The sequence below is a fragment of the Tenrec ecaudatus genome, chromosome 1, assembly GCF_050624435.1.
Source record: "Tenrec ecaudatus isolate mTenEca1 chromosome 1, mTenEca1.hap1, whole genome shotgun sequence".
In the NCBI taxonomy this organism is placed as follows: Eukaryota; Metazoa; Chordata; class Mammalia; order Afrosoricida; family Tenrecidae; genus Tenrec; species Tenrec ecaudatus.
Genome location: NC_134530.1, coordinates 196,317,761 through 196,454,495, shown reverse-complemented (window position 1 = coordinate 196,454,495; position 136,735 = coordinate 196,317,761). Strand labels below are relative to the sequence as shown.

At 42.7% G+C, this 136,735-nt stretch overlaps 2 protein-coding genes across 2 annotated transcripts; both read right to left on the bottom strand.

Moving 5' to 3' along the window:
• Positions 1 to 17,330: 17,330 nt before the first annotated feature.
• RGSL1 (regulator of G protein signaling like 1) lies at positions 17,331 to 113,801 on the bottom strand. The gene is made up of 19 exons (XM_075541446.1): positions 113,543 to 113,801; positions 109,438 to 109,520; positions 97,434 to 97,508; positions 96,022 to 96,151; positions 92,570 to 92,674; positions 90,959 to 91,120; positions 88,246 to 89,225; positions 82,282 to 82,344; positions 80,372 to 80,594; positions 75,856 to 75,963; positions 63,506 to 63,608; positions 56,954 to 57,147; positions 55,212 to 55,329; positions 53,759 to 53,873; positions 48,824 to 48,950; positions 35,865 to 36,039; positions 22,428 to 22,566; positions 22,048 to 22,172; positions 17,331 to 17,565 (listed from the first exon to the last, which is right to left on the bottom strand). The coding sequence occupies exons 1-19, from the start codon at positions 113,799 to 113,801 to the stop codon at positions 17,331 to 17,333; spliced, it is 3,519 nt and encodes a 1,172-aa protein (XP_075397561.1).
• A 6,038-nt stretch (positions 113,802 to 119,839) lies between these two features.
• On the bottom strand, positions 119,840 to 120,613 carry LOC142437256 (transmembrane epididymal protein 1A-like). The gene has a single exon (XM_075540494.1). It carries the CDS (start codon positions 120,611 to 120,613, stop codon positions 119,840 to 119,842), a length of 774 nt encoding a protein of 257 aa, XP_075396609.1.
• Between the last annotated feature and the right edge of the window lie 16,122 nt (positions 120,614 to 136,735).

Genomic DNA, 136,735 nt, shown 5'->3' with positions numbered 1-136,735 from the left:
CAGGCAGGGGCCACACTGTCAATGGCTTCCTATGGAGAGTTGAGGCCTCTCCAATCAGGGATGACAACATCAACTTGGTCTTCATGTGAGGGATGAGTGAGATGTGTGCTGGGTGTTGGGTAGAGAGGGAACAGGAGATTAAAACAAAGATGTTCCTTCAAAGTGCCTGAGACACAAGATGAGGGCCTGAAGTAAGGAGTGCCAGGGTAGATGCCGAAAGGGGGTTTGATGGGAGAGAGGCTTTTACCAAATAGGAATCAGTAGAACTTCTTATACTTGCACACTTAAAATGCAGGAGGAGAGACGCACGAACCAGTTGAGGAGGAGTCTGTTTTCTAGTTTGGACAATTGGGTTGTTGGTAATGTCATAATCAGGGATGGGGGATAGAGGAGGCAAGTTGGTTGCAGTTAAGACCATTGCTTGTACACACACCATAATTGGAAATATGGATTCTGAGTTTACAAGCTAGGATGAAGGATTTCAATATAATGGGAAAGGGTGTTTTTGTAAGACTACAAGTTCAACAGTAGTGTCATAGGGAGCCCAGCTCTCTACGGAAAATGCAGAGGAAGAGTTAAGAAGACCGAATCAAAAAGAGCATTCAAGGCAACATGACAAAGTAATAGGAGTAGGAGGAGATGAAGAAAATTGTGTTACCCAAATTCTAGTAACCAGGATCACATCAGAGACAAAGATTCAAGTTTCCACACTCGTTTCTGAGGAGGTTCGTCTAGGGACTGTGGTAAGCAGCCCCACCTGCCTCCCAGAGCCTGTAACCAGGTTACTTTACAGATGGCTTGAAGAATTTTAAAGATGGAATTAAGATTAAGGACCCCAATCTAGAGAGCATTCTTGACCAGTTGGGTAGTCCAGTGCCTTTCGAAGCACACGGTGGAGGTGGAAGAAGGGCTGACCGAAGATGACGGAGGCAGAGGCAGGAGAGAGATATGAAGCGTGAAGGGGACTCAACCCACTGTGGCTGGTTTTGAAGGTGGAGGAAGGAGATCGTGGTGAGCCAAGGGAAGTGGGCCACCTCTAGAAGCTGGAAACAGCCTACAGCTGGCAGCCATCAAAGGAACAGGGATCTCAGTCCTCAGCTGCTGAGGAATTTTCACACGGAGTTACTTGATTTTGGTTCAAGAAACAGAATGCTGCCCATAACCCAGCTGAGCAACAGGCCCTGAAGATGCTCCAGAAAGAAATGCCATCCTGCTGAGGCCTTGATATTGACTCAACGTGTCCCATGGCAGACTTTGACCTAGAGAACTGTAAAAACCATTATTTCCCTGTTGTTCTGAGCTGCTAAACGTCTGGGAATGTGTTATAGTGGCCACAGAAAATGGAAATGCAGGAATTAAGTCGGCCAGACCCTTACCTGGCTTTTCTTTTTAAGATTTTTCCCTTAGATGTCAGAGGAGACCCTATGAGCCTATTGCAGACTTCTTTTCTTACTACCTGTGTCTCCACCCTTCTCGTGCCCCAACACACACACACACAAACACACACACACACACACACACACACACTCCTCTGCTCTCTGATAAGATAGTCCCAAGACCTAAATCTAATTCCATGGAGAAAGTAAAAGCTTCAATTGGTTGGTTTGGCTTTAGCCCAATCTTGTTCCTGCCAAGTTGTTTGGCCTACGCAATATAATAAAATATCTATAATTCCTGTTTTTTCCCCTTCCTTCCTTTCCAGGAAGAAGGTCTTACAGTACTAGACGGGCTGGACCAAGTGGACTGTTTTTGTCCCTGTGTTGTCACTCAGTTTCTTCCACTCTCTGCCAAATCTTAGGGGCTGTTCTACTTATGTATATTATCTGACTGCAGATAAGTGACATTGTGACATGGCCTACTGCTTGAAGCTAGAGCATGCTAGCTCTGGGATCTCTACCGGAAGAGGATAAGAAATCAAAAGAATTGATCAGTTTGAATCAATAAGGGAGCAAATCTTTTCTTTTTATGCATAGTTCTGGTAGATGATTATAAAGTCTTCTAAACACCACATTTGTGTATGCTGTTCCCACACATGAGTAAGCCCATGGGTGAGCAGGGAGTAAATGCAGAGAGAAAGAGAACAAATTAAGAAATGGGGAGGTAGGGTAAAGGTCACATTTTTAAATGAGTCTGTTGAATTGTCTTTTTTTTACTTAGGTGGGATCCACCTATTCCCAACATGTAGGTTCAACTGTATCCAAGTCGTATGGGTGAGTATTTAGGCAGGTGATCCTGAGTCCAGATTTTACTAGCTCCTCATGGGTCACTCTCATTGCTGGCCTAGCATCTTTGGTTTTAGTCGATTGAATGATTTCTTTTCAAGTAAGCTTCTTCTCTTTTTTCTCGCCCCCCCCCCCCACCCTCCAGCACCTGGTATCTCAATCTCAGTAACTGGGGTTTTCTTTCTTGGGATCTTGTCTCAGTTCCTTGTCAGGATTTTAGGAAATGGAATCTGCTGTCATGCTATTTCTTGTACACATAGTATTGATACCACCCTCTGAAGCCCTAGCCATCTTAATTTGCGCACCCCTTCCTCCCAGCCTCCGATAACACCAATGGTTACGCACACGACAACCAGCTGAAAGGATGACGGCCGAAACCCTCCTGAAGTGCCTTGGAGGACAGACTAGCTGTCTACGAACAAAAGACCCACCGCCTTGAAAACCCTGTGAGCAGCTCTCCTCTGTTCACATGGGGTTGTCTTTGAATGAACTTGATGGCAACTAATAACAACCACCCTTCTTCTGGGCCTTCTTTCCGCTGAATGCTCGTGCTGCTGGAAGCGACTACCTGTGGTCCGAGAGGCCTTCCATACCTGGCCTACACTCAGACTGCCTCAATAGTCATGTCTCCCTGAAGCTCTACCCACACGGTCCCACGGTGCTAGGCAGCCATAAGGCCTGTTCTGACACCATGACATTATTCATCCTTGAGGAAACAGAAGATTAGCAGAGCAGCAAATAGTGACTTCTTGTTTTGTAACCCAAGGAGTTACCGAGTGCCCCACCCCCAATCAGCTCCAATGGAGGACACATGTAGGAAATCCTGCCATTTTACTCTTGACTTTAATCCAGGGAGAGAAATGGCTCTAGTCACTCTGAAACGATCTCTTTCTTTACCTGTTAATTGGCAAATGGACCGAACTCCAGGGAAGAGCTATTGTTTTGTGTTGGAAACATTACATTGTGAGCTACTGTGATGTTAGATTTTATATCAACATAATAGTGCCAGGGGTGGGGGTGGGTGACATCCAATCTCTCAATCAGGTTGGACCCTGATGATGACTCCTTTGGAGTGCGTGGCCTTTGAATAAGAGAGATACTGAGAACTTCTCACTCTCTCTTGCCTTCCTCCTTGCTTGGATTTTGCATCTGGCTCCAGGGTGATCAATGTGACCTGCTGCACCTGGGAAATCTACATGCCCTTGGATCCAGGCACCCAGTTTCCCACCTTGCCTTCCGGCTTCACCATCTGGCAGGTGCTTGCGTCTGGAGAGGCCCCTGGCTCGTGTTAGACCCGTGGACTTGAGCTGGAATGGGTGATCTGCCTTCTCAATATAAAATTATTTCTTGATGTAAAATTCTTTCTGAGACATATATGAGTGTCGCTGGTTTTATTCTCTAGAAAACTCAGCCGGACAAAGAATCCAAAGTAGTGTGTTCCAGGTCTGTCTGAATAGAACAGGCTGGATGAACTATATGGAGGAAAAACAATGGGACCGGCAGTTCCGGGGGGCCTTGGTGTGGGGGGAGGCAGTGGGGTAAGGAAGTGGTGTCAACAAACACAGGGACAGGGGAACAACATGGGACCCAAAATGGTAGTGAGGGGGGAGTGGCAGGCCTGGTGGGCAATGAGCAAGGGTAAGGTTGTATAGAGAAGAGGGATAGCTGTAGCCCAGGTGGGGATGGAGCATGGTGGTAGGGCAGGAGGAAAGTCAAGGGAGATGGAGGAAAGAGCTAGGAGTCAAGGGGCATTTATGGAGGTATAGACAAAGACATGTACATGCAAATATATATATGAGGATGGGGAACTAGATCTATCTGTCTATATTTATGGGTTTAGTATTAAGGTGGCGGAAGGACCTTGGGCCTCTACTCAAGCACTCCCTCAATGCATGAATACTTTCTTTTATTAAATTGGCACTCTACTATACTCACCCTCCCGACACAACTGCTGAAGCCAAAGCGGGTGAACAAGTAAATGTGGTGAAGAAAGCTGATGGTGCCCAGCTATTGAAAGAAATAGTGTCTGGGGTCTTAAAGGCTTGAAGGTGAACAAGCGGCCATCTAGCTCAGAAGCAACAAAGCCCACATGGAAGAACACACCAGCCTGTGTGATCACATGGTCCTGAAGGGATCAGTTATCAGGCATCAAAGAACAAAAAATCATATAATTGGCTGCACACCTCCATGATACAATCACCGAAGACAAACGGGTGCATAAGCAAATGTGGCGAAGAAAGCTGATGGTGCCCAGCTATTGAAAGAAATAGTGTCTGGGGTCTTAAAGGCTTGAAGGTGAACATGGAAGAAGCACACCAGCCGGTGCGATCACGAGGTGCCAAAGGGATCAGGTATAAGGCATCATGCACACACAAAAAAGAATATGTATATATATGTGTGTGTGTATGTATATATATGTATTTATATATATATGCCATAGTGAATGAAGGGGGAAGTGCAGAGTGGAGACTCAAGGCCCATTTGTCGGCCACTGGTGATTGCACCAGTGTGCGGCTGCCTTAGCGAGTTCTCTGCCTCAACTTGCGAGATACACAACCTGTGGGACACCCAACCTGTGGGTTGTGTTGCTAGAGCTTGAGGTTCCTTCAAGACCTGCTATGCCACATGGTTGGTGTATACACAGTTTGAGCTTGTAACTATTGGATTCTGTCACCTGGTTGACAGTTGATGCCCCGCCCTTCGGTTTGCTGCCTCTGGCAAGGCCACCTGCATTGCTCTACGGAAGACTCAGATGTCTGTCTCCTTGACCTTGGACTGAGCAGCCTTCAACTAGAAGTTAACAACTTCCAGTATATTAACTGTTCCAAGGAAGTAAGTTGAACTGAGCCCTCTATACTGCTGTGTGGATGAATTAGCTGTTATATTCCTTTGTGCTGTATCTATCTATCCTCTTCTATTAATATATAAAATCATAAGTGCCCTGGTTTCGTTTCTCTTGAGAACCCTGTCCAACAAAGACCAATAGCAGGATGTCCAGGAAGCCAGAGGCATGAGATGGTGGCCTTCCTCAAACTAGCAGATATTATCAGATGAGAAAGTGGCATTTGGGATGTTAAGATTTTCTCTTAGTACAGACTGCATACCATGCCTCCCGGCGGACAGAAGCACCACCACAGGTAGAGAGAAGCTTAAGGCACCTACCTTTGCCATGATTTACAAAAATCAAGGCGAGAATGAGAGCTGTGTGTGTGGACCAGTTCCTGCAAGGAGAGTCAGGAGACCCACTTCTAGCCCATTGCTGCTGCTCACACACAAGCTGTGGGATCTTGAGTACGCCGCTGCACATTTGGGAATCTTACCTAGTTGCTTGATGGTCAGTAAAGGAACTGGACATGCTGGCCCGAGGGTCACCCTCTAACTGAGCAATAAACTTTGAATAGCCATAGAGTTCCAACTCTAAACTTACAGTTTTGCACGGCTGGGATTGTTGACACTTCGCGTTGCTGAGGGCGCATCCACTCGATGCCTTTGAACAGGGTGAACCTCATGACAATATGGTCTCCTGGCAAAGAAAGAAGGGTCATTGGAAACCCCTAAGGCAACAGCGACAAAGCAAATATTTATAAATAAGCAAGAAGGGCACTTGTTTCGTCATCCTTATTTGATAGGATTTTAGTGCTAGAACATCATTAAATCCACACCTTTGTGGCTCAGATGAGCTGTCTGAGGTTAAACTAAGGGGAACTGTGCTCAAGATCACTTAGTTCACAGACAAATGATCCCCAAGCCTGGGATTCAAGTGACCTGACCCCTTAACTCAGGGTACACTACTGCCCTCTTTCTTCTTGTGACTTCCCAGAGATGTGGGATTTACTTCCCTGGAGCTCAGGGGAAGGAAACATGACAAAGCCTGGGAGCTCTAACCCTAGAGAGACCTTCTCCCTTCTCTGAATGAATATTGTTTTCCTGCCTTTTCGGTCAGTGTGCCTCCTCCTGTTTTTCTTCCTCTTTGATTAATATTCACTTCTCCCTACACCCACCACCATCGGAAATAGCTCTCCTAACCACAGCTATACCGCCCCAGGCACTGAAGAGGTACATTTGCTGTACAAGACCTCATTAAAGTGTTAGATAGCAAAGATGTCACAAACTGGGGTGTTTTCTTTCAAGGAAGTGACAGCTGGATCATGAATAAAGCAGACAGAGAAGAATTGGTGTACTTGAACTGTGGTGTTGGCAAAGCATACTTAAGGGACTATGGATTGCCAGAAGAATGGAGGATGAACAGCCAGGAAACACCTTAGAAATGAGGAAGGCAAGACTTGGTCTCATGTGCTTGACATCGTGCTTGGTAAAGTGGAGGGAGACAAAGAGGAAGTCCATGAGCAAGGTGGGTTGACACAGCGGCTGTCGCAATGGGCTCAAACGGAACAGTACTTATGAGGAAGCTTCAAGACAGAGCAGCGTTTCATGATGGACAGAGGGTCTCTATGAGTTGGAACAGACGTAATGACATCTAACAAGAAAATACAAGTGAAGGTGCCATGGTAGAATCCACACCTTTCATTCAAGAGACTCAAGGTTCCTAAGACAGCGACTGGCACAGCAAAGGGAACAGACCGTGGAGGTTTCCAAGGGAGGGCGGGTGAGAAGATGGAGGCTGGCAGGTATTGGCCTGGGCGAAAGGGAAGGTGGAGATCCATGCCAATGAGAAGAGAGTGGTTTGAACTGGTCTGCAATGTAACCATCCCCACCTAATCTGAATTTTAAAATACATTAAAAAAATGAAGACAGACTCATTTTGGATCCAGTGCACCTCATGTGTAGCCCCCACTGATCTGCAGTGGAGGCTTCATGTTGCTATATGTGAAGTATGTTTCAGGGGACCATCCAGACTAAGATGATCTAGGAAGTCATGTCTGCATCTAGGACATAAAGTCTACTACCAAATGCCACATAGTGAAAAGCCGATGGATTACAATGGCCCAATCTGCAGGCGGTCATGGGGATAGCGCAGGACTGATCGGTGCTTCATTCCATTGTGCTTGGAGTCAGCATGAGTTAAGACATGACAGTATGCCAGCTAATAATAACACTGGAAATAATTGCTGATTTTTGTCTGCTGAGGTAACATTCACAAGGCAGACACAAGGTTACGGAATACTGGTCATTTCCTATCATCAGGGTAGCTGCAACCCAAGGCGGGGAGGTGATTGATTTCCTACTGAGGTGAGGACTCACTCCAGGGGCTGGGAAGAGCTCTACAGCAAGCCAACGTTGTTGAGGCAAAACTGGTCTCAAAGGCCCACAGTTGCACTCTAAGAAGTGAGCAGAATGCTTGTCCCAGAGAGCTGTTGTGGGGATGGATGAGATGTTGTGGACGTTGAACAACATTGAACTGACACACAGCACTGTTCCGCTCCCTCGTGGCTGTTTTTGAGCTGAGGTCATTGAATATGCACCTATGCATGGCTCTAAAATCTATGGTGAGCTCCACGCACACAAGCTTCTCTTCTTGTGGCACACTTCAGAGACACTTTGAGGCACAGGGGAATTCCAGTAATGTGCAGATGCCTGAAGCATTCAAGTTGTTGTCAGTTGTCATCAAGTTCGTTACAACTCACAGTGACACTATCTCTATAAAATAGAACAAAACACTGCCCAGTCCTGCACCATCCTCACAATTGTTTTTATGTTTGAATCCATCGTTGCAGGCACCATGTCCCATCTTATTGAAGGTCTTCCTCTTTCTAACCCCCTACTTTATCAAGCATGATGTCCTTGGCCAGGGATTAGTTTCTTGCTTCTAAGCAGTACTCTGGCTGTGCTTCTTCCAAGACAGATTATTTTGTTCTTCTGGAAGCTCATGATACTTTCACTATTCCTTGCCAGCACCATAATTCAAATGTATCAATTCTTCTTTGGTTTTTCCTTAGTCAATATCCACCTTTTACAAACATATGATGTAATTAAAAATCTCATGGCTTGAGTCATGCAATGATACCCCACACCTTCTTCTGAATCCTGCCAGAACTTCTAGCTGCTCCCTATCAATGTACTGCTACACTGTTGTTGAGTGATCCTCAACAACATTTTACTTGCAGGTGATATCAGTGATATAGTCTATAATTTGTAGCTTCCCTTAGGTCACCTTTCTTGGAAAAAGGTAAAACTACAGATCTCTTCCAGTCATTTGGCCAAGTGGCTGTCTTCCAAGTTTCTTGGCATAGGTGAGTGAGTGCTTCCAGTGCTGTATCAGCTTGTTGAAATATTTGAATCGGTATTCCATCACTTCCTGAAGTCTTGGTTTTGGCTAATGTTTTCATTGCAGCTGGACTTCATTTAGTGCAATCAATTCTTGATCATATGCTACCTCTGGAGATGGCTGAATGTCGACTAATTCTCTTTGGTACAGTGACTGTATTCTTTCCATCTCCTTTGTTGCTTTCTGCATCATCCAATATTTTGTCCATAGAATCTTTCAGTGTTGTAACTCAAGGCTTGAAATTTTCTTCTATTCTTTCAGTTTAAGATATATGGAATGTTCTTCCGTTTTGTTTATCCAACTCTAGGTCTTTGCACATTTCATTGTAATACTTTACTTCATCTTCTTTAGCTGAACTCTGACATTTTCTGTTTAACTCTTTGACTTCATCATCTCTTCCATTTGCCTTAGCTACTCAGTGATTGAGAGCCACTTTGATATTTTTATTCTTTTCTATTTTTAATGACCTTTTGCTGTCTTCATGAATGGTATTCTTGATGTCGTTCCACTGTTCATCAGGTCTTCTTTCATTAATCTGTTCTTGAGGCGTTCTCAAAATGCAGGTGGGATATACTCAAGGCTCCCGTGGCATAGTGAGTTATGTGCTGGGTTGCCGGCAGTAAGGCCAACAGTTCAAAACTACCAGCCCCTCTGAGTGAGAAAGATGAGGCCTTCTATTCCAGTAAAGATTTAAAGTCTCAGAAACCCACAGGGGACATTCTACCCTGTCCTATAGGGTCACTATGCATCAGATGGATTTGATAACAGTCAAGTAATCAAATTATACTCTAGAAATTTCCTAGAAATTTATACAGAAGAGAAATATGGAAATGCAGGGAATGACCTGAGGCTTCTGAGGTCATCTCGACTTCTTTGCATACATCAGTATATGTCAACAATCAGTTACTGTCTCTTTCTATCGCTCTCACACACACGCAATTCTAGGTGCTATTTTTAATACTCCTCTCTCCATTTTGTTCTGATGTTAGTTCTGCCCAGATGCAGAGATCAGTTCTCTTATGATCCCCAGAATTGTCCACTGCAGAGACACCTACCAACAAACTATGTGGAAAAATAACCTGTGGTGCATACACACAATGGAAGACTGTGAGTAGGAACCTGCCACACACTTCCTGACACGGATGAACCTGGAGGGTATTGTGCTGAATGCAAGTAACCACAGACGGACAAATACTGCATGAGTCCACTAGTATCAAACATCAAGAAAATATTTTTACACAAAAAGAAATATTTGCTGGTGGCTACCAGGAGTGGTAGGTAAAAGGAGAATACATCACTAGCTGGAAAGTAGACACATATACTCTTAGGTGAAGGAGCAATCAACTAATTAATGAAATGATGTTGGTTGTCAAAATAAAAGAAAGAGAAGACTTCTGACAAGATGGCGAGGGAGTAAACCATACCAGAGGGACTCCGCAGAATTCAGCCCAGGAGAGTTGCTTAGAGGGAAATTCAACACTTCTGGAACACAGGAGGAGCACGATAAAGATAAGTAGGCATAGACCCACAGGATTTTGAGGGGTTGGGGGCTTTTGGCTTACTGCAGTGGAGGCCAGCTGGGACTTGACCTTGGCTCCATCACTGTCTCTGCCAGAGCCGGGACCATTGGGAGCCTGTAGGGCGGCTTGGTCTTAACAGGGCCACAGTTTACCACCACCCACCTCGGGACAGGGTCTAGACCCTTGCATCTCCTCTCTGTCTCCCCTCAGCCTTGGAGGGCTGCACAGGGGCCTTACCTCAACACAGCCACAGCTTGCCACTACCGCACCCTTGCAGCACCACTGGCAGGAATCTCGACTCAGCTACATTGTTGCTTTGTTTCTGTCTCTTCACTATATCTCCCCTCCCCCGCCTCCCACAGACTCATCAGGCTTGCTTTTTAACTTATTTTTCTCCTCTTTGCCTCTTTCTTGGTTTCTCCACTCTACTGCCATTTATGCCTGCGCCACACCCAACTAGGTGAGCTCCACCCTGTATAGCTAGCGAGGCTTGGAAAAGCCCTGCTGACCCCCACTAGGGGATATTCTGCTCAACTTCTTCCTGGGGAATTCCTGCCTGTGTGCCTAGGGGCATAAGGCAGCTCGGCCAACACTCCTCAATGCCCCTAGTTGCTCCAGGAAACTCTGCCCAACTTCAGCAACACCAAACCAGGCAACCCTCTGGGTCACTCCTCTGAGAGGGAAGCCACAGGAGGATAAAGTGGTACGTTAATTCCATAGTGAAATAAGCTATAGGCAATTCAAAGAAGCACTCCTACAAGTGTCCCAGAGAAAGCCCAGTGCTCTTCAACTCCCTGGAAAATGGCACCTGGCTCCTCTAAAACAACGCAATGCAAACAGCCATCAGCCCCAACGACCTCAACAAAAAAAACAGGAGAAACAAAAGGCCATGCCAGAAGATGTCCTGAACATAATGGCATGCATAGAGGAAGCAGACATTGAGCTGCCACAGAAAGAAATTTTCAGAATGCTACTTGGAGTCATACAGGATATGAGGGAAACAATACAGAAAAAGGATGAAATGATAGAAGAGGTAAAAAGCCATAAATCAAAGAGAAATACAGAAGCGTAGGGAGGAGATAACAAAAACCAGTAGCACACTCGTGGACCTCGAGAAGCAACTGGAGGAATCAGAGAACCGCATCAGTGACTTGGAAGACAGCCAAGCAGACTTTAACAAACACGAACAAATATCTAATAAGATCATCAGAGTAGCTGAAGAAAACTTAAGAGCTATGTCTGATGCTATGAAGCAGAACAACATTAGAATTATTGGCTTACCGGAGGAAGACACACAAAGAGGTCATCTGCAACAATAGTGAGAGAATTCTTGGAGGCAAGCTTCCCCAGCTTAGTTAATGAAACCCAGGCAACCATTCAGGATGCTGTAAGAACCCCAGCAAGACTGAATCCCAAGAAGAAGTCACCAAGACACATAAAAGTTAAATTATCCAACTTTGAGGAAAAGGAGAAAATCATGAGAGCAGCTAGGGAAAAACAAGCAATCACATATAAAGGTTCCCAAATAAGAACATGCTCCAACCTATCAGCAGAAACTATGAAGAAGAGGAGAGAGTGGAGTAACATATTCAAAAAATTGAAGGAAAACAATGCAAACCCAAGAATACTCTACCTAGCCAAATTATTGATAAATATAGATGGAGAAGTAAGAGTCTTCTCAGACAAGGAAAAGCTCAAAGAATACGTTAGAAGAAGCCCAGTCCTACAAAACATCCTTGCTGACCCAGTATGGGCAGAAGAACAACACTCACCAAGCATAAATAAGAGACCACTACATAGAACAACCTCACCCAGAGGGCAAAAAAAACCTCAAGATAGCATTGACTTAAATATAGAAAGATTTGAAAGGCTGCTGAGGTATGCTTAAAAAAAAAAAAGGCAAATAGGGCATAGGGAAAAAGCGATGGTATATAAATATTCCTGGGGTGAGGACCAGGTAATATGGCAGAGACCAGACCAAATACAGGGATATGCATGGTAGACAACTAAAAAAGGAGGTGGGAAAAGGAAAAAATAATAAAAAAGAAAAGGGTAGAGGGACACAGGGCACGAACCCACCCAAGGGGAGGGTATTGTTTGTGTCTCCTCAGGGAAAGAGGAACCAGATTTCAAGTCAATGCTCCAAGATGTGAATGCAACATGCCAGCGTGGAGTAGGGAACCAGTGGAGAGGTCTGGGAGGCTGGCCCCAACCCCAACTACTAAGGGGATATCTTCCTCTACCCTCAGAAGAGTTTATTTCAAAGGACGGCACTGAATCTACAGCTCCGGAAGAGGGACATATCTGATCAGAGCACACGGGAGCAGATAAAGGGGGATGAGGAGAGAGTGGAGCACATCATGACCCATCAGGCCATGAGGACGATATTCCCAATGAGAGCAGCCAGTCGACAGAGAGGACCACATGGCTGGCCACACTTTGAAACATGGCATCCTCACTGACCCATATTCCTATAGGCGACAACACCAGAGACACAGTGAGGGAATTGCACCTGATTGGATCCCACCACACCGAGGAAAAACATTATGAGGGTGCAACAGAACAGCAAGGGAATGGAGCGGCGAGGTTCCCAGGGAATGCTGAAGGTGTACTTGGGGCCAGGGTGTGGTGCCCCAACAGACTGGACTGGAAAGCACTCCTAAAGGCCAACAAACAATCCTTAAACTAACTACAAGGTTTTCTTTCTTGTGTTGTGTTTTTGTCATTGGTTTGATGTTATATTGTTGTATATTGTTGCTTGGTTGTGCTCTGTCTTGTTTTGTGCATATTATTAACTCCACAGGTCTGTCTAAATAAGATAGGCTGAATGAACAATTGGAGGAGAAAACAACGGGACCGATAGTTCCGTGGGGACATGGGAGACGGGGAGGTAGTGGTGTTAATAAACCCAGGGACAAGGGAACAACAAGCAATCCAAATCAGTGAGGAGGAGGGTGTGGGAGGCCTGGTTGGGCATGATCAAGGGTAATGTAACTAAGAAGAATTGCTGAAACCCTGGTGGGGACTAAGCATGATAGTGGGACAGAAGGGAAGTCAAAGGAAATGGAGGAAAGAGCTGGGATGCAGAGGGCATTTATAGAGGTCTAGATAAAGACATGTACATATGCAAATATATTTATACACGAGGATGGGGAAATAGATCTATGTGCATATATTTATAAGGTTAGTGTTAAGGTAGCAGAGGGACATTGGACCTCCAATCAGTACTCCCTCAATGCAAGAACACTTTTTCCTATTATATTGGCATTCTATGATGCTCACCTTCCCGATACAACTGCTGAAGACAAAGAGGGTGAACAACTAAAGGTGGTGAAGAAAGCTGATGGTGCCCGGCTATCAAAAGAGATAGCATCTGGGGTCTTAAAGGCTTGAAGGTAAACAAGCAGCCATCTGACTCAGAAGCAATAAAGCCCACATAGAAGAAACACACCAGCCTGTGTGACCACAAGGTGCTGAAGGAATCAGTTATTAGGCACCAAAGAACAAAAAATCACTACATTGCATGCTCATCTCCATGATACGATCGCTGAAGACAAATGGTTGCATAAGTAAATGTGGTGAAGAAAGCTGATGGTGCCCAGCTATCAAAAGATATTGCATCTGGGGTCTTAAAAGCTTGAAGATAAACAAGTGGCCACCTAGCTCAGAAGCAACAAAGCCCACATGGAAGATGCACACCAGCCTGTGCAACCACAAGGTGTCAAGGTATCAGGTATCAGGCATCATCAGAACAAAAAATCTTACCATAGTGAAAGAGCGGGAGAGTGCGGAATGGAGACCCAAAGCCCATTTGTAGGCCACTAGACATACCCTTACAGAAGGGTCTTGGGGAAGAGATGAGATAGTCAGGGTACGATGTAGCATCGATGAAAAATACAACTTTCCTCTAGTTCTTAAATGCTTCCTCGCCCCCCCTCCCACTGTCATGATCCGAATCCTACATTGCAAGTCTGACTAGACCAGAGGATGTACACTGGTACAGATAGGAACTGGAAACACAGGGAAGCCAGGGCGGATGATCCCCTCAGAACAGTGGTCTGAGTGGCGATACTGGGAGGGCAGAGGGAGAGTGGGTTGGAAAGGGGGAACCTATTTCAATGATCTACATGTGACCTCCTCCCTGGGGGACATACAACAGAAAAGTGGGGGAAGAGAGATGTGGGACAGAGCAAGATATGACAAAATAATAATTTATAAATTATTAAGGGTTCATGAGGGAGGGGGGAGGGGGAGGGAGCGGAAAAATGAGGACCTGATGCCAGGGGCTTGGGTGGAGAGCAAATGCTTTGAGAATGATGAGGGCAATGAATGTAAAAATATGCTTGACACAATTGATGTATATATGAATTGTAATAGGAGTTGTATGAGTCCCTAATAAAATGATTAAAATAAAATAAATAAATAAAAGAAAGAAATGAACTTATCAGGAGTCTGGAGGGTGTCCTTTTTACACCAGACATACTGCTTACTCCTTCCACAGGTGTCCTTCACCAAAAACATGTCCTTCTGCTTTCTCCTGATTATAAAATGTACACTTACTGTATAAAATATCGATGATATAGAAAATTGAACATGTTTATAAACCCCTTATAACCCCGCCACCCAGAGATCACTTTATACGTAAATTTTCCTAAGTGTTTTCTGTCACTTGGATGACAGTGGAAGCCCCACATCCATTTGCTGGGTGTCCCCCCCCCCCCCATGAATTAAACCTCTACGGAGTTCCCCTGTGCACATAGTTGAGGGACATTAATAGTTTTCATGTGAAAAAGAAAGCATTGCAAAGTCGATTATAGCAGGTGTAATTAGGTTAAAACACAATACACCTTATCATTTGATCTCTCTTCTGGCCCATTTTAATGTTTTGGTTTTTAATATTTCCTGCTTCCTTTTTGTTTCTCTATGTTTCTTCTAGTCTTTTTTGTTTGTTTGTTTGTTTGTTTGCTTGACTGCTTCCTATTTGTGTTTTGTGTGATTTTCTGTACATGAGATCCAGACTAGGTAGCTCTATAGAGATCGTAACTAGTGTGATGGTTGCCTCTGGTCATGACAGGGAATGACAGGGGCAAATGAGGCGCTAACAACAATGAGCATGAGAAGGGTTCTCAAACGGATTGAGGTGATGATTGCACAAATCTTCTTAATATGATTGAATGATTAAATAGTATGATATGTGAAGTATATGCCAATAATTAAAAAAATATTATCGCCTCTGAACACCTAGTTTGCAGAAGCCTATGGAGGGTAGTGGAAGCCCAAAATCCATTTGTAGGGTCCTCACGCGGATTGAGTCTTGGACCAGTCCAGAGATGTGAAACGCCTTTAGACAGAAAGGATTGTAAAGTTATTTATGGCTGATGCAGTTATGTTCAAAATAACACCTTATCATTTTGATCTCGCTTTTGACCCATTTTTAATTTGTTGCAGTTTTTAATAGTTTATACTGTCTTTTTGATTAAAGTTTTTCTGTTTTCTGTTGTCATTATTGTTGTCCCTTGATTTTGTTTTGCATGGTTTTCCTGTATATGAAATCCAGGATAGGTAACTCTAGAGACAGGACTGGAATACTAATTACCTAGGGACCCGGTGTTGGTAGAGGAGGGGGGCTAACAACAATGAGCACAAGAAAGAAGAAAATGTTCTAAAATTCATGGTGGTGAGGATGGCACCGCACCTCTTAATATGCTCAACTATTGAATTGTACGATACGGTAATATATGGCAACAACAACAAATTAAAGCCACTTCCACCCTGCAAAAAAAGGGAAAAATAAAAGAAAGATGTACAGCCTCAAAAATGCACGGTGACAGTTCTACTCTGTCCGATGGCATCCAATCAGTCAGAATCAAGTTGATGTTGGTGAGTTTGGTTTGGTTCGGAAGAAGGCTAAGGCAAGTATATTACTGAGAACATGCCTGCAGCCGCCCACTGACCACAGAGACGTGCTGACACGCTTTGGGGTAGTTACATAATCTGTATCAATTTGAGGATTAAGAGTGTAGGGCTGGAGTCTAGCCTGTCAATCAGGATATAGTCAATGAGGCCTCTGTGTGGGCATGGCCTTCTCCTAAGGATTATGGGAACTCCTGTATTTCCTTCTTGGAGGGGGACACACTCGCTCTACTCACTCCCTGAGAGATACTCTACTGACAAGACATGGCACTATATTGGTAGACTCTGTGTCCTGGGAACTGGGCCAGCCATGTGGAGATCCCTCTTAGCACTGGATCCACAAGACTTCCCACCCACTGGCCTGCCTGTGATCTTCCTACAGCCAGTGTCATTGCATGTGTTTAGTGAGTCTGAAGAGGACTTTATAGTATTGGACATATGGGTTAATATTGGACTCATGGACTTGATCTGGACTGGGCTGGGATGTTTTCTTAATGTGCAATTACTCTTTATATAAAGTTCTTTCTTATACACATATGAGTGTGTCTATGAATTTGTTTCTCTAGTTTACCGAGAACACACACTTTTTGTTTGGAATGAACTGTACATGGATGAACTGGACTCACCTCATATGTATTTTTTATTGCTGTTAGATGCTATCAAGTCCATTTCAACCTGTAACTGCCCATGTGACAGAGGTGTCTAGGCTATATTTTTTGCAGGAGGCGCTCTGGTGGTGCCATTGTTAAAGAGCTTGACTGCTAGCCAAAATGTCCCCAAGGTGAACCAACCAACCGTGCTGCAGGAGAGAGATGTGGCCGTCTGTTTCCATAAGGACTGACAGCCCACAGCTCCACTCTGTCCTATAGCGTTACTGGGAGCTGTAGCTGACTCCAACGTAGTTGGCTTGGTTTCATCTTTATAGAGGCAAATCACTCTGTTTTTTAATTTTTTCTCTGTGTGGATTTGAACAGCTGACCTTTTGGTTAAGCAGCTGTGTTTAAGGAGTGTTCCCCAAGACTTGTTGTGTGTGTGTGTATGTGTGTGTGTATGTATCACATTAAAATCATACCCAGCATTCAATTTTTTCATTTTCTCACCATGAGAAATGAGATTTAAATTGGGGGGTTCAAAAAAAGAGGAGCTGATGCCAGGGGCTTTAGTGGAGAGCAAATGCTTTGAAAATGATGAGGGCAAAGAATGTACAGATGTGCTTTACACAATTGATGTATGTATATGTATGGATTGTGATAAGAGTTGTATGAGCCCCTAATAAAACGTTTTAAAAATAAATAAATAAAATAAATTGGGAGGTTCCTGGAGATCATTGGAGCAGGGGTTCCCTAAGCCTCTATGTACCCACAATGTAAGCTATGACAGAAGGCCTGCTCAGAAGCATCCTGGGAGCTACTGCTGGGGAGTGGTACACGGCGGAGTGTCCCCTTGCTATCAGTAGATAGCATGTGTCCTGGATGCCCCTCTGTGATTATGGCTGTTCCCTGGGGCCTTCCCTTTGTCTTTCCCAGTCTTGTCCCCCAGTGTATGAAACGGCGAGTCGTCGCGGAGCTTACCTCCACTCCAAGGAGGAGGGTATTTGAACACAGCCTTGGGAGGGGTCCTTTTCTCCTTCAACTTCTTCCCCTTGGAACGTAGGTATGCTCGAATTGCCTTCCATGCACAAAACCTGTGAGAGGAATGGCTCTGGTCATGGGGGTCCAGAACATAGAGCAGAGCACATGGGAAAAGACACTTCACAGAGAGGGTGGGATGTCCATCGGAGAAGAGCAGAGGATCCCATCTTTGAAGTGCTGTTAGCTACAGGCCCTTCCTCCGAGGGCCCCACTTTGTTTAGACATGGCTCCAGCGAGGCCCTGGCATTTCCTGCGTGGGCAGTACCTTGTCCATCTGTGAACAGAGTCTGTGAAGAGTCTGCTGCACCTGGGGTTGGGTTGTCCCTAGGGTGCTCTCGTGGGCTGTGGTATTCTTGTCTAATGGTGCAGCCAGAGCATCTGACTAGCTTCCCTTCGGGTCTCAATATCTGTTTTGTATCCTGTGCCTCATTAAAATCCTTGATCCCTTGGTCCCATTTCTAAAATCACTTTTTTTCCCCTGGAAAGGTCTCTAATTCCTCACATAAAATTAGATTTTCATATTCACTGGAAGATTGTTAAAGGTCTCAACTCCCAACCCCCTAGTTAGCCCTACCATCAACCTGCCCTTGGATTGGACTCCTGGAAAATCAAACAAGGCTAAGACTGAATTTATTTTCTATGCTACTTTGGTACCAGTACCAGCTACTGGCCTCTTCAATCTTCCCATGATGCATTATAGTCTGTCATAGTTACTTTCTCTCATTCCACTCATGAATTGGGTCTCTTTCCTAGCACAGATCTCAAAATATACCAGGGCTGCATTATTCATGACAATCAAGAGAAAAAGAGACCTGGTTTTTAAACCTGGTTTTTAAGACTTACCAAATATGTGATCCTAGGCAAGTCCCTTAACTACTTTAACCTATTTCCTCATCTGTAAATTAGTAAGAATACTCTTTGACCCACTCTAGAGGGTCATTGGATACTCATCTGAGATAGTACATGTGAAGACAATTTATACAATCTAGTGTCCTGTAATAACTGAAATATTAAAACAACTAAATGACTAACTGCATGAGGATTAGGGATTCAAAACTTTTCTAAAGCATACTCAAACTTCCTAAATATTTATGATGGTGAACTGAGCAATGAATTAAGCCAGGAGTAAAACATATTTCATAAAGGTTTTTGATCACCCCCCCGCCCCCCTGGAATCATTTCTACATTCAAGGTAAGTTAAGTTAATTGTGTTAAGTCAATCAGTGCTGGTTAACACTGGATGCTGAAGGGTTAACTGCCTTATCTTGAATGTAGATTGAGTTCAACCTTGCATTAAATCATTTCGATCTTAGGGTTTTAAAATGAAAGGTATGTAATGGTAATACTACCCCTTATTTGTAGTCCTATGGTGGTTTGAGCTGTTCTGTGATGCTGGAAGGTATGCCACCCATATTTCAAATACCAGCAGGGTCACAACCATGGTGGAGAGGTTTCAGCAGAGCACCCAGACCAAGGACAGACTGGAATGAAGAACGTTGTCAGATGAGGTCCTTACATTACAAGGCACTTGAGATCTGCTGCTTCCTCAAACTGAGGGAACCTTAATGTCGGCAAAGCTTCAATGATCTTAATTTTCTGATGGGTCACAACTCAAAATGAGAAGAGTTTTGAACATCTATAGGAATGTGGAATATATCAAACAAGAGCCTAAGCAAATTGGAAAACTCAAAAACCTAATTAATTGCCATCGAGTAGATTCCAACTCATAGTGACCCTCTGGACAGAGTAGAACTGTCCCTGTGAATTTCCGAGACCACGATTGTAACTCATTAATGGAGGAGAAAACTTCATCTTTCTACCTTGGAGTGGCTGGTAGTTTCAAACTTCAGACTTTGGGGTTAGCAGCGTAATGTGTAACCCATCATGTCAATTGGCCATTTTGAGTTAGACCATCAAATATTTTACTATGCCAAGAACGGCAATTTCAAAAGGAATGGTGTCACATTCATTGTTAAAAAGAGCATTATAAGATCTATCTTGAAATAAGTGCTGTCAGTCATAGGACAATAGCTAGACACCTATAGGGAAATCCAGTTAATAAAATTATGATTCAAATTTATGTACCAATCACTAAAATTATTGATGAATAAATAAAAAAGTTGGAAGCTAAAAGGAAGGATTGATAGTTGGGAAATATGGATTGAGATCACATGATAGAATTTTGAAAGACCATGATTTATTCATTGCAAAGACTCTTTTAAAGACAATAAAAATGGTGACAATACAAATGCACAGTCAGATAAAATTCACAGAAATAAAATTGGCTGCATCTCTGGAAAGAGATCATGGAGAATCTCAATATCACCATTCAGAACAAAGCCAGGCAGATTTCTGAACAGACCATCAATTGCTCATATGCAAATTCAGATTGAAATTGAGAACAATTAGAACAAGTCCACAAGAGCCAAAATCCAACCTTGAGTCTGTCCCATCTGAATTTTTGTGACTCTCTGAAGAACAGTTTTGACATACTGAACACTAATGACAGAAGACCTGATGAGGTGTGGGATAACATCAAGAACAGCATATATTAAAAAATCAAAAGATTTAAAAGACAGGAAAGAGAAAAATTCAAATTGAATGTGAAAAGAGATTCTTGAGATTTGCTCTTGAATGTACAGCAGATAAAGCAAATGGACAAAATGATACAGTACATGAACTGAATAAAAATTTCAGAGAGCAGCTCAAGAAAGTACAATATTAAATTAAATGTGCAAAGACAAGAACATGCTCAGCATGTACAAGAAGTATCTCAAGATGAAAGAAATGAGGGAAAATGTTGAACCTTGAGCTGAAATTGAGGGATTCTATCGTCCACATAAAAATCAAATTCACTGCCATCAAGTCAATTCTGACTCATCATAACCTCACAGGGCAGGGTAAGGACTGCTCCTGTGGAATTCTAAGACTGTAAATAGTGACAGGAATAGAAAGCCTCATCTTTCTCATGCATATCACTGGAGATAGCGAAAGAAGATATAAAGAATACACAGTCAACTAGTTAACAGTCAAGTTTACACTGAAAGAAGAAGTTCAACTTGCACTTAAGGCATCAGCAAAAAGGAAGGCTCCATGAATTGATGTGATACTAATTGAAATGTTTCAATGAGTTAATGAAGAACTGGAAGCTCACTTGTCTATGCTAAGAAATTTTGAAGACAGCTCCTTGGTCAATTGACTGGAAGAGATTCATATTTGTACCCAATCCATGCTCATGGATAGGAAGATTTAGCATTGTGAAAATGTCAATACTAGCCAAAAATATTCACTGCCTTTGAGTCCATGTCAACCCATCGTGACCCTATAAGACAGGATAGAGCTACCCCTGTGGATTCCTGAGACTGTAACTCTTTACAACCACCATATATTCTGATCCAGATCCCAACATTATTCTTTAAAGAGAGAAAAAAAAATCAGCAACTTTATAAGAAAAGGAAAGGAAAGGAAAGAAACCTAGGATGATCTCAACATCCCAATTAATCTTGTCTGGAGAAATTTCGGCTAGTTGTCCTCTAGTCACCAGCACCATGGCACTGCCGTCCATCAGGTGGGGGCTATGCATTGGAACCATTATTAGCCAGCTGGCAGAACTTTAGCCCACTTTCTCCGCCTGAAATTGATAGCACAAGTTAGGAACCAGTAGGGCAATGGTTGCATTTGACCTGCAGACATTTTTCTGTTTGCTTGTTTTATTTCTTTTTTTATGTTTTGAGTCTTCAGATTATACTTATCACACTTTAATTTGCCGCATTAGCCTCGGTAGATATGATTAAAGACTTCTGACTTTCTAGTTCATGTTGGTAATTGGACTGTCTAGCAACCCGTTTCTCTTCCGTGGTAATTGTGGGGATTTCAGCATTCCAGAGGAGACCTGGTGGTAAAGTGGTTGAGTGCTTAAATGCTAACCAAAATATTAGTGGCTTCAACCCTCCAGCTGTTCTGAAGAAGAATGACATGGCAGTCTGCTCCCATGAAAAGCAAAAGATTTGGAAACCTACGCAGGCAGTTCTCCTCTGCTCTCTAGGATTGCCCCGAATTAGAATTGGCCCCAAAGCAAGGAATTTTTTTTTATTGGATTTGTTTGTTCATTTTGTTTTGGATATAACCTGGAAAAAAAAACCACTTCAAGGTTACTTCCTCCATGAGGATCCTTAAGTGAAAGTACAACTGTGTTAACCTTGGTAGAATTTTTTCCCACATAATTGTGGCCCATTCTTACCCATAATGCAATGAACCCAGGTGTAAGAGAAACTAGTACCTGTGTACCAAGCAAGCACAAGAAGAGGAAAGGTGAGAACCAAGATAGTTAGATTCCAGTCTTATCAGCTTCTGGCTTCTAATTCAGTGTAGGGTGAGGGAGTGAAGGACATAGAGAGCGCTTCTAGTAAAAAGTACTAGAAATGACATGACGCCCTCCATGGAGCTGTAAACTACAAAGCATAAGTCTAGAGGAAGACAGAAAATGAAAATTTTAACAGGATTTCCTGACCTTATAGTTAAAGGGATATACTTACCTTCTCCAGAAGTGCATAATGATAGGGAAGAGAGACAGGATAGCACTGTGGAAGATGCTTCGATCGAGGTTCCCGTCCAAATAGGCAGCAATGATGGCATCCTTCTGGAACTCAGAAATATTCACCTGCCCAGAGAGCATAGGGTGAGAACCCGTCACTGGCAGAATCTCTGGGGAAGGCAGCAAACATCTTTTGACCCCCAGGACCCTCCAGACCACCCCTTTCCAGAAGGGAGGAGAATCTTTCCATGGGGCTGCTAGGGCACCTATGTCCACCTGGTTGTCCCAGGACTCAGGCGATGCCTGATTATTGGTGTTTGGGGTTCTTGTGGGGAAACTGCTTCTTTGCATAATGCAGGGAAGAAAAGGAGTTCCCCTTACCCTGAGTTTTGGGGGAAACTCAGATTGCAGATAGAGCTTTAAGATGATGCTCAGTTTGTTTCTCAGTAGAATCACATCATTCTCCTTGTATAGCCGGTTGGCCTGTAGCACCTGAGATGAACTCACCAGAGTATTAAATCTAAAAAAAAACAAAAAAGGCATAAAATGTAGGAAATCAACAAGGACAAGATTAAAATAATGACTAGCTAGGGCACCAGGCACAAACATATATCCTGGCCCCAAGGATGTCCTGGGCCAGGTGTGACATCATTCATTCAATTTGAAAGCCTCCATTGATTAATAATAATTGAGCACTTAACGCATATCAGATAATGTGCTGCGTTCCTTCAAGTGGATTCTGTAATACATACTCTTTATTTATCCCACCTTCCTCTCTTTACTCATTCTGGCCCCTATGGCTACTTCTTTGAATACTTTTAACACTAAGGGATGTCTTGTCTTTCTTTCTTCTCCTGTGTTGAGCCTCCTACAGTGACCACCTCCACTGTTGAAACAATACATTCTTTTACTAACCATTAAAAAACTCCGTTGTACCTTATGCAAAATGAAGCATACATTTTTTCTCTCTCAAGTAATAGACAACTTTTATTGTGGTATAATAGTTTTTAAAAATTATTTTAACTTAAGGGCACAGTTCAGTGACATTAATTACACTCACCACGATGTATGACCACCACCACCACTCTCTATTTCCAAAACTTTCCAACATATCACACAAAAACTCTATACCAATTAAACAAGAACACTCCATTTAACTCTCTTTTTAGCTCCTAGTAATCTCTATCATTATGAATTTGTCTACTTTAGGTACTTCATACAATAGTTATTCCTTTCTGTCTGGCTGATTTCAATTTATACAAGGTTTTCCAATTTTATAGCATATATCAGAAGCTCATGTCTTTTTATAACTAAATAGTACTTCTTTGTATGGCCATGCCACGTTTTACTTATTAGCATGTGAGCTGTTTCCACATTGGGTATTGTTGATACTGCTGCAGTAAATTTTGGGGTGCAAGCATTTGCTTCAGTCCTTCTTTCCAGGCCTTTTAGGCATCTATTTACCTAGAAGTGGAATTGCCAGGCTAGATGAGAATTCTGCATTTAACTTTTTGAGGAACCACCAAACTGTTTTCCATGACATCTGCACCATATTATATACATATTTCCACCATAGATACATGAATGTTTCCATTTCCTTACACCCCCAACAACAGTTTCTAGGTTTTGTGTTTTTAATAATCGTTCTAGTGTACCTGAAGTTATGTAGTTATGTATCTCATTATGGTTTGGGTTTACAGTTCTCTAATGACTAATTTTACTTGGCTCCACAGTAACAGCTATTGAAGCAGCAATCAAGAAATCAACATGGAGGAGGAGGGGCAAGATGGCGACCAGGTAGGTCGCTCACACCGGGAGCTCCATGGAGATCAGTGAGTGGGGAGGTTTGGGGGCCAAGTAGTGATGTGGAGGCTGTTGGTTGATCCACGCGAGTGCCCAGAGCACTTCTCTGAACCAGAAGCTGACTTCAATCACGTCACCTGCATTCCCTGCAGACTCCCGAGGTCTCAGCCCCCGCCAGCTGCCTCTTTTGCAGCACTCCAGGTGCCCGCTCCACCTCTACCTGCGCCCCAGGACAGCCTAGTTTATGGCAGAGGCTTCTGCCCTCACAGACCTGTTCCTCAGAGGTTTCCGTCCACCTCGGCACTCCTCACAGACTCGCCAGCCAGCCTTCCTCCCCCCACCTAGGTTCCTGTCCTGCCCCAATGCTCCAGGTCTGCCAGGCAACTGGCAGAAGTCCAGCAGAAGCTGGTGCAGCTGCGGCTTAGGGACCCAAGCCTGTGGGGCTCACACCCTGCATAATCCCTTCTCCCTCCTCCCTGTGAAAACCCCCAGCCCTCTGTGTTCTGAGCAGTGGAATTGTGCACTAACAGAAGTAGCTGGGCCCTCCTTCCCACCCGCCTTCCTGACGGAAGTGCCTCTAGCCAGTAAACAAGTCACCCAAGTCCTATGCCATCCCCATCCCTGAACTATGTACTCCAGTTCCCAGGCCAACACTTTCCTTCAGACTGCAGAGTACACAGCTGCAAACAGCCCCTAAGGAGACCTGAAGGTGGCTGGAGCACAAAACATAGGCCAAGGTGAGAGGGAGACCTCAGCGGGCCAAAGGTGAAACACAACCCCTCAAGGCAGTTGGCTATAGGCAGCCGGCTGAAACACCAACACCAGCCTCCCAAAGAGAGAGCCCTGGGCTCTGTGAATCCCAGGAAAATGGCACCTAGTTCCAATAAATCAACAAAAAAGCAGCAAGCTGCTTCCACTCACTCCATGCACAAGAATAAACTCAAGGTGGATTGCAGACCTCAAAAATTGGTTCTTTGAAGGGATAAACAGAATTGACAGACCGCTGGCAAACCTAACCAAAGAAAGGACGGAACACATTTCAATAGCATGTTCGAGGGATGAAAGAGGGGACATTACAACAGACCCTAATGAAATTAAAAGGATAATTACACGGTACTACAAAGGACTTTACTCCAATGAATTCAACAACTTGGAAGACATGGAAAAATTCTTGGAAAAACAATCCCTACCTAGACTATCCCTGATGAACGTCAAAAACATCGGCAGAACCATGGCAATAGAAGAAATAGGCAAGATTATCATGGGATTACCAACAAAAAAAATCCCCTGGACCAGATGGCTTCACAGGAGAATTCTATCGAGCAGTCAGGGAAGAACTGTCACCAATCCTGCACATAGAAAAGATGGAAAACTCCCAAACTCTTTCTAGGACGCTAGTATAACTCTGATGCCGAAATTGGGCAAGGATACCAAAAGAATCGAGAACTACTGATCAATATCCCTAATGAACATCAATACAAAAATCCTTAACAAAATATTGGCCAATACAAAATACAAAAGTTTATAAAACAAATAACTCACAGTTACCAAGTGGGATTCATACCAGGGATGGAGGGATGGTTCAACATACGAAAGACCATTAGTATCATTCACCACATTGACATGAAAAATTATAAGAACCACATGATAACATCGATAAATGTGGGAAAAGCATTCGATAACACCCAACACCAACTCCTGTGTAAGACACTTGAGAAGATAGGAATGGAAGGAAAATTCCTCAATATTATACAAGCTATATATGAAAAACCAACAGCCAATCTGGTAGTCAATAGAAAAAAGACAAAAACAATCCCACTGAAAAAAGGGGACCAGACAAGGATGCCCTTTGTCCCCACTCTTAATCAACATTTTACTGGAGGTCTTAGCTAACAGCATAAGGCAAAGAAAAGACATCAAAAGTACTCGCCTGGGGAAGGAAGAGGTGAAACTACCATTATTCACAGATGATATGATTTTATATATGGAAAATCCCAGAAGCTCCACAAGGGGGAGTACTAGAAGCACTAGAGGCTTATAACAGAGTGACAGGATACAAGATCCACAAAGAGAAGTCTATCGGACTGCTATACACATTGAACAAGACCACAGAAGAGGGGATCAAAAAAAGAGGAACCTGTCACAAAAGCCAAACACAAATTGAAATATCTAGTGATATGCCTTACTATAAAAATAAAGGATTTGTAGGAGGAAAACTACAGAGCACTATTATAAGAAACCCAGAGTGACCTCAACAAATGGAAGAATATCCCATTCTCATTAATTAGAAGACTCGATATAGTAAATATGTCAGTTCTGCCCAAGGCACAATATAAGTTTAATGCAATCATCATACAAATACCATCATTTTTCTTCAAAGAATTGGAAAAATTGATTACCAACTTCATATGGAGAGGGAAGAATTCCAGAATTAGCAGAGAACTCCTCAAGAAGAAGGACAGAGTGGGAGGGCTTGCTCTACCTGACTGTAGCACACACTATTCAGCCACAGTGGTCAAAACTGCATGGTATTCGTATAATGACTGATACTCAGACCAATGAAAAAGAACGGAAAACCCCGAAATAAAATCATCAGCATACAGACAGCTGATCTTTGATAAAGGTCCAAAAAATATCAAATGGGAAGCAGATGCCCTCTTCAACAAGTGGTGCTATTAAAATGGATATCTACCTGAAGAAAAAAGGAAACAAGACCCCTACCACACACGTTGTATGAGAATAAACTCAAGGTGGATTGTAGATCTCAAGGTAAAACTCCAAACTATATCAAACATTGATAACTACAGTCATCAATGAAGGAATTAAGACAAACCTGAGAACTTTGGTGCAGGGAATACATAGGCTATCAAAAATAAGGAAGGACACAAATACAGATGAGTCACAAATTGACAAGTGGGATATACTGAAGATAAAACACCTGTAATACACTGAAAGAATTCACCAAGAGAGTAATAAGAAAAGCCTATTAACTAGGAAAACATCTTTAGAAACGACACACCAGACAAAGGCCTTACTACTAAAATCTACATTACTCTGCTAGTTTCCCAAAATAAAAAAAACTAATTCCCCTCTGAGGAGGTGAGCAAATGATCTGAACTGAAGTTCCACAAGGACAGAAATCTGAATGGCCAATAAACATATGAGAAAATGTTCCTGATCATTAGGCATAAGAGAAATGCAAATTAAAGCAACTATGAGATATCACCTAACACCCTCAAGGATAGCCCAATTCAAAAGTTAGAAAGCAACAAGTGTGGAGGGGCTGTGGTGAGATAAGAACTCTCATCCACTGCTGGTGGACCTGTAGGTATGTAGTCACTATAGAAATTGATTTGGTGATATCTAAAACAGATGGAAATTGAGCTACCATATGACCCACAGTCCCCTCTACTGGGCAAATATCCAGAAGAGGCAAGAAACAAACCATGGCCAGACATCTGTGCTCCAATGTTCATCACAACACAGTTCACAATTGCAAGGAGTTGGAAACAACCCAAATTTCCATCAACAAATGGATTGAAAAACTGTGGTACAGCCAGGGAACCAATAGAGAGGTCTGTGGGGTCAGTCCCAATCCCAATTATGTGGAAACCCCCGCCCCTCAGAAGAATGTACGTAGAGGACAGCACTGGAGCTACAGCTTGGGGAGAGTGGCGCATCGGATTAGAGCACACGGGAGAAACACAAAGGGATGGAGAGGGAGGAGAGGACATCCTGGCCCACCAAGGCCCAAGGACGATGTTCCTGCCCGCAGCAGAAAACACACGGGGCGGACCGTAGGACTGGCCCCACCACGGGATGTGGCGTCCCTCACTGAACCATGACCCTGCCATGGTTCATGACAGCACTGGAGATACAGCGTGGGAACAGTGCACAGTTTGGCCCCATCACACTGGGGCTTGGCACTGAGGGCATGCACCAGGACACTTATGATTGTACATATATGGATAGATGTATACAGCACAAAGGAATATAGCAGCTAATCAGGCCACACAGCAGTACAGAGGGCTCAGTTCAACTCACTTCTGTGAAACAGTTAATATACTGGAAGTCCTTCAACTTAGGAAGGCTGCTCGGTCCAAGGTCAAGGGAACAGACAACGGAGTCTTCCATAGAGCAATGCAGGCAGTCTGACCACAGGCAGCAAACAACAGGGAGGGTCACCAACAGTCAGCCAGATGAAAAGATCCTGCAGTCCCCAGCTCAAGGAATGTACACACCAGCAGTGTGGTGAAGCAGGTCTTGAAGGAACCTCAATCTCTAGAGAGAGACAAGTGGGGCTTGCTGAGCCATTTACCTCTGCCCTCCAATCAAACTGTGACCTCATTAATCCCACATGTTCCTATTGGCCGGGTTGGCACAATAAACCTACCTATCACAGATACCTTGAGGGTAGGGGGATACGGGGGGGAGGGGGATCTGATCACAAGTTTGGATATATACCACCACCACCACCCCCATGAGGGGGACGTACAATAGAAATGTGGGTGAAGAGAGACAATGAACAGTGTAAGATACGAAATAACAATAATATGTAATTGATCAAGGATTCACCAGGGTGAGAGGGTGGGGGATAGAAAGGAAACAAGAAGAGCTGATACCAAGGGCTCAAGTAGAAAGAAAATGTTTTGGAAACAATGATGGTAACATATGCACATGGTGCTTAATATAATTGAATTGTGGATTGTTATAAGAGCCCCAATAAAATAATAATGATAATAATAAAGCCAAGATGTCTCTTTGAGAACTAACCCATCCCAAACCCACAGCCATTCAACGGATTCTGATGAAATGCAGCCGTATTTTAGGGTTTCTGGGACTGTGGTCTTTACAGGAGCAGTGAAATTATAAACTTAACAATACAATGATAATGGCCTTTATATATAATGTCTTCACTGGAAATCTTATTTATTTTCATACTTTTAAAAACTTTATAATTTATTAAATTATTTTATTGGGGACTTGTACAGCTCTTATCACAATCCATACATCCATTCATTGTGTCAAGCACATTCATACATTTGTTGCCAACATCATTTTCAAAACATTTTCTTTCTACTGGAGCCCTTGGTATCAGCTCCTCATGTCTTCCCTCCCTCCCTCATGAACCATTGATGATGAAAAGAAATTTTATTTTCATGTCTTACACTGACCGATGTCTTCCTTCACCCACTTTTCTGTTGTCCATCCCCCGGGGGGGGGAATTATAGGTAGATCATTTTAATTGATTCCCCCTTTCCCCCCAACCTTCCCCTCCTAGTATCGATATTCTCATTATTGGTACCGAGTGGGTTATCTGTCCTGGATCCCTGTGTTTCCAACTCTTATCTGTACCTGTGTACATGCTCTGGTCTAGCCCAATTTTTAAGTTAGAATTGGAGTCATGATAGTTGGGGGGAAGGAAACATTAAAGAACTAGGCTTCAACCTGCAGGAGTCTCATGACCATTTCTTGTACGGTAGATGGAGCAGTAAATTTCCTCAATTCCTGTTTCTCTGGAAATGTGTTCATTTCTCCCTCATTTTGAAGACAATTTTCCAGATATGGAACTTTTGGGTGACAGTTTTGTTTCTTTCTTTCAGCACTTTAAATAGATCATCCCACTACTTTTTGGATGCAATGGTTTCTCTCCCATGGTTGTTATTCTTATGGAGACCACTGCTTTGCGATGAACTCTTTCCCTCTGACTGATTTCAAAGTCTTCTCTCTAGCTTTTGAAAATTTGATTGTGATGTGCTTTAGTTTGGTTCTCTTTGAGTTCATACTAATTGGATTTCTCTGAACATCTTTGAAGTGTAGATTCCTGTTTTGTTTATATGACTTGGAGGTTTTAGCCATTATTTCTTTAGATTTTTTGCCCCATTTCTCTGATCTCATTCTGGGCCATTCACAGCTCATGTCAGGCTTCTTGGTGATGCCCCACAGATCTCGTGGGGTTCTTGACTTTTCCCCCTTCTCTTTTATTATTATTGTTGTTCCTGATCTGAGTAATATAAATTTCCCTCTCTCCAGGTTACTGATTCTGCTTTCTGTCCGCTCAAATCTACTGGTAAACTCCCCTAGCAAATTTTAAATTTCACTTTCGATAATTTCTGGCCCTTCTTGATGCTTTAATTTTATTCCTTTAGGTCTTTGTCCGTGCATCTCTTGAGCTTTTTGAATATTTTAAGATAATTCCTTTGAAGTCTTTCCCTAGTAAATCCCATGTCTGGATTTTCTCAGGAATTGTTTGCGTCATTTGGTTATTTTGAATGGTTACACGTGCTTGTTTTTCTGTGAACTTTGTCGTTGTTAAACTGGCAATAGAGTATTATAAGAGCAGAACCTTCCTCTTCCCAGAGATGCCTTTTTTTTTTTTCATGATCAAGGCTATGGTAGTCAATAGACTTAGTGCTTTCCCCACACTCTCTCACAAGGGTTACGGTGGTCCTGTGTGTGGTCACCAAAGTCTCTGGTCCTTTAGTTGTCTTTAGGTAGAGTTTTGACAGCAATTACCTGGCATTGTCAAAGGCAAAACAAAAACCTACGAAAGGAACAAAAGGACCACAGCAGAAATAAGCTCACCGTCTTTGCAGATGGCCCCTGTGCTGAGACACGCCTTCCGCACACAGTCGCGCTGACACTAACTGAGCGCAGAGACCAACCCACGGGGCAGGCTGCTTCCCCAGGTCTTTCGGGCAGTGGTGCTCGCTCGCTCTGGGTATGCATGTGGTTTCCTCAAGTGCACTCACAAACATGGGGCTTGAATGCCCTATTTTCAAACTCGGTCTCACCTTTACGTCTTAAGCAGTCTAATGTCTGTCTGTCTCCATTGCACTCTTTTTACCCCAGCTGGCTACAGAATTATCTACCCTGCAATCTTTTCAAGCAATGCTTGCTAGTCATCTGGCCCGAGAAGAATTTTAAGACAGACAAAACAGAGACAGTGTCTTATATCAATCTTTCAGTTATTCCTCAATGTTCCAAAAATGTTCTAACAGAGAAACTGAAACCTTTGTGAGCAAGAGCGCTGATGCTCATTTAAGAAGCAGGAATCAGGGTCTTCTAAGCTGCCTGCTGAACAGGGCAATGCATGGCCCAAGCGACTTTAAAAGCCACAAAGCTTTCATACCATTTGAAGTGTCTTTTCCTTTATTCCAAACCAAAAACTAAACTCACTGCCACCCATTCAGTTCCGACTCACAGTGACCCTGTAGGACCGAGCAGAACTTCCCCTGCGGTAGCGGAGACGGCAACTCTCTAAAGGGAGTAGAAAGTCTGATCTTCCTTCTGCAGGGCAGCTGGTGATTTCCCGCTACTGTCCTTGGAACTGACAAGCCATTGCCTGTTCATTCAACATCTGTTTAATTAAAGTGAACCTTTAACTCTTTACGACAGTGGTCCAGACCATTTCTGCCTGGTTTTAGCTCTTTCTGTGAGCGTGGGAAAGCATGGGGCTGGCTCCTTCGCTGTTGGCTCAGCAGGCCTCTCTTCAGCTCTGTTGCACCTTTTAAATTTCTCCAGTAGTAGAATGCCAACTGTTGGCATCAGTTCTCAGCCTGTTTTGAATCTCCATTTGTCCATTCAATCTGTGGGTATTGATTCAGGGCCTCCTCTGCTCACTTAGAGGAGCGAGGTTTCAGCAACAAATAAGGCCCTGCCCTCTGGGAGTTTACAAGCAGCAAGGGAGAGAAGACATGTGTGCAAATAAATGAGCAATTAAATATCCAGTAAAGATGCTATAAAGGCAACAAAGGTGGGTGATGAGGTTAGGAGAGGGATTGTGCTAGTCTGGGTAGACTAGAGAAACAAATCCATGGACACACATGTGTACAAGAGATTTATGTACATGAGCAATTGAACATGGAGAAAACATCCCAGCCCAGTCCAGAGCAAGTCCATAAGTCCGATATTAGCCCATATTTCCAATATCAATCTATAAAGTCCTCTTCAGACCCATGAAACACATGCAATGATGCCGACTGCAGGAAGATCACAGGCCAGTGGGTAGAAAGTCTTTGGGTCCAGTGGCATTATAAGCATCTCAGCACTGGCAGGGGTCTCTCTGTGTCTTCTCCGGCTTCCGAGATCTGGTTGTGTCCATGTGGCTTGTCTTCTGCAATGTCTCCCAGGGAGTTAGCAGAGCGAGAGAAGGGTCTCTCATCTCCACGGAGGAAGTCCTAGATTTCCCAGAATTCTCAGGAAGTCTCATTGGCTATGATCTGACTGACAGCCTAGACTCCACCCCTACACTCTTAATCCTTAAACTGACACCAGATTAGGTGACCACCACAGGCGTGTACACTAAGACTTGAATAATGAGGAAAGAAAGAGCCAACTAGTTGAAGATCTGAGGGTGGGGGCGCCTTCCTGTGGAGGGGAGAGCAAGCACAGCGCTCTCATGTGGCCTGTGGGAGCAGCTGAGCAGACCTCCAGAATCTAGAGCTTGGGAGTCAGTGGTCCCCGGAGCCCGAGGTGAGCTCTGAGATGCAGGCAGGTCCAGTTCCCATAGAGTGCGTTAGCGAATGGGAGGGGGTTTGGACATTATCCCAGTGGTCATGCAAAGTTACCAGAACAGTTTAGCCAGGAGAGTACCCCAATGACCTTCACATTTTGAAAAGACCACTCTGACTGCTGCTCAGAGAACAGTTCGCGGAGCGAGCAGGGAAGCAGACATGTCAGTGGTGAGAAGCGGAGCCCTAGCAGTGAGAGCTGCCCAGCCTGACGAGCAGCCTCTCTGCTCCCCTTTCGTTTCCCCACAGCCATTCTGCAGAATTCAGTGGGGGATATCTGTCGCCCTAACATTGGCCTCCATGCTTTTCCTGTGACACACCACTTACCATGCCACTTCCCAACTTCTGCCTGCATCCTGTTTAACACCCCAATTAATCTTGGGAATGATGGAGGGCAGGAAAAATGTTACAGTTGTTTTCTGTCCCTCTAATGCCAAAGTGAATAATCAATATAAACAACCGATAGACTTTAATTTGTGGAACTGAGCTAAAGCCTTCATTCGGATGCAGTGGGAGATCTCTTAAACTGTCCTAACTGATGCATTGGGTTACTTGGTGCTGCATGTTTTTTCTAAAAAAACATACCAATGAGGCCCATCAGGCTGTCTCTATTTCACCCTCCCATTCCACTCCAACTGGTTGACATATATGCTTACCAAGAGTCATATTTCTTTCCAGGTATTTTTTCTTTTGTAGATGAACTTGCTTGTCACTAAAGACTCCAAGTCCATTTCAATTTTACTTATAACTCATGATTAATGTAAATTTATGAAATATGAAAATAAAAATGGCCTCTCTGAACATAAATTTGAATGCTTTGGAACAGCCTATAAAGGCATGCTATTTAAAAAACAAAAGAAAACAAACTGGTGTTGAGTTAGGTGGACAGGGAGACTTTTGTAAATTATCAAGGGTTCACGAGGGAGGGAGGAAAAAAAAGGTAGAGCTGATACCAAGGGCTCAAGTAGAAAGAAAATGCTTTGAAAACGATGATGGCAACATATGTACAAACATACTTGAGACAATGGATGATGTATGTATGGATTGTGATAAGAGTTTCACAAGCCCCCCAATAAAAAGATTAAAAAACAGAAAAAAGTATAAAATTACCCAGGAATAACATTGCTTTTGCAATAATTTAGAAATCATTTTGTTGTAGTCTGCAGTGTTGCTTCACTTTAAATTAACATTTAAATTCACAAAACAAAAGCGAAGTTCAAAAACAACCTAGGGTTGTTGAGTTGGTTCCAACTCCCATGACCCCATCTGTTGCCAAGCAGAACTGTGCTCCCTGGAGTGGTCTGGATTACCATTTGACAGCAGCAGTTCGCCCAGCCTTTCTTACACTGTGCTTCAGAGTGGGTTCAGGTGGGATGCAAAAGGGTTTCCCCCCAGGTTGTCTGCTGCTTGCTAATGCTCTGTGGGTAGTCAGCTGCTTAGAAGTATTCTAGAGCAATCAAGCACTATTGTCTGTCCCACTATAGGTGGGGCTCACTCCGTGCTGATAAGGATAGTGGATTGTTTCCCTGAAAGAGCCCAGAGACAAGGTCAAGCCCACCCAAGGACCACCAAAGTTAGGCTGCCGTCACAAATCTAGGGTCTGCCCATCTTGTCACATGTGTACCCCTAGCTCATCCCCTTCCTGTCACACATATGCCTATTGGACAATCCCTTCCTGTTACATATGTGGTTACCTGTAATCAGTGGGGCTTGCATACCCCCTAAGTATTTATAAGTCTTGGTTAGAAATATATTCTCTATCTGCGCAGACCTAGCTGCTAAGATCATGGACATCCCAGAGGTGAGCATGCTACAATGACATGTGTCTGACTCCTTTATTATCTCTCCTATCATCTATGACTTTATTATAATCTTTATATATTATAATCATACAATTGTGCCTAGGGACCCTGTGGTTGTTAGAGGCTGGTTTACTCTGACAGGTTCAAATTACCAATGTTCACGTTAGCAGTCAATCACAGGCCATTTGTGCCATACAGACACCTTATTCCACTTGAAGCCCAGTGGTAAACAAGCGGCCATCTAGCCCTGAAGCAACAAAGCCCACATAGAAGAAGCACACCAGCCTGTGTGATCACAAGGTGTCGAAGGGATCAGGTATCAGGCATCAAAGAACAAAAAATCAAATCATTGTGAATGAGGGGGAGTACAGATTAGGGACCCAAGACCCATCTATAGGCAACTGGACATTCCCTTACAGAAGGGTCATGGGGAGAAGACGAGCCAGTCAGGGTTCAGTGTAGCACCGATGAAACATACAACTTTCCTCTAGTTCCTAAATGCTTCCTTCCCCAACGCCCCACTATCATGATCCCAATTCTACCTTACAAATCCAGCTAGACTAGAGGATGTACACTGGTACAGATAGGAACTGGAAACACAGGGAATTCAGGACCAGTGCTGAGAATGGCAATACTGGGAAGGTGGGGTAGAAAGGGGAACCTATTACAAGGATCTACATATAACCACCTCCATGGGGGGTAAACAATAGAAAAGTGGGTGAAAGGAGACATTGGACAGTGTAAGATATGACAAAATAATAATAATTTATAAATTATCAAGAGTTCATGAGGGAGAGGGAGTGGAGAGGGAGGGGGGAAATGAGCTGATACCAAGGACTCGAGAAAGCAAATATTTTAAGAATGATGATAGCAACAAATGTACAAATGTACTTGACACAGTGGATGTATTATGGATTGTGATAAGAGTTGTCCAAGCCCCCAATTAAAAAAAGAAGAAGAAGAAAGAAGCCCGGTGGTACAGTGGTGAACTGTGTGCAGTTGCTAATGAAAAGGTTGGTGGTTTGAATCCCCCCTGCTGCTCTGAGAATGTTTGCTCTCCTAAAGACGAACAGCCTTGGAGACACTGGAGAATTCTACTCTGGCTATATGAGTTGGAATTGATTGGCAGCAGCAAGTTTGGATTTTTGTTTTAGATAACATTTTGCATAAAGTTTATACAAGAAAGAACATATGGATCTCCAATTAGTGGAATGGCTTTGACTTTACATCAAAATTGGGCATATGAATGAATAAATATTAATATGTTTTATTTAAAATCTGTTTCGTCTCTCTGTATATGAATACGTGTATATACCTGAACACACAGACACACAGACACACACACACACACACACACACCAGTTTATCATTGTAATTCATTGCTGTGACTAAAGAACTACTGATCCAGGGTGTCATCTACAAGAACTTGTATCATATGTACAAATAAAGGGAAAAGGTCTCTACTTTATGGGACGAGCCTTACGTTTCACCATCAGGAACTCCTGAACACTGACGAGTCATTAGAAACTAAAAGAATGAATGGGAGCAACTGACACACCAACATCGGGTTTCAGGTGGAGGTGCCCAGTTGACAGGCCTGAACTTAGCGTCATTATATATACATACAAAGCCAAGTTGGTCTTTGGTGGGAGACACTTTGGGTGGAAGGTCATGAGGGAAAGAAGAGGTAGGAAACTTACTTTTCCATTTCAGAAAAGAAATCTATATCATTGACCAAAAAGTTGATGATGATGGTCTTGTGGCCAAACATACGGCGCTTCAAAAGCGGTGTTTCTCCATTCTCAAACTCTGAGCTCCGGGCGTTCGAGGGAGTCAAGCCTGGGTGACTTGGTGCATTCCCCGAGGAGGAGACATCTGAGAGGTGAAGAGAATTAGAATCAGACTGGTCTGTCACCCCGTGCCTGAGCCCCAGCCTGCCCCGTGGGCGTCACTGAGGTGCAGCGAATGAAACAGAAATGTGGGCCTTCCTGTGGTGTCTTGTGAAACAGCCGTACCCTACCACGGTGCTCAACTTCTTACTCAGACTTGGTGGACTGGTAGGACAGTTGAAAAGTCCCTCTCTCCAAATGTGGGAACAATACTTTTTTTTAATTGCTAACATTGAAAGGTGTTCATCTGGTGCTTGTCCAATAGAAATAACATTAGAGTAAAGGACATCCCTAGCATTTCTGTAGAGACTGAACGTACAACCTGCAGAAACGATCTTCAAAGTGGAGTGTGTGGCTCTGAAGATATTTATTCACCGTGTACTGGAGAAGCAATTCAGGAGCCTTGCTGGCATAGTGGTATTGGGCTGAGTACCACAAGGTTCCAATTCGAAACTACCGGCCAGCTCTAAGGGAGAACGATGGGGCTTTCTGCCCCCTTAAGCAGCTAGATTCTTGGAAACTCACAGGGGCAATTCTACTCTGTCTTATAGAGTTGCTAAGAGTCTGCATCAATGGCAGGGAGTTTGGTTTGGGGCTTTGGAAATTTAGGAGCAATGGAGGAAAACAACACAAAGCTGAAACAGGGAGAGTAAAGAAATTTTTTAAAGAAACAAATGGGAGGAAGAAATAAGAAAAGAAATATAAGAAAAGGAGAGCCTATAAGGTCCTAGGTTCGGATCATGTGTCAGGAATAAGGTGTTTCCTTTAGGAAGTTTCTAGACTTGAGTATACACCAAGAAATCCATCCACAGGGATTCAGAGCTCAGAAGAGAATGGTTTGGGGCTGGACATGAAAGATTATAAAAATCATCCGACCTCCTTGACCTTCAAAAGAGAGAGAAGGAATCGCCATCGCTGTGAACACTCCAAGACTGATTCCTTCGAGGTAGTGTTCCGACATGCCGTCATCCTCCCAGCTTCATAGTAAGTCTGACAGCAACCATTCCTCCCACAACACTCTACTTCTCTGCTGGGTTTGATAAATCATTACAATGGTCACACAGAAGTCACAGACCATACTCATGATTAGGGAGGTTTTGAAAGTACTAGGTTGCAATTCTGGTTCAGAAACAACTCAGGATCCAGGTCTTCAATCAGGACAGTCTCTTCTAGCAGTGCCCGTAAGCATGCCTCTCTCTGGCTCTTAGACTTTTGGCCCAACAGCCCCTCAGCCTCTGCTCTTCTTAACAAATGTTTAAAAGCTCTTTTTACATTTGACAACACAGACCCAGAGGCACCCCACTCCTCCAGCAATTTCTGTGCAAAGATACTCAGTGTTTTCGATCTTTGGGTCAGGAAGTCCAATGCTCTGTCATCTACCAGTCTCTTGGCTCGATAGCTACTGCTGCTATTATTTCTCTGTCACTGCTTCACATCATCCCTCACCATCTCTGGCGTCTCACTATCTGTCTTCTGGATTGAAGAGGCTCTCAGTGCAGGGATCCAAAAGATGCACTGAACTCCTGGATCTTCTTTCTTGGTTGTTGAGATAGTTAAGGTTTATGGTGCCAACCTGGCCAATTAACACATGTGGGATCAGGCAGAGATGTTTACACGTTCACTGAAACGGCTTTCCCCCTACAGTTGGTGTCCTTGCGTGTGTTTTGTGAGATGGAGGAGGATTTTGTAGATTGGTGTTGGACATATGGGCTAATGTTGGACTTATGGGCTTGGACAGCACTGGGTTGGGAGACTTTCTTGATGTGCACTTACCCTTTATATAGAACTCTCTCTTATACATATAAGTTTCTGTGGATTTGTTTCCCTAGTTTACTTAGACTAATACAGTTGTCATGAGATTCCTCCCTTTTTACCTATGCAGTATTTCATTTGAAGTCTCATGGGATGGAAAAATTGATGAATCTTTACATTAGGGTTCCATATACTTATTTGCATAGTCCAATCCAGTCATTAGAGACACAAAGACTATAGTTAGTAGTGCCATATTAAGTATTCGCTGCCACACAGGTTGACGCACATAAATTGCCTTGCTAAGAATAAGAAAATTGTCTAATGAAAATGTAGAATTTACCATTTTCCCTACAAATTCTTTATTCTGAGAACTGTTTCAATAGTGAGTGATGTGAGCATAGTTGTCTCTATATATGAATGCGACTCCCTTTTGTGTAGTGTTACATATAGGATGGGAGGATAATTACAACATTTAATGACTATCTAACACTTATATCCCGGGCATTATGTTAGGTACTAAGGTTCATTGGTGTTGTTAGGTGCAATTTAGTCAGTTCTGATTCACAGCAACCTTACCTACAACAGAACAAAACACACGCCTGTCCTGCGCCACCCCCACACTTGTTATGTCTCAGCCCATTCTTGTAGGCACGGTGTCTGTCCATCTCCTTGAGGATCTTCTTTTGGGCCACTCTTCTTCCTTACCAAATACGATGTCCTTTTCCAGGTGTTTTTTTGTTTTGGTTTTTTTAATTTTTATAAAACCAAATTCATTGCCATTGAGTTGATGCCAACTCATAGCAACCCTAAAAGACAGGATGGAGCTGCTCTGTGCACTTCTGGGACTGTGACTTTTCACAGGATTAGAAAGCCCCATCTTTCTCCTGAAGAGTGGCTGGAGGTTTCGAAAGGCTGACCTTGTATTTTAAAGACAGATGTGTTTATTCTCCGAGAAATCCATGGTATATATTCAGTACTCCTTACCCACACCTTAATTCAAATGCATCAATTCTTTGGGCTTCCTTATTCATTGTCCAACTTTTGTATGCATATGAAATTATTGAAAAATACCATGGCTTGAGTGAGGTGCATCTTAATCATCAATATGGCATTGTTGCTTTTTAACAATTTAAATAAGTCTTTTTCAGTAGAGTTGCCCAATGCAATATGTCATTTGATTTTTTGACTGCTGCTTCCATGGGTGTTGATTATGGACACCAGTAAAATGAAAACCTTATAAACTTTGATATTTTCTGTTTTTATTAAGATATTTATTGGTCTGGTTGTTAGGAGTTTGGTATTTTTAATGTTGAAGTAAAGAGCTGGAATGCTTCTGTGGGTTAGACATTGGACAAATAGCTATAAGGTTGGTGGTTCCAAACTACCAGTCACTCTGTGGGAGAAAGATGAGGCTGTTTGCTCCTGTACAGATTTACAGTCTCAGAAGCCCTATCTAAGGGTATTATGAGAAAATTTCAACTTGATGGCTATTGTTTGGGTTCAGATTTGGTTTTACGATTGTAGTATAAGCCATAGTGAAGAATGTAGTTTCTTTCTTAACTTTTCATTGTGAATTGGGTGAAATTTTACAGAGCAGACCATCAGCTTTACATTCAATTACTCATACAAAATTTGTCTCAATTCATTAACCCATTCCCCTCAGTGTACCACCACTTATCCCACTTCCTCTTTGTGTTTCCTGTTTCCAGTACCCATCCCCCTTCTTTTCTAACCTTCCGTACTTAATCCTTGGGTGAATGGTGCCCTTTATCTTAAATGGTTGCTTGTTATAACATGGAGTGGGTTCTCTTTCAAACCTGAAGAGTAACTAAGAACCATAATTTGGGGGTTTTGTTTTTGAGGGGGAGTAGACATTAATTTTTATTCAACCAGTAAACACAGCTTGTCTTATGACTATGGGTTTTATTTCACATTTTTCTTCCACTCTAACCTGGACTTTCTAATGTAATCCTTTTTGGAGCAGCTAGTAGTGGTAGCTAGACACCACCTAATTCTTCTAGTTTCAGTGTCCTGGTGACTGATGTTTGCACGGTCCATTAGTCCGTTGAACCAAATATTTCCATATTGAAGGCCATACTCTTGAATCTTCACAATGAGTGCTTCAAGTTCTTCTTCCCTTTCAACGAGGAAGGTGGTGTCATCTGCATATCACAGGTAGTTAATGGCTCATCCTCCAATCCTTATGCCTCATTCTTTGTCATACAGTCTAATTTCTCAAATTATTTGCTCAGCAGATAGATTGAATAAGTATGTTGAAAGGATACAACCCTGGTGCACATATTTCTTGACTTAGTTCTTAGCAACATGTCAACACATAATCACCAATTAAATTCAAATACAACATTACAATGTCTCAGAGACAACAGACAATTTCAGTTCACAGCACACATGCAAAACAGGATAAAATGGCTCACACAACAAACACAGTAAAAAAGAAGAAAGAACTAAAATCAACACTTTAACCCAAAATCTCCACTTATTAGGAAAAGTGTAGAAAACAAGCCTGTAATCATCAGAAAAAAATAATAAAAATTACAGTAGAAATAAATGAAATAGGAAAACAATAGAAAGTATCAATAAAACAAGAAGCTGGTTCTTTGAAAGGATTAATAAAATAGAAAAACCACTGGCAAGTACAACAAAGGAAAAGAAGAAGATGCAAACAGCACACAAAACAGATAAAATAGTGAGCTCTAACAAAACCATTGGAAAGAAAGAGGTATTAACAGAATACTATGAAGAACTATACTCCAACACATCTGAAAACCTAGGAGAAGTGGACTGGCTTCTAGAAATGTACTATCTTCCTAAATGAATAAAGGCCCAAGTAGAAAGATCGAACAGATCCATAACTAAAGAAGCAATTGATCAGGATTTTTTAAATACTAAAAAATTTGTTTTACTAGACATTCAGAAAAAATGGGCATCGATTCCAACCATGCAAGAATATAAAAAAGGATGAGATACTCTAAATTAATTTTACGAGGTGAATCTAACACTGATATCAAAACCAGGCAAAGACAAATATCCCTCGTAAATATAGATGCAAAAAATTCTCAACAAAATTCTAACCAATAAAATTTAATGACATATCTCAAACAAATAAACATCATGACCAAGTGGGGTTCATGCCAGGTGTGCAAGGATGTTTCAACATTAGAAAACTAATCCACTTAAACCACCAAACAAAACAAAGAACAAGAACCACATGATCATGTTGATTTGTGCAGAAAAGGAATTTGAAAAAATAAAATGCTCATTCCTGGTAAAAATGTTCAACAAACTAGAACAGGGCAAATTTGTCAACATAATAAAAGGCATATGTGAAAAAACAATGACCAACATTGAGATGCAGAGAGATGTAAGTATTCCCTTTGTGAATGAGAACCGGGCAAGAATGCCCTTTATCATCACTGATATTTGATATTGTACTAGAAGTCTTAGCCAGCGCTATCAGACCAAAAGAAATGTAAAGGTTTCTAAATTGTCAACGAAGAAATAAATGTCTCTGTATTTGCAGATCATATGGTCCTAGACATAGAAAATCTCAAGAACTCAGCAAGAAAATTACTGGAGCTGATGGAAAGATTCAGCAAAGTGGTAGGGTTACAAGATCAACATATAAAAATGAGTTTGATTCCTTTATGGTAAACAAATAAAGATCTGAAAAGGAAATCAGGAAAACAATACCATTTACACTAACTATCAAAATTTGAAATGCTTAGGAATAAATCTAGCCAAAGAAACAAACGACCTATATAAAGAAAACTACAAAGCATTACTGCAAGAAACCAAAAGAGATGTATATAAATGAAAACTATACCATGCTCATGGACAGTAAGACTTAACATTGTGAAAATGTTAATGCTACTCAAAACAATCTACAGATAGTATGCAATCCAGATTCCAACATCATCATTTAAGGAAATGGAAAAAAAATGAATCACCAATTCTATATGGAAGGAAAGGATACTTCAAACAGTTGAAGCACTGCTAAAGAAAAACAATGTGTCTTCACACTTCCTAATTCCAAACTCCACTGTGCAGCCATTGTAGCCAAAATAGTCAGGTGCTGGTATAACAACAGACACAGAAACCAATGGAATGGTATTGAGAACCAGAAGTATACCTCCCTATATCTGTGGACAGCTGGTCTTTGACAAAGGCCATAAAAGCATTTAATGAGAATGGATACTTTTTAATAAATGGTGCTGGAAAAACCAAATACCCATTAGCAGAAAAATGAAACAGTGTCCATATGTCACATCATTAGAAAAACAAAGTCAGGCTGAATGCAAGACAAATGTAAAACTTAAAATTATGAATGAAAACATATGGACAAAGGCGTACATGACATATATGCACTACCAAACATAACTGAAAACACACAAAGAGTAGTGGACCAACTACATGACCTCCTAATAATTAGACATGCATGCGCATCAAAATATTTCACCAACCAAATAAAAACAGAACCCACAGACCGGGAAGATATTTTGACACTGACGTAATGGATAAGGGACTGATCTTTAAAATCTAGATATACAAGACTTTAACACCATGACAAGAAAAAGACCAAAAAAGTCCTATTAAAAATATACAGAGGACATGGACAAACGCTTCACCAAAACAGACATTCAGGCACCCACTAAATATGAAGAAATGCAGTCATCAGATGTTTGAGAAATGTAAATCAAAACAATGAGATATCATCTTACCAAAACATTCAGAGCATTTTTAAAAAGTGGAAAACAACAAATGCCGTCAAGGAGGAGGGACTGGAATTTTTATCCACTGCTGGTAGGATTGTAAAATGGAACAACCACTGTGAAAACGGTATGGAGTTTCTTTTAAAAGTTGAAAATAGAAATACCATATGAATCACCAATCCCTCTACTTGAGATACAGCCCAGAGAAAAAAAGAGCCATGGCACAAGCATGCACGTCAGTGTTCATTGTCATGTTCATTCACAATAAGAGCGTTCGGAATGGCAACAATGCGTCTATAAAACACCTCATAACATATATGAGCCTGGAGGACATTATGCGGAATAAAATTAGACACAAGAGGTCAAATATTATATGAGATCTCTACTGCAGAAGTCAATAAAAAGTTATATTAAAAGAAAAATCATTTGATTGTTATCAAGGGTGGGTGGGGAAAGGAGGGTAAATTACTGCCTAGAAAGCAGCCAAGTGTTAACTTTGGTGGAATGGAAAGCAATATACAATAAGTGGAAGACCAGTAAACAAATGTGGGCACAGGAAGACACTGAGAGAAATCCACGTGTTAAACGCAATCACAGTCAATCTTGTTATACACACAATTCTTCAATAATGGTGATCTTTAAGTAGGTGCACAGACAGACTTGCTGGTCAAATGGTTGTGGGGTGGGGGGAGAGGGCAACAATGCTCATGAACATATATAGATCTGACAGAAGATATGCATTTATTTACCTTTGCTGCAGATGGATGTGGTGGAGCACACACAGCGGGAAGTCATGAAGCTTCTTAGGCATAAACAAACACCTTCAGGGAGTGATGCTCTCTGGAGCTGGGGACATGGTCTGGGTGGACACCAGCATCGGCCGGCAGAGCACAGGCCACAAAGACAATGTTCTGTATCCTACTTTGTTGAGTAGCATTTGGGGTCCAAAGATCTTGTTAGTGGCCATCTAAGCAAACTCACTAAGACTGTTAATTCTGACTCACAGCAACTCTATAGGACAGAGTATAACTGTTTCCATGGAGTTTCAAGATTGAAAATCTCTAAAGAAGCAGAGAGTTGCATCTTTCTCCCACAGAACATCTGGTGGGTTGGAACTGTTGACCTTGCAGAAAGAAGTCCAACATGGAACCCACTGTGCCACAAGGCTCCTTGAACATCCATCTAAGGTGCCCCCGTGGAGGAAAATATACTCAAAAAATTCACTACTATCGAGTCGATGCTGACTCATAGCGACCATACACTCATACTGAATGGCTTCTGAGCCTGTAACTCTTTATGGGAGCAGAAAGTCCTGTCCTTCTCCCCAGTAGTGGCTGGAGCTTTCAAATTGCTGGCCTTGAGGACTGCAGCTCAGTGCATAAACCAGTATGCCACCAAGGCACCTGCAGAGGAAAGTACAGTGAGGAGGAGGAGGAGGAGGAGGAGAAAGAGAAGGAGAAATATAGAAACAATTAGTCCACAACCTTGATACCAGAATTAGATGGTGTCTGACTACCACTACCTACTACTCTGAAAGAGATCACAGTAGAAGGTCTTGGATGGAATGGGAGAAAAATGTGAAACTCAACATCATCAAAAATATCAGGATTACTGGTTATATACTAGTGGAAACCCCATGACTAGGACCCTTAATAACCTTTCAGATCTGGAAATGAACTCATCCTCATAGCTCAATTCTCAGTGAAACAATAGATAGGCCTATTAGGGAGAAATATACATACTACACAGTTCCCAGAATGAGGACCAGATACTCTGGCAAGAGCCAGACCAAACCCAATGATACATACATCATCAAAAAATAAAAAAGATGCAGATAGAACCTGTGCTGAAAGACATCCCCCTCCCCATGCCTTTATGACTCACGCAGGGATGGAGGAAGAGAAAAGGAACAATGGGGGACCAGGGCACTAACCTGCCCAAGGAGAGGGTATTGTTTATGTCTCCATAGGAAAGCGAGAGCGAGAGCGAGAGTCGACCTCATTCCTGGGCTCCAGGGTTTGGAGGTGACTCCATCTCAGAGCAGTTCTGTTCACAGAGAGGACTGCAGTACTGGCCTCAGCTCAAGGCATGACATCCTTCCCTAGATGAGAGCGCTACAGAGGACAGCCCTCAAGATTCACTTCAGGGAGAGCGCTGGTCTGACCTGCCCTCATGGCAGCCAACCAAGAGGGGAGTGCGACAAACCAGCAATGGGAGCAAAGCCATAAAGTCTGTGAGGCATTCTGATTGTGGACTTCTGACTTGGGCAGCGATTGGCACTCATCTGAACTGGTTTGGGGATATGCCTTAATGGGCCACACTGAAAGTCTAACGGTGTAACAGGATGGTTGGGGGCCCTAGACTGCTCCATCCCTGACTGCAGGAAGAGCAATGGAGTGCTGTAGGAGGCGCTCCCCCTCAGTCACAAATGCTAAGGGCTGTAAGTGTATAAATGATGTTGAGTAAGTGGGTCCCTGGAGGATGGATCCCTGAAAGAAAAGGAGATTGGACCGATGGATTATAACGGAGACAGCTTGCTATTTAACAGAGATACTCATCTACTCTGGGTCAGGATAAGTTAGATTGGAATTATTTGTATGGTCTTTTTTTGGGGGGGGGTTGTCTATCTATATAAGATAGGCAGGATAAGCAATCCCAAGATACAACAAAGGTACTGACAGTTGGGGGTGGAGGTGGGGAGGGGAGTGGTGAGCCAATAACATAACAGGGAAATAGCAAAGGATCTAAAATTGATGGTGAGGAAGGTGTAGTGTTCCTGGTTGTGTTTAATCAATTGAAAGGTATCCAAGGGGAATTACTGAGAGGGTGTAAACATGATAGTGGGTCAGGAGGAAAGAAAAAGAAAAAGAGGAAAGAAGAAGAAAGTAAATATTATATATATGTGTTAATACAGATATGTAAATGTATAAATATATAAAGATAGGCGTGTTTGTGTATGTAAAGATATACATGTAAATAGAATATGGACTTTGGGCCTCTACTTACATCTTACCTCAGTATAAGAATGGCTTGTTTTAATAATGTGGCACTGTATGATACTCCTGCTCCAGACGGGATCACTGAAGACAAATGTGTGCACAAGCAAATGTGGTAAAGAAAGCTGATGGTGCCCAGGTTTCAAAAGATACAGTTCCTGGGGTCTTAAAGGCTTGGAGTCAAACAAGTGACCATCTAGCAGGGAAGCAACAAAGCCCACATGGAAGAAGCACACCAGCCTGTGTGATCGTGAAGTGTTGACGGGAATAGGTATCAGAAGTTCCAAAACAAGCAATCAAATTGATGAAAAGGAGTCTGAGCAAAGTGGAGACCCCAAACCCATCTGTCAGATAATTGGACAGTCCCACACAGAAGGGATGATATATCCAGGGTGAGGAATAGCACCGATGAAACACATAACTATCCTCTGATTCTTTAGTATTTCCCAACACTATTATGGTTTTAGTTTTACCCATTCATCTTGTTGGACCTGTGTATAGCCATTTGTATAATTGGGATCATTCGATGCATGAAAGCCAGGAGGGATGGCACTTCGGAAACAGTGGCGGTGATTCCTGGAGACTACGGGAAGAGTGTGGGAAGAGGAGCTGATAGCAGTGATGACTGTATAACCCCCTCAAGGGGAATGAAAAACAGAATTGTAGGTGAACAGATACATTCGCTAGTGTGATATATGGCAGCAACAACAGTAGTATAGCATATTAAGGGTTCCTGTGGGGGGAGGTGGGGAGGGAGGAGATAAAGGGAATCTGATATCAAAGAGTTCAAGAAGAAAGAAAACGTTTTGAAACTGATGGTGGCAGCAATTATACAATTATGCATGATCTACATGAATAATGGATTGTTATAATATCTGTAAAAGCTCCCTATAAAATGATTAATTAAAAAATAAATACTTAACATACACAAGAATAACAATAGATAAGCCTATAAAAGGAACAGTGACACTCGTGTGGTGTGCACACCTTAGAATAATCGATCTGTGACATCCAAAGGATAGCTTTTACCTGTGGAAAAAGTCCCAGGGGGTTCGGAAAGAAGGAGGAATGGAAACAGGAAAGAGCAGGGAAGAAATGGGATGTGATGCGACATTGTGGGGATTGCAATCAATTATATGAGACAAAACATGAATGCATTATGAAAAGGAAAACTGATGTACCTTCACGCTAGTCACAATAAAAAGTTAAAGCAAACAATAAGGTCAGCATCCTCAGGACCCTTAAGCCATTGACGATCTTTTAGAGTGGCAGGAAATATTTTGGGGATTGACAAAAAATGACTTTTTTTTCTAACCAAACCAGTTGCTTGGGAGTCAATTCCGAATCATGACCACCGGTGTGTATCAGAGTTGGACTGTGCTCTGTAGGATTTTACCATTTTATTCTAATGAATTTTTACTGTGAAATAGTTGGGGGGGGAGGTTTACATTTCAGAGCATTAACTTTGCATCCAATTGTTCAAACCATTCATCAGCTTACCCTTGCATCTTACCCCCACCCAGATTTCTCTTCTCCCTCTAAGAACTTCCATCCTCCTTTTGACCCAAGTCAACCTTTATACCTGCTAACCGTCTTCTAGTCCACTGCTTCGTCCCCACACCTTTCCCCTCCCTCCTTTGGGAAATTCCAAAGTCTTTTCCCCTTGTATGCTGTTTTTGTCTTGTCTTTTTTTAATCCCTGTAATAGTGGTCTCATAAATATTGGTCCTTTTGTGATTGACAGCTTCATTCAGCATAATGTTCTCCAGGTCCATCTACATGGAGAGGTGCTTAGTGGTTTCATCATTGTTTTTCAGTACTCTATTGTGTGTACCAGAGTTTCTTTATCCACTCTTCTACTGATGGGCATTTGGCTGTTTCTTGCTGACCAGTACTGCAATGAACATGGGTGTGCATACGTGTGTCTGTGTTACAGCTCTTACTTCTTCAGGTATTGTAGCCAGAAAAGGTGTGGCTCGATCATGCCACAGAGTTCTCATTGGCTGTTTTTTCAGAAGCAGAATGCCCAGCCTTGCTTTTGAGAAATATCTGGGGGAACTAGAACTCCCAACCCTTCAGATAGCAGTCTAGTGCATAAACTGTTGACACGACCCAGGGACTCCTTATGAAGTGGCTGTGAACTGAAAGGTTGGAGTTTTGAGTCTATCCAGTGGTGCCTCGAAAGAAAGCCCTACTGGTCTCTTAGATATCAGCCCTTGAAACCCGCTGCAGGATAATTCTAATCTGGCACACCTGGGTTGCAGTGAGTTGAAATAGACCCAACAACAATTTTTATTTTTAAATTAACATTTTAAGAATAAAATCATTTTAAAATTTAAAGACCAAATTAAACACAAGGAAAAATTTGGTAAAACGGAAGCTCTAGGAGTATTTGGGACTTAGGTAAGCAATCTTTTCACCTGGCTGGGTCCTTGAACAGAAGGTTTCAGCATCTCTCAGTAGACCTGTATTTGGCTTTGTACCCAGGATCGGGGATTCTTACTAAATCTCAAGGTTATACAACCATGACACCAATCAATATGCTCTCCAAATTCTTACTCAGGCTAAACCTTGTCAATGAAATGTCAGTGGTTAAGTGAAGGAAATAGTGAAGCGACTCAGCGTGTGTCATCCAAAGACTATAAATAATAAAATCCAAACCCAGAGGAGGAAATGGTATTTGAGCTAAAATTGGGGCACCCAGTTTGCCGAAGGCTCCAGTGACAGTGAAAGCCACACATCTGTTTGCAGGGTCTCCCATGGGGACGAAGTCACCAGCGACTGACTGTAGAAATGGTCTTACAACCAGACTGGGTACACTGGCAAGATGGACTATTGCAATTTAAGTTAGGTCAAAATGTGAAAAATTGCTTGTGATCTCTCTCTTGAACCAAATGCATAATTGCTCCTGCTCTTAGTATTTTCTTCTTTGTTACTGATGGAGGCTTTTCTTTGTTTCATTGTGTCATTGCTGAGTCATTTTTATTTTTGCATTCCTCCCTGGATTTTGTATGATTTTCTGTATATGAAACTCAGAGTACATAAGCCTAGAAGACAGCAGCTGGATCAACAGATTCAAAGGCACCTGACAGGGGAGCTGGCAGGAAATAGGGAGCTGCCAACAATGTGTATAAGGAAGAAGCAATGTCCTGGAATTGACAGTAGTGATGGTTTCACAACTCTTATTCATGTGATGGAACTATCTAAATATAGGGTATGTGAATTGCCTGTTGGTGAAATTGTTTAAAATTAATGAATTGCTAAGTTAAAAAAAAAACAGTGAAGTGACTTACTTTCTTTGCTGTACAGTTCCATGTTGAGGTACTCTTGAAATTCTTGGCGTGAAATGTTATCCAACATGATTCTTCGGTATTTGCAAAAGCTCTTGACAAAGCCAACAATTCTTTTCCAACCTCTCTTCTGGAAGAGAGTTATGACATTCATTAATACAGCTGCTGCTCATGGGAGTCTACTGTGTTCCAGAATTTGACATTCATTACGTCTATTATTCTCAACTATGAAGGAATGATTTCCACCAGAAACTCAGGTCAAAGGCATTGTATAACTTGGCATGGACTGAGCAACTGGAGGATGGAATAGACTGACTCCAGTCAGGCATGGCTGGGGCCATTACCCTATTTCTTCATCCACCATCTTTCACAGGTGAAGATTTGAGTTTCAGTGATGGGCAGACAATGTGAGAATTGCAAACATCAAGAGATAAATGAGACTTGCAAGAAGGGGTGCTGGCTCAGACAGACTAAGAAATATTGAAGAAGTGAGGAAGTAAAGCTGCATCTAGACATGTGAAAGAGAGAAACACAAAACTGCAGACTTATAACAATGTTATGGGTTGAATTGTGTCCCCATAAAATATGTTATGCAAATCCTATGCCAAATCTTCACTACTGGACCAATAGGAAACATCATGGGAAACAGAGAAAAGATTGAAGTTGTCAAGGATGTCATCTTGGTTGGATCCACAATCAATCCTCATGGATACAGCAGTCAAGAGATCAGGAGATGCACTGCATTTCATAAATCTACTGTGTTAGTCCTGCTAGACTAGCGAAACAAATCCAGAGACACTCATATGTGTAAGAGAGAACTTTCTATCAAAGAGCAATTGTACATTAAGAAAACACCCCAGCCCAGTTCAGATCATGTCCATAGGTCCGATAGTACCCCATATGTCAATACTAATCCATAAATTCCTCTTTAAACTCATGCAGCCATGCAACGATGCTGAACGCAGTAAGATCACGGGCTAGTGGGCGAACAGTCTTGTGGATCCAGTGGTGGTGGAAGCATCTCAGTGCTGTCATGGGTTTCCACGTGCTCCTCCACTTCCAGGGTTCTGGCTGAATCAGTGTGGCTCCATGTGGCTTGTCAGTAGGAAGATGAAACAGAGAGAGTCTCTTGCCTCCAGGGAGGAATACAGGAGTTCCCAGAATCCTCAGAAGAAAGCCATGCCCACATGGAGGCCTCATTGGCTATGGCCTGATTAGAGGCTAGACTCCACCCCTATGCAAATTGACAGGAGATTATGTAACATCTTTAGAGTGTTGAAAAGAAAGGATGTTACTTTGAGGACTGAGGTGCACCTGACCCAAACCATAGTATTTCTTTTTAAAAAAATCATTTTATTAGGAGCTCATATAACTCATCACAATCCACACATACATCAATTGTGTAAAGCTTATTTGTACATTTATTGCCCTCATCATTCTCAAAACATATGCTCTCCACCTAAGCCCCTGGCATCAGCTCCTCATTTTTCCCCTCCCTCCCCCCTTCCCACTCCCATATCTCCCCTCACCCACTCTTCTGTTGTCCGTCCCCCAGGGAAGACGTCACATGTAAATCCTTGTAATCGGTCCCCCCTTTCCAACCCATCCTCCCTCCATCCTCCCAGTATCGCCACTCACACCACTGGTCCTGAAGGGATCATCCATCCTGGATTCCCTGTGTTTTTGGTTCCTATCTGTACCAGTGTACATCCTCATCTAGCCATATTTGTAAGGTAGAATTAGGATCATGATAGAGGAAAGCTGTATGTTTCATCATTGATCCGTCGCACCCTGACTGGTTCGTCTCATCCCTGAGACCCTTCTGTAAGGGAATGTCCAGTGGCCAACAAATGCAAGTCATAGCATTTCAATAGCCTCATATGCATGTGAAAATTAGACATTGTATGAGGACCAAAGAAGAGGAAATGATGCATTTGAATTATGGTGCTGGCTAAGAACACTGAAAGTACCATGGAATCCAGAAGTACAACCAGAACGCCCCACACGTGAAGATGGTGAGACTTCATCTCATGTACTTTTGACATGTTATCAGGAGAGACGGGACCCTAGAAAAGCTACTTAGAGAGGGCAGCTCTTCCTCGGTCATATTTTCAGCACCTTCCTGCCTGAGAGGCTTATCTCCTGGCACGCTCTGTGACAACAGCCCACTGCTGTTCTTAACCTTTTCAGTGGCCGATTCCTCTGAAACCGATAGCTAATTCTTCTGTGTCCTTTGTTCTTACTCTGAAGGCTTTTCTGAAAGCATGTCACCCCAAGTGACCCTGCTGTTGTTTCAAAGGCTGGTGCCCGCCCTTCTCGCACCACAGCACCATGTAAGCCAGAGCAGCACACGGACCGGACAGACAAGTGGTGGTTAGTCTCCGGAGGGGCCTTAACAAGTGGAAGCCAACCTACACAGTAGCCCGCAAAAAGGATCCGTTGGGCGAGTTTAATTCAGAGTAGAGAGGTTAGCTCGGAAAGCTATGGCGGCCATTTCTGGAGATGGCAAAGAGATCATCTTGATGGGTTTCTCTAAGAGCACAGGCTTATCACAGTTCCCATGGAGAAGTTTTAAGGCCACTGAGAATTGCATTTGTAAGAAAACTGCCGGAGGAGTTGCATGCAGGACTGTTTTCCTACCAAGACAATGCAGCTGCTCCTTCTTCAACTGCAGCGAGGGCTGTCCCAAAAGAATTCCATGGGGAAGCTTTACCGCAGTCACCCCACAGCCCTGATCTTGCCCAAAGACCATTGAAAGGGCACCTCATTTAAGTCCCTCATGAACGTGAGAACTGCCATTATATGGTATTAATCCAGAGTGCAGAATTCTTTGTGGTGAAGGGTTCACTCAGACTCACTGTCATGGATGCTGACACATAGCAAATCTACAGGACGGGATAGGACTGCTCCTGTTCGCTCCCCACACTGTAACTCTCTACAGGACTGCGAAGCCTGGTCTTTCTTCTGCAGAGTGGTTGGTGGCTTCAGCAGGGAGCAGTCCAATGTGCCAACACTACTGTGCCACCAGGACTTCCCAGGGGGATAAATACCACCTTCCAATGTGGAGAGACCTAAGTGGAATATATGCCAAGGGACAGTAGCTTCACCTTTTTATAATCTTGCTTAACAAACATGTCTATCTCTGTGATTTCTATAGTGATTTTCTTTGGTTGATCCTCATGTGTAAAGCCTAATGATATTCTTAGCAAAATGTAAGCATTGAGTCCATGCTGGTATCCTTTCACCTTTTCTTATGGAAGATCATGGAACAAAGAGCGTACCTGAAATTAAAAGGCTGGGCCTTCAGAAAAGAGGCTGGCTGCAAAATAGAGCGCTCTTTGGGCATTTATCAGCATGAAAGGAGCTTTGTAATACTTGCCCAAACAGGGCAGAAAGTCATGGGATCATGTGGCTGAAAGGCTGAGGACAAGAGGGGTCATGCCTGCTGGCATGACTGAGAACAGACACTGTGGACAAAAGAATTGCATCCTTGACTATTCTTAATCCTACCTTGTAACTTTGATAATAAACCCTGTAATTGGGAGTGAGCTCTATTTGGCCATTGCTTCAGGTTATGGAATCCGGCAGGCGGGTAGCAGAGGTGCTGTCAGAATAGTATGTAGAAGGATTGACGGTGGAGGCATGCCTGACCTCTGCCTTGTAGGTATCATTCCTGGGAAGATGTTCAGTTATGTTCTTCTTCCCCGTTTTTGAAATCTGAAGAAGTTAGTGTAGCACTTAATCTTTGCGTCCCTGGCTCCCAGCAAAGATGGCAACCTTAAGAACCCTATAGGGCAGTCAGTTTGCCCTATAGAGTCCCTATGGGTCGGAGTAACCCGACAGCAATCAGTTAGAAACGTGACGAGGGGAAAGGTGAGGTGCTTTAGATCGTGTTTCTCCCTATCCTTTGCAAATGTCAGCCTGTCCCTCTTGACCTGGCCTCCATACCTTTGCCTCTGCGTCTAGATGATTTGTTTGCTCGTGCCATGGGAAGTGCTCGCCTGCATGATATTCCCATCTCCTCTTTGTTTCCTCTTCTCACGAAAGACGGGATGAGCTAGATCACCGATATGTTTGGGGGGAAAAGCCAAATACACATGCTCTGTTCTCAGCCCTGCGTACTCTCAGGAATCTCCTGATCTGCAGAGGACTTGCGCTCACGCTGCCCTACGCTCCCAGTCCTGACAGTGAGTGGCTGGGTCCCTAAATCTAATTTGGGTCTGCAGGAGGTGAGCAAATCCAGCATGCCAAGCCATAGTCCCCAGAGGTTTTACCAGTCATGGAGTTGGCATTTTGACCTCCTTGTCCTTGACCCCTGGTTCTATCAGGGGCAGAGAAGAGGTTGACGCCTGGAAGTCCGGTGGAGCAATTTCATTTCCCAGAACCTCGGATTACTCCTTTGTGAAACAGGGATTTCAAATGTACCCCCACAGATGGGTTTAGTGACTCCGTAGGTTAGCGGTGTCCGATCAATAATGCATGCTGCTGTAGCTGCCCTTCAGTCTGCGGCAGAGCATGGTGATGACATGAACGGCAGAAGGCATTGTTGCTTGGTCCTGTACCATCTGCACAATTGCTGGCATGCTTGAGACCATTCCCGTGGCCACTGGGTATTTTGAACACCTTCCAACCTAGGGGCTCCTCTTTCAGCATTACATCACCTACTCATATTCCGTTGCGGTCTACCGGGCTTGGGCTGGGTGATTTTCAGACTTTTCCCCATTGGCCTTAGTGTGAGAACTCCATGGATGACCCTTCTGGCATTTGAAATCCTGGTGGCATAGCTTCCACTATCAGAGCAACATGAAATCCACCAGAGAACTTCAAACTGTCAAAAGCACACTTGACAGATGGGTGGTGAGCATTAGACAGTGGGCAACGCCATGGTTTTCTTTGTTCCCTAATATCTTGACACACACCCCTTTTGTCTTCACTGACCTGTGATTTCTGTAGGTAAGTTGTTGCTGTCCTTGAGGGCTTCCTAGGGGAAGCTTGGACTTCAACTTCGACATCCCCAAGACGCATTGGAAACATATCTTGGTATTCTTTAAACCTGCCACAGGAGATCGAGATCTAAGAGGACAAAGTCTGATACAAGAAGGAGACTAGTTAAAAGAAAGAATGCCAGCTTGTGGGAAAGTAGACTTGGGCAAGGAAGGGGAGCCCTCGTGGCCAGGTGGTTAAGCTCTTTGGTGCTAGCTATGAGGTTGGCCATTCAAAGCCACCAGGAGAAAAGGTTAACAATTTGCTTCCATAAATATTAAAACAAAACAAAATAAACGAACAAGAAAACACGGGCACTGATTTGATTGCAACTCATAGAAAATTCAATAGGTCTACGTAGAACTGCCCCATAGTTTCCAAGGCTTTGTTACAGAAGCAGACCGACACATCTTTCTCCTGTGGAGCAGGTGGTGGGTTTGAACCTTTCAGGTAGCTTAGCGCTTAACCACTGCATGATCCGGTCTCCCTGAGAAGATTACAGCCTTAGAAGCCCTATGGGGAGGATCTCTTCTGTCCTCTAGGGTCCCTATGAGTCAGAGCAGCTCAATGCACTCAGTTAGAAAGGTGAAAGAGAATGTGAAATACTCTTTCAACAAGTTTTCTTACCCTTTCCATCCTTTGCTACCACTGTCAACTGCTCTGAAAGGGTCGCATTAAAAGGTCTCAGGTAGAGTGGGAGAAAAGGGGACAATACCCCCAAGTCATAAAAGAGACCAAGCAAATAAATAAATAAATAATTTTTTTTTAAAAAAAAGAGACCAAGCTTGTTGATCAGATAGAGACTGGTACAACCTCCAAGACAATGGCCTTTAGACACCCGCCATGTTTGAAGCTGAACCCACCCCCATGTGAGAAGGACCAAGCAGTGCAAACCAGCAGGGAAGCATTTGCCCCAGGATGACACTCAGAGGGCTGGGAAGAAAGAGGGATAGACATAGGGAACCCAGAGAACAAACGGAGTATGTGATAGTACACTGAGGGAATTGCACTGGATGATTGGGAGCAAGTTGTATATGATGGAGTTTAAAACTGATAATCTTCTCTATAAGCCTTCACCTAATTTAAAATAAAACATTCAAGAAGAAGGAGGAGGAGGAGGAGGAGGAGGAGGAGGAGGAGGAGGAGGAGGAGGAGAAGAAGAAGAAGAAGAAGAAGAAGAAGAAGGAGGAGGAGGAGGAGGAGGAGGAGGAGGAGGAGGAGGAGGAGAAGGAGAAGAAGAAGAAGGAGGAGGAGGAGGAGGAAGAGGAGGAGGAGGAGGAGGAGGAAGAGGAGGAGGAGGAGGAGGAGGAAGAGGAGGAGGAGGAGAAAGAGTAGAAGAAGGAGAAGGAGAAGAAACCACCAGTGGGCAGCTCCAGGAAGAGTCAGAGCCGCCATTAAACATGCTCACCACTTTTCTTCCAGAGACTTCATCACGTGGCCTTGGGCAGCTAACAATGAGCCCGTGGTCACTTGACTCATGTGAGGGATTTGGCTGATAATAGGGGTGCTGCACTGCAACAGCTCTTCTGAAAACAAACGTTAGAAAGGGGGAAACAATGACAACATCCTCTTGTCTGCCATTTCTCATGTTTCTGTCCCCATCTCAAAATCTCACTCTCTCAGAATCTGATTCATTTCTGAATCCTTCCCCGCCACCCCACCCCCCAATTTGATGACACTTTTACCAAAAGTCTTGAAATTACTTTTGAAAAGTTATGTGGAAGTGTCCAAGGAGGCTTTACAAGTTCATAGAAAATAGATAAAAAAGATAAAGGAATCTTCCCACAAACTCCTAGGAACCCCCCGCGTTTGGTTTAGATCCCTATGTCCCCCCTTTGCCTAAGGGCAAAGACAGTTTTAAAGGACTTATTTCTGCAGATGGTTTGAATTTTTCTTGGAAAAGTAGGAAATAAACAGCAAACATAAGAGTGAATGATTAAAATTGAGTTCCTGGGGCAAGTAAAGAATCCACGATTATGAATTAGTGCCTCAAGAATAATATGATTCTCCAACTATTCAGAGATAGTTGTATAAAATAATAAGATGTGAAAAGTTAGCAAGGGCAGGATATAACACTTTTTTTCTCTTCTTCCTCATTTGAAATGATGTATAAGACTCAGCACCCTAAGACTCAATGAATACATATTTCTTAAAAACCAAAATTTGCCAATTTTACCCTTTTCATTTTTATAAAATTTATAACTCGATGTTGGTTTACTGTGGCAATAAATAAATAATTAAATAAACACATAAAACTACTGTTCCTTCCCATCTTTTCATCTGAACCCACACAGAAGGCTCTTTTGTCATTGCTCTTTACTTCCAGAGTGGAATTACCAGGAGGAACCTTGGTGAGGCTGTTGGGTAAGCAGGGGTTCTAATGTCCAAATCAGTTACAAACCCATTAGTTGCTCCATGGAACGAAGAGGTTATCTTCTCCCATCAAGAGTAGCAGCCTAGGAATCCACTCGATTACACTGGGTTTGATTTTGGGTTCTGGAAGATGTAACCAAACCCTTTCCCCCTCTATAATAATTTGTAAAGTAAATTAAAATGGGCCAAGTTTACTCTACCACCCTAGGTCATGAGAAAACAAGACAAAATTGATTAAATAAATATTTTCTAGCAGAAAGGTATCCTTTCCAGTGCAAATTTGCCCATGATCTGCGGGGGGTAAGTGCTCTAACTTTGGCTTTGTATCGAACGCCAGCCTATTGGATTTGAGGGTTCAAAGCCTTGAGTATGAATTCAAGCCACGCCAGCTGGTCAGGCTATTTCACCTTTCTCGCAGCTAAAATGACACTATCTACTCTACCTTACACAGGTACTTCCAGGATTAAATAAGGTGTCATGGGGATAACTGTACAAATAAAAGTGGTTGAAATGTTTGGCCACCTTCATTGTACCACAACCCTATATTTGAAAATGTAAATGCTAAGATATGTGCAATAGCTTGTCCTTGGCTTCTTTTACTACGCGCATTATCTTGAATCTTTCATTGTTGAAGCTCTCTGCTTTTATTGTCCCTTTCCATGTCTTTTTGGCAATTTTGCCCCTGTGGTCTCTGCACTGTGCGCTCTCACAGTGCTCACCCAGACCGGCTCTCCCAGGGCACTGAGGGAAGGAGGAAATGGCGGCAGGGATGCCTACCCGGAGGTACTCTGCCATGGAAGAAAGTCTTGATTACATTTTCACGGAGGGTCTTGTGTAGGATCTCATTGGTCTCAGAAGTGATCTTATGCACGGCTAGCAGGAATTGCAATGGGGTCTCACACTTCCGTTCTTTGAGGAACTCCTTGAAGTAGTCCAAGTGGGAAGCATTTAGGAGAACTTCCATCAAGTTTCTGGCAAATGAGAAAGCATCATTGATGGAGGGAAAGGTGTGATGACCTTGGATTCTATTCTGATTAAGAAACAGGAAAAGCATCTCCCAGATTATCGCCATGGGTGAAGGGCATAGTGCATGAATAAGCTAATGCACCTGTTTCCTCAGAGAGAAACTTGAACTGTTGTGTACGCTTCCTTCACTTGATCCAATCATCTGCAACCAGTGGGAGAGCGAGAGATGATGTGTCTTTCCTCCCTCCCTCCACCCAGGAAACCTTCTTTCTCACATTATGTATATGAAAAACTCCTCTTTGGTAGCCATTTTTGTGAAGCAAAGTATGGCTTGTGGGATGGTTATGAATCAATAGTTATTACTTTCCGCTGCTGATTTCTCCTTTCACTGCCCCTCAGATTTGTTTAGTTCTTCGCCAGTGCTGTAGAGTCCAGTTGTGACTCCTAGCGGCCCCCTGTGGCAGAGAACCGCCCCATCAGCTTTTCTAGGCTGTACACTTTATGGGAGCAGATGGTCAGATCTTGCCTCCCTCAGGGGTTGGGTAGGCTTGAACCACTACTGTTAGGTGGTCTGTGGGGTTCGACATTGCACCACCAGCACTCCTTGCTTCAACGACAGCCACTCCTAAAGCTGCTTCACTGCCCCTCACTCGTGCTGCCCTACGGCGGCGTACCCTTGGGAAATTTCTGCCTCCTCCGGACTTCCCGGGGGGGGGGTGTGGTAATTTTGAAACTACCATGGGAGAAAGATGAGGCATACTATTCCAGTACAAAGTTACAGCCTTGACAACCCACAGGGGGCAGTTCTACTCTGTTCCCAAACCCAGTACCAGACAACTAACAATATACATGCCTTTTCTAAACATTTCATATACATGGAATTATAAAATACGGAGTCTCTTTTGCTCAGCTTATTTCACTTAGTATAATGATTTTTACAGTTCATACATGTTATAGCATATAATAGTCTATTTTTTTCATTGCCTAATACACTTTGCTTATTCACTATCTGATTTACTCTCCATTTTTGGCAATTATAAATACTACTGCTGTAAATATTTGCAGTCCAGTCTTTGTGTGGACATAAGTTTTAATTTCTTTTGGTAGATATTTAGGGATGGAATTAGGATGTTCTGTGCGGTAGTGGTTATATGTTGTGCTGATAAATGCAAGGCCAGCAGTTCAAAACTACTGGCCCCTTTCTGCTTTCTGCTCCTGTAAAGATTTTATAGTCTCAGAAACCCACAGGGGCAGTCTTGCTATGTCCTATAGAGTCACCGTGAGTCAGAATTGACTCTAAGGCAGTGAGTTGTGGTAAATTTATGCCTACCTATTTAAGAAAATTCCTATTTGCTTTCCAAAGTGGTTGTATTACTTTAAAATTCCACCAGCTATGTATGAGGGTTCCCTACATCCTCACTAATGTTTTGCATTATTTGTCTTCTATAAAATTTCCCACCTCCTCTAGGTGTGATGAGATTTTAATTTACATGTCCCTAATGATTAATGAAGATAAAGTAAAATATTATGATAAAATGCACAAAGATCTGTAGTTAGAAAACCAAAAAGGTAGTGTATGTTGCTTATATCTTAAAACTGAAAGAGCTAAAGAAAAATAATTCAAGCTTTGATTTACAATACTGAAAGATTTTATAGGTAAGATATTGCACAGTGCAGGGAACATCAAAGGAAGATGGGAGGAATACACAGAGTTCACTGTGTGATTCCAGGCCGATGGAATACCACTGGGAATGTTTCAACACGCTGATAAAGCATTGGAAGCACTCATCTGTGCCAAGAAACTTGGAAGACGGCTCCTTGGCCACCTGACTGGAGGTGACCTGTGTTTGTAAACATTACAGAGAAATGGAACCTAATATAAGTTGCACATTATAGAATAATATCATTGATTCCACATGGTAGTAAAGTTGTGCTGAATTTCATCCAACAACAGTGGCAGCATTACATTGATAGGAAGCTGTCAGAGGTTCGGACCAGATTCAGAAGACGATATGGGATAAGGGATATCATTGCTGATGTCAGATGGATCTTGCCTGGAACAGAGGATATCAGAAAGATGTTTACCTGTGTTTCATTGGCTATAAAAAGCATTCAACTGTGTGGACCATAACAAACAATAGATAACCTTAAGAATAATGGGAATTCCAGAACACTTCTTTGTGCTCATACAGAGCCTGTACATAGAACAAGAGGCAGATGTGTGAACATACGGGAGGACTGTATGGTTTGAAATCAAGAAAGGTGTGCATCAGGGTTGTATCCAGTTACCATACATACTCAATCTGTATGCTGAGCAGATAAGCAGAAAGCCTGGATTATACAAAGAAGAATCCAGTATCAGGGTTGGAGGAAGGCTTATTTACAACCTGGGATGTGCCGAGGACACAGCCCTTCGTCCTGAAAGTGAGGAAACTTGAAGCATTTGATGGCGATCAAGGAACTGCAGCCTTCAGTGTGCATTACAAACTCAGTGTAAAGAAAGCCCAAATCCTCACCCAGGACAAGTAGGTAGCGTCATAGTAAATGAAGAAAAGATCGCAATGTCAAGGATGGTATCTTGCTTGGATCCACAACCAATGTTCATGGAAGCAACAGTAAAGCAACCAAATGACTCATTTCATTGGGTAAATTGCTGCACAAGACCTCGGCACACTGTTGAAAAGCAAGGAGGTCCCCTGAGCACTAACCTGCACCTGACGCAAGCCAGGTGTTTTCAATTGCCTCATGCATGTGAACGTGGCACATGGAATAAGGAAGACCGAAAAAGAATCCGTGGATTTGAATTTTGAAGCTGACAAAGCAGATTGAAAGTGCCATGGATGGCCAAAAGAACAAGCATCGGTCCTAGAACAAGTATAGTTAGAATGCGCCTTCGTAGCAATTTTGGCAAGACTAGTCTCCGTACTTTGAACATGTTGTCAGGAGAGACCAGTCCCTGGAGGAGGACATCGTGTTCGGTCAAGTAGAGGGGCAGTGAAAGAGAGGAAGGCCCATGACAAGAGGGGCCATTGACACAGTGACCGCAACAATGGACTCAGACATGAGAACAACTGTGACGATGGCCCAGGGCCACGCAGTGTTTCTTTCTGATGGACATATGATCTCGGAGGCAGAGGGCGTTGATGGCACCTAACAACGACAACTAATGATATTGAGCATTTTTTCATGGGAATAAGGCACGTGTGTATCTTTGTTGAGTAAAATGCCTATTCAAATAACTTTCCCATTTTAAATTAGGTCACTGACTTTTATTGTTGAGTTAAAAGGTTTTTAAAAAATATATATTCTGGATACAAAACTTGAACATACATTTCAAAATATTGTCTCTCTGTGCATATTAACTAAGAAACTTTTGCCTAACCCAAAGCCATGAAGATTTTTTTCTGTTTTTATGTAATAATTATATAGTTTTGGCTACTACATTCAGATTTGAAAAAGTATTTTGAGCTAAATTTTGTGTTTGATGTAAAGTTTGTTTTTGTATGTGGGCATCCAATTGTCTCATTCAGCATCATTTGCTAAAAAGAATAGTCCTTCCCTCATTGAATTGCTTGACATTTTTGTGGAAAGTATATTGACAATAAATTTAAGAAATTCTTTCTAGACCCTTAATTTTGCTCCACTGATCTATTTTTCCAAGTATATGTCAGTACTACACTTTTGCAATTACTGTCATTTCCAAGGGAAATGAAAGTTTTCCCACTTTGTACTTTCTATCAAAACTGGCTGGCTATTTGGGGTCCTTTACATTTCCATAACATTTTAAGGTCATGTTGCCAATTTCTGAAAAGAAAAAAAAAACCTTGCTGGAATTTTATGTTGAATCTATTAATCAGTTTCAGGAAAAATACTACTTTAACATCATGAGTAAGCAAATCCATTAACATAGACTGCCTCTCAACTTATTTAGTTGTTCTTGAATTTCCCTCAGCATTGCATTGCAAATTTTTTAGTGTAGAAATCTTGTGGTAATTACATAATCTACTGTCAACTTGAGTGAAGGGACAGTCTAGCCTGTCAATCAAGTCATAACCAATAAGACCTCTGTATGGGTATGGGCTTCTCCTGAGGATTCTGGGAACTCCTGTCTTCCTTCCTGGAAGCAGGACACACACTCTCCCTGAGAGACATTCCTGTTGTCAAGCTACATAGAGCTATGCTGATGGAGTCAGAGCCCTGGAGCTGAAGGAGCCACATGGAGATCCACACCAGTGCTGAGATGCTTCCACCGCCACTGGATCCACAAGACTTTCTTTTTTTTCCCCACAAGACTTTCTTATACACATATGAGCATCTATGAGTTTATTTCTCTAGTCAACTCAGACTAACACATACTTGTTTGATTTATTTCAAGTATTTTCATTTTTTTCTGATGCTTAAATGAATGTAACTATTTTCTTAATTTCAATTTTGGCTTGTTAATTTTTAGTTTATGGAAGTACAACTGAGTTTTGTATATTTATCTTGTATCTTGTGACCTTGCTGAACTTGTCTAGCTCTACTTGGTTCTCTTGTGGATACATACAGGATCATGAGAATCATTTGAATGAACAATAGTTTTTACTTCTGCCTTTCCTATCTGAATTTTTACACCCTCATCCTGATTATATTGACTACAATTTCCAGAATAAAGCTCGCTACAAGTGGGAAGACCAGGCACACATGTCTTCTTGTTTATCCTATGGAAAAAGCATTTGGTTTTAGACCATCGCCTTCCCAAAGAACAAACAAATCTGTCTTGAAACAAGTAGAACAAGAATGCTCCTTAGAAGCAAAGATGGTGAGTCTTCCTAAATAAAGAACACAGGGCAGCATAAAAAATAAAATAAAATAAGATGGTGAGAGGGGCAGTGAAAACAAGGAAAACCTTTGACAAGATGGACTGATACAGTGGGTGCAACTATGGGATCCAACACAAGAAAACTTGTGAGGAAGATGCAGGACCAACCACCGGTCCTGCATCTTCCAACTGACTCATGAGCATGGCATCTTCTTCCATTCAGGTGAGTCTCTTTTAGTTTATTGTAGGTGTGCATCTTTAATATTCTTCGTACAGGCATTTGTTCTTTTTTTGTTATGATTAATCATTCTACTGGGGGCTTGTGAAGTTCTTATCACACTCCGTACATCCATCCTCTGGGTCAAGCACATTTATTGCCATCACCATTCTCAAAACATTTTCTTTCTACTTGAGCCCTTGGTATCAACCTCTCATTCTTTTTCCCTCCCTCCTCCACCCTCCTTCCATCATGAACCCTGGATAATTTATAAATTATTCTTATTTTGTCATGTCATACACTGACTGATGTCTCCCTTCACCCACTTTTCTGTTGTGGGTGAAGGGAGGGGGTTATATGTAGATTATTGTGATTGGTTCCCCCTTTCTCTCCCCACCTTCCCCCTCCCCTCCTGGTATGGCTACTCTCATTATGGGTAGTGAGGTTTATCTGTCCTGGGTTCCCTGTGTTTCCAGCTCTTATCTTTACCTGTGTACATACTCTGGTCTAGCTGGATTTGTAAGGTAAAATTGGGGTCATGATACTGGGGGGGGGGGAGTGACCAGGGGAAGGAAGCATTAAAGAACTAGAGGAAAGTTGTATGTTTCATCAGTGCTATACTGCACCCTGACTGGCTCATCTCATCCTTGTGACCCTTCTGTAAGGGGATGACGATTGTCCACAGATAGACTTTGGGTCTCCACTCCACACTCCCCCTCTTTCACATTGATATGATTTTTTTTTGTTCTGGGGGCATTGTGTTCTTTGGTTATATTTATTCATACATATTTCATCTTTTGAACAGCTAATATAAATGGCAATGTTTTCTTGATTTCCTTTCCAGAGTTCTCTTAATGAGCATAAAATAATCTCACTGGTTTTGATGTATTGATCTTGTACCTTAACACTTCGTTGAATTTTTATATTAGTCCCAACAATTTTCTTGCTGAGTATTTGGGAATTTTTTTCATATAGAATCCTATCTGAAAATGGTATTTTGTTTTTTTCTTTGTTAATGTGGGCTTTTAATTTTTCATTTCTTGCTTTATATCTCTGGCTAAGACTTCCAGCACATTATTGCATAGACAAGAATAAGGGGACTGCTTTCAGTTTCTCTTCATTGAAAGTAATGTTGGCCATTGGTTATGTATATTTTTTAATATTTATCATGTTGAGGAATTTCCCTTCTACTTCTATTTTGACACATGTCAAAATATGGCATATGCATAAGAGGTGGGAAAATTTGGAAATCTACACAAAGACAGCTAATTTTATCATTAGACATGTTGAAATTAAAAAGAGACCTTATACCAGAAAGAGGAAGAATAGCCAGATCCTCTCTTACCTGGGTCTCATTGAGGGTTTCCTTATACTTGTCTTTTTATAGGATGTTTTCCTTTGAACGGGTTCAGTTATCTTTGGCCGCCTTATAAATTCCACTTTATAATCTGGTGAAAAGTTTGGGACATCATGTTATAAGAGACATTGCAGAAAATAAAAAAGGATGATGTAGCAAGGATATTTATCAGACATTAAGTGTAGGTGGGAAAATTGCAGTCTTTATAATTGCTGTCAAATCAGGTCATTTTCACTAAAAACAAGGGGTAAAAGATGATTTCTAACCATAAGACTGACTCAGTCTATGCTGGCCTATATAAATCTGTTGGTACTAGGTATTGGGCATCTTCATCAGAGAAACAGCTGGCACCAAATCCATTATATTTCTTTTCATGGTCACATTAGTCTATAGTAAACACCATCCCTCTCGCAATCAGCAACTTGTAACGGACCATCCTGCATCCATTGACATCACTGTTCTTATCTTAAACAAGCCACTTGACCTTGGGAACCTTTGCTCTGTCATTAACAAAACCAAACCAGATGAAACCTGTTGCCTTGGAGCTGGTTCTGGTTCATGGCGACATTGTATGCTATAGACTAAGACTTCTATTTGGCTGCAATATTTATCTAAGTAGTTCATCAAACCATTCTTCCACTGAATCACTGCATGAGCTTAAACTCTCTACCTTAGATTAGCAATGGTTGTGAACTGCTGTGCCAACCAGATTCCTTGTAATCAAATTTTTCCATATTCTCAAGCACTTTTTCAGAGTTCCCTCCACCTTCTTGCTTTCACTAAAATATTTTCCCTAAAGACTCTGCTATCACTGCATACTTCTCAAATGCTGAGTATTTCTTTTATCACACCACACATAATTCAGAGTTAATATTCTGATTTTCTATTGTCATTTAGAGATAATCATTCAAAAATCAAAACATTCGTATTGATGAAGGCATTTCCCTTGCAAATGAAAACCAGAAAAGGGTGCCCTTTAAACACCATGCTTATTTAATATTGTTCTGCTCATCTTATCCAGAATTATAAGGCAAGAAAGGGAGGTTAAAGGCATTCAAACTGGGGGAAAAGAAGTAAATGTCTGTTTGTAGATTATATGATCCTATCCATAGAAAACTATATTAGTTCATATATATACTAATCAAAAGATTCAACAAATCTAGGACACAAGATCAGCATTCAAAAATTACCTGGATTCCTTCACAGAAAGAGAGCTTTGAAAAGAAAATCAAGAAAACAATAAAATTTCCAAAATGTACCCAAAAGATGAAATGCTTAAAAATACATCTATCCAGAGAAACAAAATACATGAACAAAGAAAATTACAAAATACTATTTCTAGAACCCAAAAGAAATCTACATAAATGCTCATAGATAGAAAGATTTAACATTGTGGAAATGTCAGTAGTGCCCAAAGTGATCTAAAGATATAATGCATTCCTTTTCCAACATCATTCTTAAGAGATGCAAAGACTAATTGCCAACATTGTACGGAAAGGAGATTCAGCTAAGCAAAGCACTACTATAAAAGAAGAATGAAGTAGGAGGCCTCTCATGTCTTGATCTAAAAACCTAGTCTACAACCAAAGTGGTCAAAACAGCCTGGTAATTGTACAGTGATAAACATGCAGACCAATGGAACAGCACTGAGAACTTGGGAGTAAATTCATTCACCCATGGACAGATGATCTCTGACAAAGGATTAACATACATTAAATGGGGAAAACATAATCTCTTCAATAAATAATGCTGGCAAAACTGGATATCCACCTGCAGAAAATAAAACAGAACCCATACCTCATGCCATTAAAAAAGCAAACTCAAGATGGATCAGAGACCTAAAGGTTAAACCTAGACTATGAATATCACCAATGAAAAAATAAAGACAAACCTAGGGTTCCTAATACATGTCACAAATACACTAGTAAACATAACTGAAAACATATAAACACTAGAAAAGATACTAAATGATGGGGCTTCCTAAAAAGTAGTTAACTGTATGCATTAAAGTTTCTACAAAAGAGTTAAACGAGGACCCAGACATTGGGAAAGAATTTAGGGCCATTATTGGCACACTAGACAAGGGAAAAGTCTAAATTTTTTAGAAAATTTCAATATCTCAACAAGAAAAAGAATCTCACTTAAAAGTGAAGAAAAGACCTGAACAGACACTGAACCAAAGCAGATATCCAGGTGGCCAACAATCACATGAAGATACGCTCATGAATTTTAGCCATTCTCAAACTCAATCTCTATACCATCAAGTTCATTCAAGCTCACAGAGCCCCTATAGCACGGAGTGGAATTGCCCCCATGGGTTTCCAAGGCTGCCAATCTTTACCAGAGCAGAAATCTCATCTTCCCCCTGCAGAGGCTGGGAGGCTAAATTGCGGACCTTACAGTTAGTAGTCCCATGCAAAGTCAGCATTTTGAACCCATCGAGCCTCCTTCATTAGCCATTAAAGGGATGCAAATCCAAACAACATTAAGAAAGATATCAGCTCACCCAAGAATAGCAAAATTCAAAGCAACAGAAAACAACAAATATTAGTGAGAGTGTAGAAAGACTAGTACCCTCACACTCTGCTCTAGGGGCTGCAAAATGGAAAATGGTGTGGACCTTCCTCAAAGAGTTAAAAATAGAATTACTGTCTGGCCCAGAAATCTATCTTCTTGGTATTTATCCCAGACAAAGAAGAGTCACAGCACTAATAGATATATGCACACACATGTTCCTCATAGCACTAGTCATAATAGCAAAAAGATGGGACTAATGTAAATGCCCATCTATGGAAGAAAGTACAAACAGACAATAGTACATACACACCATGGAATACTATACAGCATGGAAAAAGAATGATGAATCTGCAAAATAGCTCATAATTTGGGTGAACCTTATTCAGAGTGAAATCAGTCAATCATAAAATGACAAATATTAGATGATACCACTATTATAAAAAACCAATAAGATATTTTGATATTAAAAGACAAATTATTTTATTGTTACCATGGGTGGTAGAGGAAGCCCTGTCTAGAGGGTAGAAAATGTCGCATGAAAGCAAAGGCAATAGATAATAATGTGGATGTTGCCAAAAAGTGCTGGAGGCAGGGGAAAACACCTAGAGGAGTGCAAATGTAAACAGTAACCGAGGTAGATATTGTTCAGTACACAATTGTTCAACAAAGATGATCTTTGAGGAGATGCATGGACAGACAGGCCGAAAGTTGTGGGAGAGGGTAGAGAGTGTCTTCACAAACATCTGTATGGTTGACAGAGGACATGTGTACATGGACATTTACTTTGGTTGCACATATATCCATGAATGTGGTAGAGCACGCAGGAAGCTACAAACACCTCTTGGACATAACCAACCATCTTGAGAGAATGAGTCACTGGCCCTGGGGTCTCAGGCCATAATCATAGAAGACCCCAAGGTCGGGTGGTTTAGCATAGTCCACGCAGATAATGTGCTGTACCCACCTCGGAGAGTAGTGACCCAAATCTTAATTGCTCCTGAGCAGCCATCTAAGGTGAACCTATTGGTATCTCCCTGTTGGGAGGGAAAAAGAGTGATGAAAACCAAAGACACATGAAAACAATGAGGCCAATGGGATAATGGGTCATGTGAACATTGGTTTCCACAACTTGAGCTCAGAAGAACTAGACGGTGCCCAAGGACCACTACCAATTGCTCTGAAAAGGATCATATTAGGAGGTCTTCGATAGAGTGTGAGGAAAATGTTGAATCAAACTCAGAATCATAAAAGATATCAGTATTACTGATCAGAAAGAAATTGGTGGAACTTCTGAGACTGTGGCCCTTAATGACTCTTCTGGTCTGGAAATAAATGTACTCTCCCCCAAAGGCTCTATTTTTCACCAAACAATAGACAGGTCTACACAAGTAACATCAGGGAAGTAGGAGCAACGGACACAGGGCACAGGGAGGCAGTGGGAAAGGGATGTGACATTCAGGGAATTGTAATGAATAAGATGAAAGAAAATGTATAAGCAGTGTTAAATGTAAGACTGATGATCTGCTTTGTAAACATTAACCTCGTTTATAGTAAAGAGCTAAACATTTTTAGGTTCTTAAAAATGAAAAATACTCATAAATAGTGAATTATCAAAGTAAAAGCAAATACTGCCAGTTTCTCAAAAATCTAAATACAGACTTAGACTGTTGCTGCTGTTCAGTGCTGACTCCGTTAACCTTACTGTACAACAAAATGAGACACCGCCTCATCCGACATCGTGCACACAATGGCTGCCATGTTTGAGCCACTGTTGCAGCTACTGTATCAACGCATCTCCTTACGGTCTTCCTCTTCTTCCCTGACCCTCTACTTCACAAACTGTGGTGTTCTTCTCCAAGGACCGGTCACTGTTGCTAACATGCCCAAAGTATACTAAGGTGTCCAGAGCACACGAGAGAAAGTCTCACTATCTTCACGTTTAAAGAGCTGTACTTCACAGGTGACTAACAAGCACATGAAAAAAATGCTCACAAGCTCTAGCCATCAGGGAGATGCAAATTAAAACGACAATGACATATCACTTCACACCCTCAATGTTAGCCCAATTCAAAAAGAAAAGAACAAATGCTGAAGAGAATGTGGAGAATTAGGTGCTCATGTACACTGCTGGTGGACTTGTAAATAGATACAATCACTATGGAAATGATACGGTGACACGTAAAGCAACTGGGAATTGAAACCCCTATGATCCAGCAACACCACGGTAAGGCTTCCACCCTCAAAAACAAGACACCCAGCCTGCGTGTGCTCTCCCATGTTCACAGCAGCACAGTTGACAGCAGCACAGTTGACAGCAGCAAGAGCGTGGAAGCAGCCCAAATGCCCAGCGGTGGGAGAAGCTGTGGTACATACACATGATGGAATATTACACATCTCTAAAAACAGTGCTGAAACATTGAAACACCGCACGACATGGAAGCATCTGGAAACCATGATGCTGAGTGAAGTTAGTCTATCACAGAAGGACAAAACGTTGTATGAGTCCACTCTGATAAGGAGAGAGAGATTCAACAAATCTTAGGGAACAGCCTGCATACTGACCATGAATCATACATCACTCCCTTATGTGTACTTCGTAAGAATCACATCGAAAGAGGAGCCTTCCCATTGGTGGGAGTCTCTCCTTCAAGAAGCAGAAAAAGGGAGAAGACCGTGCACTTGATGCTACACAACATTGAGACTAGCCTGCGACAGATCAACAGGCTCTCCACAGCAATGAGAGGAGAACCTTGCTGGAAAATCCAGTGAAGATCAGGGGAGGGAGCGTCCACTCTTCAGAGGAGGCGCTGATGTTTCTATTGGTGGGTACAATGGGTCAGCAAAGAGAAGCAACCTCACATTGGGCACAGATGAAAGCAGGGATAATTGTAGGGGACCTAAGGGGAGAATGAGCCTGATGTTATAATCCTGGCTAGACACTTCTACATGCTTCTACATGTTCACCTTTGGTGAACAGCGCCATGGACTAAGCGGTATGATGGTCTTAGACTCTTGCCTTACAGGGAACTGGGCGTCCCCCTAGGGCCACACCAGAAGGACTCAGGTGGAAACCGTACTGAATGAACTGGTCTCTACCTCAAAACTATCGTACCTTTGGACTTAGGATTGAAATACTCTGATTGGACAGGAAGCAAAGGATGGCCACTGTGGACATGGTGGTCGTTGGACCTTGGGTGGGACCCCGGCTTAGTGGGTATCATGAAAGGGGATTCAAAACCACTCGTAGATATATACCCCCAAAATATTTAGACAAAATATTGAAAACAAAGCAAAGAAATGTCTAGAAAAATGGAAACCATTGCAATCTTTGTGATCTTGGACTGGAGCAACACTAATATTATTTTAATTGGATTACGTTAAAATTTAAAATTTTTGTCCATGAAAGCCAGCATGACAGAAAGGCAAGAAAAAGATTTCGGCATAGTTGGCGGTGACTTCTATGTAAAACATGTCAAGAAAACTTTAAAATAAAACAAATCAACGATCAACAAGGTTGTGGTTAGGCGTCGTTAGACACCCTACACATGACAGAATGAAACCCCACCGGTCCTGCACAACTGTGGCCCTGCGGGAGCCCCCTTGTCACTGCCTTTCTGCGTCAGCAAGCATGATGTCCTTCCCCAGGGCCGCTCTCTCTCTCCCGATAACAGGTCCAAAGTCTCCTCTTCCTCATGTCTGGGTGTACTTCTCCCACGATCGATCTGTCCACTTGGCAGTCCATGGTATTTTCAGTATTCTTTGCTAGCCCATCATTCAAAGGCGCCCATCTTCCTGCAGTCTCCCGTACCCAGTGCCCAGCTTTCACAGGCACAGGAGGCGATGCAACCCATCACGGTTTGGGTCAGGCGCCCCTTCGCTCTCAAAGCAACATCCTTGATCTTCAACATTTTAAGGAGATCTTGTGCAGCAGGTTTGCCCAATGCAATGTGTAATTTGAGCTCTTCCCTGCTGCTTCCATGAGCAGGGCTCGTGAATCCAAGCAAGATAAAAGGCCTTGACAACTTCAACCGTGCCTCCATTGATCCCCGGGCTACCTAGTCATGCCGCTGTGAGAAGGTGTGCTTTCTTCACAGGGAGCTGCAGCCCATACTGGAGGCTGCATCCTTGGTCGTCACCAGCAAATGCTTCGGCTCTTCACTCTCGACAAGCACGGCGGTGTCATCTGTGGATCGCGGGCTGTTAATTAGCCTTCCTCCCATCCACTGCCACATTCTTCTTCAGATAGGTCCAGCGCCTCCGGTGACTTGCTCAGCATACAGACTGATAAGTGTGGCGAAAGGATACAACCCTGACACACACCTTTCTGTACTTTTTAACCTTAACAATTAAAAAAAGCTGTCTAAAATTTTTTTTAATGTTTATTATGACTTATTGGGAATTATAAGACCTCTGTGTTGGGCCGCTATCAACGCTCCAGGACAACTACCATCAGTGGAGGAACGAGTGAATAAAACAAGCATGCGATGCACACTGACACCTGCGGGTAAAAAGCCCGAGGAGAACCAGGGCATCTGCCTACTTCCAAAGTATCATCTCGGGGGGAAATAGTAACATTACAATTAAAGACCCATAGCTGCCACTTTATTGAGCAAAATTAATGTCCTCATTACTGGGACAAATCAACACCCAATGCAGTGAGAGGGACACAACCTCTCAACAGAGAGTCCCTGGGTTAATGAGATCTTTTAATTGGGTCTTTAAAAATCTGTAAGTAAGTCAGACCTGGTACATAGTTCTTTTTGAAATTTTTCTTATTTTAGGCCTACTTATAACCAGACTTGCTATTATTTGTTGATCCAAACGAGCTTGTGTGTCACAAAAGAATTTAAGTCAAGCAACAAAGCCCACATGGAAGAAGCACACCAATCTGTGTGATCAGTAGGTGTTGATAGGATCAGGTATCAGGCATCAAAGAACAAAAAATCCTATCATTGTGAATGAGGGGTAGTGTGGAGTGGAGACCCAAAGCCCATCTGTAGGCAACCGGACATCTCCATACAGAAGGGCCGTGGGGAGGAGACAAGCCAGTCAGGGTGCAGTATAGCACTGATGAAACATACAACTTTCCTCTAATTCTTCAGTGCTTCCTCCCACCCACTATCATGATCCAAATTCTACCTTACAAATACAGCTTGACCAGAGGATGTACACTAGTAGAGATCAGAGCTGGAAACACAGGGAGTACAGGACTGATAAACCCCTCAGGACCAATAACGAGAGTAGAGACTCTGGGAAGGGAAGGGGAAGGTTGGGGAGAAAGGGAAATTGATCACAATGATCTACATATAACCCCCTCCCTGGGGGACGGACAACAGAAAAGTAGATGAAGGGAGACATCAGACAGTGTAAGACATGAAAAAAAAAAGATAAATTATCAAGATTTCATGAGGGAAGGAGGGTTGTGGAGGGAGGGGGAAAATGCGGAGCTGATGCCAAGGGCTCAAGTAGAAAGAAAATACTTTGAGAATGATGAGGGCAACAAATGTACAAATGTGCTTGACACAATGGATGGATGTATGGATTGTGATAAGAGACGTATGGACCCCCCCCCCCAATAAAATGATTTAAAACAAAACAAAAAGAATTTAAGTCAGTTCCCATTGTACTTTTCCTCCTTTTACAACCACTCAGACCAGGGTTTAGGTCTGATAGGTAAGGAATCTGGAGGGTGTTTATTGCTGTAATCCTTCTCTTATTTAAAATTTAAATGTATTTCTTATTAATATTTCCCTTCTAATTGTCAAGTGTGACACCTACAAAGAAAAGCACATTATATGCAGTTGGACAGCCCATCCGTCAAAGCTGCGACAGCTTTTTAAAGTTCTAGCAATAAAAAAACAAAAGTGAAGGGGAAACACATGGGGATGATGTCTCCAGTGGACCCCTCTGACCACAGACCAGGGGTGAGAATGGCCATAACGAGGTTAAAAATACAATGCCTCATCACTTGATCTCAATTTTGACCCATTTTAAAGTTGTTCTGGTTTTTAATATTTTTCTGTTTTCTTTTCACCTTGAAGAGCTCTGGTGGTGGAGTTGGGCTGAGAGCCACATTGTCGGCAATTCAAAGCAGCAGCTCCACAGGAGAAAGACTGTTTTATTTACGCTGGCAGACAGTTACTGTCTCGGAAACCCACCTAGGGTTGCTGGAAGTCAGCGTTGATTAGATGGCAGTGAGTTTGGTTTTCAGTTGGGATTTTTCTCTATTTTATTTTGCTATTGTTAGCTTTTTTGACTTTTTGTATTCTTGTATGTTTTTGGTATATGAAGTCCAGGATGGTGAATCTGTGAAGACAGTAACTACATTGAGATGGTTCCTTGGAGGAACGGCAGGGGAGCTGGGGGAAATGGGGAGCTAATAATAAAGAGTACAAGAATAAAGATGCTCCAAAATTGATTGTGGTGACATTGCACACCTCTGTCTGAGATCATAGCACTTGTATGATATGTGCAAGAAGTGTCTATGAAACTTCAAAGAATGATCTCCGGAAAAATTTTACTTGCATGTTTTATCAATGATAAGGTTTGATAATTTCTACCTTCTAGGGGTCACCATTCTTTGGAATGAGGATGAATATGTATCTTTTCGAGTCATTTGGAAAGGTAGCTGTCTTCCAAATTTCTTGGCCTAGACGAGTGAGTGCTTCCAGTGCCTCATTCGCATGATGAAATAGTTCAGTTGGTATTCTGTCGGTTCCTTCAATGTAAGTTGGATCTCTTTCTTCAGTACCATCAGTTCTTGATGATATGCTAGCTCTTGAAATGGTTGAGTGTCTACTAGTGTTTTTTTTTAACATCGTGACTCTGTACTCTTTCCAGCTTTTATTTTAATCCTTTGTGCATTTTTCATGATCTTTTCCATAGAACCTTCCATTATCATAACTCGAGGCTTGAATGCTTTCTTCTGTTCTTTCCGTTTAAAGTCTGCTGAGTGTGTATTTCCTTTTCCGTTTTCTGACTCTAGGTCTGTGCACATTTCATTATAATATTTTACTTGGTCTTTTAGAGTTGTCCCTTGAAATATTCTGTTCAGCGCCTTTAATTCACCATTTCTTCTGTTTGGTTTAGCTCCTCTGTGATCAAGAGAAAGTTTCAGACATCAACTATTATCTTTTTTATATTATATTTTAATGACATCAACTATTATCTTTTTTATCTTATATTTTTAATGATCTTTTACTTTCTACATGTATTATGTCCTTGATGTAATCTCACAGGTCATCAGATCATCTGTCAGCATTAGTGCTTGATTAGTCAAATCTATTCTTGAGGTTGCTCTCAAAATTCAGAAGAAGATATACCCAATGTCATATTTTGGTTCTCATGGACTTATTTTAATTTTTGTCAACTTGAACTTACAAATGAGCAATTGATGGTCTGCTCCACAGTTAGAGAGTCAGGTCTCATTTAGGCTGATGATATTAAATTTCTCCATCATTTCTTCCCATAGATGTAGTCAATTTGGTTTCTGTGTGCTCCATCTGGAGAAGTCCATGTGTATTGTCAGTGTTGATATTGTTGGAAAAGGTACCTGTATTGAAGAAGCCGTTGGCCTTGCAAAATGCTATCAAGCAAATTCCAGCACCGGCTCTTCCACTCACACTGTATTTTTCATTACTGTTCCTTCCTCCCTATTTTCAATTTTTGAATTTCATTTGCCAGAAACTATCAAACTGTCTTGATTGCATGTCTGATCCATTTTAGACTGAAGACATTGACACAATTCTTCAATTTTGTCACCACTAACTTTAGTGGTTGGTGCATTAAATTTGAATAATAATTTTATTGTCTGGATTTCTTTGTATTCTGACAGATAATATCTTGCCACAGAGAGCAAGTGCTTCCAGATAGATCTTGAAATGCTTTGCTGACGGATGCAACGCAATTCTTCTTGGATTTGCTATTTCCAACATGGTGAACCATGAGAATGCCTGATTCAAAGTGGTCAGTACCAGCTTATTCGAGCTCACTAGCCTAGAATGCCAACACCAGCTCACCAATGCCTAGATTTATATGTTGCATTTCAATGTTGATGACTTCCAATTTTCCTAGATTCATTTTTGTACATTCCAAATTCCAATGATTAGTGAATGTTTGAATCATGCCCCATCAGCAAATGACGGCCCCCAAGGCTGTACTCCATGCACATCATTATGGTCAGCTCTTCTTTGAGAAGACAGCTCTCAGTCCTTTTTTGTATGCCATCCTGGCTAAGGGGCTCATGTTCTGGCACCATTTCTGACAATGTTCTGCTAATATCTATTAGTGAGGTTTTCTGTGACTAATTCCACTGAAGGAAACAATCTGTTCCTTCTTTGTAGTCTGAGTCTGTACGCTCTGCTGGACCTTGCTCGCCCTTGACACTGGGAGTATTCGAACTACCAAAGACATCTGTTCCAGCACCACAGCAACACAGAAGCCACGACAGTACGACACACTGGCAGACAAGTGGTCGAATCAAAAGACAGAAAGCAAAATATGCAATGTGGAAGAGATTTGGAATGTATTACACATAGAACAACAAACACACATACTATATGTATAACTGAAGATTGCACAAAAAATGGCTCTCGGTAATGGTAATAATTAGAGAAATCCTTATTAAAACAAAGTCCCTGAAGAAACAGGCTCACGTGGTTACTACAATCAAGGTAAAGCTTACATGTCATCTGTGTCTAGCATTCTATTTTAAATGCTGTAGTGCTCAGCTCAGATTTCTCTCAAGGAATGGGGGACCAGGCCCCTTGCCTCAGGGGGGGATGACCCTGAGACAGCGGTGAGATTCAGCCTGTTCACACCAGTTGGGCAGAAACTATACCTAATTTTCAGTTGTGTTCAGTGAGCCAGATTTTAAAATGGCCCTTGTAATCAGGGTTCTCTCAAAGGTGGCTGACTGGATAGCTGCCCCATGTGGGAATCACAAATGTACGTTCCTTACTTTTTAAAAAAATAAGTGTTATTCTTTCATTGTTCTTATTTAAATATTGACTGTATGAAATAATAAACTACCTCTTGGTCTATCTTTTTGTATACTTAAGATGGTCATTAGGGCAAGAAGCCAGCAATTAAGTTATTTGGATCCCCCCCACACACACACACACCAACACACACACACTGACCTAGAGCTTCCTGTGAGATTTGCCGAGGCCAGGTGTGACTGCCTCATAGTTCAGCATCTCTCTCTGCCCAATCCTGCTTTCCTAGCAAACTTCCTGCCACAAATCTCTGGCTACAGGAAAACTAGGAAAAGACAACTCCCCATAATTTAAAATCCCACAGAGACCAGTAGATAAGAAGGTACCAGCCAGCCAGTTGCCATCGAGTTGACTCTCACTTGGTCAAAGTAGATCTGTGCTCCAAAGGGTTTTCTATGGCTACCTTTTTGGAAGGGGACGGCTAGGTTTTTCTTCCTCGTCACCTCCCTACTGCACTTAAATCTCCAACCATTCCATTAGGAGGCAAGCTTAACTATTGACCTCGCCCAGAGATTCTAGTAAGAAAGAAGGAATGGGGACTCACCATGAACACAGCGACTTCAACAATGGGCTCAAACACAAGCAAAGATTGTGAAGATGGCACAGCACCAGGCTGTGATTCTTTTGTACATAGGAACTGCTCTGGGTCAGAACCGACTCGATGACAACATCATCATCAATTCGTATTTGAATCACGTTTCATGAAAATACCTCCCGCCTTGATTTCGAAGAAACGGATACAAAAGCCTGCTTTTGACTTCTGCTCCTTGAATGTGGGGATCCTGTCTTACCTGGTGGTCTCAAATGTATCGTTTAAACACTTGCCTATTCCAGGTACTTTTTCACAATATATTTTGTAGTCTTCACTGATCTTCTCGATGGCTGCCTTTGGATTCTTATAGCGGAGTTCCTCAAAGGTCATCTTCCTTATGTCTGCCAAGGCAGAAAGCACAGGAGAGATTGCAGTTGGCCCCTGTAGGGTCAAAGATCCAGATACAATCGTTGGCGATTTTGCCGTTAAAATGTTATCTAACTTGGACAATCGTGTTTTAATGCAGTAGTTACATAACAGAATACCAATGCTCTAGATGGAATTAAAGAAACCCCAGTGGCTCAGGAGGGTTGAAGGTACAGCCCTTTGAACGCATCCGCAGCTCGATGGGAGACAGGTGTGGCAGTGCGCTTCCATCAAGGTAACAGCCTTGAATCTTGGGGAAGTTTGCTTTGGTTTAAAACAAACAAGGAACGAGCAAATACGGATGCTTTCCCCCTTCTTACCCTTCTTACAAACCTGGCCCGTGGAAGTTTTCTGCCTGAAAGATGGTAGGACAAATGAGAACTGATTTGGAGAGAGTTATGCATCCCTTCAGACAAACACCAGAAGCATCTCACCCAGAGGAACGCTGCTCCTCCATCTGTGGGTGAGTGAGGGGCGCTTGCAAAGGCATTCCAAACCACCTCGAGGACCGGGATGCAGTTAGAAAAAGTGCATAACAGATGCCATCCTGGGACCTCTCTCTGCCTCAGCTCTGTTTCTGAGAATTTCTTTCAGAATTAACAGCTCATATATTTGAATAGCATCAATAGTTTCCTCTTATTGTCCTTTGAGTATAGTCAATCTTTTGAGAACTAGCCCCATGTTATGTCTAGCCATATGCAGTGAGTGAGGGATTACACCCTTTTTAGCCACAATGAGATGGGACAGACAATAAGCTCAACACCGACAGAAAAAAGTTTTAACAATGTTCTGGGCAACAGAAAAGAAAAATGGCATCTTGTCTCTTCCCAAAATAAAAATATTCGTTTGTTCGACAATTCTAGGGTTTAGAGTTAATCTGACTGGACCTGGTTCTCCGGGACGTCTCTAAGGCAATCCAGGTCTTTCTGAGGACGTACTGATAGAGTCTAGTAGCAATGCTGCCGTGTGGACCCATGATGTCAGACATCTTCAGGTCATTGTCATTATCAACATCACCACCACCCGGCCAGCCAGAACACTCTGGTTCCACATGGGAAGAGCAATAAATTGGTTCTGTAGTGAATCCAGTTTGGACCAGTCTCGCCATGTGAACAACGCGAGTGTGCTACCTCTGGTGCTCTGTGTATTCACGTGCAGCCTGAATGGGAGACATCAACCTCTCTGTGAGTCAAAGGCCTACTCGTGGAGGAGGAAATAATGGGGTGTGTGTGTGTGTGTGTGTGTGTGTGTGTGTGTGTGTGTGTGTGTGTGTAAGGAAGGGGGAGTCCCCATGGTGCGTAGTTCACATTCTTTCTGGCCATTCCTGACACTCCGTGGCCATCAAAATAATGGGCACTGATTGTATGTGTGTGATGAAATTCACCAGCCATTCCTTCTCATTCTCTTTGCTTTCTGGGCTGAATGTGACTCCTCTCAGACTTAGAAGACTGGGGCCTGGGCAAGCCCGACTTAAATAACTCCTACTGGTGCGGCCTGGGTTCTCGGAGGACAAGCGCTCGCTGCCTCTTGATTTACATGTGGCCTGCACATTCAAGTTTTTTAAGAGCTGGGTGCTATGTTTTCAGTGTAACCTAACGACTGCCATGTATTCAGCACCTATTTGCTATGCAAATAAATTACCTGTAATTCTTTTAACAATCCTACAAAATAGCTGCCATTTCCCCTATTTTATAAAGAGGAACTGAGACTCTGAGATATGAAGTCACTTGCCCAAGCTCACAGAGCTTGTGAGGAGTAGAATGAAATTTCCCAAGTTTGCGCTTCTCTTCCGCTCTACCAATGTCTTTAAAAATATGGGCATGACTCAGTAGCGAACAAATACATTAAATACCTCATCCCTCTTCAATATGAACAGAATAGAAAGTATTAGAATGCATCCTTTTATGTAATAAGGGCAAATATTGCTTTGTAAAATTCTGGTTTCATATGTATGCACGTACAGATACACAGGTCTAGATGATCATGCTATCAAGTTCATCTCTTGTGATGGATCCAGTTTGAAATAATATTCCAGCTGCCTCTGCACAGCTGATTAAACCAGACTGTTTCATTTGATTATGAATAGCTCACCTTTCTTGGACTCGAATTTTGGACATGTTGTCAGGAGAGACCAGTCCTAGGAGAAGGGCCTCCTACTTGCTAAAGTGCATGGGGCAGCAAAGGAGACGAAGTCCCTCAGTAAGCTGGACTGACACAGCGGTCACAGCAGTGGTCTCAGCAACAATGAGGCTGGGGCAGGCCTGGGCAGGGTTTGATTCTGGTGTGCACAGGGTCCCCATGAGTCGGAACCAACTCGATGGCATCCAACCATGACTAGTGTACAGAAAGTCCCCTCAATTATCTCATGTCATCTTTCTGTGGAGACTGTTACTCCCATTTTAAAGCTGAGCAAACTGAAGTTTATGGAGAGGTTACTACGTTGCTCACGTTTGTGTAACCAATTGCATGCAGTGCCAGGATGGCACCACTTTGGACAGTACAGTCTTGCACTCTTTTTTTTTTTTCTTTTACATTTTATTAGGGACTCCAACAACTCTTACCACAATCCATACATATACATACATCAATTGTATAAAGCACACCCATACATTCCCTGTCCCAATCATTCTCAAGGCATTTGCTCTTCACTTAAGCCCCTTGCATCAGGTCCTCTTTTTTTCCCCCCCCTCCCTCCCTTTTCCCCCCTCCCTCATATGCCCTTGGTAATTTATACCTCGTTATTTTGTCATATCTTGCCCTATTCGGGGTCTCCCTTCCCCCCTTCTCTGCTGTCCCTCTCCCAGGGAAGAGGTCACATGTGGCTCCTTGTAATCAGTTCCCCCTTTCCAACCCACTCACCCTCCACTCTCCCAGCATCGTCCCTCACGCCCTTGGTCCTGGAGGTATCATCCACCCTGGATTCCCTGTATCTCCAACCCTCATATGTACCAGTGTACAGCCTCTGTCCTATCCAGCCCTGCAAGGTAGAATTCGGATCATGGTAGTTGGGGGGAGGAAGCATCCAGGATCTGGGGGAAAGCTGTGTTCTTCATCGATACTACCTCACACCCTAATTAACCCATCTCCTCTCCTAAACCCCTCTATGAGGGGATCTCCATTGGCCGACACTTGGGCCTTGGGTCTCCACTCTGCACTTCCCCCTTCATTTAATATAATATATATACTCATACATATATACATATACACATAAATACACATACATACACACACTTATATCTTTTTTTTTTTTGCATGATGCCTTATATCTGGTCCCTTGGGCACCTCGTGATCGCACTGGCCAGTGTGCTTCTTCCATGTGGGCTTATTTGTTTCTGAGCGAGATGGCCGCTTGTTCACCTTCAAGCCTTTAAGACCCCAGACACTATCTCTTTTGATAGCCGGGCACCATCAGCTTTCTTCACCACATTTGCTTGTGCGCCCATTTGTCTTCAGCGATCCTATCATGGAGGTGTGCAGTCAATGCTATGATTTTTTGTTCTTTGATGCCTGGTAACTGATCCCTTTGGGACCACTCGATCACACAGGCTGGTGTGTTCTTCCATGTGGACTTTGTTGCTTCTGAGCTAGATGGCCGCTTGTTTATCTTCAAGCCTTTAAGACCCCAGTCACTATCTCTTTTGATAGCCGGGCACCATCAGCTTTCTTCACCACAAGTCTTGCACTCTTATACAAGACTTGTAACACCGCTCACCACATTCTGGGATGGGATAGCGTGGTGCTCTGTGTAGGGATGGATGGCTGCAAAAATTGAATTCACAGAAATGCCTTGAACCTAATTCTGAGAGTGGTGCAGTGCGGTGGAACCTGCTAAGTATCTGCACAGGATGGGGTCTTCAGCAAGACAATGACGTACTTTGGTGGCATGATTACACTTGAGAGATGTAGCTCTCTTTAGAGCCTGTAGGGGGCTCTGGGTTCCGGTCTTGGCCCCACGGTTGACTGTGAGCCTCTCTGTACTTCAGTTCTTGTTTTATTGGCCTTCTGGTCGATTCTGACTCACGGAGATGCCCTGTGTGCAGGGCACAAGTGCTTCCAAGGGTTTTCCAGAGTATTCTTTTGAAAGCAGAGCATCGTCTGTCTTCCAGGCGCCTCTGCGAGGGTTTGGAAGGCCAGCATTTGGGTTTAGGAGTTAAGCACTTAGCTGTCTGTACAACCCAAACGCTCTGTGCCTCTGGGACTGCGCATGCGGGAGACAGAGCAGTCGGAATCACCTGGACACCAATTGGACTTACCTCACAGGCTATTTTGAATCGCAAATGAGGTAACTTTTGCATTGCACAGTGCTGGCAAGAGTTAGCCATTTAATATGCTAAATATTAATAGGTCTCAATTGCCTATGATTTTTTTACATGCTATTATTACCTGTCAGAAGTACTGGAGACTTCACTTCTACCGTAAGAGACCCGCCTTGTCTGGGGTCCTCGGTAGCTATTCTTTCCCACTGCAAAGAATCCATTTCCCCCATGTTAGCCAAGCCCTGGCTTAAATCCAGAGATTCCTGAATCCTCTTGTAAAGAAGGATAGTCTCTTCTTCGGGCGTAGAGTGTTTTTTATGTCCCTTGAGACTGGCGAACCTGTTCTGAGTCTAGAGAATGGAGTGAGAACAAGAGAGAAAAGAAACATCTTTTGCTGCAGAAACTACACCAGACGTGGGTCTTTTGTAATATTCCTGCCTGCCTTGTCCCACAGACTGCTGCTGATTGTTTTCAAGTTATTAAGAACCGTTGTGTGGTAGTTATATAATCGTTTGTCAATTTGAGAGGATTAGGAGTGAAGGGGTGGAGTCCAGTCTGTCAATCAGGTCATAACCAATGAGGCCTCTGCGTGGGCATGGCCTTCTCCTGAGAATTCTGGGAACTCTGTTCCTCCTTGGAGGTGGAACAGAGTTCCCTCCCTGGCTTTCTCTCCCGGCTCACTCCCTGGGAGACACTGCAGCTGACAAGACACATCGAACTACACGAGTGCCCTAAGCTGGAGGAGCCACGCCAGTGCTGAGATGCTTCCACTGCCACTGGCTCCACAAGACTTTTCACCCACTGGCCTGTGATCTTCCTGCATGTGGCATCATCGCATATGTTGCGTGAGTCTGAAGAGGAATTTATACATTGATATCGGACATGTGGGCTAATATCAGACTTATGGACTTAATCTGGACTGGGTTGGGATGTTTTCTCAATATATCGTTGATCTTGTATATAAACCTCTTTCTTGTACACATGTGAGTTTCCATGAATTTGTTTCTCTAGTCTCCCTGGACTAACATATATTACTTATAATGTCAGACAACACAAAATAAGTGGTACATCTCGTGTGGGAGTGGGTAGCCTTTGCTATGCTAATTATGCAGGAATAGTCTCGGGTGTATTTTGAGTTCATCTCTTTTGAGATATATAAAAGATTAAAGCAGGACCGTGAAGGAGAGAGGAGGGGGAGGAGTGGAAGCAGGAAACACAGGGAGCAAGTGGGATACACAATGGCATGTTGAGGGGATTGCATTCATTGCATGAGTTGAAACAAAATGCGTATGACAAAGTGGATATAAAGCTGATGAAAATCTTCACCAAATTGACAACTTTTAATAATAATAAAGAATATTGATAGAATAGAGCACTGTCAACCACGGGAAGACTGCCCAGTAGCAAAAGCCCAGAATAGATAAGGACTTTGTCCAGAGCCACTTAAGACAGAAACTCTTCCCCTAAAGTCAGCATCCAGAATTTGAACTTCCAGCCTCCTAAATGCTGAGAAAATAAACTTATGTTTGTGAAAACCACCCACCTGGGATGTTTCTGTGACAGCAGCACCAAAGTGCTAAAATATATACCAACCTTCTCCCATTTCTAGTAGAACCCATATTTATAAGAATGATATTCCATATGAAGTCAATATTGGCTTATACCTCTGAGGGTTGTTGGATTTTTTCCCTAAAGGGGTTTATTTTAGAGACTCAAATTAGTTGGTGACCATGGTGGTCCCGTGTGTCAGAGTAGAACTGTGCTCCACTGGTTTTCAATGGCCAATTTTTCAGAAGCAGATTTCCAGCCCTTTCTTCCAAGGCACTCTGAGCAATCTTGAGTCGCCAACATTTGGGTTAGCACTGGACTATGTTAAACAATGGTCCCATGCAGGGAATCCTCTAGACACCTTTATGCCTCAATTGACTCTAGAACAAGAGAAGTTTCCTTGACTTGAAAACAGAGGAGGCTTCTAATAGAGCAGCTACTCCTTTACCCCTCCCCCTCATGAAACTCCCCAGCCCAACATTTTCCTACTGTAAAGGTGAGAAACCAGTAATCCTCTTCTTCCAGGAATTCATCGTACAAGGAACCGAGAGTCTGAAACCAAACATAACATAAGTATCAGCCTGCTGTCCCTCCTCTGGGCTCACCTGGGAGCAAGGTGGACTCTAAGGAGAGCACCCTTGGAAGGACATCATCGTGGCCAACCTCGAGGCTCTCCCTTCCCTCCCAGAATATGGTAACTCATACAGCACCCCCCTGAATCCCAGAAGGTAGGAGTCCATTGTTACGTAAGATGTATAACACATAATTTCCTCAAGGGTAATTACTGGACATCTGGTTAGTGTCTTGCTCTTTTCCAAATCATGAATTTGTTTCATTTAGGCTCAGAACTTTGACGTAAGACATGTTTGTCCTTTTGGTGTGTCTACCCTTTTGCTTCCAACTGAAAAACCGTACCCATTTGTGAAAAACAAAAAGATTTCATTACATTAAAACAAACACCAAACAAAGCAACCTGCAGAGTCACTGCTTGGCAAGATTGACTTAACTGCACTCTCGCTTTCATTCATTCATTTATTTGACATTATTTGCTAAGTGCCTCTGTATTCCGGGCACTGTGAAAATTGCTGGGAACGTGGAGATCAGTGTGTCATAAGCCTTGTTCTCAACGACTTCATATTCAAGAGTGATGAAGTTTGTCGCACAAGCTATGACAGAGTTGGCCAGGAGTGAAAAGGAAAGAATAGTGAATGTGGTAGGTACATCATCTGGTGTCAATTTGGGACTTGAGAGGATTATGAGTGAAGGGGTGGAGTCTAGTCTGTCAAGAGGGTCATAGCCAATGAGGCCTCTGTGTGGGCATGGCCTTCTCCTGAGGATTCTGGGAACTCGGTTATTTCCTCCTTGGAGGCAGGAGATACTTCTCTCTCTCTCTGCTCAATCACTTGGAGACTCTCTACTGACAAGACTCACGCCCTGAGAGATGCTCTACTGACAAGACACATGGCGCTACACTGATAGACTCTGTGCCCTGGGAACTGTAGGAGCCACATGGAGACCCTTGCCAGCACTGAGATGCTTCTACCACCACTGGATCCAAAAGACTTTGCACCCACTGACCTGTGATCTTTCTGCATTTGGCATCATTGCATGTATTTTGTGAGACAGAAGAGGACAATATAGATTGGTATCGGATATATGGGCTAATATGGGACTTATGGATTTTATCTGGACCGGACTTGCTTTTGTATATAAATCTCTTTCTTATTCACATATGAGTCTCCATGAATTTGCTTCTCTAGTCTATGCAGACCAGCACAATGAATTATGTCTGCTTGAATCAGGGAGACCCAGGAAGAGTTTATAAACACAAAGAGAGTAAAACTAGAATTCAGGCCTGGCAGGATTCGTGGAGAGTGAATCAATGAAAATCTGTAGTTTCATAGTTATTGATCTGAAACGAGGCAAGATAGGCAATACAAAAGACCAGAAGGGGTCATTTCCAATTTAGATTGATTCATTGATTAAAGAAGTTTGTACTGATCCAGGCCATGTTCTAGATGCTGGACAGATAGTAGTGACAAACGGACACAAATTCCCGTCCTTGCTAGGGAAAAATAAAGTAACAATCTTAAGTTTAAAAGTGCGCGCGCACACACAGTATTGTGACTGTGGCTCCAGGGCCCACATGCATGGGTTTATTCTAAGTAAAAAGTGTTTGAACATGTCTCTGAAGTCACTGCTGACTAGAGACAATTTCTCACAATAATATATTGTCTGTCTCATTAGGGCACCTATAAGACGGATTCAGTGAGAGTTCTCTACCCCTTTCTTACGGCCGTTTCTGATAGATCTTTGTTTGAAGTCTACCCTAGACTTATATAGTGATCTGTATAAGGAAACTGGGATCGAAGGAAATAGAAAGACAGTAATAGGACTGACGGTTAATTGAGGACGTGGAGGGAAAGGTGGGGAAATGAGGACTCCACATCAATGTGTATGAGAAAGACGAAAAGCGGTTCCAGATTGACTGTGACCGTGATTGCACAGCCCTCCTTCATGTGATTGAACCATTGAATCCTATGATATGTTCATTATAACTCAAAAGCAAAAGAAGGCCATTGAAGTTAAAAGATTTTCCTTAAAAAAGAGTCCATCAAATCAGTGGCTTCGGAGGGCGTCTCCTGGGCCAGTTAAATTCAAGACACAGAGGTCAGCTCAGAAGATACAGAAACTTCTTTTTTTTAATTTCCAAAGAGGTCATCTGAATAGATTTTCTCAAAGGATACAGCGTGATCATGGGGGCTTGTTAATGAGAAGTTTTAAGACTATCGATTCTGTATTGATGACAAAGAGGCTGGAAAGTGATACTGAGGGGCTTTCCTCCCATCTGACAACCCTACCAGTTCATTCTTCAGGTTTCATGAGACAATGTCATCTCATTCTATGAGATTTCATGAGATCTATGAGGTTTCATGAGACAATGTTATCTCATTCTATGAGGTTTCATGAGACAATGTCATCTCATTCTATGAGGTTTCATGAGACAATGTTATCTCATTCTTGAGGTTTCATGAGACAATGTTATCTCATTCTATGAGGTTTCATGAGACAATGTCATCTCATTCTATGAGGTTTCATGAGACAATGTTATCTCATTCTTGAGGTTTCATGAGACAATGTTATCTCATTCTATGAGGTTTCATGAGACAATGTTATCTCATTCTATGAGGTTTCATGAGACAATGTTATCTCATTCTTGAGGTTTCATGAGACAATGTTATCTCATTCTATGAGGTTTCATGAGACAATGTCATCTCATTCACTCTACAGCCCTGACTTTATCTCCTCAGGATTCCTTTTGTTTCCCAGACTCAAAGAACATTGCAAAGGAGCATAGCTTGAGTCCATCAACAAACTGTTGCTTCCACATGGTGTGAATCAAAGAGCACAGTGTTCTTGGGGGAAGCACCAGGGAGGTGGAAATGCCATCTTCAGAAGCGCATAGACCTAGATGGTCTCTGTTATGTTGGGTCATAATAGCTTCACATTTTGATAGTTTTGTTAAAGGTTTCTATGATTTTGTAGCAATACTTTTTTTACCTCTGTGTGTGCATGTATTTGTATATATGTATGTATATGCAAAGGTATATACATATTTGCAAATGCATATATACGCATATATATCATAAAGCAAATACAAGTGTATCATGCATATGTACTTGATGTAGGTTATATGCACATAATTCATATATGTATTTTAGAAAGATTATACATATGATAGTTAGGTTTTCTGTGCCAACATTGGCTCCCATAGGAACTTGTGGATGGAGTTTAGCCTGTCAATCAGGTCAAAGCTTGATTGGAGGGCGACTGAGATAAACTGTTTTCCAGCCACCTTCTTCTACGGACTTGATCTGAAGTGGGCTGGGAAGCACAGTTATTCCTTAATATAAAGCTCTTTCTTACACATATGTGAGTGTCAATGAAATTGCTTCTCTACTCAATCCGGCTGAATACAGCCAGATAAAGTGCTAAGCAGAACACCAGAGGGGGATGGAGTTGAAATGTAATATGAAGTGACCAAGGAAGGTCTCACAGAGAAGGTGATTGGAGCTAGAGACTAATCCATCCAGGTGCCACCATGCCAGCCACCTGCATGTTAGATGCCACAAGGCAGCAAGGCTGAGTGGGAGTGTGCCTGGAACCAGGGGCGAGGGGGAGGGTGTGCACGGGTGTGGAGAATGTAATGGGTTGGGGAGGAGTGAGGACGGGGAATGGAAGTGCAGATCACCAGGGGCCTTGTCATGGTCACTCCTGAAGGAGAAAACCATCTGCTTTCAAGCTTCAGCCACTTCATTTTGCAGACTTTCAGATAAATTGCTCACATTTTATTTCGATAGACTCCTGGCCTGCTCAGAACAGGCAGATGCAGGAGCGTCAGTGAGGAGGCCACTGCAGTCATCCAGACCAGAGCGGATGGAGCTGCCATTAGAAGGGGAGGTGGGGACTGAGACGTGGTCAGATTATGGATACCTTCATCAGGTCAAGTCAATAGGATATGGGCACGTGTGAGAAATGAAGAGGCGGATCAGGAGTGTGTGTGTGTGTGTGTGTGTGTGTGTGTGTGTGTGTGTGTGTGTGTGAGTCCATGGTATCCTCCATATTCTTCCCCAACTCTGGACTTCAAATACATCAATTTAATATAAAGGTCATGCTTGTTGATTTTCTAGCTTTCACATATATACGAGCCAATAACAACACTATGGCTTATATAAGGCACACCTTAATCCTCAGTGACATTTTTGCTGCGATAAGAAGTTAGCCTTCATTGGCCCAATATCCCTCTATCAAGAGTGCCTTAAAGACTAGTACCAGGGGCTAGTCAAAGACAGTATTAACAGAAAGTCTTTATGTCCTAGGGAGATGATCAATAAGACTCTCTACCCTAAATTACCAAGGAGATTGTGAAAGGGAGCCAAAAGCAAATAAAACAAACAAAGCTCCAGGAATGGGTTTTGGGCTCACACTATATCTTGCCTCCAATTTAAGAACAAAAGGACAATGAGTTTTTACATCCTGGCCCTGCTCAATACTCACCCTCAGGAAAGGAATGCTTTGCTATAGGAAAGTGTGGAGAAGAAATTAGTTGGTTCCCAGTTATTGGAAAGTAGTGGCTGGGGTCTTAAAGGTTTCTTTCCAAACAAGCAGCCATCTAGGTGAGATGTCAACTAAGTTCACATAGAAGAAGCACACTAGCATTAGTGGCAGAAGGATTGTAAACTATATAATCTACCGCTGAAGGAGAGAATGATATCAGAGCCTAAATTTTAGGAATCTTGTTTGCAGAAGTCTATGGATGACAGTGGGAACCCAAGATCCATTTGGGAGAGCCACGCTGGTACTAAGCCTCTGGTAATTTCCCTATACCCATAATAGAGAGAAGCTGGTTACCAATCAGAGGCACACTGGAGAGATGACTATAGGAGATCAAAATGATGAACTTGACTTGAATGGTTCAAACCTTGTCAGTTGATCTTCCCCTCTGATAAACATTAGGCCTGATCTGGTTTTCTGTTTTTATTTTTTGTTGTTGTTTTGTTTGTTCATGTTGGGGAGTCTATTGCGGATGTGTTCTGTCATTGGGGGTGACTCTCTTAAAATTGTGTTATATGTTTTTCAGTATATAAGCCCCAAGACTGAGGTATCCATAGGGACAACAGGTAGAATAAAGATTTCTAGGGGGCATCATGGTGGTGGGGTTGTAAAAGGGAGCTGATTCAAGGAGTTCAAGGTGGAAAACAATGTTTGGAAACCGATGGTGGTAGCAATTATACAACAATGTTTGATGTGATTTCTATGGAATGATATGTCTATATTAACACCTAATAAAATTATTTTGATAAAAAAGAATAATCATTCAAAAATGCCCAACAACAATAAAAATTTTTAAAAAGAAAACTTTGATCCAAAAGAGAGCAGAAAGTAATAAACAAAAACTAGAAGAAGGAAAAATAAATGGTGGTGACTGAGTCCATGTGGGGGCTCTGTAAATGGATCTTGGGTTTTTACTATAATCCACAGCCTTCTACAAATCAGGTGCTTAGAATTTAAGATCTGATATCGTCTTCCCCTCTGATTTGGGATTTTCTTGTAAAACAGAGTTCTTAAAACTTCCTTCAATCAAAGAGTCTGAGGTTCAGGGTGTTGGAAAATTCCATGTTAGAAGGGATAAGGGCATGGAAGGTGAATGATGACTGCTCCCCTCCTCCAACTCATTCTACTTCAGAGTTTCAACTGGTTAGGGGAATTTGCCTGGCTTACTCCTAGAAGACCCATCAACTCTTCAATTTACAAAGTTATGGGGGAGGGGAGGAAGTTATATGAGCAATCCTATAGTTAATCCTTACGCAGTATAGGTTTACCAGCCAAGAGTTTTGGTCAGTTTTGACCTAATCTACCAGACAGTAACCCATTTCGATGACCTTGACCTACCTTGGAGATCTCAGTGAGGGCTCTAGGGATCCAGGGGTTCACATCCCCTTGAGGCAGCAGCTTCTTCAGACCCTGAATGGTTTGGGGTTGGAGTCGTGCACATGACCCAATGTGCTCGTTCAGGTAGAGCTCACAAATCCTGTCCCCAAGGAGGTGCCGAAAGGCAGCATTTCCATTCTTCCTATTGCTCATCAGGACCCCGAGGAAATGGTGCAAGTCCTGCCATAAATCCAGGAGGTTGGCCTCCGCTTTCCTATTCTGTTTCTTGAGATATTCCCGGAAGGGACTCCCTGCATAGGCGTCGGCACTCAAGGCCCAGTGAGTGTACCCCAAGGAAAGGCTCTGCTTGATTGCCTTCTTCAGTGTTGCCTGCGAGGAGTGGTTGATGATGGGAGTGATGGTCCTCATACGGTGGGAGAACTTTGTTTCAAAGAGACCCTCAATGTGTAACCGGTTATGGGCTTTGTTCTTTGTATGGGACCTCTTGGTATCAATGTTGTTTTCCAAGGAATTAATGATTTTCTTTTTTGAATGGGTCGCATGTAAGGGAGGCATTTGTATAACTGCCTTCTCCTGAGGACCCAGCTTCCCTGGGGGCATCCTGGCAGTGGCTGGCTCCGAAGGAATGGGTGACGCCTCTAATTCCAGAGACCAAGAGTGGGCTTCTATCAGCTGCCACATCTTTCTCTTGCTCTTCCTCGTTGAGTACCGCTTCAGGTGGTGGTGTGACTTCTCAATGCTCATGTCCAGAGGAAACCCTCCGACATGAGAATAGCAAACACCACAAAGACGTGTCTCATATTCTTGCATCAGACCCTGACACGTTTTCTCTTTGGCCAAGTTGACTTTAGCATGGATATAAAAGTTGGGGAGCCAGTAACTCTGCAGTTTGAACAGAGCCATCTTCTGCATGTGGCTCAGGATCTCTCTCCTGGTGGTTGACTGGTTTGGTTGCCAGATGGAAAGGTTCAGAAGACCCCCTGAAAAGAACACAGGGAAAGGGTGACAAAGATGTGATGATGGTGATGACATTGGACAGATCTTGAATTTTCCCAAATGTTTCTATATAGAGCATGTTATTCATTCTTCATGCAGGTCCAGTGTGGACACATTTTTTAGGGTTTCACAGGACCCAGTGGCCCCTTTCTCTAATTGCCTTCTTTATTGGCAGAGTGCCTACATGGACTAAGCCTCGGATGAGCCCTCTCTTATCAGACTCAAGGGATGTGAATAACAAAGTCTATTGTAAACTTGATTATGGAAGATTATGATAATTAAGTTATTGATTGTGGTCATTAAGTTAAAATATAATACCTGATCATTTGATCTCCCTTTTGAACCATTTGAAATCTGTTCTAGCTTTTATCATGTCCTGCTTTTTTCAGCAGTTTATTTTAATATTTTTATTGATCTTTCTTTCCTTCCTTCCTTCCTTTCTTTCATATATAATTGCTGGTTTTGATTTGTCCTTGTACGTTTTCCAGTATATGACGCACAGGATAGGCAAGTATATAGAGACAGTCTAGTGAGGTTCTTAATCTGTTTTACTTAGGTATTGTTGTTAGTTTTGTTTTTCTGTATGTGAAGTCCAAGATCGGTAAATCTATAGAGACAGTACGTGGATGAATGGTTCCCGGGGGCACGGCAGGGGAAGTTGGAGGAAATAAGGAGCTAACAATGAGGGGAGAAGAAGATGTTCTAAATGGATTGTGGTGATGACTGGACAACTCCTCTTGATGTGATTCAATGATGCAATTGTATGATATGCAAATTATATGTTAATAAACTGTTCAAAATATTCACACGAAAATAAAATAAGCCATTGAATGTGCTTCCTGAAATGATTATTTAGACTACTGGATATCATTGTAAAGAAAAGCAAAATGCCGAAGGAAAAATGCTTCAAAACAAGAGACAGGTACCTCTGAATGGGGTTCCTTAGGCTCAGATCTAAGCGGAGAACAGATTTGGACTGAAGAGGTTGAAGGAGCCCTTACTGTTTGCTTCGCTTCAGGTCATGGGCTCTCCATGCACTACCCAATTAGAGGAACGCGCAACCGAGCCCAGAGAGAAACCCTTCTGAAACACATCTGTATTGGGTTAAAAATCCCTCCTCACTTAGAAAAGGTAGATTTGGATAAATCTGATGTTGTAGATTAGGTGTTGTCAAAAAGTTATTATAGAGTGCCAGATAATAAATACTGTAGGCTTTGCAAGCCACATGCAGTCTCTTTGAAAGCCACGTACAGTCTCTGTTACATAGGGTTTTTTGCTTTTGCTTTTAACTGAAAAAAAAAACACAACCCTTTAGATTCATTAGCAACTTTAGTTCACAGGCTTAGTGAACTTCATTTGTGTCATGGTCTGTACTTTGTTCTAGAAATGCTCTATTTTAGAACATGAGGGAACACGCAGACTCAGAAGGAAGCTAGTTGTCCAGCTACCCCCACAACTGCTCTTCACTCCTTCCTGCTCACCTGTGCAGACTAGTGACACCTCAGGAAGAGGTGCGGGCCAGGCTAAGGGCAGCTGTGCTCTTGTAAACCTGCCCCGGCTAAGAGTTATCCCCGACCTCCCAGATACGCAGATAACATGTGTGGGGTGTTGGGGGTGGGGTCTACAAAACAACGGACTGAAGATGGTCAGATGTTGGGTAGATAGTCTTGCTATATCCTTCAAGAATTTCACTTCAGATAAGTTTTGGAATTCTTACTGATGTTCATGCTGCAGAGAGTCACCACCTTGGAGCCCTCCTGCAAATGGGTGGCCTTCAGCAAGAGGAGAAGAGACAGGTAGTAATCTCTCAGTCCCAGGTCCATCTCATCGATGCTCAGGATCTTCTCAGCAAGGATCCAGAAATCCGCCAGCTCTTCCCCTATAGATCAGACAGGGTGGGTCAGAGAGGCAGCCACTCTTGTGCCTCCAGGAGACACACCTGGAAGCAGCTGCAGAGACCTCTAGCCTGTCTGCTCTATTGACTCAGACATCACCACGAGTCACCTTTGCTTAAAACATGATCTCCAGAAACACCTTAATGCAGGGTGGAAAGAAGGGGATTAGCGGGGGGCGGGGGAGGGCGAGGGATAGGGACTCAACAGAAGGATTCTTTGTAATTTATTGTATTATCATCTTATGAGGGCTGCCGTTTTAGGGGAAATTCTGAGGCTGGATCATGAGATACTTAGTTTTGTTTGAGTGAAGAACAGGAAAATATTCCCAGATCACAGAGCGGCTGACTCCTCGGGGTTGAAGACCCTCATTCCTTGGGTTTTCGCTGTGGAGGGCTGACTCCTCGGGGCTGAAGACCCTCACTCCTTGGGTTTTCGCTGTGGAGGGCTGTCTCCGAGGGGCAGACTTACAGATCCAGTCTGTCTAATGCTTCTCGTCCTGCTCCTTGGAGACCCAGGTTTCCTCCTTAAGCTAGGACTTGTCCCTGGATGAAGCTTAAAGTCGCTAAACTGGAGTGTCAGCCTGTGCGGGCTGCCAGCCTGCCAGCAACCATTTCCTAGCCGCTCATCTAACAGGCAGCAGCCTGTAGCCCCTAGTGCCTCCCAACACTTTCGCAACCGACATTGATTTATTTGCTTTCGCTCTGTCTGTCTCTCTATGAGAAGCGCAGCTTTATGAAGCAGGAACTTGCCACTCGTATCCACTTCCGAATTCCCAGCTATCAGCCCAGCGCCGGCCACCCAGTGCTGCTCCACCAACAGCATTCAATGAATGAATGAAAGCAATTCCTTGCTTTGTCCTGACCTACATGATGGCCCTCTGTTTTCAAAGATGTTCTCCAACCTGCCTTATGAAGCATTTTTATAAGCTCATGACCAAACCCATTGCCACTGAGTCAAGTCCAACTCACAGTGACTCTGTATAAGGTTTCTGAGGCTGTACATCTTCACAGGAGCACAGTCTCTTCTTTTTCCTTCAAAGTGGTTGGTGGATTTGAACCAGTGACCTTGCAGTTAACAATCCAGTACTTACCCAGCAGTGCCAGCAGTGGATTCCTTCAGCATTGTTATATCCCCTATGAAACGCAGCTGCTGCGGAGTTGTCTCTGAGTCACAGAGTCTACATAGTCGCAGGGAACTGTGCTTCAAAGCGTTTGCAGAGGCTGGTTTTGAGAAGTGAGTTGACAGGTCTTTCCTCGGAGTGCTTCTGGGTGGACTTGAACTTCCCACCTTTCAGGTGGACCACTGAGTGCACAGATTGTTTGCATCACACCCCTCAGAGACTCTATAGTCATTAAGACAGACAGAACTGCCAATAAGGGCATCTTGGAAACTATTCGGAATGTGCAAAGACTGAGGGACATCTGCGAACCCACCTGCACTGCCCTTGAGGTAGGCACAGAAGCGCCTCGTCCCTCTGACTCCGCCAATGCATTTCTGGAGTAGCCACTGGTCTGCCTGTCTCCATCTCATCATCTTTGCTGCCAAGAAAAGTCCACCATTAGAGAGAAAGAATAAGGTCTTCCCCTGGTCCCTCTCTCAGCCTCACACACAGCCAGCCCTCATTCACTCAGGGTGAGTGAAAATAAAAAGTGGCAGTGATGCAGGTGAGCTGAGTACTGATCACTGCTTTTCAGGTGAAGTGCCAGCCCATCGGCGGTGACGTCGGACAACATGCAAAGGACTTGCAAACACACGTACAATTCACAATTCTGAAACACCCTCCCCAAGGACTCCTCCCTTCTAAGGTCCCTGACTGATAGTATTTTTAGTCTTTGCATTCCTTCATTTAAACTTTCCCAATGCATACATGGATGGAGGGAGTTGAGAATGGGAAGATATGTTACATCATTTTACTCTATAAATGTTCCTGAATCTTAAATTTTCTTGGGATGGAAGATACTTACTTTTCTTTGGCTAGTTGGACAGTTAACTGGGTTCCCAATTCAACCCTGGATGGAACTATATTCCTTACTGTTCAAATATTTAGTATATGACTACTAAATGCCAGATACTGTTCTAGGTGACTGGGTCACATCAGCAAAAAGAACAAAATTTCTTGCCCTCAAAGAGCTTACATTCTATCAAAAGAGACAGACAAAGCAGTAAAGAAAAATAGATGTGTTAGGCAGAGTTCTGTAGAGAAACCAAACCAGGTCATTTATGAATACACACACACACACACACACACACATATAAAAGGATAGGTTTGTACAGAGAAGGAATACAACAGCTATTAGCCCACACAACAGTACAGAGGGCTCAGTTCAACTCATTTTTGTGGAACAGTTAATATACTGAAAGTCCTTCAATTCATGAGGAGACTTCAGTCAAGGTCAAGGAAGCAGACAGTCTTCCCTCAGGCCAAACAAGCAGAGTCTGCCCACAGGCAGCAGATAGCAGGGTGGGTCAGCAACAGTCAGTAGCAAGGGAGCTTAGCAAAGCAGGCCCAGATGAGATATCAAACCCAAGCAATGCAAGGTAACAGGACCCGCCAGCCTCAAGCTCAAGCAATGTAAACACCAGCAGCATGGTGTAGCAGGTCTCAAAGGAGCCTCAAGCTCTAGTGACATGATCCACAGGTTGGCTTGGCCCACAGGTGGTGTAGCTCACAGGTTGAAGCAGAGAACTAGCTAAAGCAGCAGCACGCTGATCTGATCACTGGAGAGCAAGAGAGAAGGAGGTGGGCCTTGCAGAGTCATTATCTCTTTGCCCTCCAATCAAACTGTGACCTGATTAATCCCACGTGTTCCTATTGGCCAGGTTGGCACAATAAACCTAACTATCACAATAGATAAATACATAATCTAGTTCATGTAACGTTATGCTACAGAAAGAAAGAAAAGGCAAAGCAGTTGAAGGAATTGAGAATGCTGAGATGAGGAAAGGCCAAGACTGACCTCCTCTGGTTCACAAGGGACAGAGAGAATCCAGCCCCACATCTGTCCATGGATGAGTCCTGCAAGACAGAGGTCAGGGATGCCTCCACCTTCCAACCTTCTTTATTCTTATTCTTTCCCTCAGCACTCTACTTTTCTGCTGGATTCAATAATTCATGACAATGGCCACACAGATTTCACAGACAATATTCATGATTAAGGGGTTTATTAGGGAAGTTAACAGATTGCATGCAAGTCAAAATCAGAAATGGTAAGAATACAGTTCTATTATCTACAGTGTCTCCTCTCAGTCATGTCCTTTCTCTGGTCCTCAGGCTCAGCCTCATACCAATGTTCCAGCTCCCCTATCCCTGAGAAATGTCCAAAGGAAGGGGCATGGACATTTCTGCATTCTGCAAGCCAGTCTCCTGCCCAAACCACTCGGCTGCCCCCGTTACCATCCACCACCCAGCCTCTGGTGCCTCTGCTGCTCTCTCCACGTCTCGACACAGGGACCTTGGACAGGCTCCACTAGTGGCTCGTCTTTCTTGGTGGTCGTGAGATTCTCTTTCTTGCTTTGGAGGTGGTTCCTTTTATACCCAGTGGAATGGCAAAACTGACAAATCCCCTCTTATCAGTCATACACACCTTATTTGCATGTTGTCACCTGGTCATTTGGTTGGAATTTGAAAATTTATGGATAAAAAAGCCATACCAAGTAATTTCACTTCACTGCATGGGGATGGGACCTTTATGAGTGGGCAGGATATAGTATTAAAAGATATTAGCATAGACTTTGTTGAAAAGGTGAGATGTGAACAAAGATTTGAGGAGGCGAGGGAGAGAACCATGCACACATCTGGAAGATGAGAAAATAAATTGCATATACCATATATACTCGAGTATAAGCCGGGCTTTCAGCACATTTTTATGCAGTTTCTGTGGTAAAATTAGGTGCCTCAGCGGATATTCGGGTGGGCTTATACTCGAGTATATGCAGTAGATTGTCTGAGGCACAGCGAGGAGACCTTCACATGACTGGATAGAGCAAGTACGGAGCAGAGTAAGAGAAGATGAAGCCAGAGAGGAAATGGGACCAGATGCTTAAGCACTTGAATGCTGCTGTGGGAGCACTGGGTGTCCCTCTGGGACAGGGACTCTTGGGCGGGGCTAGGAGCGACGTGATTTAACTTATGGTTCAGAAGGCTCGTTCTGGCTGCTACGAACACAGAACAAGCATCAAAGCGGGAAAAGTAATTAAGAGACCATTTCAGAACTTGAGTGAACCGTCACGGTGGCTTAGACCTGGAAGGTAGCATCTTTTTATCATGTTCTATGGCCACCAATAACTCCCTTATTTCTAGCTGCAGTGAAATCACAGCCCACTTGACCACAGCTTATTGCTCAAAAAACCAGTTGCCAACAGATGACTCCAATTCCAGGTGGCAGCTTGTGTGTCAGAGTTGTGCTGTGCTCCATTCTCTATGATGTTTAAAAACAGGTTGCCTCTTCTTTCTAAGGCACCTCAGGTTAATATGAACTTCCAGCTTTTTTGGTTAATAGCCAAGCATGTTAATCATTGCCCTGGGACTCCAATTATGGTTGTATGTCTCATTTTTGAAGTCCCTAGTTGGCACAAACAGTTAAGGACTTGACTAGCCAAAATATTGGCAGTTCAAACCCAGCAAGAGGTACCGTGGAAGACAGACCTGTCTTCTTGTATGTCTTGAAAATCCCGTGGAGCATTTCCACTCTGCACAACTGGTATCAACTCAATGACAACTTACAACACCACCTAAGATTTCCCTTAAGCTGGTTGGGTTACCGGCAAGTCTAAGACTACAAAGGCAGCCAATACTTGTTATTTAACATAGGATTGACAGGCATGCTTGTGTAGCTGGATTCTTGGGCTTTCTTCGTCTCCCTCCAAGACACATATGCACACTTACCTCCTTCTGGGGACTTAATGAAGCTGGTGAGCTCTTGACAGAGAATGTACTGGAAACACAAGTTGGATTTGCAGAAGAAAGGCAACCTGTATTTTTCCAACCAGGTCAATAATCCTTTGTATTTGGCGATCTAGAGTCCAAACAGAACGAGAAAGGAAGAGAAACAAGGAACTATAAGAAATACCACTCAGAAACATGCAGTTAATAATTTTATACAACGTGGTCTGGAGGAAAGGGAGTGGTGAATAAAATTCAAATTGAAGAGGAGTAGAAATTCATAGACTGAGGCTCTTAAAGGGAAGTTACCAAATGAATTCATGGAACAGAAAAAGTGTTTAGGCTCTTTGTCTTTTATCAGAAGTCTTCCTTGGTCCTTAAAATATCTCAAAACTTGGTTAACAGAGAAATAGAGAAGAGAGTCTTAGTATACAAACCCCACTCCTTATACCCAACACATATAAATTGTGCTATTGTGTACAAATACACACACAAAGGCTTATACAGAGCATCATTCAGAGTATGAGATGGATTTCTGAGGGCTTGACCAATCAGAGAAAAGATTAGAAAATAAAATTATTTTTAGAAACTTTCAGAGTTCTTTTAGGGAAATTAAAAATAACCATCAAAGTGGGTGTCTTTGCTATGAGCTCCAAATCCAGGAGAGCAGAGTCTGCCGGGAGCAGGGGAAGAGCAATCTTTCTGGTCCTAGGTGCCACCAGTCATGCGAATGGAAGCCATTAGAAGGTGCAAGGTCTGAATAGTGGGAAGGAGAAGAAGAAGGCAAAAAAGGCGAAGCTGGAGACAATAGACAAGGAAAAGGAAAAATGTATAAAACAAAAACCATTTAGAACAATATGAGACTCTGTAATAGAATAGTCAATGAATCATTAGTAAATAAAGTAAATTTATTTTATCTATACCTTATAAGGCAAATCATAAATCTGTTCCACATGGGCTACCACTTCCTAGTGCATACCCATGGCAGACATTGCCAATCAATTACCAACATTTTTCTGACTGAGCTCGGATACAGCCTCAAAATTCTTCACACAACATGCTTCAAGCATCAATTACTTGATACCTGAGAGATGTATCCCTCTTACCAACAACAGAGGAGAATAAAAAAGGAAGAATTCACAGCCTATCACTTGCTCAAGAGGCAAAATTTTTTTTAATCATTTTATTGGGGGCTTGTACAATTCCTATCAAAATCCATACATACATCCATTGTGTCAAGCACATATGTACATTTGTGAGGCAAAAATATTAAAATGGAACAATGTCCACTTGGGAGTGACATTGTTTGATTCACCTGCCTTCTTCCAGAATCATGCTCAAGGCCCCCTTTCTCTCCCAATCCACATTTTAATATTCATCTCCTTCCCAAGCCCTTCACCATTCAAGGCTCTTACCAAGTCATCTGGTACTTCTGGCCACAAGCGCCATTGTGAATTTTCAACAGTGTAAAATGGCATCTGACCAAAGACCTGCAAAAGAAAGTTTGGAAACAAGCCAAGTAAACAAGTCATTTCCCTATGCATGACACTGCTCTTTTGTAGACAATGGGAAGAGAGACTCCACTGTGCTCCTGTTTCAAGGGCTCTGAAATTTTCGATGAATTTCAACTCCCTGTGCACAGAAACAACAGAAACACCTGAGTGAATTCAACTGCAAAATTCACTTACTTGTTTCTTTCCCCCAATCTGGTAGTGATCTTACCTGTTTGCAAAGACCAAAGTCCATCCACTTAAAACACACTTGCTTTGTGGATTGTTCCTTACATTCTCCATGGATTTGGAGCATTAAGCAAGAGTATGTTTCCTTTTATATGAGGATTTGCAATAATTGGATTTTCATAAATTCTTAAACTAGAGAAAGTTGAGGGGGATGGAGGTATGAAAGTTTGAGGTCTAACGCAAATATGGGGTCAACACCCAAACAAACAAACACAAACCCACAAGTCAATTCCAATTTATAGGATCCATAGTGTAAAACTCCCCCTTTGGTTTCTGGGCCTCTAAATATTTGCTGGGGTAGACACTTCCTTTTCCCTCCTTGGAGTAGCTGGTAGATCCAAACTGCTGACCTTATGCACAATATGTAGCTCCAGACGGCAGTGGAACATTGTTGATTGTTACTAGGTGCTATCTCAGTCAGTTCAGACTCATTGCAATCCTATGTAAAACAGAAAGAAGCAAGTCTTTGCCACCCTCTCACTGGGGGGCTTCCTCTTTTTACTCCCCGGACCCTGTAGTTTACCAAGCATGATGCCCTCTTCAAGGGACTGATCTCGCCTAATAACGTCCAAAACACACGAGACCAAGTCTCAACTATTTTTGCTTCTGAGGGGCATTTTGGCTGTTCTTCTACGACAGATTTCTTTGTTCTTCTGGCAGCCCGCAATACTGTGACTGTTTTTGCTAACCCCACAATTCAAATGTAGCAATTCTTCTCTGGTCTTCCTATTCATTGTCCAACTTTCAGAAGTATGGGAGGCCATTGGCCATCGGCATCCTTCCTCTTTAACACTTTAAAGATGCCTCCTACAGAAGCTAGGCTCCGTGCAAGGTATTGTTTGATTTCTTGACTCCTACTTCCATAAGAATTGCCTGTGGACCCAAGCAAAATGAAATCCTTGACGATGATGCTGTCTGTTGGTCCACTTGTTGGGAATGTGGGTGTGGTTTCCACGGTGAGTTATAATCCATCCTGAAGGCAGCATTTGTCTTCATCAGTAAGCGCTTCAAGTCCTCCTAGTTCTTAGCAAGAGAGGCATGTCACCTGCTTATTCAAGAGGGTTAAAAAGCATTCCTACAATCCAAATGCCACATTCTTCTTCATAGAATTCAGTTTCTTGGATCATTTGCTCAGAACACGGATTGAATAAGTATGGTGGAAGGATACCAGATTGATACCCACGTGTCCTGATTTTAAGTCATGCAATACTCCCTTGGTTTGTTCAAATGGCTCCCTCTTGGTCCAGAACAACCCCCAAAGTTCTAAAATCCCTATTCTTCTCAAAGCTCTTCATCGTTTGTTATGGTCCACTCTGTTGAATGTCTTTGCACAAACAATAAGACACGAGTAAACATCTTTGGGTATTCTCTGCTTTCAACCAAGATAAATCTAAAACCAGCAATGATATCCTTCATTACCCATCCTCTTTGAATCTGGCTGATTATTTTGGACAGCTCCATAACAATGGACTGCTGCCACCATTCTTGAATGATTTTCCACAATATTTTACTTGCATCAGAAATTAATGTTACTGTTCAATAGTCTATGTACTTGAGTGTATTCTTTCTTTGGAATAAGTACAAATGTGGATCTCTTCCCGCCATTTGACTAGGGAGCTGTCTTCCAAATTTCTTGGCATAGATGATTGAGTGCTTTCATTTCTGCATCAGTTTGTGGAAACATTTCAATTGGTACTGTCGATTCCTGCAGCCTTGTTTTTCAATAATTGCCTTCAGTAAAGCTTGTGCCTCTTCCTTCAGTACCATCAGTTTTTAATCACACATGACCTCTTGAAATGGTTGTATATCCGCCAGTTCTTTTTGGTACCATGGCTCAGTATTCCTTCCATCTTCTTTCAATGCTTTCCGCAAATCATTCAATATTTTGCCCATAGAATCCTTTAAATATTGCGACTTGAGGCTTAAATTGTTTCTTCGGTTCTTTCAGCTTGAGATATGCAGAGTTTTCCCTGACTTTTTAAGTTTTTAACTCCAGGCATTTGCACATTTCATTACAAGCTGCCCTTGGAATTTCTCTTTTCAAATCTTGAGCTGTAACATTTATTCCGTTTGTTTTTCCTACTCTACATTCAAGAGCAAGTTTCAGAGTATCCTCTGACATCCATTTGAATTTTTGTTCCTTCTTGTCCTTTTAATGAATTTTTATTTTCTTCATACATAGTATTCTTGATATCTTGATGTCATCCCACAGCTCATCATTAGGTTCAATGCATCAAACTTGTTCTTCAGGTCGTGTTGAAATTCAGGTGGGATATACTGAATGTTGTATTTTAGATTTCATGGACTTGTTTTAATTTTCTTCATCCTGAACTTATGTATGAGCAATTGATGGTCTTTGCACAATTGGTCCCTGACATTGACTTGGATGCTGATATTGAATTTCTCTATCAACTTTTCCCACCGATGCAATCAATCTGCTTCCTTTGTTTTCTACTCTGTAAGCTCCTTATGTACAGTTGTTTTTAAAAGGCATCTTCAGTGTGGCCGGTTAGCTCAGTTGGTTAGAGCGTGGTGCTAAAAAAGGCATCTTCATGAAGAATCCTTGGTCTTACCAAATTTTATAATGTTATATCATTTTGTTTCTATCACAGAGGCCACATTTTCCATATACTGTTCCTTCCTCTTTATTTCTGGCTTTTAAAATTCAGATAATCAATTTTATACTCACAACTTAAACTACTTTCCAAACCACTAATAGTTTGCCCAGGCCCCATTTTGATTTCTCTTCACCTCCCACTTCAAGGAAGTTAATATCTACCAATCCTCTAGCCTATTACTTCATCTTCCTTCCGCTTGGTAACCAAAAATCTGCTTCCTTGGTATGAAAGTCTTTGACTTCAGTTTTGCTTTCACTTTCTTTTCTTTTTTAAAATTATTCATTGGTACTTAATGACATGACACCTCTGAGACACACCCTAATGTGAACAAAATACAACAGAATGTCCATCACAGGTTTGCCAGAATAATACACATGATAATAATACAGCATAGGAGACAGTGATGTAGCAAGACCTTGTCTGTCTGCCAGTCTTGGTACAGCTGTCTTCTGCTTTCTCAAACACAGCAGTCTCACGTAATATTTGTCTTTTGTGATTCACTGAGCATATGCTCTTCAGGTCCCTCCATGCTACAAGGCGCTTCACAGTTTCATCAGTATTGTTTTGTAACGAACGCATAATATTTCATTGTTTATTACAAGCTTTTGCAGGCATCTAGACATTCTCCTATCACAGGCAGGCGTGTACCTGTATTTCCAGATAGATCTTGAAATGTTCTTTTTGGTGATGAATGCAAAGCTATTTCTCTTGCATTTGTCATTTCTAGCACAGCAAACTGTATGACTGATTAACATGGCCAAAATAAGCCCATTCCAGCTCAGAATGCCTAGGATATCATTCCTTACGCATCCCAGTTCCTTTGTGATGACTTCCAGTTTTCCTAGATTCACATTTTAAGCATTACACCTTCTGATTATTAGTGGATGTTTGCAGATGTTGCTGCTCATTTCAAGTCAAAATTGATGGGTAATTTCCTAGATACTGTCCTCTTTTATCATGGAGAAGTGATGTTGCTTAGGCAACCAGCTTTGAGACTAATGGGAAAGAGCTTCTAAGTTTGCAGGAAACTAAGTTTAGCAGTCTCGAGGTAGGCTCTGAAATTTCTCCAAATACTCCAGAAAAATTGGAGATGAACAAGAAAGGATAAAGCCCATGTCCTGACTGAGCTCCCAGCATGGTATGTCTGTCAGTCTGATCATCTCCCTGAAACCAACAGCACCAAATGTTTGTGCCTCTGTGATCCCCCACTCTCCTTCTGTAGTCCTCGCTGTGAAGGATGGAAAGAAGGTGGGGGTTCTGCCTGCATGTTAACAATCGAAGCCAATAAAATAGACTCAGTTCCGAAGGGGGGTTCCCTGCTCTGCGCTAGGTGCTTGACATAGCATGTGCCACCAGGTCAGGATGACGTGGTAGGACTGTGAAACTGTGAGGTTATGAAGGATGTTGAGTGGAATCATTTTGCTCCAGGAAAGTGCACCGTAAGGACCATGAGGCGATGAGGACCGCACACCAGGCCTGGAACCAGAAGGTCTGGTTAGCTCCGGAACTGGCTCCATTCATTGTGTGATCTAAGTTCACCTCAGAGATCATTCCACCAGAGAGCTTTGGAAAAGAGATGATGCCTGATGCTCAAGGTCATAGTGGGAATGAAATGGTTGTAGCTTACAAATTGATAGAAATTGTTAATATGAAATACTACTATCTCTCTCAAAAGGCCAAGCCCAATGCTGTGGGAATTATTCTAACTCATGGAGATCCCATGCATTACAGAGCAAAAGTGCTCCATAGGATTGTCTTGGCTACAGTCTCTGTAAAAGGAAATCACAAGGACATTGTGTTAGTGTGCGTACACTAGAGAAACAAATCCACAGAAACTCAGATGTATATAAGAGAGAGTTTTATGTAAAAGTAGGTGTACATTAAGAAAGCATCCCAAGCCTGTCAGTCCGATATTAGCCCACATGTCTGACACCGATCTACAAAGTCCTCCTCAAACTCACAAAACACACGCAATAATGCTGAATGCAGGAGGAAAATTGCATCAGTGAGCGTGTAAACATCTCAGCGCTGGCAGGGGTCTCCACAAGACTTTTACAACACCCAGGGCTGCATCAGGGTAGGTCTATGTAGCTTCTCCTCAGGGATGTCTCAAAGGAACTGAGCCTTGCCAGCGGAAGCAAGGGAGTGGCTAAGGCAGCCGCACGCTGGTCTGACCATCAAAGAACAAAGCTCACCGAGCCATTTATTGCTCCACCCTTCAATTAATCCCACATGTGTTTATCAGCCAGGTTGGCACAATAAAACTTAACCATCACAGACATTCTTCAGTGATGCTGCTGAGTTAATTCAATCCACCAACTTTGGGTTGGTATTTGAGAGCAAACCTTTTGTGTCACTCAAGGAACTCTGAAAATACTATAGACTTTTATATTCTGAAAGAGATTTCAGCTCTCACCACACTCTGTTCTAGAGCATTTCTTTAAAAAATCATTTAAACAACAGAAACGTGGGTGAAGGGAGACAACGGATGGTGTAAAATATGAAAATAAAAACAATTTATAAATTATCAAGGGCTCTGCTGGGAGAGTGGAGGGTGAGTGGGTTGGAAGGGGGGAACTGATTGCAAGGATCCACATGTGACCTCTTCCCTGGGAGAGGGATAGCAGAGAAGGGGGGAAGGGAGACTCTGGATAGGGCAAGATATGACAAAATAACGAGGTATAAATTACCAAGGGCACATGAGGGAGGGGGGAAAGGGGAGGGAGGGAAAAAAAAAAGAGGACCTGATGCAAGGGGCTTAAGTGGAGAGCAAATGCTTTGAGAGTGATTGGGGCAGGGAATGTATGGATGTGCTTTATACAATTGACGTATATATATGTATGGATGGTGATAAGAGTTGTATGAGTCCCTAATAAAATGTAAAAAAAGAAAAGAGGAGAAAAAAATGATTAGGGCAGGGACTGTACAGATGTGCTTTATACAATTGATGTATGTATATGTATGAACTGTGATAAGAATTGTATGAGCCCCTAATAAATTGTTAAAATTAAAAAAAAAATTATCAAGGGCTCACACGGGTGTGAGGGTAGGGGATGAAAGGAAAAAGAGGTGATACCAAGGGCTCAAGTAGGAAGAAAATATTTTTGAAATGATGAAGACAACATAGGTACAAATGCACTTGATACAACTGATGTTATAAGAGCTGTAAGAGCCCTCAATAAAATGATTTATTTAAATAAAAAATAATTTTAAAAAGAAAAAAACACATTTTATTGAGGACTCTTAAAATTCATATAACAATCCATCCTTCAATGGCATTAAGCACATTTGTACATATGTTGCCACCAACATTTCCAATACAACTTCTTTCTACTTGAACCCTTGGTATCAGCTCCTCTTTCTTCCCCTCCCTCCCCTCCCCTGCCACCCCTGTGAAACCTTGATCAATGATATATTATTATTGTTCTTTCGTATCTTACACTGTCCGTTGTCTCAATTTTGTTGATGGATTAACTAAAATGCCTCAATCTTGTCTCTGAAGGCTTCATTAAGGCAGTGGTAGAATCCATATATGTGAGTAAAGTAATCACCGCAGTTTCTTCCTCATCCTTTTTTATTTACCATGGTGGCTGCCACCACTGTCAACCCAAGCATCCAAGTCTCTAATCAGTACTTCTTCTAAATTATCAAATCCTGTAGTTCACATTGTTTAAAATAATGCCTGGATAGCATCAGTAAACATTTTGATCAAAGTTTATATAGAAGCCTTTCCATCAAAAGAGGGAAAATACAGAATAGAATTACAAATGCTCATAGAATTCAAACTTTCTGGAGCCATCGAAGCTGGATAAAACTCCTGAATAATCTTTTAATATTAAGCCATCAGTATTATCTGAAGTCTTTTTCAAAATGAACACCATGTCTCCTGTAAGCTCTTTGAAGAGCTACTCATATGACCAATAGACTAATGGATCATGAAAATATCCAACAGAGCAAGGTGATTCCTGGCTACCACCACCAACTGCTCTGGGCGGCATCATATTAAAAGTTTCTGAATAGAGTTAGAGAAGAATGCAGAACAAACTCCGAGCCATCAAACAGGCCAGCCTTACTGGCTGCATAGATACTTGTGGGACCCCTGAAGCTATTTGTCCTGACTCCTCAGGTCCAGAACTAAGCTCACCACAGTGGTAGAATAATCGACCACTGAAAGGGTAAAAGGGCAGCATTTACCCATGGGCAAAGTTCAGAGGGTTGGGAAAGAAAACTAAATCTTCTCCTTGTCATTGAGAAGATTCTGGCCATAGTGACTCGACAGGACAGGGCAGAAATGCCTTTGTGGATTTCCAAGGCTGTAAATTTCATGAGAATAGAAAGTGTCATCTTTCTCCCATTGAGCACCTGATGGTTTTGAACTGCTGACCTGTGATTAGCAGACCAATAGAGAACTCACTAACTCACAGGAAGCACAAGAAGTAGTGTAAGTGGTGGTACAGGGAGGATATTGGAAAGATTAGCTGACACGAAATATGTATGAGCAGTTGGATGTAAAATTGTTTCTTCTGTAAACCTTCACCAAATCCGTGAGAATTTAAAAAAAATTTTAAATATTAAAAAAATACCTCTCTTCTTGTGGGACCACACTTCAACCCAGTGCTCCAAGACATGAATGCAACATACCAGCATGAAGCAGGGAATCAGTAGAGAGGGCTGAGGGGGCAGCCCCAATCCTAACTGTTTGGACAGCCTCCCATCCCCCCAGAATAATTTACTTCAGAGGACAGCACTGAAGCTACAGCTCAGGAAGAGGGACATGTCTGATAAGAGCATACAGGAGCAAATGAAGGGGGATGGAAGAGAGTGTGTAAGACATCCTGGCCTATCAAGCCCTGAGGATGATATCGCTGCTCAGATCAGCCAATCCACAGAGAGGACCATATGGCTGGCCTCACTATGAGCCACAGCATTCTTCAATGACCAATGGCCCTACAGGAGACAATACTGGAGACACAGTGTGGAAACTGCACCCAATCTGACCCCACCACACTGAGGCAAAACACTAAGGGTATGCAACAGAACAGCAAGGGGAGCAGAGCAAGAAAGTCCAGAGGGAATACCAAAAATAGACTTTGAGGCCAGGACATGGCACCCCATCAGACTCAACTGGAAAACACTCCCAAAGGTCAACAAACAGACCTTGAACTATTTACAGGCTATTTGTTTTTCTGTCATTGCTTTTTTTGTTGTTGCTGTTGTTGTTTTTTGTTTTCTTTTGTTACTTTGTTTTGCTCTGTTTTACATTTCTGCATATTATTATCTCTACAGATCTATCTAGATAGAATAGGTGGGATAAACAATCTGGAGAAGAAAACAAAGGGGCTAACGGTTCCCCGGGGACATGGGAGACAGGAGGCAGGTAAAGGGAGTGGTGTTAACAAATCCAGGGACAAGGGAACAACAAGTGACCCAAAACTGGTGGTGAGGAGGGTGTAGGAGGTCTGGTAGGGTGCGATCAAGGGCAATGTAACCGAGAGGAATTACTGAAACCCAAATGAAGGCTGAGCATGATAGTGGGACAAGAGACAAGTCAAAGGAAATAGTGGAAAGAACTAGGAGGTAAAGGGCATTTATAGAGGTCTTAATATAGGCATGTACATATGTAAATATATTTATATAAGATGACGGGGAAATAGATCTGTGTGCACATATTTATAGGTTTAGTATTAAGGTAGCAGGTGGACATTGGGTCTCTCCTCAAATAATCCCTCAATGCAAGAACACTTCATTCTATTAAACTGGAATTCCATGATGCTCACCTTCCTGACATGAAGGCTGAAGACAAAGTGGGTGTATAAGAAAATGTGGTGAAGAAAGCTGATGATGCCCAACTATCAAAAAATATAGTGTCTGGGATCTTAAAGGCTTGAAGATAAACAAGCGACCATCTAGCTGAGAAGCAGCAAAGACCACATGAAAAAAGGACATCAGTCTGTGTGATCATGAGGTGTCGATAGGATCAGGTATCAAACATAAAATCATATCATTGTGAATGAGGGGTAATGCAGAGTGGGGACCCAAAGCCCATCTGCAGGCAACTGGACAGATGAGCCAATCAGGGTGCAGTATAGCACCGATGAAGCATACAACTTTCCTCTAGTTCCTAAATGCTTCCTCCCCTCCACTATCATGATCCCAATTCTACCTTACAAATCTGGTTAGATCAGAGGATGTACACTGGTACAGATAGGAACTGGAAACACAGGGAATCCAGGACAGATGAGCCTCTAAGGACCAGTGATGAGAGTGGTGATACCAGGAAGGTGAAGGGAAGGTGAGGGAGAAAGGGGAAACAGATCACAAGGATCTACATATAACCCCCACCTTGGGGGACGGACAACAGAAAAGTGGGTGGAGGGAGATGTCGGACAGTGTAAGATATGACAAAATAATAATAATTTATAAATTACCAAGGGTTCATGAGGGAGAGGTGGGCTGAAAGGGAGGTGAAAATGAGGAGCTGATACCAAGGGTTCAAGTAGAAAGCAAATGTTCTTAGAATGATGATGGCAACAAATGTACAAATGTGCTTGACACAATTGATGTATGTATTAATTGTGATAAGAGTTGTACGAGCCCCCAATAAAATGATTAAAAACACACACACATCTTCTTAAAAAAAAAACGAAAAGGCTACTCATATGAAACCAAATTGACAATAGCAACTTAGAGGGCAGTGAATTTATGTTAATGAGGGAGGAACAATTTAGAAAAGGAAGACGCAAAAGATTGCAGAACTCAAAAATGTAATCAGAGTTACTAAGCTACATGTGTAGACATTGCTGAATTGGTGTACATTCTCAACAACAATAAAAATACATTTTTCAATCACACTATTGAAACAATCTTTCTACAGGCTTCCCTTCCTGTAACATGGCCTCGCCTCCAACCCCAACCCTTTGCCAACGCTCTGCAAAACTAAGCTTTCAAAAATGGAAGTCCAATGATTTTTTTCTTTAATAAGCTTTATTTTCTGCCCCATCCTCTCTCTCCAACCTTAAACTTTTCCCTATTTTTTCATTGATGATATTTATAATTCTAGGGTATACATTTATATTTTAATCCTTCTTTAATTCATTTTTGTATGTGGTGTGAGGTAAGGGTCCTGTTTCATTCTTCTGCAGATGGGCATTCTATTTTGCCAGCATCACTTGTTGAAAAGATTATCTATCCCCCATTTAATAGGTTTCCACCTTTTATAGAAAATCAGTTGGTTGTAGGTGCATGGTTTTATTTCTAGGTTCTCTATTTTGTTCTATTGGTCAACATGTCTACTGATGTACCAATACTGTTTTGAATGCTTGTCTATGTAATAGATTTTTAAATTAGGAAGTGAGGTCTCCTAGTTTCTTCTTCTTTTTTTTAGTAGTGCTTTGCTCATCTGGGTTTTATTTTTTCCATATAATGTTGATGAGTAGTTATTCCAATTTTTTAAAGAAACAGCACTGGGATCTGGATTGGATTGCATTATACTGATAGATTGCATTAGATAGGTGCAACTCTAATCATGTGATTCCTTGCTAAAAACCTTTAAGGGCTTCCTGTCACCTATAAAACTTCTAAACACACCCTGCCCGCTCTCCAAGGACTGATTATCCTGATCATTTGCTTTGTCTTCCTTTCAAAAACTTTTTTTTCAGCTGTTGACTGAATCATTTAGAATTTCCACAAAAGTACCATCAGATGTATTCTTTGATATCTTTAGTTACTCTGTTCTGTCTTTCTAGAAAGGCGCGCTGGTGGCACTGTTGGCCAAGTGTTGGACTGCTGACAGCAAGGTTAGTGGTTAAAATCCATCAGGTTCCCCATGGGAGAAAGAGGAGGCTATCTGCGTAAACATAAAGCCTCAAAAGCCCTAAATTGGATCACTAAGAGTTGAAATTGACTAGATGCCGGTTGATTGATACTTTTAAAAGGTCTTTGATTTTTTGTGTTCCTTACGCATACTTTTTCTCCTCTGTGGTCCAACTTTCCCCACTACTTCTGGCCCAGTCAATTATCAAATACCTAGTCTTCTTTCAAGACTTAGTTCATGTGCCACATCAGTGAATCTATTCTTGACTCTTCCCATTAGGGATGACCTCTTCTTTCCATGTATTTGGATTCCCACTGCCTCTTAAGACTTCCATCCTGTCACCCATAAGTCTCTCATTTAGGCTGGGGACAGTGTCATTTATATCTGCATCCCTAAGACTAGGCAAAACGACTTGCACAAAGTAAGCATTCAAGAAGTGTTTGTGAGATGATGGATCATCTGATGCCACTATACTATCAAAGGCAAGCAGCAGAATGCTTTCCATCTGCTCAAAATTTTACCTTTTAACCAACAGCACCCTCAGGAGAAGGGTACACTGAAGTAAGCCACACGTGGTAAGGCACCAACATGAAAAGGTAACCAGTGCTTTTAACCAGGAAATGATATAGAAGTAGTCTAAGTTTCCATGTAAGAATATTTTAGGGTTTTTTTGTTTGCATATGATGAGAACATATATAGGCTTAGTTCTAATGAACAATTAGATATGGAAACAGAGCAAAATAAGCAATCCCCAGTCCTTGTCCTGCAGGAATTCACAATTTCACAGTCCAGTGAAGTCCCTCTCTCACACACACATAAGTATTCCTTAAGGGGGATAGAATTTAATCAGAGCTGTGAGGAAGAGGGGGGGAGGCTGCTGGACGGAACCACGAGGCAGGCGTCAGGGAGGGGGAAGAACAGCAGCGAGGTGCCGAGATGGGGAAAAGCCGGGTTGTGTTCAGCGAGGTGAGAGCCGTCATCACTCGAGCACTGGGTGCAAGCAGAGTGGGATGGGAAATAACTTTGGACAGATCAAAACAAGCCACGAGGCAGGAACTGGGCATTTGATTGTCACTAACCAGAAGATTTTGAAAATTCTAAAGGAGTATCTAGGTTATATTTGCTTTGATCAGATTGAAATAGTTTTTATTTGGCAGCCAATTTAGTAAAAAAAAAAAGTGACATAACTCAGTGAGATTTGCTATTCAGTATCAATAACACATTTGGATTCCAATCTGAGAATACTTACCGGGAGAGAAAGAAATGTGTTGAAAAAATCTGCAAAGATTTCATCCTCTAGGAGAATTATAAGATTTGTAGAACGGATTATCTCTGTATGAGGAGGGAAAAAAATGCATGAAGCAAGATTGCATTCACGATGAAGAAAATGAAGAGACTGAGTAAATTATTCACACCGCTCCTCTCAACACGAGGCTGGCCTTTAGGGTCACCTAGCTCCATCTCTTTCCTTCTCCAGGACACCCTGCTGAGAAACTTCCAGTCTTGGGGAGCTCACTCCCTCACAAGGTTGTCCATCTCATTTAAGAAGAAGTGGAATGGGGACGTTTACCTGCTATGAATAGCCTTCCTTTACTGTCTTCCCATTTACAGAAATTCTTCCTATCTCCAAAGTTTGACAGAATACATTTAGTCTCTTAAATGGAATAATACTATTAATATTTACCAAAGCATCATAACCTTCTGTTGACCTCCAGTGTCTCTCTGGTGGTCAGTCAGTAATCACTCAATCCTGGCTTCCATGGCCTCATGTTCATCCCATTCTTCTCTTCCAGGACCCCACATCTAAAGCATTCCGAATCTTTTCTGGGATAGAACCTACTAGAACTATTGCCTACAGGACATGTTATACCAGTGTTGCCCAAATTGCGGGCTTTCACATTAAAATGCCGATTCCATCATCCTTTATTTGTACAATCACTTTTCAGAAACCAAGGACAGGAATTCATATTTATTGTAGCCTTGCTTAAACTAGACTTAAGCTGGACAGGATGAATGGGCACACTGACAGCCACAGTGGGCTCAGACGTGAGACCGGTGCAGGTCTAGGAGGTGCTACTGCTGTCCACAGTTCGCTATGAGTTGGAACCAACTCTGTGGCCCCTAACCATAATAACCTGGCTGCTCTGGACCTAACATTATAGCCTATGAGCTTTTCTGAACCCTTAGCTAGTTATACAACATGCTTACTATTTCTCAGAGGTTTGAGCACCATGTTGCCCAAGTTTAGCCAACGAGCTAAGTGTTGAATGTCATAGAGTCAAACGTACAGGCCACGGGGGACTAGGGCACCCCTCTCCCTAAGTACCCTCTAAGCCACTGTCTGTGCTTTTTAGAGTACAGTGCTCAATAGTGAATAACAAGTTAATTGCTTTATTCATGACCCAATAATTCTCCATCATGCTCAAGTTTATAATGAAGACTATAAAATGAGCAGCCTAAATAATATACATTAGGACTATCAGTCTAGTTAAGGATCTGTCAAGAATAATAAGTGCCTCTCACAATCTCTAGAGTGCAGTTATAATAATATAAAAATAGCTACTCAATCCCTCCATCAGTTTCCTATTGACACTGGCATGATTAATAAATGTAGAAATAGAAACCCAATCAAGCTCTATTGTGAGACACCGAGCTGGTGTCCCTTCTTGTCCTTTGTGAGACCGATATCTTTTTATCTGTTGTCTAGTGTTGTGCATTTCCATGTGCTTTCCCTGCTTCCCTCCTCAGCCCTTTGCTCTACTTTATATGAGAATTCACTGATTCACTTAACCTATGATACATGGAGGATTAAAAAAATCTCTGTTTTCAAAGCAGATTTCCCACTTTTCCTCCAACTCGAAATGCCCCTTGAGCTAGCGGATACCTCTGGCAAGGCCATCCCTTAAGCACTTCCATGCCAACATGTTCAACAGTGATTTTTTTCATCTGCTTCACAGCCTGCTCCCCCCACCATATATTTCCAGTCTCAGTTCATGCAAATTCCACTCATCCAACGTCAAAACCACAAGCATGAACATTGTCTTTCATTTCTACCTCTCCTCCTACCTTTCCCTCCCTGCCCTCATCCAACAGAGGACCATGCTATTGGGAATCAATGCTCGCTCCAGTCCTAAAGTGTCCCTTTATTGTAGGCCTCTATCCTCCGTTGAAGCTCCTGGGGGGTACAAACTCTTAATGTGCTTGGCTGTGAGAACCAAAAGGTTGGAGATGCTAGTCTACCTAGAGGCACGTCGAAGAAAGGTCTGGCCATCTACTTCTGAAAAAGTCAGCCATTGAGAATTATGGAGCCCCGAACTATTCTGGTCACATCGATTGCCATAAATCTGCGTTAGCTCAACAGACACTGGTTTTGCTTTTATCCTCTCTCACCTAGACTGCTGCATCCATTGCTTAAATTAACCCTTCACCTCATTCTCTTTCCCTGCCAAACATTCTGCACACAGAAGCACCGTAATCTCTTGATTCTGTTGTTATAATCCTTTAAAGCTTCCTCATTGTCTTCCAAGGTAAAGTCCACATTCTTTAGTACAGTGTATGAGGTTCTACTCAATTTAGCTTTGGGGTTCTCTCCCAGCATCACCTCCTACCACTCCTGCTCTTGCATCTAATTTATCAGCTAAACTAAGACATTGGTATTCTCTGCACATCATATGATTTTACATCTCAAACCTGTCTTTGTCCCACATTCTCGTCACTCGAAATGTCACCTTCAACCTCAGTCTGTTTCCCAAATCACTAGTCTTTAATCAAGAGCCATGTTACAGCAGCCATATAAGATACTAGTATTGGTTTCTACTGCAATTGGTTTCTATTGAGCAAAAGAGAAGGTAAAAACTTAATCAAAGACAAAAGTAGTCTACAGGATATTCTACACAATTCTACTGCCTCATCTATCCTGAGACCAGAAGAACCAGATAGTGTCCATCTGTCAATTCCAATCTAATTAGAAGGACAACAAACAGACCCTAGTAAAATGGGAGCAAAATGTGGGACTGAGTCTCACATTTCTAAAACAAAACCAGGCCTACTGGATTGGTTGAAAATGAAGAACTCTCCAAGACTATTGCTTTAAGATACTCCTCAAACCTTGAAGCGAAACTAGCCATTAAGGTCACCTTGTTGTTACACAACAAAGATAGTAGAAAATAATGAATATCGCCCATAAGTAGCATGCGCCTTTTGAAAAACCACCGAAATGAGACCAAACAGTTAACAGTTACTTTAAAACAAAGACGAGAATGTAAGGGGGCAGCAAACCTCAACGAATGGACAGGGAACAGAGTGCAAATAATGAGAATGTCCACACACACATTTTGAAGACTGTAATCAATGTCACTGAACAATTTGTGTAGAAATTATGAATGGGAACCTCTATTTCTGTGTAAGCCTTCGTAATAAAATAGTATTAAAAAGTAATAAAGAAGAACCGATTTTTATGTAATCGTGGTGTGCTATCCCACACTGGCAGAACTGGTCTACCATCACGTATATCTTCCAGTATTATAACCATATTGTTCCTATTGATTGAGGTACCTGCTTTAGATGGATCTCTCGAGACTGAGCTGTCTAAGAGGGTGGATTTCCTTTTCTCATCTTTCTTTACCGAGGCACTACCAGTGTTTCTACAATGCCTATGTTCTGCCAATGCTGAGTGGATTATTCGTACAATAAATGATTATCCTTTCAAAAGATGACCTAATCATATACCCTAGTATGGAGTTGTTGAATGAGTTATTTATGTTTTTGACCATCTGAATGCAAGCAAGCAGGTAGAAAATTCCCAATTGACTCTGTTTCCCATGGCTATGCATACTGTCCCTGACAAGGCACGTGTCTATGTAAGGCTTGTTGGCAAGACCGTTTTAGTGTGATTTGGAAACAAGACCTTTCCACACCCTTCCCTTTTTCATCCTACTACTTCCTAACGCTTGTTTTTCTCTTCCCATCTCTTGTGTCGCATTTTCTAATCATCTGGGCAGAATTTCCCCACTCACTTCAAGTATTTGTAACATTATTCACTTGGGAGCAAAAGAAAACATCGGATAATCACAAACTCCATGCTGGTCTCTCTCTGGAAAGGAGCCCGGTATATGTTGGCCTCTCTGGCCTGATCTGTCCTGTCAACGGAAGTGTGTCCCACCCCCAAATGTCTGGCAGCAGAAGGACGGAGGCGGGGCAAGAACAAGAGACGTAAAACGAAAGGCATCAGTAACTTAAAGCCACGTAAGACGTTCCCGTCTGGCTCGGGTCTGTTACCGGTGGGAAAGACGAGCGGCTTGCCTTCTTTAAGGGGTTCGGACTTGAAGATACTAAGGACTCTGGCAAAGACTTACCAGCGTGACTCATGTTGCCAAGCTCTTCCTGCCCCTGTGATTGGTCAGGAGCAGAGACATTGTCAGTCAACAGAACCCTGCGCGCTGAATCACAGAGACCCCTCCTCCCTCCTCGGGGCTCCACGTTCCACCGGCAGGTGGGCGCCTCCATCCAAGGCAAGTACCTGAGCTGCTGGATGCCCTTGAAGGTACCAGATCTTCCCGCACTCGGGTCTTTGGTCCGGATGCCCTGTTTTGTGCGCCCTGAGATTTTCTTCATGGCGTTGTCCGCGCCCCTGAGCTTCCGTTCTTTCTCTGGGGTTCTGTAACCAGGGGCACACGTCAGCAGGGAGGTGGGCTTCGTGTTGGTTTCGAATGTGTCTCTTGGGTCTCATCCTTCTGAAAGCTTAGAAAGTGCTCAACGAACGTCTTACGACTTGATTTGTCGCACAAATAAGCTGGAACTTCACCCTAACAAGTAAGTTTGTTCCCTTTCCCCTTTCCTGTTACCGAAGTTGTTCGCTCTCATTGCCTGTGGGATGCTTCACAATCCGTTGCTTGAAGGTGGAGCTGGGTGTTATGTGCAGACGAGTTGATTCCAACTCGCACGACCCCACACGTGAGGAGTAGAACTGTTCACAGGAAGTTCAAGACTGCCACTTTCCATAGAGGATCCCCAAACCTACTCCTCCCTCCTCCTCCTTCTCCTCTTGCTCCTCCTCCTGCTCCTCCTCCTCCTCCCTCTTCCTCCTCCTCTTCTCTTTCCTCCTCCTCCTCCCTCCTTCTCCTCTTCTTCTCTTTCTTCCTCCTCCTCTTCTTCTCCTTCCTCCTCCTCCTCCTCCTCTTCTCCTTCCTCTTCCTCCTCTCCCCTCCTCCCTCTTACTCTTCTCCTTCTTCCTCTTCCTCCTCCTCCCTCCTCCTCCTCTTCTCCTTGCTCCTCTCCTTCGCATCAAGAAAACATCCCAACCCAGTGCTGCCCAAGCCCACAAGTCCAACATTACCCCATATGTCCGACACCAATCCACAAAGTCCTCCTCCATCTCACAATACACCTACAATGATGCCGACTGCCAGAGGAAAGCAGAACCAGTGAATGTGTAAACATCTCAGCACTGGCAGGGGTCTCCACACGTGTGCTCCAGCACCCAGGGCTGCATCGGGGTAGGTCCATGTGGCTTCTCCTTGGGGGTGTCTTATAGGAAGTCAGCCTTGCAAGCTGAAGGAGGACACTGCTAAGGCAGCTGCACCCTGGTCCGACCATCAGAAAGCAAGAGACTCGAAAGGCAAGGCTCACTGAGCTATTTATCCCTCCGCCCTTCAATTAGCTCCACATATGTTTAACGGCTAGGTTGCCACAATAAACTAACTCACTATTGAATCTACATTTTGTCCTAGAAATGAACAATCACAACTGGTAAACAAAGAAACAAAAACATTTTCAAGAATATTTCCAGCCCATCAAGATCTAAAACCTTCATGTACATATTGGAAGCATTGAACTCGACATGGATCTGCTCATGCAGACCAATTTATAATTAGACATAAATATTGAAGAGCATTTTAATAAAGTTTATTTTGTTGTTCTTTCTTTTTTGCTTTCTTGCCCTAAAATGATTAGAAGATGAAACTCTTCTCCACATCAAGGACTGGCAAATCATGTTAGCTGAATCCAAGTTTTTGGTCTTATTTGGCAAAATTAGATTTGGACCTCCTTCTTTGCAATGTCTGAAGATACTGTAATAAGTCCAAGAAAAGAACTTCTGGATGCTTGGGCGGTTGTCGTCAGGTCCCGCCGAGTCAGTTATGCCTCATGACAGTATAGGCTTTCTACTCCTGTACGATTTACAGTCTGGAGACCGCCAGGAGAGTTCTACTCTGTCCTGTAGGGTTGCTATGAGTCAGAATTGACTTGATGGCCACAAAATTTGTTGTTTTTTTAATAGTGAAAGAAAATAAAAACTCAAGGATTGAAAAGTCTTCCACCAGAAAAACGTGTTTAAATAACAGGCCCTTGGTTAAAGAGCCTTAGAAACAGGAGCTCTGGTGGCATAGTGATTATTCTTTGGGTTGTTAACCACAAGGTCAGCAGTTCAAACCCGCCAGTTAGTCTGCAAGAGAAAGACGAGGCTTTCTGCTCCCATAAAGATTCATGGTCTGAGAAACCCTCTTGGGCAGTTCTACCCTGCCCTATAGGGTCGCTAAGAGTCAGAAGGAACTCGATGGCTGTGTATTTGGATTTTTTTTGTCTTTCATGGAAAGATAATGAGTTATAAGAAGTAGCCCTTCAGAGGTTGTACAGTGGTGCATATGGGAGCTGGAGGCACAGGGAACCCAGGGTGGACGATACCTTCAGGACCAGGAGTGTGAGCGGCAATGCTGGGAGAGTGGAGGGTGAGTGGGTTGGAAAGGGGGAACTGATTACAAGGATCCACATGTGACCTCCTCCCAGGGAGATGGATGGCAGAGAAGGGGGGAAGGGAGACTCCAGATAGGGCAAGATATAACAAAATAACAATCTGTGGATTATCAAGGGCTCATGAGGGAGGGGGGAGCGGGGAGGGAGGGGGAAAAAAGAGGACCTGATGCGGAGGGCTTAAGTGGAGAGCAAATGCTTTGAGAGTGATTAGGGCAAAGAATGTACGGATGTGCTTTATACAATTGATGTATGTATATGTGTGGATTGTGATAACAGTTATATTTGCCCCTAATAAAATGTAAAAAAAGAAAAGGGAAAAAAAGAGAAAGAAAATGGTTAAGACAAAGAATGTACAGATGTGCTTTATACAATTGATGTATGTATATGCATGGATTGTGATAAGAGTTGTATGAGTCCCTAATAAAATGTTTTTTAAAAAAGGAAGTAGCCCTTGTGACTAGTGCTTGGTTACATGCTGACAGAATTACTATTATTATTACTTCAAGCTCGATGGATGTGACCAGAGAAATCTATCTCAACAATTTTCAGGGTTGGCCTTGGAGGGCCCCTGTTGTTTGACTTATAACAAGTATTAGAGCGCTAAGTTTTGGACAGAGAAGCTTTAACTGGTTCAAGAAACTGATTGAAGACTACAATTTTATTACTTAGTTGGGTGGGTAATTTAAAATACACATACATGCCAAAATCAAGTTTCCATTGAGCTTTGATTCATACAAATATGTACTATTTCATATATTCTCTTTTATAAAACAAATGCTTCCAATTTGATTTAATGTTTCATTCTGATTATTAAATTTACAAGAGTTTTTTGAAAGTCCTTAAAGGGAGTTTTCTTAGATTTATAAGTCTGCCTTCTTAGGTGTTTGAGATATTTAAAAGAATCAGCACTCTAAGCCTCATAATTTGAAAAGCTAAAAAGAAATCTTACTAAGTTAACCATTGAAATGATATTTAGGAGCATCTGATTTACTGAAATGGATGATTCCCTTGGAAAACAGTAAAGAAGTAGAAGCAACTTTGATATAAAATTACTAAATATATCCATTATTTTACATGGCCGGTTTAAAAGTCTATTAACTAGTTTATTTGATGTATGCCTGAATCAGTCTCTATGGTGGATTTTCTGTCTCTCTCAGCTCATCTCCTCCAGCATGTGTAGCTCAAAGACGTGACATCATGCCTCTGGCACTAGGGTGTCCAACTTTGGGACCCAGAGAAGTGTCGAGGAAGAAGGTCAGACAAGGTCCTGGCACTTGAGAGGCAGGTGTCTAAGGTCCATGGTTAATACGAACACTACCAATATTAAAAAAACACTAAGGAGAAACTTCTGAATCAGACTACCAAAGCATACGGCAAAAAAAGGAGGCATTTGATAACATCCAATTACGGATTATTCTCAAGAACACCATGGGACAAATATTAGATGGCAGGATGGGAGGGGATATTTGCAGTGTTTCAAGTGAAGGAGAAATCGATTTCAGCTTAAAAGGAACAAAAAGAAAGAGGACAGCAACCTTGGGGCATAAACAGCAGAGAACTTAAAATTCTGGCACGTATGTGGGAAAATGCTAGAAGTTATGGCAATTGATCAGGTAAGTGTAAAATAAAACGGCAGGGTGCCATTACACAAAGCAAACGTATTCTTTAATATTTTAATACTTTGAACATTGACTACCAAGCAAGCAATTGCAACCTGTCTTTGGTTTTTTTTTTTTCTGGGCACAACAGTCCCCCTCATCTAGTAAAAGCCCATTAATCGTCTGCCTTCTAATTGAGAAGTGAGTCACCCAACCCCTCAGACTGTGTTTTAGCCACCCCTCCTCGGAGACACACGTGTGCAAGCTCTCTTTGGCGCCTCCTGGCCGTAAAATCCCGCCACTGCAAGACGGTGTTAGCTCTTAGAAGGACTACACTGCATTCTTCTGTTCAGGAAACCTCTGCTTTTTTCTTCAAACCCCCATCGGAATGAAGCAGGCGTTTCACCAGCATAGAACCAGATACACATTTCATCTGCTCGTTCGCTAATCAGTTATTGCGCGGTGGCTGCAATAATGTGCTCAAACACAACCACTGAGCCTCCGATCGGTCCGGGCAAGTTCACTGGGTCAGGGTAGGCGGCTGTGAGCGGAGCTGCAATCAGCAGCCTGATGTGATGAGCTCCGTTTTCATGCAAACGGTTAAAGGCGGGGGTGGGAGGGGGCGGGGGTGGGGGGTAACTGTGGATGGTAGTTTGGGCTCACCCAGATCACCTGGATATTGGCTTCTGCCCAAGTGCCATCGCCACGCATAGGATTTGACTCAACGGCAAATAGTTTAGTTTGGGTTTTGTTATGCGATGGCCTAACTCGGACGTTTCAGTGAAATGTACAGAGTTGAGCTCTAGAAATTATGAATCTTTTATATTTTAGGTACACACATTATATATCTATAATACACCTATAGGTGAATCAACTACATAAACTGCATTGTGTTATGTCTATATAAGTAAGCGTAACTGAAAAGAAAGAGAACTACATTATATATACTGGATGCTCGGGTAAATATTGTTAACTCAGGCATGTTTCTTGCTCTCCTTTCCAACGCTCCTCCGACTCTTTCAACAGGTGGATCAAACCAAGTGGCACCCAAGTGCCCTTCCCAGGCCAAAGTGAAGCTAGCGCCCTCTGGTGTGCCGTGGGGAAGACTGCACTGTTCTCCCCAAAGCTCTATTCTATTAGGTTGGTCTTGGCCCAGCCCCTCCTTAAATGTATCTTTGACGCGCTCGGGCGGCCTAGTGGTGCTAACCTCAGGTCATTAATGTGCAGCCCAGCCTCACTCGGTACCAAACCCACATATTTCAGCAGTGACCAGGAATCAGGGAAACAGCGTCTTCTACAACGAAGCAAAAAGGATGGTAAGAAGGTGCCCACGTTCTTCACTCCTCAGAATCCCACCCTTGATGTCCAGCTCTATAGCATTCGATGACAAATAAATATTGAGCTACCATAAGCTAATCCCTAAACCCTTTTGAGTTTTCCCCGGTGGATTTATTGAAGGAGTCTAAGGAAAGTGTGCAGAGTAAGCCGGCTCCATTTTATTACCCATGTGAAGCAGGGAAGGCTGGTTCCAAACGAGTTCACTTCTTGGAAATGGATTCGCGTCTTGGTTCCATCCGCCCAAAGAAAAGAACCGGACACCCACTGGGCTCAAGGAGAGGGAGGTGAGTGGCGGGCAGAAACCCTGGAAGCTGACATGCCCCTTTGAGCTTCCACTGTGCGCAGGGTGTGGCCATGTGCCACTAGATTCTGCCTTGAGGGATCGGATTTCTGGAATCAGATGAAAGCTCTCAACTGCTCAAAGGGCTTCTGGGTAGACAAAAGACAGTTCAGTTTCTGGAGAAATGCAAAGAACGTGTGAGGAGATGATCATTCTTTGAGTGGAAAAAAATAGGTTGTGCTGTAATTGGTAGGTTATAGCCTATGGTCAGGACAGGGAAGTTTTCAAAGGTTCAGCCTCGAGATGGAATAAATTTAAAGAGTTTTCTGGGAGTGAGGTTCAGGGGCACAGAGAGGAATGGGGCATGTAGATTACCTTGGCTGGACCAGAGTAAGAGGAGTGACGTTGGAGAAATACTTGAGAAGCTGAGAATAAAGGTCATCTGTATGTCCCTCTTGTTGAATTTTACCAAGAGTAGCAAGAAGGCCATGGGGGTGTATGCCTTGCCCTGCCAGAAGCAGCCATCTCCGGGTGGATCCTTTGAGAGAAAGAGGCCTGATCATCTTCTCTGGCAGCTCCATGTCTTACAAGTCCTCCTTCAGACATTCCAGAGTGTTCAGGTGAGATGTAGCTACTGGGACAGGCGGCAGAGGGTGGGACGGGGTAGACTCATGGAGACTCAGGCATCAACAGATGTAACGATACAACACAAAGGAGACGCCATAGATCCAGGTCATCAAAACAGCGATAAAGATCACGTGCCAGCTGAAGAAGATGGTGACAAAGAGAATGTCATTGTTATCATCATCCATCCATTTATAGCCAGAAATGGGTCTGAACAGCACAAAGCCTAGATGGATCAGCCAGGAGCCTACCACCATATTGAAAAAGGCTTTCATCACCCAGATCTGAGGCATGTCGGGAGCCCACAGCTCTGCGATCACCACCAACATCAGCAGGAACATGGCCTGGATGAGCAGGATGTGACTCTGACGCTCCACTCCTTCAGTGTCCTGAATGTGAGACACCATCAAAGGCAGGCACACGCACAAGGTCAAGGCTTGCCCGCCTTGTTCCAAAGGAGCACATCTCCAGGGCAGCAGGTTCTGGCTCAACACATCTACACACCCACTTAGGAAGAAGCTCAGATATAACGTAAGATGCTGCCACTGTTTGTGGTATAAAAAGTTCCGCTGGTGGTATAGCCTGGTGATCAGGACAAACTGTCCAGGAATGCTATGCAGTTCTTGAGCTACTAAAATGCAGGCACCCAACATCTTCAGCAATCCAACGCAGTAGATTTGCCGCAGCTTGGCCCATCTTCCCTTGCTCCAAGGACGAGTTGGTGGATACTGGGCAGGACAGTTGCATATCGAGGCCTTGAAGAACGTTTGTGCATGATACAGACCATAAAAGAAGAAACACAGCCCTGGAAACAGGTGACCCTCAAAGCCTCCCATGGAACTGAAGGCAGGCTTGAACAAGGGCAGAGAATAAAGCCCCAGCAATGACCAAGGCCACCTTGAGCTCTCGAGTGTGGAGGGATCTTCCGGCAGCCTACTTATAGGCTGTCTGTCCAGCCCACTGTATTCACACACAAAAGAAACATGGTTTTGCGGGAAGCCCAAGCATAGGGGAGGGTGGGTGTCGTGGCTTCCGTTCTTGTCCTCTGCTCTGGTCCATTGAGAACTAACCAACCTTGGTAAAGCAGTGAAATGAGAATTTTCTCCAGCTCACCCACTGGGCATCTGCCATTCTCAGAGATGTGCTATAGGGCCCACATTGCCTTTCCTCCCTCTTGTCCGTGACTCCGTTGTGCCTGCCTGCTTCACTCCCAAATGCAAGGGAGAATCCACAGAAAGCATGGAAACCCATAAAGTAGAGTATATTGCTCTTCCTACAAACACGAGATACAATTGTCCTGCTCGGTATACTTTTAAGAGCAGATGTAAGCATACACGGCCCCCAATTTCCTGACACAAGGTGAAGATTGAAGAAAAAAATGTTCACTCCCCCAAAGCTCTCGTCTTCCGCTGTCCAGGTAAAACTGAAACGCCGCCATGTAAGAGCCCAAGTCACAATGCCTGTTAAAAAGGCTTTGCAATAAGTATCCCAGTAAACACTGCTAGGTGTTTATTGGGCACGCTTTGGAAGTCACTGAAATATTCTAAGTGTAAATGCCCCCGTCTAATGTTTTTCTCTTGTGAAATATTATTTAGAATATAATGGTCATATGGCCCTTCATGATAGCTAACCAAGTACAGAGAATGTCTCAAATTAATGTTTGCTTTGTATGAGTATAGATTCCTAAGGCTTCCCCTGAGATGTATTATTCGTTAAGTTTTCTTTTGCTTCAACGGTGAATAGATCTTCTGTTTTACTTTCTGATTAACGTTAGTATGTTGTTGATGACTACCGTAGAGCCACGTCAGACTCCTGACAACCCCACGTGTTAGACGGTTGAACTGTACTCCGTAGGGTTTCTTGGTTGTGATTTTAACAAAAGCATGTCGCCAGGACTGTCTCCTGTGGGGTTGCTGGGTGAGTTCAAACCCCAAAGTTGGAGGTTAGCAGTCAAACACAAACTCCTTGCAATATCTACACCCCAAAAACCAAACTCCTTGCCATTGAGTTAATATTGATGCCTAGTAGCCCTAAGAGACCAAGAAGAATTTCCCTACAGGGTTTCCAAGTCTGCACATCTGCACAGGACTTCACAGACTGCCATGTCTTTCTGCTGCTGCTGCACAGCAATGGGTGGATTTGAACCACTGACCTTGGGTTAGCAGCCGATTACTGTAACCACTGTGCCACCAGGGCTCTTTAGTACTCTCATACACTATGTGAATTTTGTTAATATCATTTTATTGGGGACTCATAAACTCTTTTCAAAATACATACATACTTCCATTGTGTCAAGCACATTTGTACATTTGTTGCCATCATTTTCAAAACATTTTATTTCTACATAAGCCCTTGATATCAGCTCATTTTCCCCCTCCTTCCACCACCCTCCCTCCCTCGTGAACCCTGGATAATTTATAACTTATGATTTTTTCATTTGTTACACTGACTGACGTCTCCCTTTACCCACTTTTCTGTTATCCATCCCCCAAGAGGGGGTTATATGTAGATCATTGTGATTGGATTCCCCTTTCTCTCCCCCACCTTCCCCTTATGCTCCTGGTATCACTACTCTCATTATTGATCCTGAGGGATTTATCTGTCCTGGATTCCCTGTGTTTCCAGTTCTTATCTGTACCAGTGTACGTCCTCTGGCCTAGCCAAATTTGTAAGGTAGAATTGGGATCGTGATAGTGGGTCGTAGGAAGCATTAAAGAACTAGAAGAAAGTTGTATGTTTCATTGGTGCTATACTGCACCCTGACTGGCTCATCTCCTCCTTGTGACTCTTCTGTAAGGGGATGTCCAATTGCCTACAGATGGGCTTTGGGTATCTACTCTACACTCCACCTCATTCACATTGATATGATTTTTTGTTATGGGTCCTTGATGCCTCATACCTAATCCCATCGACACCTCATGATCACATAGGTTGGTGTGCTTCTTCCATGTGGTCTTTGTTGCTTCTCAGCTAGATGGCTACTTGTTCACCTTCAATCTTTTAAGACCCCAGATGTTAAATCTTTTGATAGCCAGGCATGATCAGCTTTCTCCACTATATTTGCTCTGCACCCATTTTGTCTTCAGCAATCATGTGAGGAAGTTGAGCATCATGGAATGCCAGGTTATTAGAACAAAATGTTCTTGCATTGAGGGAAGACTTGAGTAGAGACTCAGTATCCATCTGCTACCTCCTTGATACTTATCATATATGTACATAGGTCTAATTCCCTACCATTATATATAAATATATTTACATATATACATGCCTGTATTTAGACCTCTATAAATGCCCTTTGTCCCCTAGTTATTTCCTCTATTTCCTTTTACTTTTCTCTTATCCCACTCTCATGCTCAGCCTTCATTCGGGTTTCAGTAATTCCTCTCGGTTACACAGCCCTTGATCAAGCCCTACCAGACCTCCTGCACCCTCCTTGCCAACCATTTTAGATCACTTGCTGTTCCCTGTCTCTGGGTTTGTTAACCCCCAATTCTTTTCCCCAGCCCCCATCTCCCATGCCCCCCCAGAACTATCGGTCTTGTTGTTTTCTCCTCCAGAGTGTTTGTCCCACTTATCTATATAGACATGCAGAGACAATAATAAGCATGAAAACAAGGCAGATCAAAAGAAAACCAAAAGATGAAATAACAGGGGAAAAAACAGCAATATAAAGGAAAAGCCTATTACCCTGTTTCCCCAAAAATAAGACAGTGTCTTATATTAATTTTTGCTCCCAAAGATGCTCTAGGTCTTATTTTCAGGGGATGTCTTATTTTTCCATGAAGAATACGGTACACATTTATTGTTTATTTTGTTGTTTCATTAAAAGAAACCTCGCACTTCATGTCTGCTCTGGCTGTGCTGCGGCCAACAGTGAGAGGTGCCCGCCAATACAGTCCAGAGTTCCAGTAGCTTTGGGAGGCCTTATTTTTTGGGAGGTCTTATTTTCAGGGGGTCCCTTATATTTCAGTGAGAGGCAAAACTGTAAGTAGGTCTTATTTTGGGGGTGTCTTACTTTCGGGGAAACAGGGTAAATAGTTCCAGGTCTGTTTGTTGACCTTTAGGCGTGCTTTCTGGTTGAGTCTTATGGGGTGCCACACCCTGGCCCCAAAGTCTATTTTTGGTCATCCCTGGGCACTTCATTGCTTTGATCCCCTTGCTGCTCTGTTGCATGTTCTTGACATTTCACCCCAGAATGGTGGGGTCAGATCAGGCACAACTCCTGCACTGTGCCTCCAGTGTTGCCCCTCGTAGTTCTACGGGTCAGTGAGGAACAACATGTCTCATTGTGGCGCCAGCCCCGACTATATACATTCTATTGGCTGTAGAACCCAATAATTTGGGGATGGTCTTTCCCTCTCCGTGGACCCCATGCTGTATCACTTATGTGTTGCTGTGTAACAGCAGAATCCTGGGCGTGCAGCGGCTGAAGTGCTTAGTTGATAACTGAAAGATCATCAGTCCACACTTAATCACTCCACAGAGGAAAGATGTGAGTCTGCTTCCCTAAGTTTCCAGCCTTGGAAACCTTGTGCGGTAGGGTTCTCTGTTCTTTCCAGTTGTTATGGGTCGGAATCAAGTGCAGCATAACAAATTAACACAAACGTTGGCTTCAAACAATCGACATTTATTATGTCGCAGTTTGGGTGGGCCAGGAATCCGAACACAGTCTCTCAGGGTCCTCTACCGAGAGTCTTTTATGGTGCAGCCAAGATGTCACTCAAGCGACATTCGTTTCTGGGTGCTGGGGTCCTCTTCCTAGCTCACATGGGTGTCGGCAGAAGTCAGTTGCTTGTGGTTAAAGGACTAAGGTGCCTATGTTTTTGTTGGCTGTCTGGACAGATGGACAAATATTAGTCCAACCGCACCACGCATGGGAAACAGATCAAATCATGAATACGTTGCTAGTGGGAATGTAAATTGGAACAACCACTTTAGAAGAAAAGACACATTCTTGCTTGCATATGCATAGATGTCAGGATCATGTTCAAGAATGCTCATGGGAGCACGCTTCATAACCGGCAAAGGGAAAGATAAACATCACAAATACCTTCCAAAAAAGAATGCTGGAAGTTGAAGATGCATGGAAACAATTTTTCCAACGGACTAATCGAGCACATGAATATAATCTCCATGACCCAGATCCTGGGAGCAAATTGCAGTCCTGTTTTGTTTTTTCCTCTTGTGCTCATTTCTCCCTGTTTGGGGGGGAGGGGGGTCTCTTTTCTCTCCTCTATACCATGGTCCTCAACGTATTTGCAGGGGGATTTACCTTGAGTAGAATAAAGTGGATAAGAAGCTCTACATCTTTGTGTTCAAATTAATTGTTCATCCTTTCCTGTGTCAACAAAAACTATGGAATCCACACACCACCATGCTCTGTGGGAAAACAGAAAGCCCTCTGTCCCCTCCCCACGGCTCTGCTGGCAGCTGGAGGGTGCTCGGCCCCTGTGTAGTCGTGCATGGGACCCCAGCTTCTTTCCTCCTTTCCCTGTAGATTGCGCTCAGAGATTACACTGTGAAGACGAACAGTTAGCATGTACCGACATGTTTCTGTCTACTTTCTCTTGTTAAGAAGAAAAAAACCTTTAAAATAGGGGGTGTTCAATAGAAGGTCAGCAAAGGGTCAGTTTGAGATGTTTGGGCGGCTTATGTGGTCATTTTGATAACATGGCTTCTCGTTTGGCATGTTTAATTGTGATGCTTAACAGACGTCCTTCCAGTTTAAGATGACACTTTTAATATAACATTCTCTATTCATGCTGCCTGAGCCCTGCCAGTCAATGGGAGGATCAGCAGAACCTATAGGATCTTGTTTGGGATTGGCATTCTTTATTGTAATTGTGTTCCTGTTTGCTTTAAATTTTTCTTCTAGTTTCACTGGAAAGGACAGATGATGCTCGGTTTTAAATGTTGAACGTGTCCACGTTGCATAGTTGCAATAGAGCGCAACGTGTGCACAAAGGATTTGACATTTCCCTCTCAGAACAGGCCGTGAAGCCCTCCTGAACTGGATGGCCTCAACTGCTGTCAAGCTTGGCCACCTGAACTCCCTGTTTTGATAACAGACTTTGCAGGCTGCCCTCGGGGCTATGTGGGTTGGGTCCGGGGCCCAAACCTTAGTATGGTAAAGGCTTCGTAGATGAAAAACATCACAGACAATTCCCGTGACCCCGCTTTTTGAAGGTAGATCATTGAGGATGTCAGATTGTACAAAACTTGGGTCTTATTAGGTGCACTCTCAATGTCTATCTCAACTGGACAACTTTTTTTTACAGTGGGTCCTTATTTACTTGGCTGTAGTAATGAGTAGTGCCCGCCACCGCCGTCCAGCCTGGTGCTCCAATGCGAAGTTAGCGCCAGGTAGTCACCAGCACATCTTAACTGGCACTGTGATGTGTGCCACAGAAGACGGGCCAGTCCTCAGAAAGTCTGAGTTGGTGGTGAGAGACTCAGGTTAGGAGTACTTTTTTTTTTTTAATGTCTCTAGTACCAGCTCTTTAGTATAACGATATCAAAGGAGACTCATCTATGTGGATCTAAGTGAGACTGACGGAGTCCGCCCAGTCTACTCAATGCCATTTGAGAAGCTACCTGAAGCATAAGCTTTTTTCAAAGTTGTAACACAGAGTAGCTAAGTCACGCCACTTTCAAAATTGAACCAGTGGTCATCCTGGGCAAGTTCAAAGCTATTGTTGTATAAAACTTTATAAATGGAACTATCCCATCAAGAAGCAAATTGCAATAAAACTTGTTTAGATGGATAGTATGCAATTTCTCAGCAGAGTAAATACATTACTGTATTGATCAGAAGCCTTGCTCTAATAAAGAAACATAAAGATATTTTCGGATTGGGGTCATTCTCATTTGACTTTGGGGTTTATATTGGTGGCAAGCTATTTAGTTTGGGTTTTTTTTTTAATTCTAAGTAAGGAGAAACTTCTGCAAATAGATAAATCCACATGAAAAGGTTTGAGTGGGTCAACACAGATCATGGGTGTATTACTCACTATTTGGACTGTAGTAAATAAACACGATCGGTGGTTTCAAAAAAAGAAAAGAAAAAGGCATAAGTGAATCAGTTACTTAAAATTGTGTTAGATAAAAGGGTGTGCTGACAGAGGTGCAGTGGCCTCCACAAACGACAACACTTACCAGCAAGACTGCAGCTGCCTTTTTCAACACCAAGGAGTCCAGTTGGCACAGTCGCTGAAGCATTCAGCTGCCAGTCAAAGACAGATCAGCGAGATCCGCCAAAGCCGCCAGCTGCTCTGCAGGAGAAAGATGAGGCAGTCTGCTTCTACGAGGAAGCCTTGGAAACCCTCTGGGGCGTTCTATAGTCCCTGAAGATTCCTTATAGTTCTTAGGGGGCCCTTATTAGCAGGAATTCAACGGCCATGGGTTATCCAGGGCTGTCTAAGGAAAAACACTTTCTTTGAGCAGGGAATATGGTAATGATAAGAGAAGTGGAGTATTTTTGCAGGGGGAACCAATTAGTCAAGCTTTTCCCTGATGGTGTAGTCATTACATATGGGGCTGCTATCCACAAGGTCAGCAGTTCTAAAGCACCAGCTGCTCCCAGGGAGGTGGATGAGGCTTTTTTCTCCTGTTAAGAGTTACAGTCTCAGAAACCCACAAGGGTCGCTGTGATTCAGCCTAGACTCGATGGCAGTGACTTTGGTTTGTTTTCTATATAATGAGCTAGACACTGTACTAGCAGCTGGTATTACAAAGATGAGTAAGACGGGCACCCGGAGTGGATCTGACTCATAGAGACCCAAAGTGCCTGCAAGGTTTCCTGGGCTGCGAACTTCACAGGACCAGGTGCCGAGTCCTTTCCCCCATGGAGCCACCAGCGGATACATTCGTTTGCCAGGGCTGCTGGCAGGAGGAAGTAACTCCTTGAATCTCAAAATGTGGTCCTGAGGCCCACGGTGTCAATGTCCCCCGGGAGCTTGCTAGACATGCAGAAGCCGGGTCCCCACCCAGACCTGCGGAATCACGGTCTATACTTCACTAAGAGCTCCAGGTGATTTGAATGCAGGTAACAATTTGGGAAACACTGGTCTAATAGAAAAGGTGAACCTAAAGCCATCTTGAAGTAAACTCATTTGTTGGTGTATAAAGCAGGGTGCAAGGAGACAGAAGGGAATGGTGGGGTAGTTCGTGGTTGACATGCTTGGTGGCTAACCCGGCGGTCTGAGGTTTGAGCCCAACCGTGCTCCTCGGTAGACAGATGTGGCAGTCTGCTTCTGTAAAGATCACAGATTGCAAACCCCATGCGGCAGTTCTATTCCAGACTATATCCTTTCACATCTCTGTAAATTGGAAATGACGGCTGTGGGTTTAGTTCTCTCTCTCTCTCTCTCTCTCTCTCTCTCTCTCTCTCTCTCTCTGTGTGTGTGTGTGTGTGTGTGTGTTAATGGCCAATTCGCACTGAATTTAAATTAAACAGGACAACAACTTAAGGTGAGAAACAGGTAAGAATAAGAGCAGCCAGGATGGAAAAGCATGAGCAAAAGTAGTCGGTGCTTAGCGGTGGGGAGTGGGCATGTGAAGAAGCAGAGTTGGAGAAATGGAGGAAAAGATTTTGAAGAATCCCGAAGTCCAGCCCGTGGGGAGATTTGCTGCAAGAACCCCAGTGCATGCACCCCCAAACTGTAGTCATATAGGGCAGCAGCACAGTGTGCTGTGCTTGGAACTGACCCCAGGGGAAGCCCTTCATCACCCTTGTCACCAGGCCACTGCCCTCAGATCTGATCGGTGTGGGGAGTATAGTCCTTCCTGGCTCCTCACCCTGAGTGACCCCTCAGCCAGCAAAGGGAGCCGAGTCTCAGATCTCATGCCAGGCCACCTGGTACCTGGCAGCAGATGCAGAGGGACCTCACTGGGAAGTGGTTTCATGTGTTCACACAGATTCCCAGCAGGTCAAACCGTCTTTGGGAAGAGGACTCCCACCCCGTTGTAAGAAAAGCTAAGTCAGGAGAAATTAACAAAAGTCATGGGGACATCCAGGGCTTCAAATCAATTCCTTCTGGGTCGGCCTGCTGGTAGAAATTTTCATTTCCCTCCTAGACGATTGTAACTGCTGTCACTAAATGGTACACCTATCAAAAGCTGAACTCACAAAAGTTAGCATAAAGCTGTAACAGAAAGAAAGAGGAGGAGGGAGGGAGGGAGGGAGGGAGGAAAGAACCTGTGGAGGATGCTCGTGTACAACCAAAAGCCTCATAGTATGTGATTCTTCAGCATAGAGGTTTAGAGTCACCGCTTTGGGGCATACTGATCAATTAACCAAATCACCTGTTTAGTGCTTCTGTCCTACCGCCTAGTTCATGGTATAGCGCTTGCAGTCTGGAAACTTATGACAGGCCGTCCAGGCACCATTGGTCCTCATTCACATGGATCAACAGAGGAAGGAGAGTCAGGAGTTTAACGGCCTCCTATGCCATGGACCCAGAAGAGTTAGGTGATGTCCAGCTATCATTACTGAAAATTTTAATCAAACATTCTATAGAAGAATTCTGATTAAACATGAAAAAATACAGGTTAGATTTTCAAAGTCTCACAAACTCCAGACTTACTGGAGATCAGGTGAGTGCCTTGCTTTGGATTGAAGTTTGCCCTCCACCCCCAAGTTTGTGTTACAAATCTTCTATGATTATAATATATTTGGCAATAGATAGTCTTTGGTATGCTAAAGAGATAGGCGTAGTGTAGGGTTTGCTTTGAGTCCATCTAGCTGAGATATAGAAGACCAGAGGCTTCTATACCAATGGGATTAAAGAAGCAAAAAGGAGCAGAGTCTACCCCAACACGAACGCTGAAGACAAAGCAGGTGCACGGGCAAATGTGGTGAGAAGGCTGATGGTGCCCAGCTGTCAAAGTACATAGAATCTGGGGTGCCATAGGCTGGAAGATAAACAAGGGGCCATGTAACTGAGAAACAGCAAAGCACACATGGAAAATGCACACCAGCCTGTGAGATGACAAGGCATCAAAGGGAACAGGTATCAGGCATCAAAGACCAAAAAGAAAAAAAATCATAGCATTGTGAATGAGGCAGAGTGCAGAGTGGGGACCAAGAGTCCATCTGGGGGAAATTAGACATCCCCTTGTAGAAGGGCTGCGGGAAGAAGACGAGCCAGTCAGAGTGTAGTGTAACAACGATGAAACACACAATATTCCTCTAGTTCTTAAATGCTTCCTCCCCCCACCCCCACTATCATGATCCCAGTTCTACCTTATATATCCGGCTGGACCGGAGGATGTACCTTGGCACAGATAGGAACTGGAAATACAGTGAATCCAGGACAGATGAACCCCTCAGGACCAGGGGTGAGAGTGGCGATATCAGGAGGGTGGAAAGAAGGTGAGGGAGAAAAGGGGACCAGCTGACAAGGTCTACATATAACCTCCTCCCTGGAGGACGGACAGTGGAGAAGTGAGTGAGGGAGACGTTGGATGGTATAAGATATAAAATAATAATTTATAAATTATCAAAGGGGAGGGGGAGGGAAAAGGGGGGAGGGAGGTGGAAAAAATGAGGAGCTGATACCAAGGGCTCAAGTAGAAAGCAGGAGTTTTGAGAATGATGATGGCAACATATGTACGAATGTGCTGGACACAAATGATGTATGTACGGATTGTGAAAAGAATTGTATGAGCCCCTAATAAAATGATTTTTTTTAAAAAGAAAAGAAACAAAGCCTCAGTCTCTGGTACTCACTCCCTCACTGACATAGAGTTGATGCAGACTCACTTTCCCCTGTGAGGCTCCAACACGTGAGCTCTTTAAGGGAACAGAAAGCCTTTGGATTTCTTCTGAGGAGCAGCTGGGCTTTGCAATTGCTGAACTTGCAGATTGCTGTCCATCATGTAACCACTCCACCGCCATCAATACGCACGAAAATAATGCAGTGTAAGTCAGTGTTCTTATAAATATTGGACACGGTAAAATAACAAATTATAAATGATCAAGGGTTTGTGAGGGAGGGAGGGAGGGAGGAGAAAAATGAGAAGCTGATACCAAGGTCTCAAGTAGAAAGAAAATGTTTTGAGAGTGATAATGGCAACAAATGTACATATGTGCTTGACACAAAGGATATATGTATGGATTGTGATAAGAGTTGTATGAGCCCCCAATAAGATGATTTTTTTTAATTTTTATTTTTTTTAAAAGAGAGCAGAGCCATTCAGAAAAGTGGAGGTCAGTCCACCAGAGTTGTTCGAGAACGCCTTCCCCCGGGAGCCAGCACCTTGAATCCCAAATTCCTACACTGTGAGAAAATAGGTTTCTCTTTGTTAAGGGGACCCACTTGTGGAACTACTGCCCTGAACCAATAGTTACACCTTAAAGCCAAAATACCCCCTGCAGTCTTCTTAAAACCAAACAATAGTTTACCTAGTAAATTTGTCTGCCTTGAGCATTATCTTCTTTTAAAATCGACATGAGATCGAATTGCCAACAGCAACTTGAAGGACTAGAGGGAATCTTAGGAGACAGGGGCTTCGAGTCAATGGGGGAGAATAGGTCGGAAGAGGAAAGTGGTTGCCAACTCTTGCATGCAATCAGTGTGACTAAGCGGCGCATGCAGACTGCTGAACCCGTGTGTGTTTTGCTGTATATATTCTCAACAACATCAAAATAACATTTTTTAAAATTCGAAGTGTTTTCTCTCCTAGAGAAGGCAACTCCACTTCTGTTGCTGAGGAAACTGGGTGGGGCAGCCTGCCCTTGGGGGAAATGCTCAATATTAAGTATGTAAACCCAACAGGGGACTGAGCAGAGGTGTGATTAAGCCACATACATCCAGCCTCATAAACCAGCAGTCTCTTCTTGAAGCCAGAGTCAAATGTCACTTAGGAGTGACTCTCCTCCTTGCCCTTGCCTCTCAAATCTCAAAAGCAAGTTTCTATTTCCTACTAACCTTTATTCTTGGAACTTTGTTACCAGATGGCCTAAATTCAAGGAGGAAACTGACAGTTAGAGTTAGGATTAAAACATGTGCTTCTCATTAGGTTGTGTGGTGTTGGAGGTGTAACACACCCAACAGCAACACTTGGAGTGAAAGCACTGAGCAGAGGCAGCTTTTGTCTGTACCCATGTACATGCTCTGGTCTAGCCAGATTTGTAAGGTAGAATTGGGATCATGATAGTGGTGCGGGGTTGTGTGAGATAGTTAATGTTTATTGGGCCAACCTGACTGATAAACACATGTGGGGTTAATTGAAGGGCGGAGAGATAAATGGCTCGATGGGCCTTGCCTTTCGAATTCTTGGGTCTCTTGCTTCGTGATGGTCGGACCAGGGTGCAGCTGCCTTAGCCAGTTCCCTGCTTCAGCTGGCAAGACTCACTTCCTACAAGACATCCCCGAGAAGCAGCCGCATGGACCTGCCCTGATGCAACCCTGGGTGCTGGAGCAGCCATGTGGAGACTCCTGCCAGCAATGAGATGCTTACATACTCACTGATTTGGCTTTCTTCGTGCAGTCGGCATCATTGCATGTGTTTTGTGAGATGGAGGAGGACTTTGTGGATTGGTAGTGAACATATGGGTTAATGTTAGACTTGTGGGCTTGGTTCAGTACTGGGTTGGGATGTTTCCTTGATGTGCACTTACTCTTTATATACCCTTTTTCTGTGGATTTGTTTCTCTAATGTACCCAGACTGACACAGGGAGAAAGCATTAAAGAACTCAAGGAAAGTTGTATGTTTCATCGGTGCTATACTGCACCCTGATTGGCTTGTCTCCTCCCCTCAACCCTTCTGTAAGGGGATGTCCAATGGCCTCAGATGGGCTTTGGGTCTCCACTCCACACTCCCCCTCATTCATAATGATATGATTTTTTTGTTCTGGGTCTTTGATGCCTGATACCTGATCCTTTCAACACCTCATGATCACATAGGTTGGTGTGCTTCTTCCATGTGGGCTTTGTTGTTTCTCAACTAGATGGCCGCTTGTTTATCTTCAAGCCTTTAAGACCCCAGATGCTGTATCTTTGGGTAGCTGGGCTCCATCAGCTTTCTTCATAACATTTGCTTATGTACCCGCTTTGTCTTCAGCAATTGTTTCAGGAAGCTGAGCATCATGGAATGCCAGGTTATTAGAACAAGATGTTCTTGTATTGAATGAGTACTTGAGTAGAAGCCCAATGTCTATCTTCTACTTTAATACTAAACCTATAAATATATGCACAGAGACCTATTTCCCCATCAGCATATAAAAATATGTTTAGACCTCTATAAATGCCCTTTGCCTTGCCATAGTTCTTTCCTATTTCCTTTTACCTTCCTCTCAAGCAACAATTTTAAGTAAGCTCACAGAACTAAAGACAAATCCAGAAAAAGAAAAACTAATGAAAATTATGCCTGAAAAAATGAGGCAATAAATGAATCAAATATATACATATGCTATTTGTGTATACACACACACAACTAACTGTAATTCAAGAGCCCAAAACCATAATATCTGAGAATCATTCGAGGACTTTGACAGCAGCTTTGAGCTGGTAGAAAACCAGCAAACTTGAAGACACGACACTGATCCCACTTGAGGGAAAGACTACCTTTGTATGTTATTGAAGTTAAGTTGGCATAAATTTAGGTTTCTGTAAATTGAGGAGGGCAAATGGAATCCCCATAGTAATCACCAAGAAAACATCGAAAAGTAGGTATACATAAAAAGGGAATCAAAATGATTAGACACACACACACACACACCAAATTAAGCATACAAAAGGGGCAATATTGAAGAAAATAGATTCAAGGGTCAGAAAGTTACAAGTCATATATCAAATAAAAAAAGAAATGGCAGATAAGTCCTTCATTGACTGTTACTTTAATTATGAATGGATTGGACTTGTCAATCAAAAGGCATAAGTCAACAGAATGGATAAGAAACTGTAACCTAACTATACGAGGGGCTACCTCGCCCCCCCCAAAAAAATGCTTGTTTGTTGTTTTGATGTGAGGGGGTTAGTGCATTTAGAGTTCACTCCACTAGGTCAGGCTATTAAGCAAGCTTTCTATTTATAGGTTCTGCAAAGATTGCATAACAGTGCGCAACAAAACAAGCCTGATTTGTGGCAGAGGGGAGACTAGTTTTGCCACCACAACAGGCACCTGCTCACACAGTCATCTCAGTTTGCCAGTTTGGGGCAAAAAATAGCATGCCTTTCTGGCCCCACATACCTGACTCACTTGACCTTGCTTCATGCCACTTTTTTTTTTGTTTCTGTGAATTAAGAGAGATGAAAGTATGATTTTATGACACAGAGGAGGTGAAGGAATAAAAAGAGGGATGTGCTGTTAGCCATCCAAACAGATGAGTTTGAAAAATGTTTCCAAGAATAGAACTGCAGATTTTACAAACATACTACGTGTAATGGAGAGTACTTTATGGGTGATAACATTGTTTAGTAAAAAAAAAATTAAATGCATAACTTTGAAAAAAATTCTGGTTTTTTTTGGTGGGGGGTACCCCCTCAGATGTTGTTCTACAAGACTACTTTTTAAGTTAGAAGACATAGGAAGGTGAATGTAGTAAGATGGGGAAAAACATCCCATGCACATAGAAACCAAAATAAAACTGGAGTGGCTATATTAATATTAGACAATATTGACTTTTAGTCAAAAACTGTTATAAAATACAAATAAGAACATTGTATCATGATAAAATGATAAATTCATCAAGGAAAGATAACAATTACATGCATACAAGTAACTTTTACATGCGTATAATTGTAAAGCAGAGTCCAAATACAATGTTGAATAAAGAAATACACAGTTCTACAACCCACTGCTCTCAATGATAAATATAGCCTACAGACAAAGAAGACCAAGGCAAGAGAAGATCTTAAGAGTGATATGCACCAGACATTTACAGAATACTGCACCCAACTATTATTGGATATATATTCTTCTCTAATGTATGTGGATGATTGTTGAGAATTAACCATTTAGGTTATAAAAAAACTCCAATGTAGTTCTGATACATGCAACATTATTCTCAATGGTTTGGGAAGTTGTGTAATTATGTAATTTCAAAGTTATGTGATGTAGAAATTATATAATGCCATAATTTGAGTTATGCACCTTGAAAATGCTGTGCAAGAAGTAAGCCTGCCCCAAACAGGCAGATATTGTGTGATTCCATTAAGATGAATTATCTAGAACATACAAATCCATTGAGATAAAAGAATGTTAGTTGTTGCCAGGACTTGAAGGGAGAGAAATTGCAGAATTTCCAATTATTATAATTAATTTTTAAAGCCTCTATGATTCACCCTGTGGTAGTTACATAATCTGCTGTCAATTTGAGACATAAGAGGAGTGGAGTTTAGCCTGTCAATCAGGTCGCAGCTTGATGACCTCATTTGGATGTGCTAAGGAGATACATAGCTCCCTGGAGACAGGACACATGCTCACCCCCTGTGAGACCATTCTTGTGGACAAGACACATGGAGCTATGTATGCTAGAGCCCGGGAGCTGAAGGAGCCACACGGAGACCCCCGCCACTGCTGAGGTTCTTCCACTGCCACTGGATCCACAAGACTTGATCTTTCTGCATTTGGCATCATTGCATGTGTTGTGTGAGTCTGAAGAGGAATGTATAGATTGGTATCAGACATATGTGCTAATGTCAGACTTAGGGACTTCATCTGGACTGGGCTGGGATGTTTTCTCAATATTCAATTGCTCTTGTATATAAAACTCTTTCTTACACACATATGTCTATGAATTTGTTTCTCTAATCTACCCTAACACAAACCCAATATCTATATTTGTCAGCACGTATTTATTTAGCCAATGTTTTGAGCACCTCCATGGGGCATCAAACTCCTGTTTGACCAATATTTATTGAGTACTTTCTATGTGCCAGGAGCTGCATAAAGTATTTTGATTACCACCTATTCCTCTTCTCAGCTTCCAGAAAATATCAGCTGCTGCTTACAATCCCAACTCAATTCCTGATCTCTCCTTCTCTTTGAACCGGCTTGAGTCTTTCCCTCACCTTTCCATTGAAGTTGCTCTTTTCAAGGCCACCAGTGATTTCTACACTGCTTAATTTAGCCAATTTTTATTCCTCTTCTGCCTTGATCCAGTAGCAATACACCTCTATGACTAGGTGGCCCTTCTCTCCTCCTTGAAGCCCTGTCTTCACTTGATGCCAGGATGCCACATTCCCCCTAGTGCCTTCTTGCCTCATTGACTGCTTACTCATTTCGTATTCTGGTTCCTCCTCATCTCCAAACTTATATCAATACCTGGCAGTGCCCAGGTCTCAGGCTTCTCACGATACTCACTCCACCTCCTACTTCCTGTGCCCCAGGAGATTGCCCCTGTCCTCGCGGCTTTACATATCTGTTCTGATTCTCAACCCTCTCCCAAGGCACTGACACTGCTTTACGCATCATCTGTGCTGATTCCAAAGCCTCTCCAAAGGCACTGACAGAGTTAGAGGCTTGTATCTTCTTATGATGAATATGTTTGGGTTTAAGAAAGTCAGACAGTGCTTTTCTTTGTATGAGACATTACAAAACAAAGGATTCACCATCCTTGGACCACACAGCTTGCTGTGCTTCTTCCTTAGGGACTTAGTTCTGATACCTCACCTAGGTGGCTGCTTGGTTTTTCATTTGTTTGTTTTTAATCATTTTATTGGGGGCTCTTATAACATCAACTGTGGCTGCTTGTTTTAAGACAAGCCTTTAAGACCTCAGATGTAATTGTATGTATACACAGAATCACTCTAATTGTGTCCATTATAAATACAGAATGATACTAAGTATGGTGAATCAAACACCAACAGCTGGTATTGCTTCTAACAATTTATTTATTTTTCCTAAGTGGTGAATAACTTTGGGGAGATTCTGAGCAAAATAAAGTAGCATATTTGTTTGAGTTAAAATGGCTTAAAATTAAATATATAGTAAGCTGTAAAGTGGAAACACT

What these genes read in the sequence shown, in the direction of transcription:
- RGSL1 (XM_075541446.1), bottom strand. Translation starts at nt 113,801, where the DNA reads ATGAAGAAAATCTCAGGGCGCACAAAACAGGGCATCCGGACCAAAGAC. An exon ending in TCTCTGCAGCATGAACATCA is followed by an intron (nt 89,226 to 90,958) that starts GTAAGAATTCCA and finishes TGTTCTTTTCAG; the next exon opens with GGGGTCTTCTGAACCTTTCC. An exon ending in AAGTCTCTGGAAGAAAAGTG is followed by an intron (nt 53,874 to 55,211) that starts GTGAGCATGTTT and finishes CTCCTGTGGCAG; the next exon opens with GTTTAAAGAATACCAAGATA.
- LOC142437256 (XM_075540494.1), bottom strand. Translation starts at nt 120,613, where the DNA reads ATGGGAGGCTTTGAGGGTCACCTGTTTCCAGGGCTGTGTTTCTTCTTT.